We start from the raw sequence: 104319 nt of genomic DNA, 5'->3' as shown, positions 1-104319 counted from the left end.
TTTACTAGTAACTTGCACTTTATAGCTTGCTATCTATATTGATATCAATGAATTGGAATCAGTGTCCACTGATACCAAAGTACTTCTTTTTAGTTATGAAATTTCATACTTTTGGAAAATTAGGAGAATATTATTACATAACTGGAACTTAAGATTTCCCTCTGGATTTTAGAGTCAATATGCTGTATTCACATGAATTAAATACTAGTGTATTTTTGATGCAAAGCCATTTAAAAATTACTTTCAGTAAGTGTAAAATGAAAAGTAAAGATCCCCTTTCTCCACCCCCAAATAAATGAGCATGTGAAACTGGAATGTCTTATTACAGACCTGCATTTCTTAAATTCTGGAAAATAATTAAGAACAGGTAGAATGCCCAAATGCTGTTTTCTTATATCCTGTTCAGGAGTCAACACAGAATATGGGTTTTAAATGCCTTTGAACCCTCAACACTTTTCAAATGGTAGAGTTGTGGTGTTTGAGAATACATTGGCCGTCATTTTTATACTCAGCAGAACAAAAAAGTTTTCCCTGCCTTTGATTTTGCCACCTTGTTTTTATTATTTATTATTTATAAGGTGGCTGTGACTGATCATAAAGCCCTACTGGTTTTGGCATGTTTGTTATAGAAAAAGTAGAAAATACCAACAGGTGTAAAGAAGAAAATGCAAGTAGGTTTTACCTGTATCATAATCTTAGAGCACCACTGTTAACGTTTTGGTATATGCCCTTCTAGACTTTTTTACATCCATATATGTACCCACACATACACATTTACAAATTAACATTAAAACTTTTGACAATAAAAAGATACTTTTATTCTTCCGAGATAAATCATGTGAAACTCATAGACACCTATTTTCTAAATCAAAAATTGACAAAGGATGGAAGACATTTTCTATCATTTAGTGCTTGAGAGCAAGATTCTTGTTTAAAGGATTAAACCAGGAGCCTGGGGATAAAAGGATGTTTTTGAGGATGCTGATAAATATTATAACTATTTTTAAAATAAATTTATTTATTTTATCGTTTTTGGCTGCCTTGAGTCTCCGTTGCTGTGCGCAGGCCTTCTCTAGTTGCGGCAAGCGGGGTCTACTCTTCGTCGCGGTGTGCGGGCTTCTCATGGCGGTGGCTTCTCTTGTTGCGGAGCACGGGCTCTGGGCACGCAGGCTTCAGTAGTTGTCGTTCTCCGGCTCTAGAGCGCAGGCTCAGTAGTTGTGGCGAACGGGCTTAGTTGCTCCGCGGCATGTGGGATCTTCCCCGATCAGGGATCGAACCTGTGTCCCCTTCATTGGCAGGCAGATTCTTTATCACTGCGCCACCAGAGAAGCCCCACAACTATTTATAAATAATATAAATATTACATTAAAACCATCAGATGAGCAACAGAGCAGTACAGTTGGCCATTTCTGAAGAGGATGTCTAATTTTGCCACTGACAAAGTAATTTTGCATTACACAAAGTAATTTTGCATTACACATTTTAAAAAAGTTATTTAAAAAAAAATTTCAGGCATTGAGATGTATTTCATTAAATGTAAAGGATTGCAAGGAAATCTCTAGAGTTCACAATTATATTTTCATTAGAAAAGACAGTTATTCATCATTTCACCATGAAAACCTAACACGTCAATGTATTTCCTTTCTGTTTTAATACAAGTGCATATAACATATATTACTTCTTATTGGGCTTTTTTGGGATATAAAATGATTTCCTTGTGTTTCTGTTGTACAGTCTTTATTAATACCCATTTAAATAGCTGTATAACCCACGAAATTGATGTAGCATAGTTCACATAACCATTTCCTTAATGGTGAACTCAAGTTGGATCTTCTCCTACCGCCCCCACCCCTTCTTTCTGTATTTATATGTAATGCTGCTGCAGTAAATATTTTGGTGCACAAACTTTTTTACTTCTGAGCATTTTTTTCTCCTTATATAAATTTGGCCATGTTTACTGACCTAGGGGTCTGAATATCTTTACGGTTCTTCTTCCCCTTTCCCTTCCCCTTCTTCCTTTTCATCTTCTTCTTCTTTTAAAACCCTTTTTATTACAGAAAATTCCAAGCTCACGAAAAAGAAGAAAACAGATAACAATAACCCCTGCTCAGGCTGCAGCAAGTATCAACACATGACCAGTTTGTTTCACCCAGATTCCTGCCACTCCTTGGTCCCCGTTATTTCCACGTAAATCCCAGACATCATATTTCAGGTTTGCAAATATATATCTGCAAAAGATAAGGACTCTTTAAAAAGAATCATACTGCAATTGTCACCCCTAAAAAACCTAACCATTAAACATCCAGCGACTACATTGCTGCAGTTGTCCTATCATTTTTAAAATAGTTTGTTTGAATTCAGATCCAAATAAAGTCGCTACATTGTAATTGGTGGATGTGTTTGGAGAGCCCTTCAGCCTCTTTCCTCGCTGCTGTCTCGGAGAGGGGCGAGGGAGAGCGCGTTTTCGCCTGCGTCTTGCACGCTTCGGGATTGTGACCCCCGCTGCGCTCGGTGCCCGGGTTTCCACTCGGGCAGCCGCCGCCGGGAGGTGGGCGCGGTTCCCACCGCCCGCGCGCTGGACTCAGAGCAGTCAAGCGGGGCACCGCAGGTGAGGCGCGGGCGGCCGGGGAGGACCCCGCGGGGCCAGGCGCAGGGACGCGGGCGGGCGCAGCTCAGGCGCTGGGGTCGCGCGGGGGCCAGGAGCTCGACGCGGGCCCGGTGCAGGAAAGGGGCACAAGGTGTGCGTGGGGCGGCGGGTGACAGACAAAGGAGAGGGGGCAAATGGCGGATTCAGCGGCTTTAAGGGCTCGCGGGGGCGACGGCGTCATGGGAGGGGGTGGGGAGGAAATTTCCAAGACAGGGATCCGAAGCCACTTAATAATAGTAAGAAGAAGAAAATGATAATACCAGGAGCAACAACAATAGCATCAGTAATAATAATAGCTACTATTCATCGAGTGTTTATATGTCCCACGCTGGGCTCAGGTTTTTTAACATATTTTACATATAAGGAAAGTTCTTTGCGTAGTTTACATATTTTATCTCATGGCTGTTGCGAGCAAGAAATGAGAGTATTCAGGAAGAGCATAGTACTGACTCTGCATTGCATAAATTGATGAACTTTAAAAATGTTTATACAGTCTTTCGGAGGGAGGTACTATTGGCATCCCCATGGGACAGAGGAGGAAATGCAAGCTCAGAGAGGTCAAGGAATTTGTTGAAGAGCACACAGCTAGTAATGGGTGGTTTAAATGAAAACAGGGGCTTCTGTCCCTGAGGTGGCACCTCCCACCTGGAGTTTTAGATTCAGAGTTACTGAGCAGAGGCTGGAGAGCAGAGCCAGTATGTGCTTGGAATCATTTAGCTCTGGGTTTGGGACCTGGCCCTGCCACCTACTAGCTGTGTGACCTTGGGCAGGTCACTGGACCTTTTAGAACCTGTTTCCTCGTCTGTGAAATAGAAATAACAGTAATATTTGCCTCAAAGATTCTGCAAGGACTGAGAGAGGCAGTGTGCATAGAGGGGCACGTGCTTTGTTCTCTCTCATTCAACGGTTGCTACAATTATGATTACTAGGGAGTCCTGCCATTTGCTTGCTCTGTGACCTCTGCATGTCCACTGAACTCATCTCTGAGACCAAGTAAAGTAAACCTTCAGGGCTGGTGGATTGAGTAAATGAATTGGTCCGGCAGATGGAAGATGCCCAGTGAGACCAGCATCCTCCTGTCTCTTCTTTTATCACAGAATCCCAGGCCTTCCATTTTGCTCTCCTGAGACTAAAAGAGAGGAAGGGGAATGACTGTCCAGAGTCTCGCTATCAGTGACAGAGCTGGGACCGGCACTTAGGCCTCATGCCTGTAGTCCAGAGAGCTCCTATTCCCTTGAGTTCTACAACCCTTGTGAGCCGGGCAGTTCTAATGCCATGGTTTGAAATAAAATCCAAATCCAGTTCAAATAGCCTGGTATTCTACAAACCAGACAAGTTAGCCCACTTTGCATTCATAGTAATGAAAATAGTCTTGTGGGTTTTTTTTTTTTTTTTTTTTTTTTTTTTTGCGGTACGCGGGCCTCTCACTGTTGTGGCCTCTCCCGTGGCGGAGCACAGGCTCCGGACGTGCAGGCTCAGCGGCCATGGCTCACGGGCCCAGCCGCTCCGCGGCATGTGGGATCTTCCCGGACCGGCTCACGAACCCGTGTCCCCTGCATCAGCAGGCGGACTCTCAACCACTGCGCTACCAGGGAAGCCCTTGTGTTTCTTTTGATTTTTGTTTCTGGGAGAAAATCTCCAAGATAGTGTCTGTAGGTCCGTATGTATGTGTCCATGATTCAGACCTTAAATGGAGCTGCTTTGCAGACAGTAAAACTTCATGTACTTTTGAATTGTTGGTTTGTGTCTGGGATGGGATGCCCCAGCGTTGGGGGAACCTCCTAGCATCTTTGCAAGTTTCATGGAAGATGAAATGTCTCTCATCCCTTGGGTGACCAGCTCATCCTGTTTTGCCTGCACCTTTCTGGGTTTTAAAGCTGAACCCTCCCTGCTCATCCAAAAGCACGAAGTTTTTTAGGAAACCATGTTCATTTCAGGTTTGTGGTTATTGTTGCTGGTTTCATTTTGAGTTCCTTCAAAGCAGTCCTTGGTTGCCTGATTTTCACCCATCTGCTGGGAGAGGGCCTTTAGGTGGGAAGAGGGGCGGGGTGCGTGGAGAAAACTATCGACCCCCAAATCGCTGTTGCCCAGCTCAGTCCTTTTAATCCTCTTGGCCGAGCTCCTGAAAGAGAGTGACCCGAAGGGCTTTTAATTAAAACCAAATCCCATCCTGGCGATGGGCTGGGGTTTCGTTGGAACGAAGACTTTATGTGCAGCAGAAAGTGGGGCATCTGTTTCAGTAATTGTAAACCCCTTGTATAGTTAATAGGGAGACTGTAGCAATAAGCACAAGAAGCCTCATTGTCTGGGAAACTGGAGAATTGTGAATGAGGCCAATGCCCCAGGGCAGCTGACCAAAGGGAAGGGAGAAAAAAGGGCCAAAGGTTCCCCAAAGTCCCCAAACCAGTAAGAGTTATTATGAGAGTTGAACATACCAGCCTGCGGGGTGGGATTGATGGAGCAGAATGTGTCTACAAAGTGCTTTGGGATCAGGTTCGCTCAAAACCTGTTAGAATGCGCTGCTTTTGGTGTCTGGAGGTTTCAAAAGTTTCAGTTTGTTTTTGCCCTGGGCGGTCAAGTGAGCATACCTGTTTCCAAAGTTGGTTGAGAAGTCCCCTTGGGGGATAAAGAATCTATTTGCATAACAAGCCAGGCAATAGCAGGGGAATCTGTATTAGAGGGTGCTGGGGCGCCTATAATCTCAAGAAACCATGGGTGTGCATTATGGTGCAAGTTTCCAAGGGGGTGGCATCCTGTGACTGAAGTGAGCCTGGGAGTCAGGCACCACCCTCACCTGTTTTCCTACCAGTCCTCTGGCCACTCCTCTCAGCCCCCTTTCCCAGTTCCTCCTTATCTCTCCACTTTCTTTTATGAAAAAACACAGTATCTCTCTCTTTTTTTTAATTTTTAAATTTTATTTATTTATTTATTTTTGGCTGTGTTGGGTCTTCACTGCCGCTCGCGGGCTTTCTCTAGTTGCAGCAAGCGGGGGCTACTCTTCGTTGCAGCGCGCAGGCTTCTCATTGCGGCGGCTTCTCTTGTTGTGGAGCACGGGCTGTAGTCACACAGGCTTCAGTAGTTGCAGCACTTGGGCTCAGTAGTTGTGGCTTGCGGGTTCTAGAGCACAGGCTCAGTAATTGTGCATGGACTTAGTTGCTCCGTAGCATGTGGGATCTTCCCGGACCAGGGCTCGAACCCGTGTCCCCGGCATTGGCAGGTGGATTCTTAACCACTGCACCACCAGGGAAGCCCCAAAAAACAGTCTTTTTTGTTTTGTTTTTTCTTTAAAAAAATCATTTATGTGGAAAATTTCAAGCCCATATAAAGGTAGACACAAGAATATAATGGGCCTTATGTACCCATCACCCAGCTTCAGTTGTCAACTTGTTTCATCCATCCCTATTTCCTCCCTCCTGTATTATGTTGAAGCCATCTCAAATGTCACATTTCTTCTGTAAATATATGAGTGTAGCTCTAAAAGTGGGCTTGGCAAACTTATTCAGTAAAGGAACAGAGAGTAAATATTTTCGGCTTCGTGGGCCACACAGCCTCTGTTGCAACGTCCCAGCTCTGCCGTTGTAGTGTGCAAGCAGCCGTAGACGCTCCTTAAATGAATGAAATGGCTGTAGTCCAATAAAACTGCATTTATGGACACTAACGTTTAAATTTCAAACGTGAAATTTTCACGTGTCAAGGAATGCCGTTCTTTTGATTTTTCGAAACTTTAAAAATGTAAAAACCATTTTTAGCTCACAAGCCACACAGAACCAGGTAGCCTTTGAATTTGGCCCTTGGCTTGTAGTTTGCGAGCCCCTTGTAGGAGGTCATCGAGAGGACGTGACCGCCTGTTGACCCTGGAGCTGGACTTGGGAATCAGAGCCTCCTCACCCCTCCCCCGTCCTTGGAACGTACATTCTGCTCACTATTCCCACAGTGGGAGCGTTTTCAAGGACGCAGCCTTGAGAGAGCAGTGTGTTCTTGAGATGGTCTGGACAGTATACATGACTGAGCTCCATTAAGGCCTCTGTAAACTTTCTATATTCTGGGGGGCGGGGGTGGGGATCTTGCGGCCCCTCAAGACAAGCTTACTGTATAGCACAGGGAACTCTACTCAGTATTCTGTAATAACCTTTATGAGAAAAGAATCTGAAAAAGAGTGGCTATATGTGTATGTATAACTGAATCACTTGGCTGTACACCTGAAACTAACACAACATTGTAAATCAACTCTACAATATAAAATAAAAATTAAATTAACAAAACAAAACAAAAAATCCCTCATTAAAATATGTAACGGCAACAACAACAAAGACAGGCATTGTAAGTAGGTTTCCTTGCTTATTACACCTGTCCCCCACCAATCTTCCTCAGTCTCCCCTTACCCTCCCTGTATGGGGGCTAGCGTGTGAACCAACATCCCTCCTTTAAAAGATAAGTACTCCTTTAAAAATATAACCACATTTCTGTTATCAACAGTATTTCTTTAAAATCTTAAGATAACCACTCGAGGTGCAAATTTCCCCAGTTGTCCCACAGTCTTTGTTTTTTACGGTTTGCTTGAATCAAGATGCAAATAAAGTCTGTATGCTACAAGTAATTGTTATATCTCTTAAGTTTTTCAAGTTCCTCCGTGTGTGTGTGTGTCTGTGTCTATTTCTGTCTGTCTCTTTGCAGTATATTTGCTGAAGAAACTAGGTGGTTTATTCTGGGGAGTCTCCTACAGTTTTGAGTTTGCTGGGTGCACCTGGTCTACCTAACATTTTAACAAAGGAATGCTTGGGTCTCAGTCCTTGAAACTAACCCACGTCTCCCTACGCTCACTTTCTTGGTGATCTCATCCAGTGTCCTGGGTTCAAGTATATGCTGACTGCTCTGCATAGATAGCTCCAGTCTGGAGCTCTCCCCTAACTGCAGGCTCAAACACCAAACTGCCTACTTGCTTTCTCCACTCGAACAGTTAATAGTCTTCTCCAGCTTAGCTTGTCCACATCTGAGCTCCAGGGCCTCTCCCCCAAACCTGCAACTCCTACGGTTTTTCCCATTTCCCACCTCTCTAGATGCTCAGGCCCAAATCCTTGGAGGTTCTGTGACTTCTCTGTCTTTTATTCCTCACATTCGGTCTATTGGCTGCACCTTCAAAATACCCGCAACCACATCTCACCGCCCTTACTGCCATCGGTGACTAAGTCATCATCATCATCATCTCTTACTGCTCTCTCTGCTTTAGCTGTTGCCCCCCTTCAGGTTATTCTCAACACAGCAGTTGGTTTTATGGAGCCAGTTTTTTAAAAGTCAGAGCACAGCTCTTACTCTTGTGCTAATATCACTTCAGTGGCTCCCATCTCCCTCCAAGTAAAAGTCAAGTTGCTAATGATGACTTAACCTCATCTACTGCTCTCATCCTCTTGTGATTTATTGCATATGTAAATTGCATTCCTAATGTCAAGGCCTTTGCACTTCTGATTCCCTTTTTCTGGAACATTCTTTCTCCAGACTTTCCCATGAGTTGAATTTTGAAAACATCAGTCTGGCTTATTTGTTTATTTAATAAACCCATATGTAGAGCTTTCTTCATGCCAAGCATTGTTCTAAATGATTTACTTCATTAACTCATTTTATCCTCATATGACACTATGAGGTAGGTACCATTTATTAACCGCATCTTACAGATGAGGAAATGGAAGCACAGAGAGATTCAGTAACTTGTCCAACATCACACAGCTACTAAGTAGCAGAGATGAGATTCAATCCAGGCAGTCCTGCTCCACAGTCCATGCTTCTCCTTTCTCTTTTGAAATCATCTTCTGTGAGGTATAATTTATATTACAATAAAATGCATCCATTTAAAGTGTAGAGTTTGATGAGATTCAATAAAGGTATGTACCTGTGTAACAACCACCAAAATCAAGGTATAGAAATGTCGTCCCCAAAGTTCCCTTGTGTTCTTTTGCAGTAAATTCCTCCCGCTGCACCCAGTAGAGTCCCAGGCAACTTATTTGTTTTCTGTCACTGTAGATTATTTTGCCTATCATGGAGTTTCCTATAAATGAAATCATGCCATATGTACTCTTTTGTGATTGGCTTCTTTTGTTTGGCATAATGTTTTTGAGGTTCATCCGTGTTGGTGCATAAATCAGTTTATTCCTTTTCCTGAGTTTTTTTTTTTATCTTCCATGTCTCTCCTTTACATGTTTATCCTTTTCTCTACTTTCCTGAACTTACAGAATACATTTATAATAGTCATCCGGTCTACTGATTTGATCTTCTGTGTCATTTCTGGATCTCTTTCTGTGGACTGGGTTTTTCTCTATGGTAACCAGCCATATATTCAATTTTTAATTGGATGCTGGACATTTTGGATTCACATTTCTGGATGTTGTGACACTCCTTTAAATATTGTTGGGTTTTGTTCTAGGATGCAGTCTAGTTATTTAGAATCAACTTGATTCTTCCAAGACTTGCTTTTAAGCTTTGTTAGGGTAGGTCCAGGGCAGACTTTAGGGCTAATTCAGCCTATTACTGAGGCAGTACTTCACTGAGAACTGTCCTTGATGCTCCGTGTATTTGGAGGTTTTCCACTGGTAGTTGGGAATTATTCGCCACCCTGGATGAACTCCAGGGATTGCTCTGCTTATTACTGGTGGTTCTTTCTTCAGCTTCAGGTGGTTTCTTACATGTAGAGGCATAGACAGACCAATAGTCAGCCAAAGACTCAAGGGACCCTTGTTCAAATCTCCAGAACTTTCTCTCTGTGCAAATCCCTCCTCAAGTAGTCTTCCCTGTGGATTCTAGTTGCCTTGATTTCCCTAAACCCCTACTCTGTCTCCTCAGCTCTGTTGGGATTCTCCTTCTGGTGCTGTGGTCTAGAGACCCCAGGCAGCGAGCAGGGGCACTTACAGAAAAACCTCAGCTTTCCCTCCTAAGTAAGGAAAACCCCAGTTCTCCCCCTCCTTCTTTGTTCTCTTCCTATAAGCCTTTTACCTGTGTGTCTCCTTTATTACTCACTCAAGACACTCAACACAGAACACATCACTTCTGACCCTCCTGGTCACCAAACGTGTGGAGGATTTTCCTTACGCCAAGTGATTCTGTGGCACCAGCTGGGTGTCCTACAATTCAACTTAACTCTGACACTGTCTACCTGGAGGTAGCCTCAGGTCCCACAGGTTAAGGGCTCAGTCCCTCAAGACTTCTCCCATCCCACTTCAGACACCAATCTCAAGTAGCAGGTCTCCAAGTTACCCACAACTTCTGTCTGATTTGGCTACAAACCAAGGTTCCCATGACCACCTCCTCGGGTTCAATTAATTTGCTAGAGCAGCTCACAGAACTCAGGGAAACATTTACTTACATTTACCAGTTTATTAAAGGATATGATAAAAGGAGCAGATGAATAGCCAGATGAGGAGACACATAAGATGAGGTCTGGGAGGGTCTCAGGTCTCAGGAGCATCTGTCCCCAGGGAGTTGGGGTGTGTCACCCCCCTGATGTGAATGTGTTCGTCCACCTGGAAGCACCCTGAAACCCCTATTATTGGAGGCTTCCTCACATAGGCATAATTAGTTATTAACTCCATTCTCAGCCCTCTCCCCTCTCTGGAAGATGGGAGGGTGGGGCTGAAAATCCCAAGCTTCTAATCATGGCTTGGTCTCTCTGGTGACCAGTCTCCATCCAAGAGCCCACCCAGAGTTGCCTCTTTAGAACAAGAGGGCTTCCCTGGTGGCGCAATGGTTGAGAGTCCGCCTGCCAATGCAGGGGACACGGGTTCGTGCCCCGGTCCGGGAAGATCCTCCATGCCGCGGAGCGGCTGGGCCCGTGAGCCATGGCCGCTGAGCCTGCGCGTCCGGAGCCTGTGCTCCGCAACGGGAGAGGCCACGGCAGTGAGAGGCCCGCGTACCGCAAAAAAAAAAAAAAAAAAAAAAGAAGAGGTACTCCTAGTGCTCTTTTAAAAAAAATTTTTATTGGGGTATAGTTGATTTATAATGTTGTGTTAGTTTCAGGTGTATAACAAAGTGAATCTGTTATACATATACATATATCCGCTCTTTTTTAGATTCTTTTCCCATGTAGGCCATTACAGAGTATTGAGTAGAATTCCCTGTGCTATACAGTAGACTCTTATTAGTTATCTATTTTATGTATAGTAGTGTGTAAATGTCAGTCCCAGTCTTCCAGTTTATCCCTCCCTCACCTTATCCCCTGGTAACCATAAGTTTATGTTCTACATCTGTAACTCTATTTGTTTTGTTTTTTTTTAAATTTATTTTATTTATTTCTGGCTGCGTTGTGTCTTCGTTGCTGCCTCTAGTTGTGGTGAGCAGTGGCTACTCTTTGTTGTGGTGTGCAGGCTTCTCATTGCGGTGACTTCTCTTGCTGTGGAGCATGGGCTCTAGGTGCGCGGGCTTCAGTAGTTGTGGCACGTGGGCTCAGTAGTTGTGGCTCATGGGCTCTAAAGGGCAGGCTCAGTAGTTGTGGCTCACGGGCTTAGTTGCTCTGTGGCATATGGGATCTTCCTGGACCAGGGCTTGAACCCGTGTCCCCTGCGTTGGCAGGCAGATTCTTAACCACTGTGCTACCAGGGAAGTCCCTCTATTTCTGTTTTGTAGATAAGTTCATTTGTAACCTTTTTTTGTAGTGTCCATGTATAAGCGATATCATATGATATTTGTCTTTCTCTCTCTGACTTACTTCACTCAGTATGACAATCTCTAGGTCCATCCATGTTGCTCCAAATGGCATTATTTCATTCTTTTTTATGGCTGAGTAATATTCCATTGCATGTATGTACCACATCTTCTTTATCCTTTTCTTTGTTGATGGACATTTAGGTTGCGTCCATGTCCTGGCTATTATGAAGAGTGCTGCTAGGAACATTGGGGTGCGTGTATATTTTCAAATTATGGTTTTCTCTGGATATATGTCCAGGAGTGGGATTGCTGGATCATATAGTAGCTCTATTTTTAGTTTTTTAAGGAAGCTTCATACTGTTCTCCAGAGTGGCTGTACCACTGCTAGTACTCTTATCACTTAAGAATTTACAAGGGTTTAGGAGCCCTGTGTCAGTGATGGGTCAAAAACCAAATATTAGAACAAGAGATCCTCCTAGTGCTCTTATCATTTAGGAAATTACAAGGGACTTAGGGGCCCTGTTCCAGGAACTGGGGGCAGAAACCAATATATATTTTCTATTCTCTCACAGTTTCCCTTCTCTCAGGGATCTCAGTCTTGTCCTACCTGTTGTCCAATGTCTGAAGACCTTTGTTTCATGTTTTGTTTGTTTTCTAATTGTTTAAGGCGAGAGAGTTTATGTACTGCCAATTACTCCGTCATAGCTGGAAGCAGAAGTCCAACTCATTCCTTATTTATTGATGAATGGTATTCCCCTGAATGGATATACCGTATTTGTTTCACTTTTCATCTATTGTTGAACATTTGAGTTGTTTCCAGTTTTCGGAATGGAACTCTACAAACCTTTGTATGGACGTATGTTTTAACTACTCCTGGGTAAATACCTAGGGGCAGAATTCCTGGATCATAGAGTATTGTATACTTAACTTTATAAGACACGGCCAAACGGTTTTCCAGAGTGGCCGTATCAGCAATGTATAAGAGTTCATGCTGCTCCCCATCATCCTCAACACTTGGTGTTGTTAGTCTTTTTAACGTTTAGCCATTCTAGTGTGTATGTAGTGAATTTGTTACCACATCAGACTGGGGTCCGCTTGCCCGCACGCAGCAAAGCCAATCTATTGACGCTGGGTTTTGGTGAAGGAAAGTGCAGCAGTTATTGCAGGGCACCAAGCAAGGAGTCCAGGGAGCTAGTGCTCAAAAGGCCCCCCAATCCCCAAAGTCTTTCAGGGAAAGTTTTTTCAAGACAGGGTGAAGGAGGGGGGTTTGGGGTGTGTGATCAGCTCATGGACATTCTTCTGATTGGTTGGTGGTAATTGGGAGTCGACATCATTAACCTTCTGGTTATAACCGGTCTGTGGCCTACGTGCTTGTGGGCAACATAAGTTTACTTCTTCCACCTGGTGGGGGTTTCAGTATCTGCAAAACAGCTCAAAGGACGTGGCTCAGAATATTATCCACAGTCCTGGAGGAGGAGCTAAAGGTCCTTGAGTTTAAGGGCTAAAGTATTATTATTTTGTCTTGCTTGACTGTTTTCCTTTTTATGCGTTTTCTCACTTCCCTGGTTAAATTTATTCTTTGGAACTTGGGGAAGGCCTAGGAGGCTAAAGTCTTTGTATAGACAAGAGGCAGGCGGAAGGGAGTGTGGGTCTGTTTTGGGAAGGCTCCATACAGTACGGCTCAGTTACAGTACCTCATAAGGGTTCAGTTTGCATGTTCCTGGTAACTAATGATGTTGATAAGCTTTTATGTGCTTATTGGCCATAAATGTTTTTTTTTTTTTTTTTTTCCGGTACGCGGACCTCTCACTGCTGCGGCCTCTCCCGTTGCGGAGCACAGGCTCCGGACGCGCAGGCCCAGCGGCCATGGCCCACGGGCCCACGGGCCCAGCCGCTCCACGGCATGTGGGATCTTCCCGGACCGGGGCACGAACCTGTGTCTGCTGCATTGGCAGGCGGACGCTCAACCACTGTGCCACCAGGGAAGCCCAAATGTATTTTTTTTTTAAATGAAGTTTAAGTTTATATTTTTTCCCTATTGGCTTGTTTATCTTCTACTTACTGAATTTTTAGAGTTCTTTTCATATTCTAGATATAAGTCCTTTGTCAAATATAACAGAATCCATGCTTTTAACTGCTGCTTTTTGTCTGATTGAAGGGAATGAGAGGTAGATGTCAGAATATGAACAGGCCATTGTAGAGTGAGGAGAGAGATGATTGTGTCTTATACTAGCATAGGGTTAGATGGAGCAAAGTGGATGGAATTTAAAATTAAAAAAAAAAACCTCAAGGAATTCTGGGTCTATTTTTTCCCCTTTTGTCTTCTGAATGTTCCTAAATATATTTACAGATACAACCTGAATCAAACCTGAATTTTTCTTTGCTTGAATTAACTACAGGGAGAATGTCTCAGGAACCTAGGACATACTCTCTTTTGCTGTTCCTTTTTCTGAGCCATGGAGTGGCAAGTCATGGAGTTCCAGATTCCCGGCAGGGTAAGTCCTGAGGGAGGAATCATCTGTCATGGTTTCCACACATCTTAGGGAATGGAGTGGGGTTAGATCAGTTTAGGTACATGATGCCGCAAAGTGTTTAGGGATGTGTGTGTGCCTGTGTGTGTGTGTACCCACGTAAGTGTAGAATTTTCAGGATCATTCTGAAAGCGTTTTTCAAACCAAGGTTTTTTCACACTGGCACATATGCTCACAAGTATAATTAAAATTCACTAAAAATTTCCTTCACGAGTAACCTTTTCAGGGGCTCTTTTCTTAATACATATTTGTATTTTTGAGGGTCATCCAGTTCAATTCTATTTATACATTCAATGGCTTTGTTGCAGATTTGCCTCCTTTGTTGCAAAAAATGGCGGTGAGTATCCATTTGATTTTAAACAACATCCCCTGTACTGGAGCTGCCAACTTTTGGATGTTATACTCGACATTATCTCTTTGCCTTTTAGGAAGAAATAATAGATGGAAGCTACCTGAATGGTAATGTCCCTGCTGTCCCTGCTTGTTGCTTCTAAGAATTTCAAACAGAATGTGCCTATGATCTCTCTGGCATGATTCCTTTTTAAGTTGTCTTTTCATTTTATTTCCATTGTAGCCTTGCTGGATCTCATACAGTTTCAAAGGTAACTCATCCTAAAGGGGAGGGGAAGGGGTGGAATAGATTTTTAATAAAAATTCTTAATGGAAGTCTCTTAACTATAAAAAGTAAAATGTACTCATTACAAAAAATATCACCCAATGAACAAGTGTTTTATAATAGATACATTCGTTCAACACAATTTTGGCCCCCTCTGCTCTAGCACAAGAGCTAACATTTACTGACTGCTTACTAGGTAGCAGGTACTATTCTAAGTGCTTTTATGCATAGAAACACATGTCATCTTCCCAAGCCTCCCCCTCCTCCCACCCAAGTAGGCCCTATTGTTACCCCATTGGACAGAATAATGAAACTGAGGCCCAGGGAGGTGATTTAAGGTCACACAGCTGGGAAATGGTGGAGCTGGGGTGTGTATCCGGCAACCTGGCTCCAGGACTCACTGTTACTTTGCTCTCACTGTCACTTTATATTCTGTGTACAGGCTGGTGTTAGATACCAGGGATGTGGAGCAGGGCACTAGATAGTCTTATGGAAAGACAAATATGAACAGATAATTCTAATATAACAAGTACTATGAAGGAGAAATGGGAGCCTTGGGGCCCCGTGACAGGAGCACTGAATTATATTAAAGTACAAGATCTCCATAAACAGTCTTCTCCCTAAGGTAACTCCAGTTGATAGTTTTGGATACATTCTTTCAGGCTAAAATTTTTTATCTATCTATCTGTCTATCCATCTATCTATGTATCTATAAAAAATGTGACTATAAAAGGCCTTCTAACCGTTTAAGGCAGGAAGATTTATCTACTGCCAATTATTCCATCACAGCTGAAAGCAAAAGTCCACCTCACTCCCTTCGTCTGGATGAGTGGCATTCCATTCCATACCATCTGTTTAACATTTCACCTGCTGTTGGATATTTGAGTTGTTTCCAATTTTTGGCTGTTATGAATGAAGTTGTGCATTTTCTATGTGTTGGTCAACGTTTTAAGCACTTTACATGTGTGAACAAATTTAATTCTCACAGTTGTTCGCTGTATTACATAGAAAGGGAAACCGAGGCACAGGAAAATTCAGTAAACTGCCTAAGGCCATACAGTTCAGTGGGAGAGCCAGGATTCAAACCCAGGTTTCGAGCCTACAGTCCTAACTGTGCTATTTCAGCCTCTCATGGTATACAAGGCATCTGTTTTTTAAACTTAATATAGTCAGGACACCTTTCCAAGTCAATCTGTTTGGATTATTAATCTGAGTGGATTGTTATGGGATTTAGAATATAGCACACAGCTTCAAATTGATCATTGTCTTTGAGAGACTGGTATGCAGGCTGATTCCTGGAATTGGAAACTCCCCCTCACTGTGCCAAGGAAACACATCTCCTACCTCTAAGCACAGAGTTCCTAGCATCCCGGCCCATCTTCATTGTCCTTTCTGAACCTCGGTCCCCTGATCACTCAGCTAGTAGGGGAACTGCTCATCCTAGGCGAGCCTGTCACCATGACCTTCTCCTGTCTGTCTTCAACTGAAGCTCCCATGTGTGGACGGCAGACCTGTCCGACAGAGTCGTGGCCTATCTGAATTCACGGAACGTTGCCTTCACCATCCCCAGCCTGCAGGTGTGTATCTGAGACCCGTCCCTATGTTCCCCTCTCAGTGCTCAGGGGTTGCAAAGTCAGGGGCCGGGTAAGTCAGAGAAGTGGGCTAGGTGGAGAGCTAGTCTTCACTTCCACAAAGGAACATGTTCTGTCCAGTGTTTTTAAGCTCCTTTGTCTCTCTTTCATTTTTCCACTTTTGATGGAGACATGGTGTATTAGAGCAGCAGTCCCCAACCTTTTTGGCACCAGGGACCGGTTTCATGGAAGACAGTTTTTCCATGGGTTGGGATCGAGAGGATGGTTTCGGGATGATTCAAGTGCATTACATCTATCGTGCACTTTATTTCTGTTATTATTACATTGTAATATATAATGAAGTAAGTATAGAACTCACCATAATGTTGACAGGAGGCGGAGCTCGGGCGGTAATGCGAGTGATGGGGAGCGGCTGTAAATACAGATGAAGCTTTGCATGCTTGCCCGCCGCTCACCTCCTGCTGTGCGACTTGGTTCCTGTCGGGCCACAGATCGGTAGTGGTCCAAGGTCACGCACTGGTGTTAGAGTATAGGCTGAGCTACTCTAACAAAGAGACCATAGATTGCAGCAGCTCGAACAATTTAGTTTATTTCTGTCTCATATAATAGTCCAGGGCTAGGTGGGAGGTCCAGAGAGGAGAGACAGCTCTACTTCAAAAGGCCATCGAGGGGCCTGGGTTCCTTCTGTCTTGTTGCTTTGTCATCATCTAAGGAGTGGTTGCCCACATGATTGAAACAGCACATCCATTCTCCAACCCAGAGAGGGTGTGGTGGGAAAGAGGAAGTGAAGGCTGAATAGCTTCTCTTTAAGGATGTGACCTGCAAGTTGCACACTTCTTCCTGCTCACGTTTCATTGGCCCACAGTCCACAGTCACATCTTACTGCAGAGGAGCAAGATGAGAGACCATGTACCCAGCTAAAACTTATGGGATTCTGTTCCTAAAATAATTACAAGGGAGTGGACCTTTGGGTATAATTATCAGTCTCCCAATCATGGGTCCAAGAAATATTTTTCTTCCCTTTTAACTCTACTAGAAGAAAAACAGTAGCACAAACATGTAAATGGATGGCAGTGGATATTTGCCTTGGGGAACAATAGGGCCTGGTGGGGACTGCGGTGAATTGGCCAGCACATGCCTCATTAGCATAATCGGTAGCCCAGGGCGTTTTGTTTTGCCTTTACCAATACACTGTGAATAGCACAGAAAATTGAGACAACATTCTTTCAGATTTCAAAGACTATTATTTGATTCAGCAAAGAAGTCATGTCATTGACGAATGAAGTTCTGACATATGTCTTTTTTTGTTTCGGTTTTTACTTACCTTATAGTGAAGATGAAAGTGTCAACCAACATTCATGTGAGAACGACACTCAGAACCCTGGTTGTTATCCATTTACCAGGAACCCGCTAGGTGGAGGTGGCTGGTGGCCTCATGGCATCTGCTTTCTTCGCCATGTTCATCTGTGCAATCTAAAGAGAAGTGATGCCTGCCCTTTCTCTCTAGCAGTAGGGTTTCTCATAAAATGTGTATATTTTAACCTGATTAGGAGCTATACTACCTCTCTTCCTATTTGTATATTCATTTAGTATCTACTTATCCAGCCTCTATTCTCTGCCAGGCACAGTTCTAGACACTGGAGACTCAGGAGAACAGGCGGTCACATTAGTACCCACGTGGGCCTTTCATTCTAAGGGGAGAGACATTGAGTAAACAATCATTGAACTCATTCAGGGCAGAGAATAATGGCTGGCACTTACTGAGAACACTTTACATCATCATTTACTCCTCATGACCTAGGATTCATTCTTACTTACATAGTAAGTTTGACTGTTGTTCCTACCTTTCAGCTGAGAAAACTGAGACCCAGAGATACTGTTGCCCATTTATCAAATAAAAATACAGGTTTCCCAGTTAAATTTGACTTGCAGATGATCAACGAATACATTTTTTTAGTGTAAGTATGTCCCATGCAATATTTGGGATGTACTTACGCTAAAAAATTATTCGTTTATCTGCAAGTCAAATTTAACTGGGCATCTTGTATTTCATCTAACCATCCTAGTTAAGGAACTTGCCCGAGGCCGTACAACTAGTAAGTGGCAAGGTGGGGATTTGCACAAAGGTTATCTGGTGCTAGAGCTCACCTTTGTCCATGATGTCACACTATGCTGCCTTTCTAGAGCACCTCTATTTAAGGAAGATTTAGAAAAGAATTCCCCAGATAGCAGAGGAAATCTCTTTCAGGAGAGGCTGCTGGCCTCTGCCCCTCACCCTGGAGGGGGTGCCACGGGGAGTTCATGCTGCCTGAATTTTGCTCCTGTGCTGGGGGCTTGGAGCATGGGAGAGGGTTTGAGCAGTGCCCATCTGGAAGTAGTAAACTTTCCGGGTAGAGGCCAGCTTCCCTGGACTTGAAACCTCAATCACCTGCAGGGACCAGGCAGGCCATGGGGAAATCAGCTACCTGGAGGGTGGTGAGCCGGAAGAGTAATTACAGTGAGCAGCTGTCCCTCTGCCTGTTGATTATTACACAGAAGGGGATGTATGCCCAGCGTTGCCACATCTTTGTGGTTTCCAAGAAAAGTTGGAAATTTGGATTTTTGTGAGGAATTCCATGAATTTTAAATGTTAGCAGCTCATAAAAAATTTTGGAGCCAATTCAACCAAACGTGTGCAGGCTGCCAGCTTGCGGTCTCTGCAGGGAATTAGGTGGCCTGGCTGGGCTGCTGGCCGTGGTGCTGACCATGTGCTCCTGTCCTGTCCTCACTGACTCTCCTAACGTTCCATATCCAGGCAGTCATGGAACACCACCTGGAACAATGTTTGTACCAGCCCTGGAAACTGCTGGAGGACCTGAGGGGAACCGACGCTCAGCAATTCCGCACTGCCATGAAATGTCTCTTAGAAGACAAGAAGGACCGCTTGGTGAGACTCTCTTGGCATCCTGGGAGCGGAGGACATCCAGGGCCAGTTGGTGTTTGTCGAGTTGAATGGAATTGAGCCTCACTCAGGCCTGGGCCCTTCTTTATCTCTTCCTCTCTCCTTCTCCTTCTGCAAACTCCCTGGGACCTAGGTTTCCTCTCTTACTTTCTCCAAAGTTCAGATGAAGAGCCTTATGAGTCATATGCTTATGAGTACTAAGAAATGAGGGGTACTGAGGAGTCCCAGTAGTTTGACTTCATAAACATCCATGAATGATTACTGTGCACCAGGGGACACTGGATTCAGAGATGAAAGACTGTCTCTGCCCTCAAGGAGCTTATGGTCCAGGGAGACCAAAAAACAGGGACAGAAAATTTCCACAAAATGAGGTTGGTAATGTAAGAGCAAAGAAAAGGCCTCTGAGACCCAGAGAACCCTTGGAATCAGAAAGGTGAGGTGTAGAGGTGGTTTTTTTTTCAGAGGCAGTTGAGTGTGGAGCAGTGTTTTCCAAAGGGTATTGAACCATTTAAACATTTTAATAATCATAAACTTATTTTAATGTCTGTTATTAAAATGCACATCAAAACTGTGAGTTTGGTGGAAATGGAATGTTTCCTTTTGAAATGAATTTAAGTTTTAAAAAGAGTTTAAAGTAAAAATATGAACTAAATAATAGTAGGCAATGCAAAGATATGGCAAAAATGAGGATGGTGGTCTTTGAAAATGCTACTGATCTGTGTTTACTGTGTGTCGGGTATTATTTCCAGGGAACGATCAGCAAGCCGTTTCTGTAAAGGGCCGGAGAGTAAATATTTTAGGCTTTGCAGGCCATACAATCTCTGTCACCACTACTCACCTCTGCCGCTGTAGCATCAAAGCAGCCGTAGATGGCAGGTCAATGCACGGGTGTGGATGTGTTCCAATTAAACTTTATTTGCAGAAACAGACAGTGGGTCAGATTTGATCTGTGGGCCATATTTGCCAACACCGTTCTAAGGGTTTAACAAACCTGGACCTATTGAATTGTCTCCAGGACCTTCTGAAATGAGGATAAATAGACTCTTACCATTTCAATATTCAGATGAGGAAACAGGCTTGGAGAGGTTGAGTAAGTAACCTCGGGTTACACAGCTTGAAAGTGGCAGATCTGAGGTGGGAACCTGGGCTCCTGACTCTAGCTGTGAGCCCTCTGGCATCTGGTGAAGCCCGTGGGCTCCATCTCAGAATAATGTGTTAAAATACAATGGATGACAAAGGAAGCCAATTCTATTGAAATACATTTATCAAAATACATAAGACAAAGTTAAGGGTACAGTAATTTATGTGCTTCTTTAACACATCCAATAACAAGATTTAGTGGCGGGGCTAATAGTTTCTGTAATTTTGAGGAAGTGTTGAGTGTAAGTGAGATTTCAAGACATTTGCAGCAATGGTAGTGAGTTATGAAAGTTTGTGATTTCTAGTGATGACACATCAAAGGTTCTCCTGCCACCTTGCTGGCTTGCTGCCTACATTCATCCCTGAAGGAGATGCCAGGGACCAATTCCATGGCAGTGAAAAGGAGGATGCAGTTTCCCCCCAGTGTTCACAGACGCCCTAATACTATCCGCAGACCCCTGCCCAATAACCCCTAAGTTACACTCTTAGCCGCTGCACTGTTTGGCCCCAACCGGGAATGACGTAAGTTAGGAAACACATGGGCGTGGTGAGAGGTGTGGGCTTGGACTCCATACACTTGTTTCAGATCCCAGCTTTGTGCAGGTTTGGCCTGGTTAACTAGTCTCTCTTTTGTTCTCATCACCTGTAATATTGAGTTAATTATAGCATGTAATGTTTGCTGAGTGTTCACTAGGTACCGGGCACTCTCCATTCATTATCTCCTTCAATTCTTATCTAGATCTAGGAGGTAGGCCCTGATTTTATCTTCATTCAAGAGGAAGAAACTGAGACTTTAAAAATATAAGTGATTTGCTCAGGGACATACACATGTAAGTGGAGGGCCTGGCATCTGAACCTAGGAATGTCTGACCCGCAGACCCATGGGGCTTAACCTATAGGACTGTTGTGAGAATTACAGGAGGTGATGCATGCTTGCTCCATGCTTGACACAGTGCCTGGAGTGTAGTCCATAGGCAGTAAATTGTGGTTGTTGTTTTCGGAGGGTGTGTTGGGTGAAGGACAGAGTCGTGTCCAGTCTGATTGTACCTACACCCTGTCAGTATTCCTGGGGTCTGTGGTTCAAAAGATTCATTCACTCGTTCATTCTAACAGGCTATTTCTCAATGTCTTCTAGGTACCAGGCATCCCACTAGGCACATGGCTTGGGCCCCAGCACTTTCCTGGCTCAACCTCAGCTACACACTGGAATCAGATGCCCGGGCTCCACCAGAGACCAGTTAAACCAGGCTCCATACAGTGGTGCTGGGGATCACCTCCCTAGTGATTCTGATGTGTAGCCAAGATTGAGATCCACTGGCTTGGAGGAAAGATAGGCCCATAAGCATCTCTAATGCATCATGGAGTTTGGTTCAAGATGCTGTTGGGAGCCCAGAGTGCAGGGAGATTTGGATTGACTTAAGTAGGACATCAGAGAAGACTTCACCAATGAAATGACAACTGAGCTTGGCCTTAAAGGATCAGCTGGATTTCTCTGGGAGAAGGAGGTGGAGAGGGGATGCCAGTTAGAGCAAGGGCCTGGGGTGTGACAGTCATGGTGTATCTGGAGAATGACAAGGTGCCTAGTGTGGGTGAAGCAGGTGAAGGCCTTGACTTTGTTCTTTAGATGATGGAAAGGTCTAGAAGATTTGACATAGCAGCATGGTGTTTAACAGTGGTCCTGAATTTCACCACTGCTGCTAAGTGTGGTCTCTCCCAGTGTTTCCAAATCAAGAGGCAGCTCTCAAGACAAGCCTAACTTCTATCATTCCTGTAGGAGCTGGATGACATCACTGTTGACTTGGGAGAGATTCGGAAACAAGCCTTGCAGAGCCCGGGCGTGAACCGCAGCCTGTTTCTCATCACGCTGGAGAGGTGTTTCCAGGTGCTGAACCCCCTGGAGTGTGTGGAGATCCTGGGCAGGGTGCTAAGGGGCTCCTCAGGCCACTTTCTCCAGCCGGATATCACGGAGAGGCTCCCCCGGGACCTGCGTGAAGATGCCTTCAAGAACTTGTGAGTGACCCCCTGCCCCCCCCGAGTCTGTCCTGAGAAGTCAAGGAGGTAACGCATGAGGGAGGGGAGAAGGCAAGTGGGGACAGGTTAATATTCGAGGTCAGTTTAGAGATGGTTTGATTAAAACAGAGTCTCCCAAATTTTAGTCATTCTGGTATCATCCTCACAATTTTTCCATACCTATATACCACCTGTATTATTATTAGTTCGTGTTTTTTAAAAATAGATTCATTCTATTTACTTAAAATATCTATTTTAAAAGTAAATATGGGACTTCCCTTGTGGCGCAGTGGTTAATAATCCGCCTGCCAATGCAGGAGACATGGGTCCGATCTCTGGCCCGGGAAGATCCCACATGCTGCGGAGCAGCTAAGCCTGTATCCCACAACTACTGGGCCTGTGCTCTAGAGCCCGCGAGCCACAACTACTGAGCCCACGTGCTGCAACTACTGAAGCCCACGTGCCTGTGCTCTGCAACAAGAGAAGCCACTGCAATGAGAATCTTGTGCACCACAGCAACGAGTAGCCCCTGCTTGCCGCAACTAGAGAAAGCCCGCACACAGCAACGAAGACCCAATGCAGCCAAAAATAAATAAATGAATTTACTTTTAAAAAAGTAAATATGATACACACGACTGTATATAAAAAAGATAACTAACAAGGACTTACTGTATAGCACAGGGTACTATACTCAATATTTTGTAACAACCTATAAGGGAGAAGAATCTGAAAAAAATAGGTACATATGTATGTATAACAATCACTTTGCTGTACACCTGAAACTAACACAACATTGTAAATAAACTATACTTCATAAAAAATAAGTAAATAAATTTTAAAAAGTAAAGGGCTTCCCTGGTGACGCAGTGGTTGAGAGTCCGCCTGCTGATGCAGGGGACACGGGTTCGTGCCCCGGTCCGGGAAGATCCCACATGCCGCAGAGCGGCTGGGCCTGTGAGCCATGGCCGGTGAGCCTGCGCGTCCGGAGCCTGTGCTCCGCAACGGGAGAGGCCACAACAGTGAGAGGCCCGCGTACCGCAAAAAAAAAAAAAGTAAATATGGTATAATTACTGTAAATGGGAAACCAGTATCATTTGTCTTAAGTAATCATAAAAATAAATACAGTATAAAAAACAAACCAGTGTCATTAAATCCTAGCTAGATATGTTGTTCTGAGCCTAGGACCTGTTCCCTTGGTTAAAAAAGGAGCTGAGTGTGTATTGAAGACTCTCTAGCACTAAAGTGAGACTTCCACCTTGAGAGTCAGCAGGACTGACAGACACAGTTGGATCCAGAAGCTCAAATTACGTCATCAGGAACATCTCTGGCTTTTTATCTCTCAGCTCTGCCCTCCTCTGTGTTGGCCTCACTCCCAGGCGGGCTCTCTCCACGAGGGAGCATGGGCACAGTTCCAAGTAGAGTCCTATACCTGATTCTCATTGGTCCACACTGGGTCATGTGCCCATTCTTCTTTTTTTTTTTTTGGCTGCGTCACTCAGCATGTGGAATCTTAGTTCCTCAACCAGGAGGGATCAAACCCACGCCCCCTGCAGTGGAAGCGTGGAGTCCCAACCACTGGGCCACCAGTGAGGTCCCCATGTCCCCATTCTTGAGCCGGTCACTGTGGCCAATGGGATCTTATATGCTGAATGGCTTAGATGTGGGTCACAGTCCCACCCAAATGACATGGATCAAGATGGGGACATGGGGACTTCGCTGGTGGCCCAGACAAGTGTTGAGAAGAGGGAGGAGTGGACACTTGACAGTCAAAACTCACAGCTGGCCAGCACAGAACTCTATGTAAACCCTGACAAGAGCCTGGGAGAAGGTTACAAGCCTTACAGAGAGAAAGACAACAGATCAATACAGAGAGAACCTTGCCCGACACCAGATTCTCATCATGACCTGGGAGTCCAGAATATGGCCCCATTTCCCGTCTTGATGAGCATCATTTAATCCAACCTCTTCTTTCGCAGATGAAGAAACTGAAGCCCAAAGAGAGGACAGCGTCCCTTGAAGTGACCCCCTGGGGCTTGACTTAATTTGAACTCAAGCCAGTTCTTCTGAATCTCAGTTGGTTTTTTTTTGTTTTTTTTTGCGGTACGCGGGCCTCTTACTGTTGTGGCCTCTCCTGTTGCGGAGCACAGGCTCCGGACGCGCAGGCTCAGCGGCCATGGCTCACGGGCCCAGCCGCTCCGCAGCATGTGGAATCTTTCCGGACCGGGGCATGAACCCGTGTCCCCTGCATCAGCAGGCGGACTCTCAACCACTGCGCCACCAGGGAAGCCCTGAACCTCAGTTTTGACCTTTTCCTACTCTACCCTCCCATCCCCTTCTCCTTGTGAGGATGATGTCATTAAGGCCCACCCCCCATTCTTCAAATGAGGAAACTGAGGCACAGAGAGATTGTATAACTTGCTGTAGGTCAGACTGCTAGGGAATGATAGAGCCAGCATTTTTACAAATGGGCAAACTTTCCCTTAAATAATGTAAACATCGTTTTTTCAGAATTATATCTATCTCCTGTCCCTTTCACGTACTGTGCTGTTCTGAAAAACAAAACAACAACCCAATAAAGACAGAGAGAGAGAAAGAGAGAGAAAGAAGAAGAGGAAGAATAAGAACCAGGAGAAGAGGAGAAAGGGGGAAAAAAAACAACCGAGGAGAAGGAGGAAGAGAGGAGAAGAAGAAGAAAAGAAAGATACGGCAAGAAGATATTAAGATAGATTTAAGGGAAAGTTTGCCTCTTCATATATGAAATGACGGGGAGAGTGGTGAGGATAAACTTTAAGCTTAGAAAAGGGCAGATGGGTCATTTGGTGAATTGATTTTCAGTGGTGGTGGGTGGAGGTGAGGGAAGTCTTCCAGGATGAGTAGACTCAGCTATTTTGCAGGTATGAACTGGAGGGGTGATCAGTGCCAAATGCTGTGAAAGGTCAAGTCATATTTGGACCAAATGGGACTGCTGGGTATGGTGACAAGGAGCTCATTCAGGACTTGGGCCACAAGGAGTGGTGTGTTGATGAAGAAACCAGACGTCAGTGTCTTAAAAAGTGACCAAGACACTTTACGCCCATCAGGATATCTGTAATCAAAATGTCAGATAATAACAAGTGTTGACAATGACGTGGAGAAATCAGAACCCTCAGACACTGTTGGTGAGAAAGTGAAGTGGTACAGCTACTTTGGAAAATAGTCTGGAGTTCCTCAAAAGGTTAAGCATAGAGTTGCCATCTAACCCCGCAACTCCACTCCTGGGTCTATTCCCAAGAAAAATGAAATGTGTCACACAAACACTTACACATGAATGTTTACAGCAGCGTTATTTATAATAGACAAAAGGGGGAAACAACCCGTGTCCATCAACTGATGAACAGATAAACAAAATGTGGTATATTTGTACAACGGAACAGAATTTGGCCATAAAAAAATGAATTACTGATGCATGTTCCAACATGCATGAACCTTGAAGTCATCATGCCAAGTGAAAGAGGCCAGATACAAAAGTGACATATTATATGATTGCATTTATCGGAAATATCCAGAAGACGTAAATCTATAAAGATAGAAAGTAGATTAGTGGTTTCTAGGAGGTGGGATGACTAGAAGTTCTGGGGTGATAGCTAAAAGGTAGGAGGTTTCTTTTTGAGGTACTTTAAAGGGTTCTAAAATTGATTGTGGTGACGGTTGTACAAGTCTGAATATACTGAAAACCACTGAGCTGTATACTTTGTAAGGTATAAGTTATATCTGAATAAAACTGTTACCAAAAAAAAAAAAGGACCTGGTGGTGAGGAAGTGAAGAACAGTCTTTGGAAGGTATTTAACTGTGATGGGAAGAGGAGAAACAGGAAAATCACTACATCTGTAGCAAGGGAGTGGGAAGAACTTTTAACCAAAGATAGCTTTGTATACTTTTGTTGTTTGGACCCTGCCTGAAGGCCTTCATATTTGTTCCTTAATTGACACCTATGTGTATGTCATGTAGGTCTGTGGTGTTCAAAGATCTCTACGACCAAACCTCGGCCCATTCCCAGAGGGCTGTCTACTCCTGGATGACTGGGATTTTGCAGACATCTTCCAATGGCACTGGTGAGCCCAGGCTTTGAGGTGGGAACACTTTTTAGGGGGAGTCCATCCTTAAAAGTGATGCTTCATCTCTGAAGATCGGGATTTGATTTCATTGCCACTTAAGATTTTTAGCTCCCTCAGCTTCCAAAAAGTGTTTGCTGTGGTTTATGGAAAAACCACATACCCCATTTCATCAGTGCATTTTCCACACGCTGAAGTCTTGAAGTCAGCATCATCTGTATCTTACAATCAACACCGTGTCCAAGTTTAGCTTCTTAGTGGAACGTAAATAATGCTGGCACCTTAGATTCCATGAAAACTTGCTGTACTGCGCAGCATGCGGGATCTTAGTGCCCAGGGATCGAACCCTGTAGTGGAAGCGAGGAGTCTTAACCACTGGACCGCCAGGGAAGTCCCTCAATGAAAACTTTTAGAATCAGGTTACAAGTTCAAAATCTGTGTTAAAAATCTGTATCAAAGTGGGACAAAATAGTTTTTTTTTGTTTTGCCGTACGCGGGCCTCTCACTGTTGTGGCCTCTCCCGTTGCGGTGCACAGGTTCCAGACGTGCAGGCTCAGCGGCCATGACTCATGGAACCAGCTGCTCCGCGGCATGTGGGTTCTTCCCAGACCGGGGCACAAACCCGCGTGCCCTGCATCGGCAGGTGGACTCTCAACCACTGCGCCACCAGGGAAGCCCAAAATAGTTTTTTTAAAAGAAAATATAGGCAATAAAGCACAGGAATTTAGTGCTAAGCTTCCTGCAACCGAAGCAGCAATAGGTCAGGAGTAATTTATTTGGCAGATGTTTGTTAAAAACCTACTATTTTCTAGAGCAGTGGAATTCATAGAGACAGAAAGTAGAGTGGTGGTTGCCAGGGGCCAGAGGGAGGAAGGAGTGGGGAGTTACTATTTAATGAGTACAGAATTCCAGTTTTGCAAGATGAAAAAGCTCTGGAAATGGATGGTGGTGCTGGTTGCATAGCAAAGTGAATGTACTTAATGCCACCGAACTGTATACTTAAAAGTAGTTAAGGGGCTTCCCTGGTGGCACAGTGGTTGAAAGTCCGCCTGCTGATGCAGGGGACGCGGGTTTGTGCCCCTTTCCGGGAGGGTCCCACGTGCCGCGGAGCGGCTGGGCCCGTGAGCCATGGCCGCTGGGCCTGCGCGTCCGGAGCCTGTGCTCCGCAACGCGAGAGACCACAACTGTGAGAGGCCCGCGTATCATAAAAAAAAAAAAAAAAAAGTAGTTAAGATTGTAAATTTTATGTTACGTGTATTTTACTGCAATTGAAAAAAAAGGAGAGAGAATGGCTATGTAGATTAGTAACGCAAACAATTTCACAGGTAGCTTCAACTTGTTGAATCTTTAATGTTAGTGATGTAAAGACAATAAACTTTTTAAACACCTAAAAAGAGCCTACTATGTGTCAGCCACTGGAGATACAAAGGAAAGGAAGACTAAGTCTTTGTTCTCATGGAGCTATAATTTTATTGTGGGAGAGTAGGTGGAGAAAACTTGTAAGCAAGTAAATAAAGAGAGATAGAGAGAGAGGGAGGACACAAATACCGGTAACTGCTCTGCAGAAAATAAAAGGGATCAATGCCATGGAAAGGGTTACTGCTTTAGCCTAGAACAGGGCTTGGCAAGTGTTTTCTGTAAAGGGCCAGAGTAAATTTATAGGCTTTGTGGCCCTACAGTCTCTGTCTCAACTATCCGACGCTGATGTTGTAGCACAAAAGCAGCTCTAGACAGCAGATAAATAGGCTTGGCTGTGTCCCAAGAGAACCTTATTTATGGACACTGACATTTGAATTTCATGTGATTTTCATGTGTCAGAAAATATTCGTCTTCTTTTGATTTTCCCTCAATCATTGAAAAATGTAAAAACCGGGAACTTCCCTGGTGGCGCAGTGGTTGGGACTCCGCGCTCCCAATGCAGGGGGCCCGGGTTCGATCCCTGATCGGGGAACTGGATCCCACATGCACGCCGCAGCTAGGAGTTTGAATGCTGCAACTGAGGAGCTGGCAAGCCTCAACTAAGGAGCCCACGAACCGTAACTAAGACCCGGCACAGCCAAATAAATATTTTTTAAAAATGTAAAAACCAAGCTCGAAGGTGGGCTGGGTTTGGTCCACGGGCTGTAGTTTCTGACTGCTGGCTAAGGAGGCAGAGCAGAGCTCTCTGGGCAGGTGACATTTGGATTGAGACCAAAATGAGAAATGGGATCAGACATGCGAGGCTCTGGAGGAAGAGCATTCCAGGCAGGGGAAGCAGCAAATACAAAGCCTCCGAGGTGGGAATGAGCTGCGTGTGTGTGGGAAACAGAGAAAGCTGGTGGCGGTGAAGTGTAGGGAGTGCCAATCAATCCTTTTCCTGGAATTCAGCTCTGAAGTTTGTATATAAGAAGCATTAAACAATGGAATAAATGTCTTGCATGGGCAGCAGAATTCCCTCTGCCTGATGCCTAGTGGTAGCCTCCAAAAAACTGAATCTCACACTAAGTGACCCTGAGAAATTCACTCAACTCACCCTCCAGACTCTAGACTTCCCTTAAGTCCTTGTTGCCGGAATTTAGTTGGAGACAGACTCTCCTAAAATTTCTATATGATACGTTTCATTATTAAGCTAAGTGAATTGAAATGAATTCTATTTGGACTTTAAACTTTTTTTTCATGAAGTTCCTTGAGGTAACTGGAAATACTTTGGGTGTCAAAACTATCCCAAGTTTGGGGATCATTGGTCTGCAGAAATACAGTTCATGCTTAATAATTAATTAGAGGGACTTCCCTGGTGGCACAGTGGTTGAGAATCCGCCTGCCAATGTAGGGGACACGGGTTCGAGCCCCGGTCCGGGAAGATCCCACGTGCCGCGGAGCTACTGAGCCCGCGTGCCGCGACCACTGAGCCCATGAGCCACAACTACTGAAGCCCATGCGCCTAGAGCCTGTACTCTGCAACAAGAGAAGCCACCGCAATGAGAAGCCTGTGCACCGCAACAAAGAGTAGCCCCCGCTCGCCGCAACTAGAGAAAGCTCGTGTGTGGCAACGAAACCCAACGCAGCCAAAAAAAAAATTAATTAGAAATGAACAACTCAGCTTGGTTCTTGGTGAATTTAGCCTTCCAGGGCCACCCTTTCTTCTAATAACCAAGTCAAGTGTGCAGAGTCCCCATCGAGAGGATCACAGGTGTTTACCTGTGCGCACCACAACAGCTCTGATTCCTGGGCTGGGGGAGGACAGCCTCTTGTCCCTGTGACTTGGCCCAGGCACCAGCGGACTTCACTGTCTCCTCTGGGCCTCAGCCATTGCCCACGGCCTGCTGCAGCAGCTCTTGGGGACTGATTCACTGCACCCTATAACGGCTCCTGCTTTTTTCATTTCCCCAAAATGCTACCAATGCAATGGTGTTCTGTGTAAATCTTTTACTGGAGGATTAGGGGCAATGGCAGCCAATTCTAGTTCACTGAAACTTGAAGTTGGATCCTGGCCACGATTGTTCTTAAAGCCCCACTGACATTTGCTGATGGGGAATTTCAAATGCCTGAACGGAATTATAGAGTCCTCTGGGAATTGAGAGAAGGGAGAACACTGCTGCTGGCTGAGGAGATGAGAGAAGGCTTTAAGAAAGGAAACACTTGGAAGCTGAAGAGTTAGGGGAAAGGCATTCTAGCTGATGAGACGGGCCCAAGAGAGTAAAGATTTGGAGACCATGTGGGGTGCATAAGGTTTGGCTCGTGTACATGGTGATAATAAGGAAGATAAGGATTGTTACTGGTAGTAATAAAAGAGTCAAATATATTTCAAGTTAGTAGCTAACTAAAAATAAAACTGTATTTTGTGGTCTTAAGTATTAAAAAAATAATCTGCATTTCTAACAAGTTCCCAGGTGATACAGAGTCTGCTGGTTCAAGGGCCGCTCTATTGAGTAACGAAGTGGTGGACGTCTGTCATTGCCTGTGTGTAGTGTAGCATCTCATAAGTAGGGGGCTCTCAAAAGATGGTTGTGGAATGAAGTAATAAATGCAGAGAGGAGTCCTGACATCAAAGATCTTTTGACTATCATATACCAGTGCACAGTCTTTTATTAATTTTTACTTATTTGTCCACTTATTTATTTTTTGCAGATGACTCTGTTTCATGGGTCAGTGCAGAAAACTTATGGATTTTGGGCAGATATATGGTTCACCTATCCTTTGAAGAAATTATGAATATTAGTCCTATAGAAGTAAGTTGGAAAAGTTCATTTCCACGTTCCCATCACTAATACTTCTGGGGTAAGGTGTATTCTAAACCTCTCACGTTTAGCCAGCTAGTCAAGGTGCCCTGGGAAATGAACACCCACCTCAGCTCAACATAACTTGAGCATCTAAAGAAAATTCCTGGAATAAGACCTCCAGCAGTCAGTCATTGGATTGTGTTCTAGTGTAGAAAAGCTAAGAAAAGAAAAAGGATTGTGGACCGTTAAGATAGCTCTGATGTGAAAAAACATGATCTATAAATGTTGGCTACGCACCAGAAATCATTTAAGGGTATTTTTGTACTCAAGAAAGGCCAAGGACGATAACTGTAGAGTTTCCGGTCCTTGGAAGCACGAACGCAAATGAAAAGCGATGTGGATTAATAGCTACTTCAGCATGTGTGATGATTGGATTTTAACTCTAGAGTTTACAGTGGAGAAATACACATATTCGAGGTTACCTAACTCACCCGTCAGGTGTCTTTCTCCTTCTGATTTTGGCTCGATGACACTAAAATCCCTGGGGTAGCATGATTTTAGAATGCAGCCTCCCAAGAATGCTGCCGACAGGGAGGCATTCGTAAGCAGTTTGGGGCTTGCCACCAGTTTTTATCCTGTGTGCCCTCACTCTCTGCTGGCCAGTGAGAGAAGTGTTCACATCAAATGACTGGCTTGTTCAAGGACCGATTGACCCAACAATATCTGGTTGTTGTGAAACCAGAGGCAGAACGAGGTTTCTCTTTTTACCTGGGAGGCTGGAAATATTTCAAATGTCTCTCAATTTTATAATTCCCAGTTATAAAATTCCATTTTACTCTCCAGAAGAAGTTGAGTGAATTTCAGGAAGTCGATAGAGGTTAAATTCTTAGGAAACTGGGCCCCTAGCGGGGAATTTCTGAGATTCAGATGCCATTTGCACCATTTCTTCATCTTCTAAAAATGTAGAGAAGAGAGGTGAAGCCATAGAGTGCCAATGCTACGAGGGAATTTCATATGGACGAAGAGTACAATTCTTGAGGGAGAGAAAACTTTTTGAGACCTTTAAGCGCAGAATAACCATGCGTTGAAATATTGGAGACTTCAATGCAAAAAAGTGAACAAGAATAGAAAGAATCTGAATAGCATATTTAATAAAGTTGAATATATGATATATATTTGCATTATGTAGGTGTGTTATATATTACGTAAACATACATTTACATATATATTATATACATATATTCAGCTTTGTATCTTACAAAGAGAACACACTCTTTTTTATCACCTGAGGGTCATTTATAAACTGACTCATCTATTAAAAAAATTCCGATTCCCCAAAACAAACAATTTATGGACCATATTCTCTGACCTCAATAAAGCAAATCTAGAAATAAATGTGCTAATATTAGCTTTAAAAAAGTTCAACTGCTCAGATAGTAAAAACAAACAAAAAACTTTCCTAAATAACAGTTGGATTGAAGAGGAAACTAAAGCAGCAGTTACAGACCATTAAGAAATCAATGACACCTATGGTTACCAAAGGGGAGGGGGGTGGGAGGCATAAATTAGGAGTTTGGGATTAGCAGATACAAGTTACTATATATAAAATAGATAAACCACAAGGTCCTACTGTATAGCACAGGGAACTGTATTCAATGTCTTGTAATAAACTATTATGGGGAAAAAGAGAAATCAATGAAAATGAGGCATGGGCACCTCCAAGTGCCAAGAGTAGGGCACAGCACAGACCAGCAGGGCGGGGCTGCACGGGCGCACTTCATCTCTCCACACTGACCTTCCTGTCCTTGTCCACCAGATTGGGCTGTTTATCAGCTATGACAACGCCACCAAGCAGCTGGACACGGTTTATGACATCACACCTGAACTGGCCCAGGCATTTCTGGAGAGAATCAGCTCCTCCAACTTTGATGTGAGGAATACCTCTACCATCCACAGGCAAGGGGCGTGGGCGTTGGGCCCTTGGAGCTGTTTCCCAAGATGCCATCTAAGCATCAGCTTCCTCTGAGCAGCAAAAGACCCGGGGAGGAAAGGGAGGTGGCTGGTCCATGTCTTTGGAGAGTTCCATGTCTTTGTGCATGTGAGGGAGGTGTTTCCCCAAAGAGACCCCTTTCAAGAGGTTGTGAAGTGGGGAAGAAAACAAATGCTTTTTAAGCATCTCCTGTGTGCCAGACATTTTATACAACCTTATCAAGCGCTAAGATTCCAGCTCTGGGCACGAAAATGGAACATTTTAACTAGTACTCCATCCATTCCAAGGTAAATGTGTAATTTCCAAGAGGTTGGGTTGAGTATTGGAAATAGCTCATGGGTTCCCATATCTGTGAACCCCTTGTTATCCAGACTCTCAGGTGGGGAGCCCTGGGATGAGATCAGCTCTAGAATTTAGTGATTGTAACATGATCCCCCAGAACCATTTCCAGCAGGGGAGGGCCAGGAGCTGCACACCTGGTGACCCCAGAAAGGGTTTGAATGTTGGGGGGTGTGTGCAGTGGGGAGGGCTGATGGGCACCGTTCACCCATCTTCTCTCCATCTCCCAGGGCCTTACTGTCACAGTGCTTTCTCTGACATTACCACATGACCTTACATTTTTCAAAGCACTTGCAGAGAATGTTCTCATATAAAACTCTTACACCGGGGCTTCCCTGGTGGCGCAGTGGTTGAGAGTCCGTCTGCCGATTCAGGGGACACGGGCTCGTGCCCTGGTCTGGGAAGATCCCACATGCTGCGGAGCGGCTGGGCCCGTGAGCCATGGCCGCTGAGCCTGCGCGTCCGGGGCCTGTGCTCCGCAGTGGGAGAGGCCACAACACTGAGAGGCCCGCGTACCGCAAAAACAAACAAACAAACAAAAAACTCTTTCACCTTCTTGCCCTATCCTTAGTAATTTTCACCATTAGCATGGCTTCCATTTTTTTTTTTTTATAGTTACACCAAAAATAGCTTAGCTATTAAGAATATGGGACCTGGAACCAGACTTCCTGGGTTTAATCCTGGCTCTGCCACTTACAAGTTGTGTGATCTTGGCCATGTTACTGTGCCTCTCTGTGCCTCCATTTTCCCATCTGTAAAATGGGAGCTACTAAGCTGCCTACCTCATTAAGACCCTTGTAAAGATTAAGGACATCTGCACAATACGGGGATATATGTATATGTATAGCTGATTCACTTTGTTATACAGCAGAAACTAACATACCATTGTAAAGCAATTTTACACCAATAAAGATGTTAAAAAAAAAGAACATCTGCAAATAGTAAGTGGTCAAGAAATATTAGCTATCCTTAACATGGTTATTAATATTCAGTCTTCACTTCTTCTGAGTCTTCTTTTTTCATCAGACACACTTTCAGATCCTTTCCCTGGCCTGGTTGCTTTCTGGTGGACACGTCTGAGAGTGTCAGTGTCTGGTCATGATCGACCAGGTGGTCCAGCCATGCTAAGTTAAGTAGATTTCATACGAATGCTAAGAGCATCCACTGATGAAGTGCTTAGTATCCGCCAGGAAGTATGCTAATTAGTTGGTATGGCTTTTCTCATTTACCTCTCACAGTATTCCTCATTCCTTCATTCATCATATTTAAGGAAACCTCCCCATTAAAAGCTTAGAGAGGCAGGGCTACCCTGTACAGTAGTACAGAGTGTACACTGCACAACCATGTGCTGCAGGCTTTCAGAGAAGTTAAGCAACTTGCTACAGGTCAGATGTCTCGTAGAGCTGGGCTTCAAACTCCAGTTGGCCTGAAGCTATGTTCTTAACCACTAGATACAGTGCTCCCCGTGAGACCAGGATTCAAATTCCATCTCTGCTCCTACGTTGTTCTGCCTCTTGTGTTTTTTTTTTTAAGGATTAAATTATTTTATTCAATTCAATAGATTTTTTTCATTAAGAAGTTTATTTATTAAAAAGTTTTTTTTAAACATCTTTATTGGAGTAGAATTGCTTTACAGTGGTGTGTTTCTGCTTTATAACAAAGTGCCTTTTGTGTTTTTTCCCTTTTGAAGTCATCATCATCTGGTGATGTTGGTTGGAAATAAACTCTGCCTCAGAGAATCCCTCAGGGTGGACAAACCCCTTATCTCTGAGTAGAAAATTGGGGTTTTTCTGTGGCTAATTGAGCACATGCTTTCCTTGTGCCCTTTATTGCCTCAGGAGGAGAGATGGCAGAGTTGGTTGGATCTAGATTTAAGGCCCTGCACCACTACTTGCCTTGGGCAAGTCACTTGATCTCTCTGCGTCTCAGTTGACCCTTCTGTGAAATGGGGCTAATGAGAGCACCTACCCTGCAGGGCTGTGATGAGATAATCCGGGTAAAGGGCTCAGCACAGTACCTGGTACGTGGCAGCTGCTATGATCGTGACCTCTCGGTGCTAACTGGGGTGGGGCTGCGGCTGCGGCCCCCAGCTCTGCGCCCTCCGCCAGCATCCCTTGTCTTCTCACACAGGCTGGGGCTGCTGGTTTGTTTCTACGATGACCTGGAGCTGCTGGACGCCGCTGTGGCCCAAGTCCTCCTTCACCAGATGATCAAGTGCAGCCACCTGCGGGGCTTCCAGGCTGGTGTTCAGAAGGTGCAGAAGGGCCACAGGGCCCTGGAGCCTCAGCCTCGGTTTCACTAGCCAGAGAAATGGGAAGAACAGTCCTGCCCGGCCTTTGAGAGAAAACATGTAGGGTTTATCAAGATCTAGGTCCAGCCTTGCAGGTGGTATCTCAAACACTGGGATGAGCTTAAAATGGGAAGAAACCACAAAAAACGGTAGGAAAAGCTTGAATAGATCAAAATTCAATCAGAGCAGCCACTTCAAACTTAAATGTGCATAAAGTTGCTTGGGGATCTTAAACGCAGATTTAAGGCCTGGGTGGGGCCCGAGACTCTGCGTTTCTAACAAGCTTCCAGGCGATGCTGAATCTGCTGGGCTGGTGACCATGAGTGGCATAGCAAGGAGACACAGCAGTGGTTCTCGAACCTGGTTCTGTGTTAGTGGCACGCCCCTCCCCCAGGCTCTACCCCCCAGAGATTCTTGTGTCATTGGTCTGGCCTGTGGCCTCAGATGCAGCCAGGGTGGAGAGCACTGGAATGGAATGTGTTTGCTGAGTTCCTAGACCAAGGTTTTGGACCAATAGGCACATGGGGACTGTCTCGTTTCCCGCCTCACTCCATCTCTCTCTCCTTTCTTCCCTTAAAGTCTTAATTCTGCCCGGCTTCTCTCACTTCTTTTTGTCTTTCTCATTGTTTTAATTGAAAAGATGACATGAGAGCAGTATTCAAGAAAGTTTGATAACATCGTCAATAATTCCACAGCAGTGTCTCACACATCACAAAACCCTCGGTCCCATTTGGCACTTTACATAGTAGGCCTTGTCTTGGTCAGTGCATATTTTTGTTTTCCAGGAAGAGCAGCCTTCCCAAGCAAGCTTGAGCAAAAATAAGAAAATAAATGTACTTTAAGGTCACAGGGGTAGCTGTGACCAAGAAGAAAGTCAGATACTATGAGGTATGAGAAAACCCTTTGGATCATCTAGGTCAGTACTCAAACCTGAGGACGCATCAGAATCACCTGGAGGGCTTGTTAAAAACAGCTTGAAAACATACCCACATCCAGAGCCTCTGATTCAGGAGGTCTGGGGTGGAGCCTGAGAACCTGCATTTCTACCAACTTCCCAGGTGATGCTGATACTCCTGGTCAAGGACCACACTTTGAGAACCACTGCTTTAGGCCTTTTGCAGATGTGGGAGCCAGCTTTAGGGAAGGGGAGCTGCTGAATTTGGAGAAAGCCAGGAACTGTGACAGCTGTTTCTTTCACTTTACTCTGCTGCCCCCAAGTGGCCATCTAGAACACTTGCGTACATTCGTCTGACATGAAGATATGGTTTATGCAAGTTCAGGTGTTAAAACGTGAACCGTTCTCATTTTTTTGTACAGAGGTCACGTTGCAATAGATGAGTTTATCACCTTCTGTACTGGAAGCAGTTGGGAAGCACACTTGACTATAACTAGACAGGCATGTTACAAAAAATAATGAAGGGGATCCCAGAAATATGAAAACCTGTAACACATAATTTTAAATGAAAAATATAGAGCAGAAAATTGCACTTGTGTTCATGTTACAACTATGTAAAGACTACATGCCATAGTTTATTTATAAAGGCATAAGAAGTTTTGGAAACATATACACCCAATTGCTAATCATAGTAATTTTTTTGAGGTAAGATTTTCAGGAGACTTTCACTTCCTTGTTACTGTTGAGAATTATTTTTACATAGATTATATATTATTATGAACCACCCCCCCCAGCTATTTCATGAAAGAAAAGCAACCATATAGACAGGATATAGAGTTCAAGGTCATAAAAATAAAATAGTTGCTACGGGAGTGTGGCTGAGTGAAGTGAACAAAATTTCCTTCTGCCACGCTTTAAGGTTGATTTAATAACAAATTAATATTTAAATGAAGCATAAAGTGAATTTGTAGCATACGAAAGTCAAAGCCAGAGGAGGTGGTGTTCTCAGTGGGGCGACTCACGGTCTGGGCTTAGCAGGAGTCCCTCCCCTTTTGACAGGGCAGGGTCGGTCGAGGGTGCATCCCGGGGTGTAGTCAGAAGGAACCACCATCTTGCTTGCTATCGACCCTCACCCCAGCTTGCTCCCCTTCTAGCTCAAAGCCGACCTCCTGGAAATTGCCACAGAGAACCAGACCCTCAACGAGACCCTGGGCTCTTTGTCGGATGCAGTCGTGGGCTTGACCCACAGTCAGCTGGAATCCCTCTGCCCTGAGGCTGTGCACGGCGCCATCTCGACCCTCAACCAGGTCTCGGGCTGGGCCAAGAGCCAGGTCATCATCTTGTCTGCCAAATACCTGGCCCATGAGAAGGTCAGTTGGAGCTTGAACTCTATTTTAATGCCCTGAGACCCAAGGGCCAGTTATACACACACAACAGGGGCAGCCAATCAGTAAGAAGATGGTGCCAAGGGGGACTACCTGGGTTCGAATCGTTGGTCTGCCACTTATTAGCTGTGTGACACTGGAGAATTGGCTTAACTTCTCTTGGCCTCAGTGTCCCAGTTTGTAAGACGGGGATACAGTAGCACCTGTTCCATAGGATTATGTGAGTCACACACGGGAAGAGATTAGAACAACACATGACCTAGAGTATGAGCTCAATGAGTGTTAGCTATCTCTGAGTTAATCCTTTAAGCTTCCCAACAACCGTCTGAGGCCAGTAGTGTTATAACTTCCATTTTCCAGGTCATTCATACGAGGCACAGAGTGTAAAAGGGAATTGCCAAGGCCACATGGAAGGGGCAGAGCTGGGACTGAACCCAGGGCATCTGGCTTCACATCCTGCTTGCTTTACTCCCATGCTAACTACTTCCATCATGACACCATGACCAATGCCCACCCATTCTTACTTTCTGACTCAAGACCAAGGATAGACCATTCATCTTGTCCCTTCAGGACTTCCAGTGACTTTCGTCTGAAGGCTTTGCAGACCTTCTGTGTTGACTGGGGCCACATGGGTCCACTCTGTGAATCTGATTTTAGGGAGCTGAGGGACACTTGTCTCGTTCCTCACAGCCCTGGACCAAGAGGCTTGTCTCATTCCTGTGTCCAACTCTTCCTCCAGAGGGGGTGAGGTGACTTTTGCTAAGAAGCCAAGAGCTCAAAAGGTCTTGCCTTCTTTGGGGATAGTAAGAGACTGTCCATTCTACAGGGAGTAACTATAGGAAACCACTCAACGGTTTTTTGCAGAACCAAGGAATGTCTCTGATTATATTACATCTAGCATCTTCACTCCAAAGGAGTGGGGGAAAAACCAAGCGTGATTCCTGTTAGAGTGGCCAGCTATAGTTGTATTTGTCATAAAATATCACACTCATGTCCTAAAACACTTCTTTACTTCAACTCAAAGCTTCCACGTGAAGGTAGATGAGCGTGGGGCTTTGCCGTGTCAGATGCCTGCCGGTGACATACTGAGGCCGATACTGAGGCCAGTGGGCTTTCTCAGGGTCCCATGAGAGCGGGTGGGCTGGGTAAACTAAGAGTCCCACGACCTACCCGAAGGTTCTTGCCCATTGTTGCCAACGTGGGCCCAGTATCGCCGGATGTTCAGGTTTTTTTTTTTAATAAAGCAGAAACTCTAATATGGATTTTTATAAGATTCCTCCAATATTTAAATCTTGTCAGCTAGTTCAGATTACACACAGAAAAGCCCATTGCCTGGTCAGCTGTGGCACATGGATAGCACATTGCTAGTTGTGCTGTGGCCTCAGGTGGCATAGTGATTCCCCCAGTGGTACAGTTACTGGTGTCTTGTGTTTTGATACTTAACTCTCTTTCCTGATGGAAAGAAGGAGGATCTGGGAGGGCAGCTTGTGTCTTGGTCACGGTGGTTCCCCAGCACCCGTCTGGATACTTGGCCTGCAGTAGGGCCTAGTAAACGTCCGAGTGGTGGAGGCCCGGAGCTGGGCCTCATCCTCCCTGGCCGGTGCCCCCAGGTGCTGTCCTTCTACAACGTCAGCCAGATGGGCGTGCTACTGGCTGGGGTGGGCACCCAGGCCTTCCACGCCATGGACCGCAGGGACCTCGTGCAGCTCCTGAGAAGCACCATCTCCCTGCACGTGTCCGACTTGTCACCTGCCCAGCAGCACGGTGTCTTGAGCAAGGTGAGAGGAAAATGTCTGGTCCGCAGCCCCGGGGCTCACAGAGCGTGTGGTTTTGGGGCTTTGGGAGTGGTCTGTGTCTTTAGGTGGGGTTGTTCTGAACCTGGAGAATGCCTTCCCCTGACGCCCACCTTCTCTCCTTTCCAGAAGGAGCCTCTGGGGGTTGTGCCTTACTCTCTCCAGACCCTGGTGCTCTCCCCAGCCAGTCAAATCTGGAAGACTTTTCTTCAATTAGGTTTCTTGCTGTAATAATGTTTTAGGAGTTTGGTTTTCAAATGTGAAAATGAATCCTGAATCCCCCTACTGCTTCTGAACGCCCCTCCTTTCATGCTCTGAAGCCATGTCCATATTCCTCTTTCTCACTTGCCATGGGTCTTCTGGGCATCCTATTCTATCAGACCTGCCAGGTCCTATTGTACAATCTGTTAAGAAACCAACCCAAAGGGTTCAGCCTAATTTCAACCAACACCTTGCAGATAGCTGTCACGCCTATGGTTAAATTAAAGAGTGTGGGTTTTGGAATAAGACAGACTTGGGCTTAAATCTCATGTATCGACTTTCAGCCTTACTCGTTAAGCCTCGGTTTTCTTATCTGTAAAATGGGGATAAGGATCATCTCCACCTCCTTGGGTTGCTGAGCAGACCTGATGGATTTTATTGCCAGTGAAGCACTAGAGAGAGTGCCTGGCCCTCACCCAATGCTCCATGTACCTTCTGCAAGGTCGTTATTATGTTTCTTCTCACTTTTGACAGGTGATGGAAGCAGGAGATACCGCCTCGGGCATTGTGGAAATACAAGGGGCTTTCTTTAAGGAAGTGTCTCTCTTTGATTTATGGAGGGAACCTGGATTCAACTCCACAGTCCTGAAAGAGAAGGAGCTCCGGCGGAGTCAGGTACGACTGTGACTCCCAGAGGTGGTGCCTGGGTTTCTGACTGTCTTGTGGGAAAGGTCTGTTCTAAGGTTAATTTGGTAAAAGAAACTTGTTTCTTGTGATTACACTCAGGAGATAGAATAGCGTAGTGTTAAATTAGACGAGACCCGAGCATGAATTCCGGGGCTGCTGTTTATTAACTTTGGGGTCACTGCTTCTCCTCCCGCGGCCTCAGTTTTCTCCTGGCAAAACGGGGATCATTTCTCAGGAGAATTGTGCTGGGCAGTGCACTGTGCATAAGAGCAGTTATCACTGGGGCCTCCTGGGGAGGGTTGGGCTGTGGAGGCCGACTTGCGGCCTCGGAACTTCCCCTGACTTGCTGTTCATTCCCTCACTCGTCAGTGTTTGTGGAGCCCCTGCCCCCCAGGTGCCAGGCGCTGTGTGTGGTGCTGGGGACACAGAAGCGAACAAAACAGAGGGAAGTCCCTGCCCTCAGGGGGCTTCCATCCTAGCGAGGGAGACAGTGCGGAAGGTCAGCAATTAAACGTGTGCCTTGTTAGGTGACGGGTGCTGCTGCTGAGCACTAAGGAGGAAGTAAACCGGGGGAGGGCCAGACCTTTTAGGGGGTGAGCTGTTTAGACAGGTGACCTCGCTGAGCTCAGAGAGGTTGTGGAGTGGCCGCTGTGAGGACTGCCTTCTACCCTGGGCAAGAAAGGGAGCTGAGGGGCGTCTGAGAAGGGACAGGATCTGACTTTGGTTTTCGAAGAATCACTCTGGCTGCTGCTTGGGGACTGAGTTGAGGAGAGCAGGGAGGAAACAAAGGGACCAGTTAAGAGGCTACTGCGTACAGTGGCCTGGACCAGGTGTTGGCAATGCAGGTGGTGGCCAATGGTCAGATTCTGGGTACAGTTTGAAAGTTAACAGTGACAGAATTGGCTGTTGGATTGGATGCGGGTGTGACAGAGGGGAGGCATCAGGCCTTATGTGCCCGTGATCTGTTGCTGGTTACCCACCAGCGCCAGGTTCAGTGGGGTAGCAATTATTTTATCTACTCCCATGGTTCCCAAGGCTCTTGCTTAGGCTTGTTCACAAAGTTGGATTCAGCTGGTGGCTGGGCCTGGCGTCTCATTCATGTGTCTGACATCTGGGCTGGGGAGACTCAAACAGCTGGGGGTGTCTCTGGGTGTGGTCTCTCCATGTAGTGGGTTGAACGGTACCCCCCCCCCAAAGTTATGTCCACCCAAAACCTGTGGGTGGGAATGTGACCTTATTTGGAAAAAAGGGTCTTTGAAGGTTTAATTAAGGTCTCAAGATGAGATCCTCCTTGATTATCTGAATGGGCCCTAAATCCAGTGACAAGTGTCCTTATAAGAGCGGAAAACGCAGACAGCAGAAGAGAAGACAGACTTGAAACACACAGAGGAGAAGGCCACGTGAAGACGGAGTCAGAGACTGGAGGTGTGCAGCCACAGGCCAAGCAGAAGCCACCAGAAGCTGGAAGAGGTGCGGGAAGATTCTCCCCAAGACCTTCAGAAGAAACCTAGTTTGCCGACACCTTGGTTTCGGACCTCTGGCCTCCAGAGAATAAATTTCTATTGTTTTAGGCCACCAGGTTGGTGGTAATTTGTTACGGCCTTTCTAGGTGTCGGATACTGTCCAGAATGGTGGCTTTGGGCAGCTGGCTTTATAGGGGTGGTTCAGGGCTCCCAAGGTGTGTGTCCCGAGAGAGAGCTGGGAGAAGCTGTCATCTTTGGTGACCTTGGAAGTCACATAGCATCACTTCTGCTGCGCTCTGTCTGTTGGGGCTGTCGCAAAGCTCCCCACCATGCCACCCACCTCCAGCTACAAGCAGACTCCATCTCTTGATGGGGGAGTGGCTCCGGAAGCTTCTAGAAGAGCATATTAGGCAGAAAATAGGCGATCACTTTGGAGAATATGTCCTGCCACGTGTGCTTTGAAGATATTTTTGTCTCAGCAGCTGAGTTGATGGAGGTCATTCCCTGAGATGGCGGAGATGATGGGGGGACCCTGGAACTTGATCCTGTGCCTGAGGAAATCTCTGGGGCCACACACAGAGTGCCTGGAACTTACCTCCCCTGCTGCTCCTTTCTCCTGGGCTCAGCTGTCATGTCACCGATGCCTCCGCCTAATGCCAGCTCATAATTTATTCTGTTTAGGGAATTATGTTCAAAGTTTCAGAGTCTATAAAATGGATGAATGTCGTATTTGATTGTATATGCACGTTAGGTGTTCCGTAAAATTACGTTCCTTGAAACAAATGACGCCCCTGCCTACGAGGCCTTGCTCTCCTGGGGGCCCACCTGGGAGGGCTTGAGGGGAGCGCTGTTGTGAGCAGGACTTACTTTACTTTTGGAACTTTCTAGCCCATCCTGGTCTATTCATCCGTCCGTTTTGTTTTCTGGGATGCCGTGTGCTCAGAAACAGCAGGTGGGCATGAAAATAGGGGCTCTAGGGGGTCCTCAACTGGGCAGCAGCTTCTTAGAGCACAGGAGGTAAACTTCCAGGCTTGCTGCCCTGGCTTTGCTCCTCATTCACCTCCTGGAGCGCAGGGTCACCTGGGGTGTGAGAGCATGGACTCTGCAATTACCTGACACCAGCTCAAGTCCCTGCTCTGCCGCTTAGCAATTGTGTGGTTCTGGGTAAGTAACAAAGCCTCCATTTTCCCATCTGTAAAATGGGAGCATAGGACTCGTCACGGTAGGTGAGTGCTCCACCCCCATGGCAATCATTCTCTTCCCTCAGGCCTTGTTCCTTTTTGAGCTTCTGTCAAAGACAACCAGGCGGCCCGAGGAGCTCTTGAGGTAAGCCTGGGGCTGACGAGCCCTCTGGAGTCTCCCTCCCGAGGAGCCTATTTCCCAGGAGGGAGAGTTGGACAGTCCTGCCTGCGGCTGGTGTCAGATCAGATCTGCCTTTGCTTGCTCCTTCTTTCCTCTTCCCTACTCTCCTTTTCTCCTGGGTCCCTGTTTTGTTCTGTAGCGCAGGGCAGCTGGTCAAAGGTGTGATGTGCTCCCACATTGAGGCCATGAGCGTGGACTCCTTTCTGGCTCATTTCCAGTATTTTGAGAACAACTTCTCTCTGCTTTCACCGTATCAGGTACCCTCGAAGCACTTCCTTGTTTCTAATTCTCTCTCCCTACCCGGTCGCTGGGTGAATTAACTGTGGCGTCTTAAGATGCTTGTGCCAGGATCATACTGATGCAAGTGATGATATGGGGCCAAATACGGAGCCAGGTTTTCTCCAATTTCTTTTTTAAAAGCTCCACATACCTATGTCTCTACAGCCAGAGTTTCAGTAGATTGGCTATTCTATACCCAGATTTGAACCCCAAAATTCACTTGGAAGGGATACCGTTTTGCATGTCCACAATTATGCTTTCCTGGGCCTGCAGGTCATACCCTCCTCTAACTTTCATACCCTTTCCAGAGGTAGCCTAGAATGGAAATAGTCCTCTAGGAGAATTTAAGTGTTCATTTAAAACTTCATTTTCCGGGCTTCCCTGGTGGCGCAGTGGTTGAGAGTCCGCCTGCCGATGCAGGGGACACGGGTTTGTGCCCCGGTCCGGGAAGATCCCACATGCCGTGGAGTGGCTGGGCCCATGAGCCATGGCCGCTGAGCCTGCGTGTCCGGAGCCTGTGCTCCGCAACGGGAGAGGCCACAACAGTGAGAGGCCCGTGTACCACAAAAAAAAACAAAAAACAAAAAAACTTCATTTTCCAAACAGTTAAGGAGACTCTTTAACCCTTTGGGGAGACCAGAGGCAGTGACTGACTTTCACTGTATCTAAGTGAGTAAAAGCGGGCCTTGGGGGCAGCTTTGGACTTGGAGTGCAAACGGTCGGCTGTACAGAGTCTGAGAGGGTGAGCAGGTGGCCTGGTGCATTTCAAATCTGAATGAAAAGTTTCCAAACAATGACTTTTCTTCCCGAGAGCCAGGAAGGGAAAAGCCGGGTGTATAATCCTTTGAGATCATTAGAGGAACAGGCAAATTTTTAATGAAGCCTGTCATTCCCTCAGATTGTTCATTCTGTCAGTGGTCCTCAAACTCGAGCTTGCATCAGCATTGCCTGGAAGGCTTGTCCATGGGTATAACGTTTCAGTTTTGGTGGATGAATAAGTTGTGGAGATGTGCTGTATAACACAACACCTGCAGTTAACAATATGGTATCTGCATTTCACAATTCGCTAAGAGGGTTGCTCTCAAGTTATGTGCTCTGTCCACAAAAACCAAAACAAAGGGACAGGAGGACACGTTGGGAACTGTTGGCCATGCCTATTACCTTGATTGTGGTGGTGGAATCACAGATGTTTGCATATGCCCAACTCATCAAAGTGTATGCATTTAATATGTGCAGTTCTTTGTATATTGATTATACCTCAAAAAAACTGTTAAAAAACCAGAGATTGCAGAGCCCCACTTGCAGAGTTTCCCTGGGGTTTCTGGGGTGAAGCCTGATATTTTTCATTTCTCATGGTTCCCTGGTGAGAACCACTGAACTATATTAAAAGCCTTGCCCAGGTAGGGTGGGAAGCAGGTTATTTCTGAAACCTGGACCTTGGCGTGGCTGTCTCCTTCCACTCATCAAACTGATGCAATGGATGGAGTTCAGGCCAGCTTTGAGGAAGACCTACATGTTCAAACAGGAAGAGTTGTCCCAATAAAGCTCCTTACCTGATTTTGCCCAGTTCTCAGAACCTTCAAATACCAGTTAATTAGAAAATTTGCCTTTATTGTTTATCTTTTAGCTGAAAGCACATTACTATAAAACAAAACAATAGAGAGAAAGTAAAATTTCTCCTAGAGCATGGTTTCAACAGGGGACCATTTGGCCATATCTGGAGACACCGTTGGTTGTCACACCTGGGGCAGATGCTACTGGCACCTAGCAGGTAGAGGCCAGGGATGCTACTTGACATCCCATAACACAGAGGACTGCTCCTGCAACACAGTTACACTGTCCAAAATGTCAGTAGTGCTGAGGCTGAGAATCTCTGCTCCAGAAGTTAACTACAGAGAAAGTTTGCTATTGACTTGGAGAATTTTTCGTATATATAGAACATATCTACATGTAATTTAAGGCACACAAATGAGCTCATACCATACACAATGTTCTGTTTAAATGTATATAATGTGCACGTGTGCGTACACGCACGCACACACACACACACACACGCATAAATCTACCAAAGTATTTGCATAGTATTCCATTGTATGGCTATACCATAATTTGCTTAACCAGTCCCCTACGGATGTATATCAAGGTTCCATCTCACAGCTTGCAGTTATAAATAAAACTGTGGTGAGCATTCTCAGACTTAAATTTTTGTGTGCATCTTATTATCGCCTCAGTTTCTTCATCCATACATTGGGTGCAGTGGTGTTACCTACACTGTAGGGTGTTCTGTTTAATAAGTGAACGTATGTAAAGCACTTAGAACAGTGCCTGACACACCGAAAGCACAGTCTGTGTTTGCCCTTGTTATTATTGGACTAAATTCCTGGCACTGCTTTAATCTTTTAGATTAATTGTTTGGCGTGGAAATACTGGGAAGTTTCCAGGTCCTCTATGCCACCCTTCCTCCTGGCTACACTCCCGTAAGTGAACATCAGTCTCCCTTTCTGGCTCAGTAAGATTGGCAGGTGTCACCAAAGCCAAAGTGATTCTCTCTCCCTGGGTGTTGGTGAGGAAACAGGGGCAAGTGGACAGTGCCTTCGACAGTTAAGTCCTTGAGAATCAGGATTTAAATTCTGAGCCTCACGTTGATATTTTAGACGGACTCTCCTGCTTTTTCTTGTTATTTAAAAACCAAAGCCAAAGCAACCTGAGCCTGAAGGAGTGAGTGCCAGTGAAGCAGGTCACATCTGGGCTGGCCTCACAGCTGTGTCCAGGCTCCAGGGGAATCAGGGCTGATGGAAGCAGTGGGGATTTCTCCTGGTATGTGTGGGTGTTCAGGCATGGGGGGGCAGCCCTGATTTTTAAATATGGTCTGGACACTGTTTCTCTCTTTTCCTGTTTATTTCCCTCTCCCTTCTCTTGCTGCCATTGTCTTCATTGAATTAAAAATATTTATTGAGTGCTTACTACATACTAAGCTCTCAGAGATAAGTAAATTTTCCCCTTATAAGAGCTTACAGTTTCATGGAGGAAAAACAGACAAGCATGAAGCCAATTGTAATATCAAGTTGATATTTGGTTGAAAGTGACAGAACCTTGACTCAAACTGGCTTAGGCAATAAAAGGTAACTTTGGATTCAGGAAAGTCCAGGGATGGACTTCAGGCATGGCTGGATCCAGGGGCTCAAATGAGAAGGGCAGAAAGGTCAAGGGAGGGCTTGTGTGACACCTTGGGGTGTTTTACTTGTATTCTGGGAGAGATCATCACTACTGTCCATATAGAGGATGGAGTGCAGGGGGCCTGGCTAGAAGGAGAGAGACAGTGGAAGCTTATTTCTGTAAACTTGACCTTGGCATGGCTGTCTTCTTCCACACATCCATGTCTCAGCTCATGCCTTCAGAGGGGCTCTCCTGGCTGTTCCCATATCATTCTGCATTACAGAGCCATTTAATTTTCTTCCTTACATTCATCACTAGCTGAAATGATCTGTTTTATTAACTGGTTTCTGTGTTTCTTCCCCCTACAGCATCCCAAAGATAGGGGCCTTCCCCTCATGTCTTGTTCATGGTGGTAGCTGGTGCCCAGCACAGTGGTTGGCATGCAACAGATGCTCTGTATATATCTGCCGAATGAATGAATGAAGAAATAAATAAGATGGTGATACTAGGACTGGAGAGGCGAGAACAGATTTGAGTAATATTAAGATGCTAGCAAGGACAGATTTGGGGATAAAGAGACAAAGGAGTCTGGGATGGCAGAGAGGAGGCAGAACATGTTTGGGGGAGGAGGTTGAATTTGCTTTGGGAACAGTCAGGTGGCCATGATGCCACATGGCTCCAGAGCGGTCTTTCTCAACCTTTATTTCATTATTGCCTCCCGAAGGGGAAAACCTTAATTTCTCCCTAGTGAGAGAAATTACAAGGAGTAAGATTTTGTTGAGTAGGGTTGAGCTTTGGCGGATCACAAATCATTGTAATAACTAAGATTCCCTGCCCCCATCCCTCCCTCTCCCTGAACCAGTTTCTCCCCACGGGGGTGATATCGCTCCTGTTGAGAATATACGGTCAAGAGCTTGGAGGAGAGTTCTGGACTGGGGTTGACAGAACTGGGAGTCATTTCTCTTACTTTCTCCACTCTCTCCTTCTTGTCCTTTTCCCTCCACTTTGTGTTTTATTCTCTCTTCTCTTTGTCTCTTTCTTCTTCTACCTTTTCATTTCCTTTCTCCTCATCTCCCCTCAACCAGTCCACCAGCCAACCTCTGTTTATAGAGATCCTGTTCTCTGATCAGTGCTGCTGGGTCATGGAAGAAGGGCATGATGAGAAGCTTGTTTCCCACCTGTAGGAGAAGAGCATTACGCAAAGTTTGTTTCCCACCCACAAATTAGGAAAATGATGGGTAGGAGGCTTGCTACCTGCCCAGAGGAGACAGAACATCTCTGGGGAGAACCAGCATTTAAGGAACACCCCTGTGATAAGCTCTTGGGCATACAGACCCCGATTTCAGGGACAAATACAGAGCAGCCACTGTTTTCCTTCCCTCATTCTCTCCATCTCTCTCCAGGGCTCGCTACCTGGCTTCTGTCCCAGCCTCCCAGTGTGTGCCCTTTCTGATCAGCCTGGGGAAGAGTCAGTTGGACTCCTTGGTTTTAGATTCCCACAAAAAGAATTCAGTCCTCAAGAAAGTACAGCAGTGCCTGGTAAGGAAACTCTTCCTGGGTGACACTTTCACTGGTGTCCCTTCCCCTCCAGGTATCTGTGGCCATCCTGGGGAGCCCTCAGGGGATCTGGCTGGGCTCTCAAGTCTGATGTGATGGCCACAAGTCTGACTTGTGGGTCTTAAAGCTGGCTCTGAAACCACTGGGTGGAACACTCTTGGCTACTGGTTCTGGGGACCCGCCACAAGTGGGCTCTGAAACCACTGGGTGGAACACTCTTGGCTACTGGTTCTGGGGACCCATTCTGGGGCCTGAATGTTGGCAGGCCGCTCTGGAGGACAGGAAGGAGCACAGTACATGGGGTCTGGGTTCTAGACACGCCTCTGCCACTGCCTGGTTAGGTGGCTTTGGACAGGTCACTTCCCCTTCCCGAGCCTTGGTCTCCTCATCTGTAAGATGGGTGCTGTAGCACTTTACTCATGGAGTATTGAGGACATGAAATAGCTAATATATTGTTTAATGCAAAGGCCCAAAGGGCAGAGGTGACAGTCTCTTTATCTTGGAAAAGTGGATGATATTAGTATTCACTCTTTTTTTTTTTTTTTTTTTTTTAGTACTTACCCCTTAAGGTTACTTTGAAGATGAATGGATTCAGGCATGGAAATACTTAGAACAGTGCCTGGCACCTAGTAAGCACTCGATAAATGTTAGCTATTTTTGTCATTTTGAGAAAGAGCTCTGGAGGCTTTCAAGGGCCGTGCAAACTTTGAAGTGCTGTTTTTATTATTGCAGTACTATCATTATAAGGGTTACGGAACTCTGAGGTATCCTCAGAGCCATCACAGCGACGCTGACCACAGCCTCACTGAGTGAATGCTCACGATGGGTGTCTTCCACCCACACCCGCCCCCCGTGGGGTCCCCCAGACTTCTGGGGCCGGCGCCCCTGGGGTAAAATTAGGCCCCGTGCCTTCTCTACAGGGCCATGGCAGGGTAGGCGATTCAGATCCTGGAACCTTTACGAGGTTTGGGGTCGGGAAGTGTTTTACGGGATCCAGCCCCACTGGACCTTTCCACCAGCTCCGCTTGTTGGTTTCAGAATGACTCCGTTGCTGATGAGTACACCGTGGACATCCTGGGAAACTTGCTCTGTCACTTGCCAGCGGCCGTCATCCACCGTGGGGTGTCCCCCAGGGCCTGGGCCACTGCCCTGCACAGCCTCAGAGACTGCCTGGACCTCAGCCCCCAGCAGAAGGTGGCAGTGAGGCTCAGGCTCTTGGAACAGCACGGGTGAGGAGGGCCCGGGCTCGGCTCCCGGGCTGGGGTAGGGGGGCTGGCGAAGGGGCACCCGGCCCTGGCGCTCCTGCCTCAGAGCAGAGTCTCTAACTTAGGACGAGGTTAGACACTTCGATTGATTCTGGAAACATGATCTTTTTTCTTTTGGCCTCAGATTCCCTGTAAGGTGAGAATGATAGCTGTGCTACAGGCCTCATGTGGTTGCCCAGTACATCTTGGCTTGTGGAAAGGGAAAGGGTGTCAAAAACATGGTACTTTACAAATGCGTGGAGGTGTTATTATTATTTTTGTTGGGAAACACCACCACCAATAATACTAATGCCGATAATCGAGGCACCGTCAGCTCTGGGTGAGTGAGAAGTCCCTGGGGGAAGACAGCTGTTCTTTCCCAGGCAGAGTTTTCTGAAGTTAGGTCAGATATTTGAGTAGGGCCTAGATATCGGTCAACGGTTAGACAACAAATGTTTTTGGAGTAATTACTGTGTCCCAGACACTTACTATTATAGAGAGTTTAAGAGCTGGGACTTGGGAGCTTGACTCCTTGGGTTAAATTTTTCTACCGTCTGCTGTCTGTGTGATCTGGGAAAAGATACGCAGTCTTTTGCACTTTATTTTTGCATCTGTAGGATGGGGACAGTGAGAGTCCCCACAGGGCTGTTGTGATGATTAGCTGAGTTAACGCATTAAGTGTTAAAGCACTTACAACAGTGGCTGGCATGTAGTACTGAGTATGTGACAACAGCATTTTGACTAGGAATGAAGATACAGTGGTTATTATTAAGTGTGGCTCCTGCCCTCATGGAACTTACAGTCTATTGGGGTAATATCGTTAATCAAAGAGTTAAGGGGAGGCTTTTTGGCCGGGGGTGGTTTGCCTTGGTCCTAGGAGAAGGGTTATCATTGCTAACTGGGCAGACCTCCTTTAGAGATATCCTAGTGTGAGGCACTTCCCCGTGGACATTTGAGGTCTCCACAAGAACAACAGTGGATCCTGTGTCAGTGCTGTTATTATTCTGCCAGGCTCGAGAGGAAATTTCATCTTGCTATAGGAGGAGACCATTATGGTAATTTAAAAGGAGCCAATATATCTTTACTGTTCTGTTGAGAAAAGGGAGGAAGGAAACACTCTGATGCAAATGACAGAAATTCAGTAGCTCAATTCACACTAAAACATGGGAGTTTACTGAGTTTAGAAATGGATGGGACTTCAGGCATGGCTGGATCCAGGGGCTCAAATGATGTCATCAGGAATGTGTTCCTCCCATCTCTCAGCTCTGTATTCTTGGTTGTGGCCTTTATTTTCTCCATTTGGTGAGAGGAATGGCCTCCAATATCCTTTTTACTGCTAGAGGTGCCAGAAGAAAGAGAGAGCTTCTCTAGTAGCTCCATCACAATTGCCAGGGATGACTCTGATTGGTCTGTTTGCATCACATGTCTATTTTCTTGGTTAGGGACGTGGGACCAAGTGATTGACAGCCTCTCCAGGTATAAAGATAATCTTTTCCTAAAAGAAAAAGATGCTGGGGGACAAGGACAAGAGCGTGATTTTTCCATTTACTGTTTATTATTATCTCTCCTTAGACTCCCCCAGAACTGGACAGCTGAGACGACAAAGGATTTGGGACCCTTTCTAGTACTTTTCTCAGGAGATGAATTAAGCTCTGTTGCCACAAAGGTACCTCTGCGTTCTATCTTTAGAAGGCTGAAGGAGTTTGAAGGGGAGAGAAAGTGTGGTTAGTTATATTCCCTTGGGTTTGCTGCCAGTTTGTTTTTCTGGAAACTTCCTGCCTGCCTCAAAGAGCTCAGGTGTTTCCAGCTCCACTCCAGGATGCCCAAGGTTCAGGGAAAGGGAGTGAGGCAGCCCTAAACGAGCTCAGGGTCTTTCACTTGGCCTCTGCCCAGATGTGCACAGGCTGGGAGCTGTCATTTAGCTGCCACTCTGCTATCTGTGTGCTTCCCACATGCACGCCTGTTCGAGGGCTTACACCCACCAGCGCCATATGCACACGCATATGTGTGTCCAGTGTGTGCAATCACATGGGCAAACATATTTAATCCAAAACCAAATCTTTATTGAGCACTAACACTCTACTTGGAGTAACTCTCCAAGAGTTAGGCAAGGCCAAGAGGCATGCCAGATGAGCACGTACTAGTCAGCTTCTGCTGTGTAACAAAGGCACACAATCTCACCGGCATGCAACAGGAAGCATTTATTTCTTGCTGACTGGTCTGTGGATCTGGGACACTGAGTTTGCCTCTAGGGCTAGGCTACCTGGAGCGTGTTCTTCTCACAGTGAAAGTCTGAAACTCTAGAAAAGGGAGTGCAAAGTGCAGTTCTCCTTAAGGCCTGGGCTGGAAAATGGCCGGCTGTCACTTTCTATCGGCCAAAGCAAGTCACATGAGCAAGCCCACCTCAGTGGGGCAGGAAGTCTCCTCCATGCAGGTGGAGGGTGGGGTAAGAGGGGATGTTTACTGAACAAGAGTTAGATCAACCACAAAGCACGTCCATACACCCTCACCCCTGTACTCACACACGCAAGATGTATGTTGTCATACATGCTCAGGGGGCCTGAGCACCTGGCACGTCACCCAGATTCACACATGCACAGCAACATTCCAGTGTCCAGTCATGGTAAAATCATCTCCTGGGGTGTCCAAACCTAGAGTCATAAGCAGCAGCTGCATATATCTTAAATGCTTATCTAATCTTTTTAAAAAAATCAGCTTTTGAAATCGAAAAAGTCTTGTATCAACATGGTTAAATCTCAGAAACACAGTGTATGGAAGTTGCAAAAAAATATGTACAGTAGGATACGAAGTAAATAAATAAATACTAGTTAATTTTAAACACATGCAAAACAATGCCCTATGTAAGAGAACTTTAAAAGTACATGAGAATGGTTAATTATCAAATATCAAATTCAGGGTGACAGTTACTTCTGGGGAAGGAGGGAGGCCAAGGGTGAGGGAGGGAGCTATCAATTATATTTGTGATGTTTTATTTCTTAAGCTGGGTTCTGGCCACATGGGTGCTCTGTTGTATTATTCTCTCTACTTTTTGTTTTAATGCCTGAAATGTTTAGTAGAACAAGTAATACATGCTCCTGGTTAGAAAATCCCAACTATACCAAAGGCTATAGGATGAGAAGTTTCTCGCCCCACGTTTCTAGGTTCCTAGCTTCTCTCCTCAGCAGCAGTTGCTGTTCCCAGATTCTTCTGCATCCTTTCTGGAAAATCTTCCTCCTGCCTATACATGTTCTCCCTTTAAAAATACAAAATGGAAAATACTCTGCTGTGCAATTTGCTCTTTAGAGGTTAACTATTTATCTTAGAGCAGTTTTGCTCGTGACCTTAGCTGCACGTGGGAATCACCGGGGAAATTCTAAAAGGGACAGACACATGGACCCCACCCCAGACCAATGGTCTCAGAATCTCTAGGGCAGGGCCCAGGTGTCTGTGGATTTCCCAGGTGCTTCTCACCTGCAGCCTGGGCTGGGAACTACTGGCTTAGACTGTGATTCTGATTCTGAAGATTAGAATAGAAGGAGGAACTATAAAACCCAACGACTTTTGGGGCACACTCTTTTGGTGACTGGGACACAGAGACACACTGCTATAGGGAAGCGTTTGATGAATTCTCTGGACTCTTGGATAGATTACCAATAGTATCCTGAGCTTGACAAAATGCATCAGCTCTAGATGAGAAATGGCACCTTCTCCAGGGCAACCAGAGGCCCCCTCTTTGCTAGTCTTCTCCTAGAACTCAGAGATAACTCTTTCCTCCTCCTTTTATACATATAAATTTTAACAAAAATGAACAAACACTACCAACCCCAAAAGACATAGGCATACATACATTTTATAGATATTATCAGATAGTAATGATGTACCATCTAAGGGTCCCACAGAGAAATAAGTATGCACATTTCCTACATCTTGGCCAGCATTAGGTATTATCACTTTATTTTGCTATTGATAATCTGATGGGTGAAAAACAATATATACTTATGTTATTGAACACGTATTGGATTAGTACTGAGATGGGGTATTATTTTCTATGATTCTTGGTAGAGACTAGTTGGGCTGGGGATTAAATTTACATGAGAAGCTGCTACAAGCATACCTCGGAGATACTACGGGTTGGGTTACCGACCACCGCAATAAAGTGAATATTGCAATACATCAAGTCACATGAGTATTTTTGGTTTCCAAGTGCCTATGAAAGTTATGTGTACACTGTACTGTAGTCTGTTAGTGTGCAATAGCATTATGTCTAAAAAACAATGTAAATACATTAATTAAAAAATACTTTATTGCTAAAAAAATGCTAACCCTCATCTGAGCCTTCAGTGAGGTGTAATCTTTTGCCAGTGGAGGCTCTTGTCTCGACATTGATGGCTGCTGTCTGATCAGGGTGGTGCTTGCTGGGGTGGCTGTGTCGATTTCCTAAGAGAGGACAGTGAAGTTTGATGCATCCAGTGACTTCCTTTCACTAAGGATTCCTCTGCAGCATGCAATGCTGTTTGATAGCATGTTACCCACAGTAGAACTGCTTTCACAACTGGAGTCAATCCTCTCAAACCCTGCTGCTGCTTTATCAACTAAGTTATGATTATGTAATATTCTAAATCATGTGTTCCCATTTCAACAGTCTTCACCAGGAGTAGTTCCATCTCAAGAAACCACTTTCTTTGCTCATCCGTAAGAAGCCACTCCTTACCCATTAAAGTTTTATGAGATTGCAGAAATTCAGTCACATCTTTAGGCTTCACTTCTGTTTCTAGTTCTCTTGCTATTTCCACCACATCTGCAGTTACTTCCTCCACTGATGTCTTGAACCCCTCAAAGTCATCCATGGGGGTTGAAATCAACTTCTTCCAAACTTCTGTTAATATTGATGTTTTGACCGCTTCCCATGAATCACAGATGTTCTTAATGGCATCTAGAATGGTTAATCCTTCCCAAGAGGTTTTCAATTTACTTTGCCCAGATCCATCAGAGGAATCATTATCTATGGCAGCTGTAGTCTTACGAAATGTATTTCTTAAATAATAAGACTGGAAAGTGAAAATTATTCCTTGATCCATGGGCTACAGAATGGATATTGCGTTAGAAGGCGTGAAAACAACATCAATCTCATTGGACATCTCCATCAGAGCTCTTGGGTGACCAGGTGCGTTGTCAATGAGCAGTAATATTTTGAAAAGAATCTTTTTTGTCTGAGCAGTAGGTCTCGATAGTGGGCTTAAAATATTCAGTAAACCATGTTGTAAACAGATGTGCTATCATCCAGGCGTTACTGTTCCAGTTATAGAGCACAGGCAGAGTAGATTTAGCATAATTCTTAAGGGCCCTAGGAGTTTTGGGATGGTAAATGAGCATTGGCTTCAACTTAAAGTCACCAACTGAATTAGCCCCTAAAGAGAGAATCAACCAGTCCTTTGAAGCCAGGCATTGACTTCTCCTCTCTAGCTATGAAAGTCCTAGATGGTATCTTTTTCCAATATAAGGCTGTTTACTGTAGCCATCTTTGTTAATTATCTGAGTTATATCTTCTGGATAACTTGCTGCAGCTTCTACATCAGCACTTGCTGCTTCATCTTGAACTTTCATGTTATAGAGATGGCTTCTTTTCTTAAGCCTCACGAAACAACTTCTGCTAGCTTCACACTTTTTTCCTGGAGCTTTCTTGTCTCTCTCAGCCTTCATAGAATTGCAGAGAGTTGGGTTTTACTCTGGATTAGGCTTTGGCTTAAGGGAAGGTTGTGATTGGTTTGATCTTCTATCCAGACCACTAAAACTTTCTCCATATCATCAATAAGGCTGTTTCGCTTTCTTATCATTTGTGTGTTCCCTGGAGTAGCACTTTTAATTTCCTTCAAGAACTTTTCATTTGCATGCACAGTTTGGCTAACTGTTTGGTGCAAGAGGCCTAGCTTTCAGCCTGTCTCAGCTTTTGACAAGCTTTCCTCACAAAGCCTAATCATTTTAATTTTAATTTAAAATGGGAGCCTTGTGACTATTCCTTTCACTTGAACACTTAAAGGCCATTGTAGGGTTATTAATTGACCTAATTTTAATATAGTTGTGTCTTGGAACAGTGAGCCATGAGGAGAGGGAGAGAGATGCGAACAGCCTATTGGTAGAGCAGTCAGAACACACACTACATTTATTGATCAAGTTCACTGTCTTATATGGGCATGGTTTGTGGTGCCCCAATTACAATAGTAATGTCAAGGATCCAGGATCACAGATCACAGATCACCATAACAAATATAGTAATAATGAAAAAGTTTGAAATATTGTGAGAATTACCAAAATGTGACACAGAGACATGAAATGAGCAAATGTTGTTGGCAAAATGGTGCCAATAGATTTGCTTATCACAGAGTCGCCACAAACCTTCGATATATAAAAAATACAGTATCTGCAAGTGCAGTAAAGCGAAGTGCAATGAAACGACGTACGCCTGCATAAAGAAAAAAAAGCAATGGAGGCAGGGAAGCAGTGTTCCAGTTTACACTCTGATTTAAGTCTGTGTTTCATGTGCTTTAATTATTTTTTTGTTTGTTTGTTTGTTTTTTTTTTTTTTTTTGCTTTAATTATTATTCACTCCTCCTCTTTCATCTTCGCTGCCCTGCACAGTTTCCTGACATCCTTCAGCAAACAGCTTCCAAGATGGCTGGGACTTTGCCCCCCAAAGAATTCCTCCAGGCTGTCTTTGAATCTGTTCGGAACAGCAGTGAGGAGAGCCCCACCTCTGACCGCAGCCCTGGTGAGTGTTCCTGGGGGTATCTGAGGCCGTTGTCATGGCAGCAGTGTTTTGGTTAAGTCCCTGGCTTCAAGAGGACTCCTTGTCCAGGGGACTGGATGCAATGTTTGCAAAGCAGTAGAGTAGCAAAAATCCACAGGGCATAGAATTACATCTTTTTTTAAAAAAAATAAATTTATTTATTCTTTTTTTTTTTTTTTTTTTTTTGGCTGTGTTGGGTCTTCATTGCCGCGCATGGGCTCTCTCTAGTTGAGGCAAGCAGGGGCTACTCTTCTTGGGGTGTGCGGGCTTCTCATTGTCGTGGCTTCTCTTGCTGCAGAGCACGGGCTCTAGAGCGCAGGCTCAGTAGTTGTGGCGCACGAGCTTAGTTGCTCCCGGGTATGTGGGATCTTCCTGGGCCAGGGATCGAACCCATGTCCCCTACATTGGCAGGCGGATTCTTAACCACTGAGCCACCAGGGAAGCCCAGAATTACATCTTTGTAAAGTGATTTGGAATCACATCTTGCACTCCTTACGCAGGCCAGTAGGTTTAATGGGTGAACACGTGCAACAAACATTTCAAAACAATTGATTTAAGGACCAAAATGGCTGTGTGGCTATGAATTGCCGTGCTGGGGCCAGGCTGACTGGATTTGGATCCCAGGGCTGCCACTTATGGGCTGTGTGACTTTGGGTAAGCTCTTTAACCTCTCTGTGCCTTGGGTTTTATCCTCGGTAAAATGGGGATAATGAAAATCCCTACCTCATTAGATTATCGTGAAGGTTGGTGGGTTTTAAACCTATAAACATGTACACAACAGTGCCTGGCACGTAGGAAATGCTCAGTAAGTATTAGATATGATTACAAGTATTATTGTGCACCTACTGAGTGCAGACTTGTGCCAGGTAGGAGGGGACAAAGTTAACCAGACCCGAGAATAATTGTAATAATAAAAGTAATCTGTGCTTAATTTCTTTCCTGCCACAGATAATTTTTGAGCACTGACTGTGTGAACAAAACAAAAACCCCTGCCCTCATAGAGCTTACTTTCAGATGGGGTTGGGGGTAGCCAGACAATAAATTACAGACATAAGTGAAGTATGTAGTATGTCGTGTGATGAGTATCAAGAAGGAAAGTAAAGCAAAGGACAGGAGTCAGGGAGCGTGGGATGTGGGGCTGTAATTTGAAAGGAGAACACAGTTAAGGAAGGGCTCACTAAGGTGACATTTGAGGAAAGGCCCAAGGCAGTGTGGGAGTGGGCCCAGTGGGGATCTGGAGTTGGAGTCTTCTGGGCAGAAGGAGTGTGACAGGAGTGGGGGAGGAAGGAGGAATGAGGGGCAGTGTGGCTGGAGTGGGGTCTTATCTCCTTGTAAAGGAGACCCGAAGGTGGGGTTTCATGGCGGCATCGAGCACGGAAATGTCGTGGTCGGTCTGACGTTCACCTTGGGTCGTTGCCTCTCCGTGCATTGTCTCGTCCTCACCTCTGTCTATGGGGTGGGCAGTATGCTTTCTCCCAAAAGGAGAATGAGGTTTAGAGGGATTAAGAGATTTGGCCAAAGTCTCAGAGTTAGTCAATGGCAGCTCTTGGAATTGAACCCAAAGCAGGAGATGTTCACCACTAGCCCGTACGGTCCTCGCTGCCTAGCAGTCCGGTTGTCATATCGCCGTGCTCCTACTCTCTGCCTGTGGATACGTGAAAGTAAGACTTTCTGCCCTTGGGGGAGGATGCGCTTAGCTCCAGTGCTTGGAGTTTTCTTTAGTTGGTTCTGGGTATTAATTACTGCTGTGCTTATAGTCATTAATGGATTAGCAGAATTATTACTTGCTTTCATTTTAGTTAATTTTTGTGTGTGTTGATTCATTCAATGACTATTTCCTGAATACCTACTATGTGTCAGGCCCTATTCTAAGCCCCAGGAAGTGATAAGACCAAGTCTCTGCTGTACTTTTAAACCATTCTGTTCTCTAATTCTGTACTTTCACTGAATCCTGCTTTCATTGGAAAGTGGGGCAAAGGGAGTCTAGGAGAGATGGGTCTTTTGTCTCCTCCAAGTGGGTTGTGATAAAGATGTTTGAGGACCAGACATGTACCTTTGACCTGGTCCAGTTCTGCCTCTTGATTAGAGTCCAGTGAATTTCCATTTAAGATGCAGTGAAAGGGGCATGGCCACAAGGCTTGGGAAATGCCCAGCCCCAGGTGGCTCTGGTGAGTCTGTCAGCATCAGGGGTCGTCAGCTCCTAAGATAAGAAACCCAGGATTGCTCTTAAGGCAAAGGTTTTCTCTCAGGTTGGGCACATCTGGGCTAGCAAAGACAATATCTCATTTGTGTGTTGCTGAGAAAGTGGTTTGACTAGGCATGGTTCAGCTAACTCAGGACTCATATGGATGGGTTTCTCCTGTTGCCAAGGAAAACGTAAGAGACCCATTTCTCCTCTGTCCTGGGATGGGAAGGCCATCGCCTCCACCAAGATTTTTATGGAGGGCAAATCATCTTCCCTTTCCACACTTAGATAGGAGCGCCCCTTCCTTATAATTCTGGAAGCCTTAACTCTGGGTTGCAAACTCAAATGCATGAGGTGGCTATGGGAGGTAGCATAATAAAAATGGCTAACATGTATTGAGTACTTACTGTATACCTGGCACTGTTCTAAGTGCTTTATAAATAATAGCACATTTAGTCCTCGCACAAATTCTATGAGGTAATTTTATACTCATTTTATAGACTAGGAATCTGAGACTAGGAATCTGAGGCACAGAGGGGTTAAATAGCTTTGGATTTGAATCTAAAGCCAGAACTGTTCACCACCACCTCCTATTGCCCTCAAGGCAATTAGCAGTCCAGTCATAATGATGCAAAGCTCCTACTGTGTGTGTGCTTGTGGCTTTGCGAAAAGTTGGCATTTCCATGATTTCGTTCGGAAGAAATGGCACAAGGGGGATTCAAACTGGTCCCTGAGTCCCTGAGCTCAGTTTCTACCCTACACTATTTCTCATGGATAAATCCGATTGGAGAACAACATTACTCATTTCAATAAAGAAACAGACTCACATTTCCTGAAATTCTCTTTCCTCTGTTCCTTCCCCATGTCGCTCATTCCTCAGGTTGCCATGGAGTCTTGGCTCCCTCCTCCAATGACATCATCAAGCTGGCTGAAGCCAACGCCTGCTGGGCCCCCGAGGGCCTGCTCTGCCTGGGGGAGGATGCGTTCCTCAGGAGCGTGGAGCTGCTGGGGGCCGTCAGGAGCTTCAGCCCAGCTCAGCTGAGGACCCTGAAGGAGAAGGCAGTACAGGTGAAGCCCATCTCAGGGAGGAAGCACTCACAGAGGGAAACCCAACGCAGGGTCCCAGCCCTGCTGTGCACAGACCCCTGTCTTTCACTTTCACTTGGGTCATCTTGTTGAAATCTCGCTGCATCAGTTCAGAGCCATAGTTGTGATCTCCGCACCGGGGAGATTTCTAGCTCCTCCCTCCTAGGGCTCTGGCCGGGAATGAGATGTGTCTTGGCATCTGAGGTAGGTTCAGTAAATCAAATTCCGTGGTGCCTCTGACTGAGGTGGTTTCCAGGAACTGTGCCTTTTCTTTCTCCACTCGGAGAACCCCACTGCTGCTTGCAGGAGGTTTTCTCAGAACCTGTTGCAAATTCACCTGAAAACAGAGCAGAAAGGAATAAAAAGATGACTAGAAGTAATTTGCCATCGTTATAAAGATCGCTTGTTTCAGCTATTAGGATGGCTGTGGACTGTATAGTTACCCTTGTGGGGTTAAGACATTAAATTCCTTAAAATGACAACTCTATTTTTTTATATGAGTAATCCAAGTTTATTGTAGAAAAGTCAGAAAATAATAAAGAAGAAAATCAGTCATAATCTTTTACCCAGAGGTAAGCGCTTGTTAATATTTTGGTATGTTCATCTGAAGCTTCCCAGACTTCTGTGTATGTGTGTGAAATATATTTATATATTTCATACATACGTATATATGCTACAAAATATAGCATCACAGTCACCTACTGTTCAATAGCTTGCTGTCCACACCAACAGTGTATAGTGCGTATTTTTATATATCAGAAATATAAGTCTATATCAGTATTTTAAATAGCTCTATAATACTTTATGGCTGGTTTTTATTTATTTATTTAACCAGTTGGTAGACTTTTAGATTGTTTATTTTTTTTAAGGCCTCAAGGTGCATATTTATACATATTTCTTTGGCCACTTGTCTTATTATTCACTTAGGCTAGATTCCCAGAGATGGAATTTCTGAGTCAAAGAGTTTAAATATTTTAAAAGCTTTTGATGCATGTAGCCAGATTCCCCTCTAAAAAGCATGTACCGATTTACATTCTCAACACCAGCAAATGGGGGTATCCTGTACCCCATATCTTTCCAATTCTCTTTACTCCTTGTCCAATGGTCAGCCAATTTACTGTTCTTCGATTTTTGTTAACATACATTTCTTTAATTATGCCTGAGACTGAACTTTTCCCATATGTTTATTTCTTCTTTTGTGAATTTCCTGTTCATGTCTTTTGTCTGTTAAAAAAATACTAGTCTAATCTGGCTTTTTTTCTCACCTGGAGGTTTGGGACACGCCTTCGTACTGGAGAGAGTACCATCTCGTCTCCCTGGGGCGCATCGTTCTGGCTCTTACTGAGAGCGAGCTTGAGCAGTTGGATCTCAGCTCCATCGACACTGTGGCTTCCCTCAGCCAGCAGACAGAGTGGACCCCAGGACAGGTAAGTAGATGTTGCTGGACCTTTCAAATATTCTACTTCTGTCTTAATTTTGTGTATATTTTCCTTTACGTCCTAGAACATACTTAATAGTATTTATAATAGTAGCTTTAAAAACCTTTCCTGCTAATTCCATCATAATTGTCATTTCTGAGACTCTTTCTGTTAGCTAATTTTCCCCATAGTTATGGGTTATATTTTCTTATTTGCAAGTCTAGTAATCTTGGCGGGCTGATGGGCATTGTACATTTTACGTCTTTGTGCACCCACCCAATTTAGTGGTACTCCTTTAAAGAGTATTGGGCTTTGTTCTGCATACACTTAAATTACTTTTAGATCAGCATGGTCATTTTGAGGCTTCCCTTTGAGCATTATAAGGGTGAGTCTAGACTGAGCTTTATTCTGTGGTTAATTTATCCCCATCACTGAGACATGATTCTTCTGAGGACTCTATCCAATGCTCCGTGTATTTCAGGACCTCTTCTCTCTGGCTGGTGGGAATGTGAACTCTTTCCAGCTCCATGTGAGCTCTGAGAATTGTTCAGCCTACGGCTTTCTGATGCCTTTTTTGATATTTATGTGGAGTTTCATTCCTTGCATGTGACCGGCACTCAGCCAGACTTGAGAAGACCTCTCTGCAGATTTCTGGAGCTCTCTCTCTTTCTCCGTGCAGTTTCTTCCTCTCCAGTACTTTGCCCAACAAATTATAGGATCCCTGGCCTCTCTGAACTTGGATCTCTGTATCCTCAACTCAGCCTGACCGCTGGGCTTTTTTGGGTTCCCTTTCCTGCTCCATAGCCTGGAAGCTGCCTCTGGGCAGAGAGCAAGGGCAATTGTGGCGCTCACCTGATCTGTCTTCCTTCTCCCAGGATTATAGGCCTGTGCTCCCTGCTGTCCAGTGTCTAAATACAGTTGTTTCATATACTTTGTTCACACTTCATGGTGAGAGGGTGATTCCTGTGTCAGTTAATTCTTCACAGGCTAAAGAAGAAGTTCTGTCCAGAATTTAATTGTTTCAGTTGGGAGGGCAGTTAATCCACTGTATTGCTAGAAAGGAGAGTCTTAGTTGCTCCGTGTTAACTTCATTCTCAGGCAGCCCTCCCTCAGCTGTTGTCTCCAGCGCTAGGCTTATATATCATGTAATTAGCAACCCCAGAAAAAAGTGCCCCTTTCTCATTAATTTTTGAAACAGTCCCAGCATTGACTCCAATCATGCAGTTGCCCGGCCCTAAACTATCTGGTCAGGATTAGAATATGTGGGTTGGCCTGGCATACACCAGGGAGTGGAATCCATCTCACCAGGACCATATGTACTGAGGACGGGGAGCGTGTGTGTCGTAACGATCCCCAAAGATGTCTACATCCGCATCCCTGGAGCCTGTGACTATGTTACCTTATGTGGCAAAAGGGACTTTGCAGGTGTGAGTAGGTTAAGGACCTTGAGATGGGAGGTGATCCTGGTGGGCCCAACATAATCACAAGGGTCCTTAGAAAGGACCACAGATACAGAAGGCAATGTGACAGTGGAAGCAGAGGGACAAGGGACACACTGAGAGATTTGAAGGTGCAGTGCTGCTGGTTTTGAAGATGGAAGATGGGACTCTGAGTCAAGGAATTCAGGCAGACTCTAGAAGCTAAAACAGGCAGGGAAATGAATTCTCTCTAGAGCCTCCAGAACGAACACATCTTGCTGACCCATTTTAGGACTTGAGACCCCCCAGAACTGTAAAAGAATATATCCGTGTTGTTTCAGGCCACTAAGTTTGTGGTAATTTGTTACAGCAGCAAGAGGAAATGAGCACAGGTGGTTCACCAAAGGAAAAGCATGGTGTTGTCAAAGGGAGAGTGGACGCTGGGCAAGCAAAACCAAGGCATGGCCCCTACTCTCATGAGCTTTTTGTAATCAGGATTGCCATGTCACGTGACTCTGGGTGGTACCATTCAAAGAGAACATGGTGTGAATTGTGCCCCCCTGGAGTTAGGTAACGGTCCTGGCCATAAGGATTAAATGAGTTAATACACGTTAAATATGGTGAAGGATGCCTGCGACACAGTAGTCAACAAAAATTAGTTGTCTTCATCAGCATATTGTCGTTGTCACACTCCCTCTCTGGTAGTTTAACACCTTCCTCATTTGCAAGGTGAGGGGGTTGGATCCCCAAGTCTGCAGTTCCTTCTACTCTGACGTTCTACAATCCTGGGGTTCCGTGACACTAAAACTGGTTTTGACTGGTTTGAGAAGTGCCACATCACATTTCCAATGTTAAAGTCATTCTGTTCGCAGTCTGGGAGAAAACGGAAGAATATATCCAACTTAGAACCCAGAGTATCTCTTTCCCTTTTTACCAGTTTTCAGTTCCCATGGACGGCAGTGAGATTTATCAATATGTTTGAAGAGGATATGGAAATCAACATTTGCAAATATCATTTGCAGTCAGTTCCTCAACTTCAGCTCCCGATCAAACGCTTCAATGCGTGTTTCTAGATGAATAGACCTGGCGGAACTACATTAACAGATAGTTCAGCTTAAAAACCAATATAAAGGGAAAAAAAAACTATTATAGAGGCCAGAGGGATGAACAGAGAGATTGAAATCTTACAGCTATTCACTTTTCAGTGGTTAATATTGCCTGAAAGTGCTGGTATTAATTGTCTTGGAATCCTTACAGATACAGTGCTCCAGTCACTCAAGGAAATACATTGTAGCTTATCACCGTGCAGGCCGAGCTTGCATTTTCCAGGTTCCAGTCGCAAGGACAAGTTAATATCACATCTTCAAAGTAATTTTATTTGAATTGTATTTCTGCACTTTCATTTGAAAATGGGCATGCCTGATGGTTGGGGGGCACAGATTGCTGTGAGTCAATGAATGAAACCTGATTATGAAGACTTAATAAAAGCTGACTTGAATCTCCATCTTTCCTTCATCCCCAAACATCTTCACTGGCTCTGAAGTCAGACTGCCCAGGTTGTAATCCTAGAACCATTATCTACTAGCTGTGTAACCTTGGCATAGTTACTTAACCTCTCTGTGCCTCAGTTTCCTCATCTGTGAAATAGAGATAATATTAATATTTACTTCCTAGGGTTGTTGTGAGGATTAGATGAGATAGTATGTGTAAATGGTCAAAGCAGTGTTGGCATACAGTAAGCATTCAATAAATATTAGCTATTATTACTTTGGATGCACATTGCCATTCAAAGACATTTAAATCTAAACGTTGTGTTACTGAAATTCACTTACAGTACCTGTGAGCTTTGTAATCATTGAGGGGAAACTTCATGAAGACACTGACCAGTCCAATTTGCAGAGACGTGGGAAATCTCTCTGAAGCCAGTCCATCACATGACAGCAATAATCTGATGCCATTTCGAAGGAGTAGATATTGCCTACAACATCTATAGCTCACTCACTCAGATGTTCATTCATTCATTCAAAAAGTACTCATTATTCCCAAAGTACCCTAATATGGGCCAGGCATTGTATCAGGTACTAGGGATGCAGGAGTGAACTAGCTGGCTATGGTCTTTGTCTTTGGAGATGCTACTGGGTGATACAGATGAAAAGTTGAGTGATCAAGGTGAAACATTTAATAAATTTTGATAAGTGATAAGCAGAAAATGGACAAGGTGCTCATGGAAATAGTGGGGAGGGAAGCTACTTGGGATGGGGGAATCCAGGAAGTCTTCTCTGAGCAGGTAGCATTTAAACAGACCTGAGGGATAGAGAGACAACAGCCACGTGAAAAGTGGAATCCCATTTCAGCGTTTCGCAATCTTTGCCAATACTTTTTCTTAATGCTGGAGTGGTCTATAGTGTGTGATGGGATGGGAGATTAAAGGGAGATGGGAAGATTCACTGTATCCCTGTGACCCTCACTTGCATTCAGGAGATGTTCGTCCTTGGAGGTCTCCTCCCTGTCTTTGCCTTGTGTGCTGGGCCCTTTTGTAATCTTCTGCATCTGCCTCCATGAGCCCTGAGGAACCAGACAATTATACAGCTCAAGAGATTGACTTGGGTCCTTCCTCAGATCCAACATATCTGGATCAAATTAATCAGGGTTAATCCAGTTACAAGTGACAGAAAACCCAACTCAAAGTGGCTTGAACAAGAATGGAATTGACTCCCATAACTGAGAAGGTCAAGGGTGGAATTAAGGTATGGCTGGATCCAGGGGCTTCAACACTACTGTCAGGAAGCCATCTCACACCAATTTTTTTTTTTTTTTTCCTGCGGTACGCGGGCCTCTCACTGCTGTGGCCTCTCCCGTTGTGGAGCACAGGCTCCGGATGTGCAGGCTCAGTGGCCATGGCTCATGGGCCCAGCCGCTCTGCGGCATGTGGGATCTTCCTGGACCGGGGCACCCTGCATCGGCAGGCGGACTCTCAACCACTGCGCCACCAGGGAAGCCCATCACACCAATTTTTGACCCTGCTTTCCTTTACGTGGGCTTTGTTCAGAGGCAATTTCTTTCTTTCTTTTCTTTTTTTTTTTTAAATAAATTTATTTATTTATTTTATTTTTGGCTGCATTGGGTCTTAGTTGCTGTGCGTGGGCTTTCTCTAGTTGCAGTGAGTGGGGGCTGCTCTTCGTTGAGGTGCACGGGCTTCTCATTGTGGTGGCTTCTCTTCTTGCGGAACATGGGCTCTAGGCGTACGGGCTTCAGTAGTTGTGGCACGCGGGCTCAGTAGTTGTGGCGCATAGGCTTAGTTGCTCCATGGCATGTGGGATCTTCCCAGACCAGGGATTGAACCCACGTCCCCTGCATTAGCAGGCAGATTCTTAACCACTGCACCACCAGGGAAGTCCCCAGAGGCAGTTTCTTTCCATGTGTTGAGTTCTAGCAGATTCAGGTGTTTGTCCTTCCAAGGTCCAGTCCACAATAAAGAAAGCTCTTCTCTTCTAATTGCTCCAACCAAAGTCCTGGTTGGTTTTGACTGGATCACATGCCTAATGTAGAACCAGTCACTGCAGCCAGGCTAAGAGACAAACTGACTGGCCAGGACTAGGCCACAGCATCACCTCTGGAACTCAGAATGCAGTTAGCTCCAATTGAACCACATGAAGTGAGAGAGTAGGAGGTCTGGCTCTCCAGGGCAGGTCATGAATAATCAATGGTCACTATACTAAAATTACAGGGACCCTACACTACACATCAGCCCCTAAATCAAAGCTCATTGAAGAGATTCCTGTGTGGTTTTTTAATGCCAAAGGATTTAACGTACTACTCCCTGGAATTGAAGAGTGAGAGGCAAACCTATTTCAGGGTAGATTTCACGAAGGTAACATTTGACTTGAACTCCCAAATAAAAGGATGGTCGGATTTTAACAGTTGGGAATGCAGCAGGGGCATTTCAGATGGAGGCGCTGACTTGGGTAAAGGTGCAAAGGCAGAAAATTACAAGGTCAGAAAGTTGTGACAACTGTTGCTGGAAAAGTCTGGATCCTGATGCAGAAGAACTTAAATGACCAAACTATGTGAAGGTCATGAGTGATGAAGGGAATAAGCCAGCAGACACAGACACAAGGTATAGGTGTCTTTAATACTGGTGAAGGATACAAGAGCTTCACGGCCTAAAGATGCCTCCATAGATCAGGGGACATACTCCATAGAAGCAGGACCTTCAGGAGGCTAACCTGGATGAGCGGCTGGGATGATTTGGAGTGGGGAGTGTGTTCGGAGGAGTAGGGCGGGCGATCAGTCAGGAGGCTGGCTCCGTTATCCCCTCAGACCTTGGGGTCTTGATCATCCCTGGATAGTTCATTTCCTATCCTCCCACATTTTTATAGGCTAAATCCATTCTGCAAGGGTTCCTGGAGGATTCAGGCTATAGTGTCCAGGATCTGAAGAGCTTCCACTTAGTAGGACTTGGTGCAACCCTGTGTGCCATGAACATCACCGAAATCTCACTTATAAAGATCTCAGAATTCAGGTAACCAAAACACTAGTGTGCAAAATAGCAAATGATTGATTGGTTCGTTCGTTCATTCATTCAGCAAGATGTTCTCTGCTTCCTCATGCTTTGCAACTTTTCTGGGCTAAAATAGGGAGTGAGATTAGCTGGATCATTTTTTGGTGCTGAAACCTTCTGCATATCTTTTTTTGGCCGGAGAGTCTCCCAGGCTCACACTACATCCTCCCTCACAACCAGGGTGGTGGTGGCCAGAATTGGGACCCTGGTCTGCAGCACCCACGTCTTGGCAGAGTTCAAGAGGAAGGCAGAAGTTGTGTTTGGGGGGCCCACCGAGTGGTCCAGCTCTGTCCTGCAGGAGCTTGGGACCATTGCAGGTAAGAGACACCTTGAGTATGCCTTTCTCTCCCTTTCCAACCTTAAATCTGGGGACAGAAACAAACAAAATAATGAAAGAATCAGGACAGAAATAAAGATGCAGACGTAGAGAATGGACTGGAGGACACAGGGTGGGGGGAAGGGTAAGCTGGGACGAAGTGAGAGAGTGGCATGGACATATATACACTACCAAATGTAAAATAGACAGCTAGTGGGAAGCAGCCGCATGGCACAGGGAGGTCAGCTCGGTGCTTTGTGACCACCTAGAGGGGTGGGATAGGGAGGGTGGGAGGGAGACGCAAGAGGGAGGAGATATGGGGTTATATGTATATGTATAACTGATTCACTTAGTTATACAGCAGAAACTAACACAACATTGTAAAGCAATTATACTCTAATAAAGATGTTAAAAAATAAAGGTTAAATAATATAGTGTTGAAAAAAAAAAAGAATCCTTGACCACGTGTAGTGACTATCTATAGAGTTATGGTTGAACCTAGATTTCATGACTTCAAGTTGCAGAGGGTGGGGTCTGCAAGTCTGCTTTTTAAACAAGCTCTCTTGGTAATTTTTGTTAGCTAAAGTGGTTTAGAATGTTATTTAATTGGCTCCAAAATAGATTTATACACAATTTGAAATTTGTGTAAAGTGAAGCTCCTTCTGGGCGTACATCTCCTTGTAGGAGACCAATCAGGGTTAACGTGACCCACATTTTTTTTCCTGAGTTGATTAAGGAACCTGATTCCCCAGTGTGATTCTCAGGGACTTTTGTAAGGAAAGATGTTTGCCTAGAACACGCAGATCTGTACGTTATGCAGCACCATTAATAAAACAAATGGAGTTCTGATGGCTTGAACTAAACCCTCATGATTCCTTTTTCTCCCCAGCTGGATTAAGTAAGGAAGAGCTCCGAATGCTTGACAAGGATTTGATGCCATATTTCCAGCCATCAGCAATCAGATGCCTTCCTGATGAGATATTCAAAGTAGGTACTCAGTTCCTCAAGGAGAATGGGAGCTTGACCCTATTTCAAATCACACAGGGAGGCAGATGGTGGGCCTTGGAGTCTAGGGACCTGCAACCAGCCTTCTGCTAATAGGGCCAGAGGAGAGCTGTGTGCCAACAGCGGATGGATCACAAGATAATTTTAGGTGTTTTTGTTTTTTTAAGTATTTTTTTCTTCAATTTAAATTTATCTTTTAATTGTATCTATTTTTACGGTTTCCTGCTCTTCGTAGCCACTGGTACTGATTTTCTATTTATGATGGTGTGACAGGTGCATATTCCCTTATCCAAAACCCTTGGGGGCATATATATATTTCAGAATTTGGAATTTTCCAGATTTTAGGAAGATCACTCTGTGAAACTACAGTATTGTAACTTAATACCTTCAGCAGTGTCTGGGGAAGCACCTTGTAAGCCAATGCATTAATATTTCTGTGAAGAAATCTGTGACAGATCACACTAATTGGAATAAGTAGAGACTATAAATGGTCTCACATCAGTTTAGATCAGATTTTGCTGGCAAATAAGTTTGTCTTAAACGTTGGAAAAAACTTTGTTTTCTGACTTTTTTGGACTTCAGAATTGCAGATGAGGGATAACATTTCCTGTATAACATTTCCTTTTAAAATAAAATTAAGTAAAATATTTTAATTGATTTTAAGAAAAGTGTTAAGGAAGCCACAGTAGGACAGGTGACAAACAGCTATGGAAAAAATTGAGAGGGTTGAGTTGGATCAACTGAGGTTAGGGAAGCAGGGTATCCAGTGAGAGGTCCTTCCTTCCTGTCCATGTACAAGATGAGGAGAGGGTTTGGTGGGGACAGTCTGCTCTGATGTGGAGTGACGCTGGTGTTCTTGCCCGCTGTGTAACTTGGAAACACATTCTGTCCATAAAAACTGGATAAGGCACACACAGGAGGCTAGACAAACTCCCATGATGCAACATCATTGGTTCATTTTAATAAAGAGAGCGGACCTTGAACCGCTTCAGCACCCGGGACAGTTCCCAGCACAGAACAGGTGTGATAGCTGTTTAGGGGAAATAAGTCAGTCAGAGTCCTTAATGCCATTGAGCTTCTCCTCTGGGGGCTCTGCACGGGGTAGGCAGCTTGGTTCTTGATGCTGGCATGTTGCTGAGCACTTTCTCCTGGTCTTGTTTGGAATGCAGTCTGTAGCTTACCTACTCCAAAAATTCCTAGTGGCCACTTACATTGTGGTAGGCTCCAGCCTGGGCACTAGGATGTAGGCTCCAGGCTGGTGCACCTGGGATGCACTGGTGAAGGGGTATAACACAGTGCCCTCAGGGGCTTGAAAAGTAACATAAGGGAGTGCAGTGGCCAGGGTAGGGACTGAAGTGAACTGGAGAGCCCTGTCTAAATCTGGGGAAGCTGCTTCTCATCTCTGGCACATTGATGCAGTGTGACAATGTGGGCCAAGTATTGCTGGATCTTCCTTTTTTATCAGAATTCAGAAATCTCATTTTCATGTGAAATCTCCTGATAATTAAATGTTGGCAACCACTTTGAATCCATATTTTAAAACACAGTGCAATAGGCCTAGAGATTCAATCTGGCCTGTGGGTTGCAAGCAGCAACATTGGAAAAATAGATAATTTTTATAATGCAGACTCTATATTAATGGTAGACGTAAGGTGTAAGCCAGAAGAGCATGTCCTCTGTGTGTGTGTGTGTGTGTGTGTGTGTGTGTGTGTGTGTGTGTGTGTGTGTTTGTGGTGGGGGGGAGGTGATGCTGAATTTTGCGGGGCGGGTTAGCTAGGTGGAGAGAGAGGAACAGTGTTCCAGCAGAAGGAAGTGCTGCCTTCTGGGGCTGCAGACATGGACCTCCATTCTCCAGGAGTGAAGTGTGCCAGCGCAGAGGACGCTGGAGAGGTGGGCAGGACCCAGAGTTTGAAGCGCTCGTTACCATGTTCAGGAGCTTGAGCTGTGGCCTGGAGAGGTGGCAGGGAAGGGTTCTAAGCAGGGGCATGACATGATTCCAGAGAAGCATCAACCTGGACGGGAAAGAAGAAGGTGAAGGAGAGAAGACGATGGGGTGAAGGAGCAGAACCCCCTTTCTCAGAATCTATGGGGCCCTTAGAAAATAAGCAGGATGAGTTTAGAGGCCCCTGCCATCCCATCTCATTCCACACCTACTGGAACTAGTCACCAAGTCCTCTCTAGGATGGAAGCGACTTCAGAAAACATCTTGTTCAGGGCCTTCAAAGGACTTCTGCTCTCCGCAGAATTTCCTATTTCCGGTGTCCATGGCAGACATCACTAATGGATTACTGTACTTTCCCTTCGCTGAGCCCTCACAGGACTCAGCAGCAAGGGTTAGAATCACTTAGGAGACGAGTTATCTGTGCCATCCCACATCTAGTCCAAAAGCCCAGAGAGGCTATGAAACTTGCCCAAGGTCACACAGCTGTTATGTGACAGAGCTGGGACACAGATTCAGGTCTTTGCCTTTTAGGTGTGTGTTTTCTCCTCCACATCAGTGTTTCTCAGGTGGGGGACTTGAAGCATTGGGGGTGGGGTGGGGTGGAACCTTGCACTGCATTAAACAACACTGTCACCTTTTCACCTCTCCTTTACTACTGATTACTTGGAGGAGGAAGTCTCGATTTGGAGCTAAAATGTATTTAACACCTCTATAACACTTTAAATCCCCTTTTTTTCCCTGTTTTTAAAGAGGCCTCAGGTTCAGACATCGTTGGCCAACACATAGAGCTACAATTCAACAGTGTCGTTTTATTTATTATGGCATATTTTAAATGAGTACTTCTTGCGAGTCATTCCAATTTTCCACTTTTGGAAATTTCCATTAAATTTTTTTCATTTTAAAATAAGTTTATTTTAGTAGTGAAAGAGTGATCTGGTTTTAAGTAAAAATCCTAGAGGAGCACATGGGTACGACGAAGGTGTGCGGGTGCTGGGCGGATGGCCGAGATTTGCGAAAGCCGCCGAGGGGCGCCTCTGAGGGCGCTGCCCCCTCTCCCCTGCAGGAGCTGTCCGCGGAGCAGATCGCCTTCTTGGGCCCGGAAAACGCCGCGGCCGTGACCCCAGCCCAGCGCCGGCAGCTCAGCATGTTGCAGCTGCAGAGCCTCCAGCAGGCGCTAGATGGCGCCAAGACACGCTCCTGGCTGGACGCGCCTCCGAGCGCCAGCCCCACCCGGACCCCCGCCTCTCTTTCTCCTCCAGGTGAGCCGGACAGATCCCTTTCCTAGTCCCTTGGTCCGTCCTGCCAGACCCGGGGCAGCGGGAAGGTTCCTAAAATTCAGGGTGGGCTCTCTGACGGTCCTTGGAGATCCTGCATTCCCAGAAAAATCCAAAGGCCCTACCGAGCACATGTAAATGATTCTCAACTCCAGAGCACTTTAAAATCACGGGGGAGCCTTTTTTAAAAAACTTATTTATTTTTGGCTGCGTTGGGTCTTCGTTGTTGCGCGCGGGCTTTCTCTAGTTGCGGCGAGCGGGGCTACTCTTTGTTGCAGTGCTCAGGCTTCTCATTGCGGTGGCTTCTCTTGTTGCGGAGCACGGGCTCTAGGCGTGCGGGCTTCAGTAGTTGTGGCACGTGGGCTCAGTAGTTGTGGCTCGCGGGCTCTACAGCGCGGGCTTCAGTAGTTGTGGCGCACAGGCTTAGTTGCTCCGCTGCCTGTGGGGTCTTCCCGGACCAGGGCTCGAACCCATGTCCCCTGCATTGGCAGGCAGATTCTTAACCACTGCGCCACCAGGGAAGCCCCGCCGGGGAGCTTTTAAATACTGCCAGTCCCGTGGATCCCACCCAGAACCCACTGAATCAGAATTTCTTAGGACTTAAGTCCTGTCAGTGGTTCCTTTACTCCTCCCTCCTCACCGTCCAGTGTTAATTAATAAATTCAATTGACATATACTGGGCACCTGGTAATACTATGTGCCAAGCCTGCAGTAGGAGCAGGGAATACAGAGGTGAGTAAGGCAGGTAAGGCTCTCTCATAAATAAAGAAGATTTCAAATCTGGTAAGACCAGGGGAGGAAAGCAGCAGAAGGTGGTGGTGGTGACTAAGGGCTGAGCTGAGACAGAGGGGCCGGGGGTGTGGCTTTCCTTCCTGTCTTTCCTCCCTGCCTGTCTTACTCTCCCCCTCCCCTCACTCTCCCACTTCTCACCGCCTTTGGACTAAGCTGGTGCTGGGCTCTGGGGAGGCAACTGTGAACCAGCCAGGCGTGTCCTCTGTCCTCTCTGAACTCCCAGTCCAGCATGGGGGTGAGGGAAACTGCTGCTCCCCGGCCACCATGAGGCAGTACAAGGAGTGCTGTGAGGGGGGGACACAGGCCCCCAGGGAATGCTCCGGAGAAGCAGCTACCTAGGCTTGGGAAAGCAGGGAGCGGCCATGGAAACCTCCAGAAGACAGTGATTCCTAAGCTGCAGACCAAGAGAAGAGAAGATGGACCCAGCCAGGTGGAGAGTGTCCCAGGTAGAGGGAAGAGTGAGTGCAAAAACCCAGAGAGACAAGCTTCGTTGTCTCCAGGTCTGCCCCCGCCTCCCTTGGGGATAGCAAATTGGGGGATTCCCAATTTCTGCAGCCACAAGTGGCCAGACATAGCACCTGCAAACCAGAGCCACTTACTATCATCTTAAAGCCTTTTCATTGAAATATAATATGCATACATTTAAAAGTTATTTTAAAATGTTACAGTGTTTTGTGTATGTTATATAATGCACACAATAGGCAATGCACCTGGTTTAAAACACGAAAGGTCTGACAAGGTGTGCAGTGAGCTATCTCCCCCATCCCCTGTTCCTTAGTCGCCCAGTTCCCCTCCCCAGAGGCAACCACTGTCACCAGCTTGTGTATCTGTCCAGAGATACTCTATGCATATCCATAGTTTATCCCTGCACTTTTACAAAACTTGTTATACACTTTGTTCTGTGCCTGGCATCTTTCACCTGACAGTGTACCTCGGAGGTAGCTCCACATCTGTACCTAGGAGCCGTGCGATTGTTGTTTCTCTGGCTACGGCATAACTGTAGTTAACTAGATCTCTGTAGATGACAATTCAGTTGTTTCTATTTTTATATTGTTACGAGCAGTGCTGCGGCGGATGACCTTATATACTTTGCATCTGTTCAAGTATATCTGCAGGGTAAACTCTTCCACGTGGGATTGCTGGGTCAGAGGGTTTGGGCATGTGTAATTTTGATGGATGCTCGCCAGGCAGGAGAAGCCTAGATTCCTTCCCCTTCCTTTCGCCCCACAGGCCTGAGCTGGGGCTGGCAGCTGGGTGAACCCTTCCAGTGGGCCAGGCACTTAATCTCTTGTTTCGTAAATTTGCTTCATTATCCGAATCATCTGGGAGTGATACTTAAAATTCCAAATCCCTGGGCCTGGTACCAGACTTGCCGGATCAGAGCTTGCCCCGGGGAGGATCGCAGAATTTGCGTTTTTAGCATTCTCCCCAGGTGACTCTTATGATTAAGGCAGCTCTGGTAGTCGCTGATTCACACAGTCTCATTTAATTCGCCTTTCCGTCCCTTGCAATTTGGGGTCATTATTCCTGTTTGGGAGTTGAGCAAACCAAGGTTGGGCGAGATCTAGTGAGTGGTTCAGGGAGAGGCACAGGGAGCTGGCGTGGTGTGTCCACCCTCCGCGGGCTGCTGAGACCTCCTGTGCACTCTTGTCTTGTCTTGTTTCCTTTTAGGAGCCTGGGTCTCCCAGGGTCTTGGGCTGGGCTGCCCTCTGCTGGTCCTGATGCCCAGGCTCGTGTGGTGAGCGGCATTTGCGCATTGCCCTGGGGCCCAGGCAGCCGCCCAGGGCACGTGGAGACCGAGGGCGCTGCAGACGGTGGGAGTCCCGCACCCCGACTCAGAGCCTCAGTGGGGGCAGGGAGACCCTGGGGCCTTGGAATTGAAGAGGCGCTAAAAGGAAGAATAATTGTTGAAAATGCTCTCGCACGTTCTTAACCTGGCTCGTGTCCTCAGCGGGGAGGCATTCTCTGCCTCATTTCAGTCTCCCTAGTTTTCCAGCTTGGAGACAGAGAAGCTGGGGAGGGAGGGGTGTTTCCTGTCAAAGCATGAAGACCTTGGTACAAGTCACCGCCCTCCCTCCAGAGGGAGATGCCGGAGAGCAGTGGGTGCAGGCAAAGGCGCCGTTTTTGCCAGGGCCTGATATGGCTTCAATTCTGGCTTAGTTTCCCCTCCTTGGAGCTATGGGGTGCATTGGATTTCTCCTTCTTGGATACTTCGCAGAGCTGAAATAAATGAATCCCGCAACAGACGCCAATATTCCTGCCTGATTGCTGGGACTAATTGATGTTTTGGTGGGCATGGCATTGCTTGGAAATTAAAACAGTTAACATGGCTCAACGTTGAATCAATTTTAACATACATTTTGCAGATGCCTTCCATTTCCTTGGGAGGCGGCTGAGTGAATGGCTGTGGAATTATCGGTGAAACTTTCAAAACATTCCTTTCTTGATGGAGGTGGTGGCTCTTCTTGTTTTAAGTTGCTCTGGGCTTTGGGGATGGGTTGAAATCAGAGAAAATAAACTGTGTAAGCCAGTCGCTCCTGTGATTTTGGCATAGCAGAACAAACGCACCCTCTGGCCCAATCCTTTTGGAGGCTGGGATGGAGTTACTTCTGGAAATTCGCAGGACGCTCTTGGCCTTTGGTTCAGGAAGGGGCGCGTTGCCGCCTCCCAGGTGTCATGCCTTCTCAAATTCAGCCAACAAAGTTGTTTCGCACCACATCACTTACGTGGCAATTTAGGCATCCTGAGTACTTCTGTGCTGCCACCAGCACGTTCTGTGCCCTTTTCCTGGTCACATCCACAGTAGACGTCTCATCTGGAGACAAGAAGAGCCTGCTTGAGTGTCCAGAAACCTCTGGTGTTCCATCAGAGGTGGGTGGGGCTTAAACAGCATCATAGCTAGATGTTATAGAGGCTGGTGTGTTTTCAGATGTCACATGTGATTATTACAGAAAATTGAAAGACCGGAGTGTGGCCCTGCGGGTGTTACTTGGGGTCTGATCCGGTTTTCTTTCATCCTGGCAGGGCAGTGGCCACTAATGCTGCTTCTCTAGCACAGATCGTTCGTCTTGTTACAAACTCGAGCCCCAGTTTAGCTGGGCTGGACCAGCTGCTTGGAGAGGGACGCTGGGTGAGAACGTGTCTGCCCAGATTCCCATCGGAGGGGCCTTGGACCTCGCTCAGTATTCCCACTTTCTTCCAGCCTTGGATTATCCTGGGCAGGAACAATAACAACAATCTCGTTTGCGTTGGACTTCACGCTGCCAGTATCACGTAGTCTTTGCGTCTCACTTTCCCTTCTGATCCTTTGTTTTTGGTTTCATTCCTGGCTTGCGCCTTCCATCGTGGATGACAATAACAGGTCCTGTTTGGGAGGCTAAGTCTGCCTCTGAGGGCTTTAGCTGTGTCATTAGCTCATGTCATCAGCATCACGATCCTGCCAGGTGGATGCTGTTGGCTCCCTTTCTCCAGATGAGGGGACAGAGCCCGAGAGAGGTAAGAAACCCTTGTCTGAGGCCTCTCCAGTAGTGAGGATTTAAATCCTGACTTTTTATCTTGCCCTATGCTGCCTCGTGGATGGGTATTCTTGAACTTCTCTAATGAGTTAGATCAGAGAGAGCTTCTGTAGATCCCGTCCTTTCCTCCTCTGGCGGGAGGCCAGCTTGCCTCACAGCACATATAATTGGTGATTGCCTCAGGCAGGAAGACAAATCCAGCTTATGCCCTGCAGGACCCCTGGGGTCTGCGGTTGAAATGCTCAGTCCTCTGCACACAGGAAAGCAGCGGGTCACAGCGCAGGTGCCACTCCCGTTCACCTTTCAGTGTCAGCCGTACCGTTGGATTCCCAGCCTCCACCTTCTGCAACTTCTCCCAGCTGTTTGCAGAGATCACGGACACTGGCATGCAGGTCACAGTGTGCTGGCCATGGCTCTGATCGGTCAGGACCTGCGCTGTACTGGTTATTAAAATGTTTGAATATCTCGCAGCTATATCCTTTTACAGAACCCCACCTTCAGGCTTGACGGGAGTGGGAGTCTTTCTGCAACTTCAGCCTACCATCCAGTGGGGCTTAGAATTAAGCTATTCTCTCTAGTCCTGGAACCCAGGGCTTCAGCCACAGCTGCTGGGATGGGCTCCACTGCCAAGGAGAGGTGGCTGTGTGTGTGGGTGCGTGTGCAAATGTGTGTGTGCGTGTGTGTTTACCTGGCTTTACTGAAGAAATGCTGTCATGGAAGAGACAGTAAACAACTTAATATTAAATATTCCGTATTTATTTGTCCTTAAAATTTCTTTGCCCACCCTTGCCTCCTGAGGTCCTTTAAAACATCTATATTGCCTCCCTATAAAACATGTATATAATAAACAATTAAGCCCGGCAGAATTCCAGACCACACAGTGTCTAAGCGGGACGTCTATAAAGTGCATGTCTTGAAGCCTTCTAGAAGTGAGTGTCCTCTCTGCAAATCCATCCAGGATGTCCAGCGATTCTTGGGATTCTCAGCCACCACAGGAGGGTCATTGTACACTTCTCGGCCTCCACGGCCCCAGGCACTGATGGTTTCAGAAAGGGACATAACTTGTCTGATCCTTGGAGACATCTGCAACCTACCTTGTTTGCCTTCCCTTTCATCCTGGCTTTTCATGAGCCAGAGCAGATACATGCTGATGAAATCTGGAGGGAGGGGCTGTCCTTTCCCAGGAGAACTCTGGCCCTGAGGAATTCCTTCCAGTCTCTGAGACCCTCCGGAACACTCCTGTTGGCTGCAGGGTGGGTGGGTGGGAAGACTAGACGATTGTCCTCAAATCTTCTGCTCACTCCCTCTGTTAGGATGGAATATCCAAGCCTTTGCTGTGTGGCTTTGTCATGAAATTCAATAGGTAGAGTCTAATTGCCTACCTGCTAACTTTGGGCTTTGGCCGTTGAGCAGACATGAATGACGGTCCACCAGCAGCAGTCTTAACCGCGCTTGCGCGATTTGGCTTGACCTCTTGGCAATTACTTCCTCATGTGAGGAGACCTGTGGGTGAGGAGACATGAGGAGCAGACCCGAGCCCAACCCACAGCTTGGAGCCAAGCTGAGATCAGCAGAACCCAGGAGAGCTCAGCCAAGCCCAGGAGAGCCACAGCCAACCTGAATACTCATGTGCAAGAAATAAATATTTGTTAAGGGAAGCCATTGAGATTTGGGGGTTATTTGTTACTGCAGCCAAAGCTGACTTATACTCCATGTCATCAACATGCCTTCCTTGCGCAGTGCTGGTCCCATGCTGGGGATGGGAAGGTGATGCACTCTATCCCTTTCTTCACATTCCCATCCTTTACCGTGGACCCATGCCCATTTGTGAAGCTCTTTGTCAAGTCCTGTGCTACCTGATACATCGTCATGGCCCCTAACTTCCACTTATTTCCCATTTTCAAGATCAGGGGTCATAGAACTCAGGTCCCAGATGCTCAGGGGTCAGAGCTTATGCCCATAACATGGTGGTTCTGCCATGCAGCTTTCATATCTAATGACTTATTGAACTATTTCCCCTTGAGCAGTCACTGATCCAACATCATTCCCTCCAACCTACAGCTTAGCTACATTCCCTGGTACTGTCAAGACTCTAAGCTGGAGTCTCCCAGAAGAATTTTTCAGGTCAAGTAATAGCACATGGCATAGGTGCGTCGGCCCATCCTCAGGGGAGAATGCCCCAGTTGAAGAAGCCATCTGGCTCTCCCCCAGGTGTGTGTCATCTCCTCCATTCACACTGGAAGCTGGAAGCCACTTTGAAGTGACTGAGGTCAACAAGTCTGGCCTTGAGCTACCCTCCCTTGCGGATCTCTCCCATCATCTTCATCTGCTCCTTGTCATGTCAGGCCCATTGAGACCCCACTCCCCACCATGACATCTTGGGTCAGGGAACCTGAGACTGATGGGCGGGCTGGCGGGTTCCCATTAGTGTCCAGTCAGCTCCAGGACCTCTCACACCAGGAAGGATTTGGGATTGGAGGAATGGGCATGAAAACTCACCAGCATTTAGCCCCTGTGGGCAGAAACCTTGACTGTCTTGTTCACTGCCATATTCCTCCTGTTCAGCCGTCCCCAGTAGGCTGGGTCATGGTTGGTGTTCATGACATATTTGTTGAATATGTAAATGTTTCATTTTCCTCCTCACACCAAACTGAACTCAGTAGGACCTTTGATCAGGCAAATATTGGGAAACTTCAGCTCCAGGGGAGCTGGGGAGATATGATAAGAATATACTCATTTAACAAAAACTTATTGAGAACCCACTTTTTGCCAGCCCCCGTGCTGGGCACGACAGACGCAGAGTACACACGAGCCGGTTCTCGTGCAGCTCACGTTCTGCCGGGAGCTGGGAGAGGCGCATAATAAACACACACGCACGAATCAGATAGTGATAAATACTGTGGAGAGAAGTAAATCTGGAGGAAGAATTGGGAACTCCGGGTGGTGGTGGGAGTGGGAGTAGAGAACAAACTTTAGGTAGAAACCAGGTGGTCAGGGGAAACCTCATGGAGAAGATGGTGACAGAGCAAAGACTTGAAGGAGGTGTGGGCAGCGTGCATACGCCTACACCTATGCCTATACTTACGTCTACATCTACATCTACATCAACATCTATATCTATATACAGACAGGATAGCAAGGATGAGCAAGTGCAAAGTCCCAGAGGCAGGACTGAAGCTCCAGGAGTCTGAGCACCAGCAAGGTGACACAGGGGTGGGGTGGGGGAGAGGCAGGAGATGAGGTTGGAGAGGTCATGGGCCAGATCAGGCAGGGCCTCGCAGGCATCACAGGGCTTTGCCTTGTGGCTTTGAATGAAACGAACGTGGCAGGAGGTGGGACCCCACGGGTCTTTCCCCTCTTCCCATGACACCAGGGCCACTTTGAAAAAGTGTCTCTTGCTCCCAGAATTCCTCTGGGTTCCGTCTCGCATCCACGTATTGTTGGGCTTCCCTTGGTTTCCATCCTGCCGCTTCCTTGAAAAGGGGTCTTTGTACCAGTTCAGTTTGGTGAACGTTATCTTAGAAGATTTAACTTAGGGTTTTGTTTCCAGGCCCCTCCCTGTACCCCAGACATGGGGGGAGAACTTACCCTCACCTCCATGCTGCTGATTCCTGATGGCATCTCCTCCGCACACAGCTGGGTGAGCAGTCAGCCTAGCAGGAGCCCCTCCACGTCACCTGTAGGTGGTGTATCTGGAACCTCTTGACTTATATCCCTGCTGAGAGCTGGGAAAGGGTCTGGATTCAGGCCTAGCTGGATCCAGGAGCTCCAACGACATCCCCAGGAGTTGGCTTCCCTCTTGCTATCTTTTGACTCTGACTTTAGATTTGCCTTCTTTCCTAGGCAGGCTCTGCTTTCACGGTGGCCACCATCAGCTTTAGACTCATAGCCTAATACTCTAGCATCATTGAGAGAGAGAGAGAACTTGGTCCTTCCTGGTCATGTCAGCAAAAGTCCCTGGATTCACTTTGATTGGGCCTGCTTGGGGCCGGTGACATCACTGAACTGACCACTGTCTCTGGGATGGTGGAGTATACCAGTTGGCTGAGGCTAGGTTAGGAGATTACTCCAAACCCTACCCCAAATCACACTGACTGAATAGAAAAGGGCTGATTCCAGAAGAGTTCAGTTACCAAACTGTGTAGACAGAATTCTAAGCTGGCCCCAAACTCCCTGGTGTGCACGGCCCATGTAACCTCTTCCCCCCAAGGGCAGGCAGAACCTGTGCATGTGAGGGGATGTCACTCCCATGACTGGGTTACTAGTCAGTTGACTTTGAGTTAATCAAAAGGGCAATTGTCTGGGTGTGCCTGACTTGATCAGGTGCCCCCTTAAAAGGAGCCGGGACCTTCCTGATGACAGAACTGTTCAGAATGGGACAGCCTACGGGGGGACCACATGGCAAGGACCCAGGGTGGACTTTAGGAGGAGAGGGAGGTCCCTGGCTGATGGCCAGCAAGAAAACAGAGACCTCGGCCATACAATCAGAAGGAATTGAAGTCTGCAAACAACCAGCCATCCTGGAGGAGGACCCCAGCCCCGGATGAGACCCCGGCTCCAGTGACACCATGATCTCAGCCCAGTGAGATTCTGAGCAGAGAACCCAGTTGAGCCAAGCTGAGCCTTCTGACCTACAGAACTGTGAGATAATAAATGTGCGTTATTTAAGCTGCTACGTTTCTGTCCATTTGTTATGCAGCAATAGAAAACTAAGACACAGAATAAGGGGAAACAAATGCAGGGGAGGCGTGACTGAGGTGTACACGGAGCTGAGAGCTGGGTGGCCATTTTTGGTTGAAATAGACTCGCTCTGGAATTTAAGCTTAGCCTGGAAACCTGTCCACAAGCATGAGCACCCCCTGCCGCCTCCCTCCACCCCGGCAAAGTTTCCTTGGGTGGGCATCCTACTCCTTTTCTGTCTCTCCCTCTAGGATCTTTTGCTTCTTGGCAGGAGGGAGGCCTGGTAATGTTTATGTATCTTTTGCATTTGTCATTTATAGTGACTTAGCATCAGTTCCTCCTTCCCCACAATACTGTGAATTTCCTTTGGGAACATTCCTCTGGGACTTCTGCTCACGTGAATTAGGTGGAATCAATGCCACCTTCAGCTCCAGTGCTGGGCTCTGATTCACTGAAACCAGTCAGCATTTCTCATTCCCCAGTCCGCAGTGATTGATCAGGGAGCCAGGGCTGGGATTTTTATTCAACTGTTGGGCGAGAGAGAGAGAGAGAGAGAGAGAGAGAGAGAGAGAGAGATTCTCTTTCCTTCTGAACTTGAACTGTTCAGCCATCTTGAAATTGTGAGAAGTTGTATGAAGGAATGGAATTAAGAAATGGAATGAGAAGAATGGAGTTAAGGGATGATGTGAGAAAACCCAGGTTCTGGTAATAGTTTTCGGAGCCTGGATCAAACCATACCTGCAGATCTGCCTGTGGATCATTTGTGAACAAAATTGGGTTGGGTTTTCTGATGCTTACACCTGGTTGGAATGGCTTCTCTTGCCTTCCTTTTTCGTAATTTTTGGGTGTCTGCAGATTGTTTTTTATGGTGGGTACATCTGATCACAAAGTGTCATTTTCCCTATAACAAATAGTTTATGGATATCTTGGCTTCCCAGGGCCCCTAACAACACTGTTTTTGCCTGAAATTGGCTCAGATGCACTTGAGTGTCTGATGGGTTACAGGGACCCTGGTTTTAAAAACTATCTTTACATAGATGATGAAATAGCCATTTAATGGTCAAGGTTTTAGCCTTGAGCCCTAGGCTTATTGTGGAGATGACACTCATCGGAGGTGGGCCTTCCTAGTTGGGAATTTGGCCTCAGGTAGCTTAGTCATATCCGGCTGACTCCAAGTACTTAAGTTCGGATCTGTTTGTCCAATAGGGTGGTGCCTCATGTGCCCCCACGGCAGCCAATACCATCTCCTGCTTTTTTCCCTCCTGACTTAGCATCATGCAGGGCGCGAATTCTGGGGTGCAGGGCAGGGGCCTTTAGTTCTCCTGTGCGGCCTGGGTCTGCTGGCACAGCAGCCTGCTCTTAGCAAGGCTGATTTTCTAACTGGCAGCCAGCAGCATCTTGTCGTATGACCTCTGGTAAAGGCCTCCCTGGTCTTTGCACAGAAGGGGCGGGGGGCTTTTCTCTTTGTTGTGTATAGTTCATGACTGTTCCCATAGTCAAACACCCATACCAGTCTTGTCAAGTACTTGGCTAAAGCAATGAAAGAAAGGAGCTTGATATGCAAGAATGCTGCCTGGATCTCTGTGAATACAATATTATGGTTCTTCACTTCCCACCCTCCCCAAGGACTGACACTCTTACAGCATCCCGAGGCAGGCTCAAAAACCTGTATTACACTTCCCAGTAAAGCCTCTAGTCCTGGGCAGTCGTAGCTTTATTTTAAAAGCTATTTTGTTTCTCCATGCCGGTTGGAATGGCAGCTTTGGAGAGCTTACCTATGTCTGCTCTTTCCTAGGAGAATTGCTTTGACTTCTGTACTTTTTAGAAGCGCAGATCAAGCTGCCAGGTGTTTTGTTTATGTTTGGATATTTTCCTGTGTGGACCTCCAGATCCACTCGCCACCCCTATCGTTGCCTCTGGCTTGCATCTGGGATTGGGCAGTGGGGCCAAGCAGGAGACTGGAGGGTCCTGACTCCCTTTCTGCCAGCCTGAGGGTCGCGTCCTCCGTGAAGGCCACAGTTCCTTTGGGCGGCTCTTTCTGACAGCTACAATGCTCTCTGGGTTCCAGAAGCCTCTCTATCCCTTTCTCTTTTAGCCTGGGGGTAAGGGCTTGCCACTGCTGACAATTCCAGGGTAATTCGCATTCCTTATTTTCTCTTAACCCTGCCTGTACCTCTGCGATACTCTTTTCATTAAACTCTCTTCAAATACCTCATTTGAGTGTGCCATTCTTTTCCTGCCAGGACCAGACTGATCCATTTAGAACATCCAGTGCCAAAGAATGCAAAGGGAGTCCCAAAGAAGTTTCTCCAATGTCCCTCTGATTTGGCGTGGTTGTCCTCCTCCAGCATGGATGAGTCAGGTCAATTAATGCTGCCCTGTTTTATCTGATGAAGTTTGTTATTGATGTCATGAAGATGCATTCCTTTCACTTCTGGCTCAGGAATAGCTAGCTGGGCACTGCACCTGTAGTTAATGACCCTGGATACAATACTCAAATTAATCTGGGATCAGCTGAATCTATCCAGCCTGTGAGGAGCCCCCCAGTTTCTTTTATTTTGGTTAAAAAATTTTTTTAAAACGTCTTTATTGGAGTATAATTGCTTTACAACGGTGTGTTAGTTTCTGCTTTATAACAACATGAACCAGCTATAGGAGCCCCCCAGTTTCATGACCAAGGAAAAACCAAAGCCCCACCTGGGTTTCTGTGAATTCCTGGTGAATCGCTGCCTCTGGGATCCTCCTAACTGTATGCTATTTCTGCACCTCATTGCCCCAGGTGTGAATCATCTCAAATAATAACCCATTCACACGAAAGTGCTTGTGGGTAAATGTGGTGGGCAGCTTCTAGGGTGGCCCCCAATGACCCCTGCCGCCTGGTGTTCATACCCTTGTGTAACACCCTTCCCTGAGTGTGGACTGGGTCCAGTGACTTGTTTTTAATCAGTAGAATGTAGCCAGATGTTGTCCCTGAGATAAAGTTACAAAAGACTGGGACTTCCTTCTTTCTGAGGTGCTGTGTCTTTGCTCACTCTGCTACATCCAGCCGCCATGTTGTAAGTGGCCCTAGGGAGACGCCCCGCGGCAAGGATCTGAGGGCAGCCTCTGCCAGCAGCTCATGAGAAGCTGCCTTCAGCCAACGACGTGTTCCCCAGCGTAGCCTTAAGATGAAACCTGGCTGACACCTTTATTGCAACGTGTGAGAGACCCTGAAGCGGAGGGGCCCCGTTAAGCCAGGCTCCAATTCCTGACCCACAGACACTGTGAGATAATAAAGATGTGTTGTCTTAAGCTATGAAGTCTTGGGGTGATTTGTTATGCACTGACATGTAGCTAATACAGTAATCTAAACTTTACTGATGATTGCAACGGAGAGACCAAAGTCGGATTTGTGTTGCACATCTTGCAATGAATGACTGACTAACCCATCCAGCAGGCATTTCTCTGCATCCCCAGACCCATCAGTGCTGCAGAATCCTCTGGGGTTTTTTTTGCAGTACGCGGGCGTCTCACTGTTGTGGCCTCTCCTGTTGCGGAGCGCAGGCTCCGGACGCGCAGGCTCAGCGGCCATGGCTCACGGGCCCAGCCGCTCCGTGGCATGTGGGATCTTCCCAGACCGGGGCACAAACCCGTGTCCCCTGCATCGGCAGGCGGACTCTCAACCATTGCGCCACCAGGGAAGCCCTGTCTTGTTCTCTCTTGATAGCACTCTTCAACTTGGCAGTGTCCAGCTTCGTTGACTGTTATCTTCCTTAGGGTTTTCAATTCTTCCTCTGTCCACTTTGTAGAGACCTTTAGTTCTTACTAACGTCTACTCCCAAACTCGTTGACAAACTCCTCCAGGTGTCCAACAGAACAATGCCTTCTCTGTCAACAGAGCCCATCTTTCTTGGGGAGCAGTGTGGGTTATAGATCTAGAAAATATCTGTACATAAGTCTCTCAGCTCTTTCTTGCATATATTGCTATTCAACAGCTCAAAGCTATTGAAAAATGCATGCAAACAAAATTTTCATCTAACAAAGAAAATGCCCTAATGACAGTGTTCGAATCATGTTCTCATGTTGCATGTGAAGAAGTACATGCCACTGGAGAAAAGCCTTTTAAATTCTATGCTTTTGGGGCTTCTCTGGTGGCACAGTGGTTAAGTATCTGCCTGCCAATGCAGGGGACACAGGTTCGAGCCCTGGTCTGGGAAGATCTCACATGCCACGGAGCAACTAAGCTCATGCACCACAACTACTGAGCCTGCGCTCTAGAGCCACAACTACTGAGCCTGCATGCCGCGACTACTGAAGCCCGTGTGTCTAGAGCCTGTGCTCCACGACAAGAGAAGCCACCACAATGAGAAGCCCGCACACCGCAACGAAGACCCAACGTAGCCAAAAATAAATAAATTTAAAGAAAGAAAATATGGTATATACATACAACGGAATATTATTCAATTTAAAAAATAAAGGAAATCCTGGTGTTTGCAACAACATGGATGAACCTGGAGGGTATTATGCTAAGTGCAGTAAACCAAACACAGAAAGACAAATACTGTATGATCTCACATATGTGGAATCTGAAAAAGTTGAACTTACAGAACCAGAGAGTAGAAATGTGTTTTCCAGGGGCTAAGGGTTGGGGAAAATGGGGAGATGTTAGTCAAAGGGTTCAAAGTTTCAGTTATGTACAATGAGTAAGTCCTGGGGATCTAATGGACAGCATGGTGGCTGCAGTTAATAATACTATATTGTATATTTGAAATTTGCTGAGAGTAGATCTTGAGTGTTTTCACTACAGAAAAGATGACTAAATGAGGCGGTGGATATGTTAACTAGCTTGATTGTGGTAACCATTTCACGGTGTATACATCTATGAAAACATCACGTTGTACACCTTAAATACATACAATTTTTATTTGCCATTTATACCCTAATAAAGCTGGAAAAAAGTTTTACAAAAAAAGGAAAAAAAAAAAAGAGTGGCTGACTAGTCAACAGATTGGGGCTTCTATTTGAAACCCGGCTGATTTTCTGTATTGACAGCATCTTGATGTACTTGCATGTGTCTCCTGATCAGAGAGGCCTGTCATAAAACTCCAGAGCATAACAATCTAGCTCTTTGAGCTTCTCCAGCAGCCCCTGAGGTGAATTCCCCATGTGCCCTGTGTCCTATATTTTAAATCGAACCTATCACAAACATAGCCCCTAACTTTGCTGGCAATCTGTCCAGCTATTTTCATATGATCCTATAAGACAGGACAGTAAATTCCAGATACTGAGGTTCTTTGGTGTTCATCTGGGCACCAGACGTGTGTTCATCTGTAATGTGACATTTTCTTTCTCTCTGAAATAACTGTATGGTGCGCTTTACTGTATGTGTCTGTACATGTCAAGGGCTGAGTATTCCAGGAAATATCTGTACTTGAATTTCTAGGTAAAATAAGAATCAGAAAGAATGGGTCTTGAAATACATGGAACTGGAAGTTCAAAGTTGAAAATAAGGGTGAAGGCTGAGAGACAGTAGCAGGGAAGGGCTGGATCTGGGGACGGCTGTGGACCGAAGCCTGGTTCTCCCTACAGTGGAATGCGTATCACCTGGGGGTGGCAGACTACAGGTGTGTGGCGTCCAGGGCCACAGCTGGCACCTATGGTTCTTCAGGTGAATTACAAAGAGGTACCACTTCTGTACAGGTGAATCAAAAGAAGTTCCTCCTCTCGGTAGAGTGGACCAATTACCAAAAGGCATCCCTTCCTTTGCCTGAAACTCTTTGGGCCAAGCCAGGTGGCTTAACAAGTGATCCGAGGGAGGACTTGATTTCTGACCTCATTCATCACCTTGGCCAGGTGTGTGAAGTGCACACACAGTCCAACTGTGCTTGAAGGCCTTGCGGGTACCTTCTATTCCTCCTCATTACAAAACCCAGCCACTCAGCTGAGAGAAGCACTTTAAAATTTAAATGAAGTTAAGGTAAATTTGTGTATAAGTTATAAGGGATGCCATCCTGGTGAACGAGGTTAGATTGGTAATATCTACCTGAATCGGGGTCTAGAAGATTTACTTGAGTTTCCCTTCCTTAGAGAAAGAATTAAATTGTTTATCTGATTGAACCAGGGCTTGTGTGACATTTCAGCAGAATTTGAATGTATATGTGCATATTCTAAGGCTGATTTGGAAATTAACACTTGAATACTGTATATGTAAGAGGGGCCTACTTGGTTTGAAATAGTCTCTTTCATTCTTTTCAGCTTATTGGTAACTATGGGTTGATTTATCCCTAAATAGTTCAAAGCCTTTTCCGTTTTAGCTCTGGGAATAATGTTTTTCTTCTTTTCAAAGATGTAATATTTCTGCTAACAATACAGAAAGATAGCAAAGATAAGAACCTTCAGGGCTGTTTGAAGACAAAATGGTTTTCTGAATTGGACATTCATTAGACTGAAGGGATACACCTCTGAATCTGTGTTGTATGATTTTGGGCTTGTTTGTTTAATGGATTTCTTTGCTTAAACTTCAGGTGCATGCGTGGTAATTTTAAAGAGCAGAGAGATGGACAAATGCTATTTAATTTATAAATCTTTTCAAAGGCATTTAAAATTTCTCTCGAGTTTATTTTTCATAATCTTAGTTTAAGGCAAGAGTGATTGTACCCCTCCCTCCACATCTCAAAAGATGGGGTTTTTTTACTTATAAGTTCTCTGACCTCAGAGGAGGAGGCAAAGGTTTCCAGAAGGGTTAGAAATGAAGGTGGGGCGGGGAGACAGGCCCTAATTACCAAGGGAGTTGGAAACCATGTGGAAGAGCCACTGGTTTAGAATTGCTGGTTTAACAGTGGATTCTTTTTTTTTTTTTTTTTTTTGCGGTACGCGGGCCTCTCACTGTTGTGGCCTCTCCCGTTGCGGAGCACAGGCCCCGGACGCGCAGGCCCAGCGGCCATGGCTCACGGGCTCAGCCGCTCCACGGCACGTGGGAACCACCCCGGACCAGGGCACGAACCCGTGTCCCCCGCATCGGCAGGCGGACTCCCAATCACTGCGCCACCAGGGAAGACCCTAACAGTGGATTCTTTTATCTAACTCTTGGTTGTGTTATGGGAATTAAGATGATGGACGTGCCCAGTGTTAGCTACTGTTGTTATTCTCAGTCCAGCTTGTGAATTTACCGGGCGTATTTGGGGACATTTGTACCAAGGGTTATGGGAGAACGAATTTGTGGTGGACATTTCAGCCCAGTGAACTTCTCAGGACTTAGGCTGAGGAAGGTGGGGACGGCCCTGGGGCTGGCTGGCTTGGTGGAGGGCTCTTGCGTTGGGGTCCTGAGAGCCCCAGGGTAGGAGATAAACTTTGCCACAAGACCTGGGGACCACTGCTACCACTCAGGCTTCTGTGAGAATCGGCTTGAAACTCCGACTCTGTCAATGAGGTATTTTTGCTGCCTTGTGTCTGCCTGAGTTTTTATGTGACTTTCCATTCTGCTTTTGCAGCTTCGATGATCTGTGACGCATTTTGTTCCTCCTCAGAGCAAGCAGAAGTACGATGGCAGAGTGTTTCAAAACCAGATTTGCCATAATTAATTTTTTAAGTTGCATTTGCTTTTTCAAATTATAACCTCTTCTTTTAAAATAACGTAAGATGTACAAGAGTTACAGATGTTCCGAATACTCATCACCCAGCTCCCCCAACGATATTTATGTGATCCGATTACGTTGTCAAAAACAAGAAATTGATGTTGGCATAATACTATTCCAATTGATTTTAAGCTTTAGTTATTTATTAATTACTTAATTGACTTAATTGGGGTATTGTCCAGAAGCAGCTACCACAAACTCTGTTAACTCCTGGCCCAAGGAGTTGCAATTAAGCTCTATGAGAACAGCCAACAACTTACATGTTAGAAATTTCCGTGATGACATCCCCTTGTTGTGAAGGAGCCGATATGATTTTCCTCATCAAGAGGGAGAGAGGACTCTTCCTTGAGAACTGTGTGTGGGCCATGAGCGTATCCAGAATACCTTGTTGGAAGATATTTTATTCTTCATTTTCTTGAGTAAATAAATGCCCTAGCAACCATGACGGGACAAATCTAGCTGACCCACCTGCCATAAAAAATAATGAAAGATGAGGGACTGTTAAATAGATCATAGAACCTAAAGGACCTGCTGATGGTAGAGGAGAGCCCAGCTCTTTGCTCAGCATCCCAGAAGAAATTGCCTTGGACGTGGACGTTGACGGTGGGGGCACTTATGGACCGAGAAGGGGTAACCTCATTATTGCACAAATGGAATATAGAGAGGAGGTTTGGGTGGAGGTGAGTGGACGGGCAAAGAGAGGACAAAGTCTAGCTCATTTGAAGAATAGTAATATTACAAAGGGCAAGGTTGACAATATGGGGCAAAAAGGGGATGATCATAAGAAGACCATTTTCGAGCATTGCCCATTGATGCTCTCCGTGTATTATCCTCTTCAATCAGCACGACCACCTGAAGAGGTAAGTAGTGGTGTCCTTGTTTCACAGAGGAGGAAACTGAGGCTTGGATATGATGTTGGAGAGGGTCTGGAAGACTGGTTTCCAAAGGGGATGCGTCATATGCTCTGCTGTCATTCACGACACTCTGCCTCTCTCACTCCTCTGCTTCTGAACAGACGCTGTCTTTCCAAGTATTGTCTGTTGTCCCTTCAAAACCTACCTTTGATTCACCCACTTCTTTCTGTTTCCTGTGTCATCACTCCAGACTTCCATCCTGTCTCAACTGTCCATGGCAGCAGCCTCTCACCTGATCCCTCCACTTTCTATTTTGTCTCCTGCCTGGACTGTTCAACAAAAACCAGAGAAACCTCAAACAAATAGATATCTGCTAAAGTGATTCCCTTCATTTTAACCATCAAGGTCTCCCTTAACGTTACCTTAAAACCCCAAACTCTAATCATGGTCTGTAAAGCCCAGCATGGTCTGGTCCCTGCCAACCATGTGTTTCCAAAAGTGTTCCCTTCTGCTTCAACACTTTTCCTTCCACTTTGGACCAGTGAAATGACTTATCTTTCAAGTCTCTTGTGGACTAAATGTCTGTGTCCCCCCCAAATTCATATGAGACCTTACCCTCCAATGTGAGGATATAAGGAGGTGGGGCCTTTGGGAGGTAACTAGAATTAGATGAGGTCAGAAGGGTGGAGTCATCATGAATGGCATTAGTGCCCCTATAAGTGTCACAAGAGAGCTTGCTGTCTCTCCCTGCTCTCTGCCGTGTGAGGACACAACGAGAAGTCAGCCATCCATAACCCGGAAGAGGACCCTCATGAGAATTCAACCATGCTGGTACCCTGATCTTGGATTTCCAGCCTCCAGAACTATGAGAAATAAATTTCTGTTGTTTATAAGCCAATGTCTGGTATTTTATCAACCCAAACAGACTAAGACATGGTCTCACTCTCACCTTAAAATATCACTTCTCTAACTTTCCAAATTAAAGCAGGCCTCCTATTCTCTTGTAAGAGTGATATATTTTTCTCGGAACACTTTTCACGGTATGTAATTATTTGTTTTTTGTGGTAATTTGTTTAACATCTGTATCTCCCTATTAGATCATAAGCTCCACGGGATCAGGGCCTTGTTCTTATTGCCCAGCATTGATTTTATTTCCAGGGCCCCAGGTAGCGCCCAGCATGTGAAGAGGCACTCGATAAATATTTGTTGAATAAATGAATGAACAAAAATATGTAGGATTGCTGACAATTCTAGCTTTTGGATTTCAGTATCATTTTTCATTTACTTTTTTTTTTTTTTTTTTTGCGGTACGCGGGCCTCTCACTCTTGTGGCCTCTGCCGTTGCGGAGCACAGGCTCCCGACGCGCAGGCTCAGCGGCCATGGCTCACGGGCCCAGCCGCTCCGCGGCATGTGGGATCCTTCCGGACCGGGGCACGAACCCGTGTCCCCTGCATTGGCAGGCGGACCCTCAACCACTGCGCCACCAGGGAAGCCCTCATTTACTTTCTTAAACAGCAATATTTTAAAGTTATACTTTCAGCTAGAAGGTGTAAGAGTTTGAAGCAAAATCTCAAAATCAGTGACTTGTAACATGGAAGGATGGATGTCCACACAACCCAAAGTTTGTTTCTGACCTGGATACGATATGACTTTGCTTCTGAGTTTGCTAGTGAACTTGACCACAAAGACGCTGAGTGCACTGCCAGCCACAATCAGCAATCATTGAGTAGTGGGCGTTGGTGTCAATCTTAGAAACATGAGATATTCTTAGACGCTTATTTTTATAATTGGTTATATTATGGAGTTGCTAAAATGGGCCCAAACCATATGTCTCCGTCGAGAAAAGTCTGAGGACTGATTGCATGAAACAAAACGCTAGCAGAGACGTTGAAAAACCAATTGTGTGACTTTGGAGGCAAAGCCAAGCACTCGTGTGTTTTGTAACTGAAAAGAAACGTCTTGGGTTGGAGCAGTACAATCAAACAAACATAAAAAAATTGTCTCTTCATTAAACGTCAGTTTAGAATCGCTGTGAAAGGTACCTGTGATAATAGAAAACCTAGTGGAGCCTGGAGCTGTAGAAATGGTTGCAATTATTTTGGGTCAAAAAGAGGCAGCCAAGATGAAAAAAGTGCCCTTATTGAGTGACACCATCGAATGGGTTCAAAAGACACACTTGGGCAATTGGTGGAGAGACCCAGGGGCAGCCAGTGCTTTACATGGTGATGAAAGGGGAAATGTCAGTGGCTTGGGCGTTTCACCATCTTTAAAATAATGAAGTCCATGACGACATGCTAATTTGCTCAGGCTGAATGGGATAGCAGCTGGTGAACACTTTTCATCAAGATATAATTTTTCTCCTTTTCTAGCAAGTATCGATACTTGCCATGTGGTTCAGAAATGTACTGTGTCTGTGTTCCTGGAGTCCTCTGACCCTGAGAGAAAGGACAGCACTGAACCTACGATGGCCCTGCACCTGGACAGAGGCCGCATTTTCTGAAATGGAAAGATCAGTGTAATGGTGTCTTGCTAATAATAATTTTGTGGGGAATTTTTAATTGGTCTTTCCTGATGGCAAGTAATTTATTCATTCATCAGAACAATTAAGCAACCTCTTTAATGCTGTTCTTTTGAGAGGGGGTGTAATTACACACACACGGCAAAAAATTTAAGCGGTATCAAGGATGTTCAGTGAAAATTAAGTCTCTCTTCTCAGCACCAGTGTTTTGCAGCTCCTTCCAGAGATTGCCCACACCTATCTGTGCACGTAAATGCATTTCCCTTTTTATTAACCCAATAGTATCACACTCTGTTCTCTTTCTTTTTAAAAAAACATTGAGGTGAAATTCACATAACAGAATTAACCATTTTAAAGTATACAATTCAGTGACAACACTGGTGGGCAACCAAGGCCTCTGTCTAGTTCCAAAACATTGTGTTCTCTTTCGCTCTTTATTATTTCTCACTTAACAATACAGCCTGGAGACTGTTCCATACTAGGAAGTGCAAGTTTCTCTCTTTCTTCTTTATTTTATGGGTGACTCTTGCGCCAGACCTGCCTTTGAGAAAGGACTGGCTGCCCAGCTACAAGGAGTGGGGAGCTGACAGCCTTAAGCTGGGACTTTTTCAGGGTCCCCCCTTAGTGTCGAGTTGGGGTCACACTCTTGTTGGGGCAGCCTCCTACCCAGGACTGAGCAAGGTGGTGGTTCAAGGGCCTGGCTGTTTCTCTAACAGGCAATCTTGGCTTCCCTCTGGGCTGGTGGGGACCTAAAGTGGGCTCTGATGGCACCCTTCCCTCACCCACATGCTCAATCCTATTTCCTCTCCTTTTGCTTCATAACTGTCACTCCTCAATAAACCTTTTACACTCTGCCTGGCATCTGCTTCTCAGAGAACCCACCCAGAACCTACCGCCACATACCCACCCATTGCATCTCATGTATCCGGTCTTCTATTGACTGACACAGAGGCTGCTTCCGGTCATTTGCTATTACAGGTAGCGCTGAACGCAATCCTTGCACACGTGCCTTTGTACGCACGTCCAGGAATGTCTGGAGAACGAATTCCCAGAGGCTGAATTTAAATTTTGCATTTAAACTTTCGATACCTATTGTCTAACCACCCTCTCCTCCCACCAGGCTGTACCAGCTTACAGTCCCACCAGGCGGGGAGGAGAGAATTGTTTTCTCATACCCTTGTCAACAGAGTGTAGGATCACGTTTAAGAATGTTCCCAATTTTATAGGTGAAAAATATTATGTTATCGTAGTTCTAATTTGCTTTTCTTCTTCTTATGAGTGAGGTCGAACATATTTTAATGGCTTAAAAGTTATGGCAAACAAATGAAAACATTATTTCATATTAAAGCAAGCAGACTATGTAAACCATTTGCATTGGAATTTTACAGATAAAATATAACACTTTAAAGAAATACCCTGCTTGTGGAGGGCTACTTGTGTTAAATCCCTAAACATCTTTGGGTACAAGTTTTCTTTCCTGCCCACTTAAGGAAACTGTGATAGAAAAATTTGAGAAATCCTGCACGTTGGTGTAAAAAGAGCTTTTCTTAAAGTTCAGGAGACCAGCTGTCCACCTGTGTAAGGAATCTCCCGGGTACAGACTCTGTTTGGGTTAAGACATTAAGTATGTTTCAATTTAAAATGTAGAATGAGTTAAATATTTTTTTGGTGTGAGTCATCATGAGTTGGTGATTAGAATGTTCTAATTCCTACCACTGTTAAACTCTGTCAGCCTCAGCAAGATAAAGGGTTATACCAAAAATGATTATGTGTCCTACTTTCCTGAGTGAGTCCTAGGAGGACCCAGGGCAGTAAGCTCTCACTCTAATGTGAAAGCTGCAAGGGAAAAGAACCACGGGAAATTTGTCATCTGATGACAGGAACTAGGTGGGGGAATGTGGAGAAGGAACATTGTAAGATTCTGCGCTCTGGTCACTGACCAAGACTGGTGGAGTTGATGTTCTATATCCATCTCTTTCCTGACTCCCCCAGGAATAGGAGACTTGGTGAGGTGTATTGGTTAGACCACAGGCTGAGCTGCTGTAACAAAGAAGCCCTAAAATACGATGCCTCAGAAACATGATTAAAGCTTATTTGTTTTCCATGTTCAGGTCGAGGTTGGTCCATGGTTGAGTAGGCAGCTTGGTTCCATGAACTCATCCAGGGTCTCAAGTTCCTTCTGTCTTATTGCTCTGCACCCCCTGGGGGTTCACCTTTATCCTTGTGATTAAAGTTGACTCACCAGCAACGCATCCTAGTTCCAGCTCATAGGAAAGGTGAGAGGAAATGGAGGACCAGTAATTTCCTTTTAAGGAAAGTGATGAAGATGCTGGTACATCATTTGCACTCACATTTCCTTGGTGAGAATTTAGTCATGTGGTCATACCCAGTTGCTGAGAAGTGAGATTCCAATAGGGTGGCCATGTACCCTGTTAAAACCCCATAGGGGAATATAAAAGGAAGAAGGAGGGATAGATGTTTGTGGACAATTAGCTTCCTCTGCTACATGGGTTCAGAGCCTGGCAGAATCATGGTCCAGGAAAGGCAATAATTCTATATCTGTCATCAGTCACATCCATTCCAAGCATCCTGAACTGGTGCCAGGAATGGATAAGATAGTAAGGAAGAAGAGGAGGTACCAATTTCTTCTTTGATCCTTCAAATAGGCTTTTATTTCTTTCCTTAAGGGTCTGGTATTAAGGATGCCCAGTTGTCTAACTTGGAAGCCATCAGTCATTCATCAGATAATTAATGGGGCACCTGCTATGTGCCAGGCATTACCTAGGTGCTGGGTACAGAGAGGTCCTCAGGGAGCTTCCTGGAGACTGGAGGAGGTAGACATTAAACAAAGAATCCCACAGGTAGACGTATAATTGCGAATTATGATGCATTCCTTGAAGGAAAAAGTAGAATATTCTGTGCAAGAGTATAAGATATGGATCTAATTTATATTAGAGATTGAGGGAGGTCTTGGCAGAAGGAGTATTTAAGCTGAGATCTAAAAATAGTTGTGTTAGAGTTGGCTGGTGGATGAGGGAGGGGAAAGAGTGATCAGGTAGAGGGATTAGAATAGTGAATGAGGGGGAGAGAAATGAAATATGTGGCTGGAGAGAGAGCAGAGAAAGTTCTCCTACAGCTTTGTTGGCCACGTGTAGCCGTATGCTGCATATCAAACTACTCCACAATGTAGTGGTTTGAAATGGCAGTGATTTATGGTTCATGATTCAGCAGCTTGGAAATTTAGGCTGGACTCAGCTGCGTAGTTTTTGTGATCTAGGCTGAGGTCCCTTTTGCATCTGCGGTCAGCTGTGTATCAGTAGGTGCCTCTGCTTCTAGGGGTAGGTTGGCTGTTGCCTGGGGCACCTGGGCTTTCCTCCATCTGGTCTCTCATCTTGCACTAGGCTAGCTCGGGCAGGCTTGTTCCCATGGTGACAGGGTTCTAAGAGAAGGTGGAAGCACGCAAGACCTCTTGAGGCCCATGTTCAGAACTGGCATTCCATCATTTCTGCCACATTCTATTGGCCAAAGCAAGTCACACAGCCACCCCAAACAAGGGCTGAGGAAATCGACTCTTGATGGGAGGAGCTGCAAAGCCACACTGTAAAGGGTGGGATACAGGGTGGGGTGCACAATTGAGGGCATGTTTGCAACCACGTAAGGAATCTGTGTGATTGGAAGGCACGGGAGATTTCAAAGCAGGAGCTAGCAACAACAGGGCACGTGGCCAAGGTGATTTGTGCTGCACTGTGGAAACTTTTGAGAGTTTATCTTGCCTCACCATATTGGTGGCGGGTTCTTTGGAGGCAAGGTCTGTGGTATCCTTTCCCAGGGCTAGACACAGCGCCCATCTGCCGGCTCAACCCCTGCGGCTGGAAACAGGAATAAAAAGCTTTGTGTTCTCAGCAGCTCCAGGCTTTCCGGCGAGGTGCTGCCAGGTTTTGTACAGACAGCTTAGCTTGTTTGGAGTTGCAAAGCTAATACCCTCACCACAAGCTGAGCTGCGAAGAATCCCAGACTTGTCTAAATTACAATTTGTTTGTTGGGCCTTGAAGGGGTCTGGAAAGCGTGTTCCAACTACTCTCTCTCTCACAACACACGAGCATATTTGCCCAAACAGGCATTTATCTTCTGAGCATTTGTTATGGAAGTATTTTATTTTGCCAAGTGTGGCGTGCTGGTTGTGAAGCTATTGTCTCTCAATTAACCCTTCCTTCTAGACTCCACTCAGCGATTCTGGGGCTGGGGATCTGGGAACCGCATTTCTCCTTTGCCAGCGGGAGGCTCTGTGAATAGGGAAACTGGAAGGAAGGAGGAAGGAGGAAGGAGAAGGGATGCCTTTCTTCTTATTTGTTTTCTTTTCCCGCCAGTATCACTCCAGTAATGATTCTATACCTTGGCAGCGGCATTTGATTACACTAGCAGGTGTTCCAGTTTCCAGTTTCGTCGCCCACGCTCCCAGAACCAGCCTCGGGAGGCCCTTCACAGACACCAGCACTGTCTGGGCATCAACTCCTTCTCAGAGATCTGAGTCTCAGCTCCCAGGGTCTCTGCTCCCAAGCTTCTAGGTTCTCCATCTTCTTTTTAAAATTTAATTAATTAATTTATTTGGCTGCGCCGGGTCTTAGCTGCAGCATGCAGAATCTTTTAGTTGTGGCAGGTGGGATCTTTTAGTTGTGGCATATGGGATCTAGTTCCTTGCCTAGGGATGGAACCCAGGCCCCCCGCATTGGGAGTGCAGAGTCTTAGCCACTGGACCACCAGGGAGGTCCCTCAAGCTTCTAGGTGCTAATAACCCCATACACTTCCCTCTGTTCCTTCAGGATGGTAGCTGTTTCATGCAGTTACTATTTCTGTGTTAACTCAAGTGTTCCCTTTTTGCATTTTTAGTTCTCTGCTTAAAAAATTCTGATAAAATAAACTTGTTCAGTTTTTCTTGTCCTGCCTGAATCTTGACTGTTACATATGGTATGTAAGATTATCTTAAATGGTACTAAGTTGAACATTGAAAAAATATTTGAATGGGTATTTAGTATACTGTATATTAGGAAAAGAAATATATAACACACCAGACTCATTAGCTCTTAGATATTATTGCTTAAGATTAAAAATATAAGTTACAAATGACTTAAGAGACAAGGCTAAGAAAATAATAGAGTAAATGATACGTAGTCAAAATAGTGAAGGTGGTTTAATGGAAGTTTGAAAGCACTGAGTTAAGGCATGTGCACCTTGCCCATTGCCCTAATAAAATAGCCCTTTAAGCAGGAAAATTACCTTGGTGCCAAAGAAGAATCAAGATAGAGGGAAGATTAGAAAAGCCGTAAAGTCAGATTTCCTGCATCTCTTAACAGTCCCGTGTGTGCTGGGTTCCAATGGTAGCAGCCAAACCTGACCTTTCCCTTGGAGTACAGCCAATAGGTGACTTTTTGTTGGATCTAGAGGATGAGGTTGAGATATTCAGATCAACCAATGATTGAGAAGTTTGGCTGCCAGTTTGAAAGGCTGTCCCTTGGTTATGTGGAAGCAGACCTGCACTAAAGAAACCGATGGAATCATTTAAGCTGGGGCCTCAGATTCCCGTGTTCTAGCATCATGAAGTTGCTGGACTCAGAGTCCCTTTTCTGTTGGCATTCTGGAGGTCAAATTTCAGATGTGGGAACACTGTGTAGCAAGGTCAGAAGAAGGAGGGCCACTCCAATGTCCTACCTGTAGCTAACAAGGGAATGACATCCTGTTCTGAGAAATTGATGCCATCCCCTCTTGCTTCAGTGACAAGGAGTTGAGGTAGTTATTTTTGTTCCAAGCAACCCAGATGGGGAGAAACTCAACCCACACAGTCTGGAGAGGGGGAATAAACCTTTAAATGAGAGACTTCTCAATGAATTACAGAAGTGGCTAGGCCTAATGAGGTCACTGCAGTGGAAGCTGTGTATCTGAAATATGACTTTTGGATTATGTGAAAGTGAGTAAAAGAGCAGCGCAGTGGAGGCTTGACGTCAGACAGGTGTCTCTGCAAACACTTCAGCAAAGGCAGACTTGGGCACATGTCCCTTCATGACTGACACTCAGTGTCATGGACTTTCATTTTATTTCACTTCTGAGAGAACAGTTGTCATAGGTGAACTACAGACAGGAAAGGAAAGGGATATGAAGAACTATTTCACTTATAACTGAATGTGACAGCAAAAACTTTTCAATTTAAACATTCAGTACTTTCCAGAGACTTCTTAATCTTTAGAGAGATTCTGATGTGCTAAAATTTTCTGGTTGAATGTTTTCCTTTAGGAAACAATCCTTTAGGAGTAGAGGTTCAGAGTTAGAGGTAAAAGCAGTTCAGAACCACAGTCTTTCTAAGATAGCTAACAGTTCCACTTGGAATGATCAATACGATATAGAAAAAAAATGGTTCCTTGGTTTCTGCACTGCTTTTAATCTTTTTGGAATTATTTCCACACATTTTAAGACACAATGTCTTAAAAAGGATCAGGCTTGCTATTTATTGATAGGTTTTCCTGAATGTCTCACTACCAAAACTTTTTTAAAAAGCATTGTTCTCTTAATCACTAAAGTTTGCCAAGTGCAGGGACAAAGCACATGAGGGCAGCTTTCTCATTCCTGAATTCTGAAATATTTTTGACTTGTTCCTTTTCTCTGCCTTATGTCTAATCAGTTCTCAAATCCCCCATACTGGGGCCATCCATTCATTCAATAAATGTTTATTGAGCACCCAATATGTGCAGCCTTTTCCCTCGATCTGGAGATGTTTATCCTTTAAGCTTTCATTCAGTGTTTTTTATTGGGGGTTCTCAGGATCCTGTGACATGAAGTGTCTGCCATTGGCACGGGAAGTCTCTAACATCTTTGGCATCAAGGATAACACTTAGATGAATACACTGCCTCTCTTGTATCCAAGCATAAATATGATAACTATCAGGTTTACATATATCCATCAGTTTAAATGGGGAAATAAAAGTAACACTAATTTCCATTTACTAAACACATAATGTGCCAGGTACTACTGTGGTCACTCTGTAAATAGGACAGGGACTCCCCCCACCCCCAATTTAGTTCCAATATCAAGATTGATGAAAAAGGTGTACTGTGCACACAGAATGAGGCTTTCTAGGGAGAGCAGGGCAGACCCCCAAACAGGTTCAAAAATGGCTTGAGAGGGAGGAAAGGAGACTGACAGTGTTTATGGTGGTTCAGGGTTGGGACTGGAGCGAGGGATCTTGTGTGAGGGCTGAGGCTGTGAACTGTGTGCTGGCTCCAAAGGAGAGAGCATCTAGGTTTTCTTATCAGCCCGCTTATCTGGGGCAGAAGGGGAAGAAGCAGGGGTGGGTTGGGAAGACGTCAGCAATCCAACATCAAAAATGGAGACAGATTCTTTATTACAGTTCATCCTTGATGTTTGACTAATGACTGAAATGTGTTATATTTCATGTAATTGAATTTGAACTTGTTTAATTCAGCGATTGTGGTTGCTATGAGCCTGTATCTTGAGATCAGTAAGGGAGATGAAACTTACATTGAGTGACTCATTAAAGAGCCCAGCATTGTGTATGTTGAGAAGTGAAATGAGTTTTGGTCAAATTCTGAAGGAAATAAGTTTCTTGATGAGGCCTTGTACTCTGGCTTTAGTAGGTACACAGACATATGGGACTTATATTTTGGGGATCTGTGAGGCAAGAGATTCATGGAGTTTTCTTACCCCAAAGGGGGCAAATATGGATAAGGAATCATTGTTTCTGCCATCGGTAAGACCAGATGGCCAGACCATCGGCAGTGGTCCACGAGTCTGTAGAAGTGTGCAGATGGGGCTTCCAGCGCTGAAGTTCAACCAGTTGTACTGACCCTTGGGTCCCATCCTTTTGCAGGGATATCTTGGTTAGGGATGGAGACCAGCAGCTTTCTAGCATGTTCCATCACACACGTGATTATGACCTTGCCTGCAAAGATTGTGCACAATGACAGGGCTTTGTGATACCCCATGTGTAGACAGGTAAAGCTGTATTGCGTTCCTTTGATGGTGCTGACACACTGTGACTGAGAGGCTGTTAAAACAGGCACTGAATAGAAGAGATTTAGCCACATCTATGACTGCAAAGTATTTACCAGCTGCTGATTGGACGAAGTCAGTAATTGAAATAATACTGGGTGTAGGGGCCTCAATGGGTGGGATCATGAGACTAAGATTGCAGTATCCATGGTGAAGTACCACTCATTCCTTCCTGGGTTAAGAAAAAGCCAAATTGGGCTATTAAATGGAGCAGTAGTGGGATAATCACCCCCTTCTCTACATAGGTCTTGTATAATGGGTTTCGATCTCAAATGCCCTGTTTTGATATATACTGGGTCTTATTAAATATTTTAACCAGGCGCAGAGAGGTCCATGGGGTCCCAGTTTTGTTAAGCTGATTGTACGCTTAAGACTTAGTTTAACTTTATCACACATTGAGTCAGAGCGTCCATGTCCCCTATGGGATATTTTAGGGCAACGGCACTTTGCTTATTAGGAAATCAGGCAAGGCAGTATTTCTGATGGGTTAAGGAGAGGCACAGCATTTTGTCTCCTATTTTATGTTCAGTAACTACCCTAAGATTATAGGGGTACCTTGTTTAAATTAAGTGGGATTCCCAGGTATGACTATAACTTGAGTCTCAGTGTGGATTAAGGCCATGAAGGTTTGCCGACCGGCGCATCTCTGTAGGTGTTATAGTTAATTCAGAACCTATGCTGTAGGGCTGCAAAAGCCAATCTGCCCACGCTTATCTATTCATTGTACAAATTCTTGTAGTGAATTTTGGAATTCCAATTGAGCCAAATTGTGGATCTCTGTTTCAGTTTCTTTGTTCCCTCCTCTCCAGGTGGCGCTGTTATTATTATTTGGTGGTGGTTACTAGATCTACTTTGCGAGGGGGTCCTCTCTATCTAGCTCATATTTAGAAATTTCTTCCTCCAGAGAATCTCAAATTAGTATCATCAGGTTTAGGGGTCTCCCCCATGGAAGTGGTTGCTTTATTGGGTTTTACGGTCCATGGCTTAAGCCATGTTTGGATTAACCCTTTGGCTGTGGCATGGGGAGCCACGAGTGTTTTTTCCTATAACCATGAGGATAAAAATTTTTGTTATGATGAAGGCATAGACAGCAGCAAAGGCATTTTGAGGGTTCTAGTGGGCTGTTTACTTTTAGGAGTATGACCGTAACTCCAGATGAGTCATCACCCTGCAAGCACACACACTGCATAAGGGTATCAGTCTTTCCCCTGAGCCCTCCCTTAAATGGGAACTAAAGCCTGGTGGAGACATATACAACGGTCACAGGGTAAGAGTCATTCCTTGCAGCCTAGTGGCAGTCATGTTTCATGCTGGGATTGAGACACACAATTCAATCTGAGACATGCAGATGGGTCCAGTCCAAGATCCACGACCCAGGGCTGCTTTAGGAAGGGCCCCAATTCCATACTCCTGTTCCTAAATGCCAATGAAATTTCTGATTTAGGTTGGTTAAATGTAACAGAGGCTTGAAAGAACTCAGCAAAGAGGCCCTAAGCAGCTCAGCTCCAAGTATGAGCCAGCCAGTAGGCAGCAGCGCAACTCGGGAGCATGCTAGCCAGGAACAGTTCGTAAAGCATGAGTTCCAGCAGGCAGGCGAGCCAGTGAGCAAGCCAAAGCAGGTGAGGATAGACCCTGCTTTGGTGGTGTCTGCAGTGGTGGTCATTGCCTAGACATCCCGTGTCACCCTGAAGAAGTGGGATGATCTCCATGACCCCAGGTTTGGTTCATATGCCACCCCCCCCCCAAGAGGTCTGACAGGTTTATTACTCACATGATGAGGCTTTCTGGGGAGAGGGGCAGCCTTCCCCAAGAGATCCTTGACAGCAAGGAAAGGAGACTGCTTTGGCCTTTATGATAGTTTGAGGGTAGGGCTGGGGTAAGTGTTCCTGTCCATATGTCAGGGCTGGTGTGGTTTCAACTTCTTACCATCACCAGAAGAAAGAACACCCAGGCTTTCTTATCAGCTTGCTCAGCTGTGCGGCCAAAGGGAGAGGGGAAGGAGTGGGGCTTGAAAGCTCTTTGTGGTCAAAAATAAAAAATAGAGTCCGACTCTTTATTCCAGATATATTGTCTCCTTTAATTCCCATTTTGCAGCTGAGGTAACAGCCTTAGAAGGACTAAATAGGCCATATAACTATTAAAGAGATAAAATAAGAGTGGAAATGGGAGTCAAACCCAAGCCCATCTGACTTCCAAAGCTGTTCACTTGGCCATGGGGCAACACTGCCTCTCAGGAGGAAAGGGAAGAGCCCAGCTCTAACAACCTGGACTCCCCAGGATCCCAAAGGGAATCGCAGTTATCAGTGAAGAAACCTATAAATAGGGAGTTGGACAATACTAGAGTATAAAATGGTGGGAAATATGGGCCAATTTGGGCTTGAAATATATGTCGACTGTAGATGTCCGTCCCTCAGTCTGGTTGCCCAGAACAGCTCACCGCAATTCCATTTGATTATCCCCACTTGAAGGGCATGTCCCCATAGACTGTACAAGCATAAGTGGATTAGTCAATGTTAACTGCAGAGCTTCTTAACCTGGTGTAGGGAAGGGGGACAGATATGGGGCCAGTGGACGAGTGTCAAGCGTTCTATGAATGAGACACACACATACACACACATACACACACACATGCACGCACATATGCACACAATGCTTTTCTCCCAGCTTTCTTTCTGTTACTTTGAAGTAATAGAAGACATCTCTGAAAAAAAATTTGCTGTCGAATTTAGTTGCTGTTTCATTCCAAACAATTGTGCTGTGGAATAGGATGCTTGCTTTGTTAAGACAATATACAAAGTTTATGTTTGTTACATGTCAATGCCTGGATTAATTTCTCATTGATAGAAATTAAAAAAGGTACACTTTGTTATAATGCTTAAGGAAATCTTCAGCTTAGCTAGTTTGGGAAGTTTTGAGAAATAAAATCACAGAGAAATTTATGTATACCTCGGTTTCACTTTCATTACTGAACATAATGGGTCACCAAAGCCACAATGTGTCTTGGAATGTGAATTTCTTGTCAAGGGGCCCATAAAACACACAACGCTGAAGGAGCAGCTTCCAGCCCAGCATCCCCCCATAGCATCCTGCAGTACAGATGTGTTTCCTGAGGAGAAGGTTTGGGAAGGATGGAACTTCACCTGTATGTGCCTTTGCCTCTGCCCCGAAGTTGTATCTTGGAACACCCCACAACTTCATCTCTCACATTGCCAAACAACAGAGCATCTGTGCAACAAGGGATGTCTTAGAGAAGACCTGTGCCCTAGCAATGACCAGGCTGCATTATGACTTGGGGCAGAGATGCCAATCAAATGCCTCTATCAAATAACCTCACCTACTCTAAGAGATGACTCCTACTTCCTGATGTCTTGCAGCAGGAATTACAATTATTCCTCTTCCCTTCAGCCTGCAATTGATCGAAACTGCCTGTACTTTTCAGTGTGGATCTATGACTCTTCTTTCATTATGTGTATATTAGTGTAATCAGAAGAAAGGTTTTCTTTTAATGGGTCACTTTGGAAACGTTAATGGCTGAAAACTCTTTTTTTCTGGCACGACTTTAACTGGAAAAAACATCTGGGCATGGAAGGGAGCATCTGGCATGCTTGACAACCCATGGCTTCCCTGCTTGGGTGGAGATGCTGCATGCTTCATTGCTGTCTGCGTTGACATCAAAGACTCCAACAAAATCTTTAAAGGAGTCTTGTCCAGTGGCATAAAACTGGGCTTTGAAGGAGTTTTTGTCACAATATGGATGCATAATATTACATTTTTATTTAAACACAAATGTGTGGCCTTTCCAGAAAACAAATCCCCGAGCTCTTGATTGAACACTGGACAGAATTTTCACTTTTAAAAGGGAAGGAAAAGCCCCCTTGCAAAATAATTTGGCAGCAAAGTCTTTCACCACTGGGCTCGCTTGGAGGAACTTATTAGCCACCTGAATGAAGCAGATGTTTCCATTCAAGGTCCTACCATGATGGATGTTGCAGAAAAACCCTGAGCTCTTTGGTCAGTTACCTTGCAGGTGGACAACACTCCAAACTTAACAAAGTTGAAAGAAAGAGCTTCTGCAGACTGGAGTTGAGAATGTTAGAGCCTTATCCATTTCTTGGTGTGTTAAAACCTGAAGATGTGGAGGAACTAAATACACTCTGGTACCAATTCCAGTGTGGAGGGGGTGTTCCCCACATCAAAACGCAATTCTCCAGACACAAGCTGGGTGTCCTACAATTATATATATATATATTTTATTTTTGGCGACATTGGGTCTTAGTTGAGGCACGCGGGATCTTCGTTGAGGCGTGCGGGCTTCTCTTTGGTCGTGGAGTGTGGGTTTTCTCTCTCTACTTGTGGCGTGGGGGTTTCAGGGCACGTGGGCTCTGTAGTGTGCGGCACGCGGGCTCTAGTTGAGGCGGGCGAGCTCAGTAGTTGCGGCGCGTGGGCTTAGTTGCCCCGCGGCATGTGGAATCTTAGTTCCCTGACCAGGGATCTAACCCGAGTCCCTTGCATTGTAAGGCAGATTCTTTACCACTGGACCACCAGGGAAGTCCCTGATCTTTTCTTTTCTTATGGATTTTTTGGTTTCAGGATTTTTGATCATTCAGGTGCCACTTAAATGAAAAATTGGAATTGATTTGGTATAGATACCAAAGACCACTCCACAATTCCAACTTTTTATTTAAGCCAAGAAATCATAGCAATTTCATACATGTGATTTGGAGAAGAATTGAAAATTTCTGTTTTATGTGCAATTTTAGATCTATTCCCTCTACCACTCAAATAGACCTTGAGTCTTAAAATAAGTTATAAAAAAAAAGAGACCAAGACTTTTTTTTTTAAAGATTGCTTTTAACTTCTCTTCACGTGCAGGAATACATTTCCAATGTAGAAAAAATTTAAATGCAAAAGTTTTGGTGTATGTATTTCTGTGCATTTTTCTGGGAAGGAGGGGCATAGCTTTCTTCAGCTTTTCCAAGAAGTCTGTGATGCTCAGAAAAGAAAGCATTGTAGCATACGGCCAGGTTGGGTGCTCTGGCCTCTGTTCCACCTGGTTTCAATCACTCCCAATCATTGGTCAGGCTGTTGAGTTCTCAGCATGCCTTTGCACCCCAGCCAAGCTACCCTTTAAAAACAAACCAGGAAGGTTAATCGGTCGGGTCCGGGTCCATGGTCCTTAAATCAATCACTGAAGTTATGCGTGAATTTCCCAAAGGTAAACAGATTTCTACTTAAATGTTATCGCTCTCATTAACATCAAC

General features: G+C 45.5%; 1 protein-coding gene across 1 annotated transcript; it reads left to right on the top strand.

Annotated features, from left to right (window-relative positions):
* Positions 1–13679: 13679 nt before the first annotated feature.
* Positions 13680–73560, top strand: OTOA (otoancorin; the record flags this gene model as incomplete). Its single annotated transcript, XM_082671269.1, has 28 exons — positions 13680–13770; positions 14115–14143; positions 14235–14265; positions 14381–14408; positions 15912–15999; positions 18809–18940; positions 21870–22105; positions 26094–26197; positions 30305–30405; positions 32213–32361; positions 34856–34979; positions 37065–37280; positions 38906–39073; positions 39824–39964; positions 42707–42765; positions 42941–43058; positions 45484–45557; positions 47640–47775; positions 48832–49022; positions 50610–50703; positions 55674–55803; positions 58887–59074; positions 60364–60519; positions 66308–66450; positions 66670–66806; positions 67695–67792; positions 70816–71011; positions 73490–73560. The coding sequence occupies 28 exons, from the start codon at positions 13680–13682 to the stop codon at positions 73558–73560; spliced, it is 3429 nt and encodes a 1142-aa protein (XP_082527395.1).
* Between the last annotated feature and the right edge of the window lie 30759 nt (positions 73561–104319).

This window comes from Grampus griseus (genome assembly GCF_964374135.1).
Source record: "Grampus griseus genome assembly, chromosome: 14".
Classification (NCBI taxonomy): domain Eukaryota; kingdom Metazoa; phylum Chordata; class Mammalia; order Artiodactyla; family Delphinidae; genus Grampus; species Grampus griseus.
This window is presented reverse-complemented; position numbering and strand designations above follow the sequence as displayed.